At 44.5% G+C, this 121,896-nt stretch overlaps 1 protein-coding gene across 1 annotated transcript; it reads left to right on the forward strand.

Annotated features, from left to right (window-relative positions):
* Positions 1–61,563: 61,563 nt before the first annotated feature.
* Positions 61,564–98,132, forward strand: si:ch211-196i2.1 (collagen alpha-1(I) chain). The gene is made up of 62 exons (XM_041851675.2): positions 61,564–61,584; positions 66,403–66,447; positions 66,807–66,926; positions 67,849–67,887; positions 68,331–68,384; positions 68,627–68,680; positions 70,342–70,449; positions 72,940–72,993; positions 73,140–73,193; positions 73,512–73,556; positions 73,669–73,722; positions 73,839–73,883; positions 74,039–74,092; positions 74,503–74,547; positions 74,699–74,752; positions 74,909–74,953; positions 75,065–75,118; positions 75,844–75,888; positions 76,065–76,118; positions 76,289–76,396; positions 76,485–76,538; positions 76,788–76,841; positions 77,061–77,105; positions 79,094–79,147; positions 79,850–79,894; positions 81,368–81,421; positions 81,660–81,713; positions 81,806–81,859; positions 81,987–82,040; positions 82,183–82,236; positions 82,368–82,412; positions 82,571–82,615; positions 82,959–83,066; positions 83,369–83,422; positions 83,660–83,713; positions 83,799–83,852; positions 83,943–84,050; positions 84,219–84,272; positions 84,591–84,698; positions 84,871–84,924; positions 86,931–86,984; positions 87,139–87,192; positions 87,300–87,353; positions 87,454–87,561; positions 89,683–89,736; positions 89,940–89,993; positions 90,253–90,306; positions 90,481–90,534; positions 90,761–90,814; positions 90,942–90,995; positions 91,203–91,256; positions 91,349–91,402; positions 91,766–91,819; positions 92,010–92,063; positions 92,650–92,667; positions 92,969–93,022; positions 93,336–93,398; positions 93,552–93,717; positions 94,024–94,133; positions 94,531–94,611; positions 96,386–96,568; positions 96,776–98,132. The coding sequence occupies exons 1-62, from the start codon at positions 61,564–61,566 to the stop codon at positions 96,926–96,928; spliced, it is 3,996 nt and encodes a 1,331-aa protein (XP_041707609.1). The 3' UTR covers positions 96,929–98,132.
* Positions 98,133–121,896: the final 23,764 nt, after the last annotated feature.

Below are 121,896 nucleotides of genomic sequence, written 5' to 3' on the forward strand. Positions count from 1 at the left end.
TTTTTGTTTTAGATTCCGTGTCTCACAGTCGAAGTGTACCTATGATAAAAATGACAGACCTCTACATGCTTTGTAAGTAGGAAAACCTGCAAAATCGGCAGTGTATCAAATACTTGTTCTCCCCACTGTATATGCTTCTCTCTCTCATTCTCTCGGGCAGTGCAATTTTATTTAGTTTCTAACAGAATTATTGAGTCCATATTTCACGCGATGAAGTTCTTTGTTTGGTTTGGCACTGTAATTATAAGCCGGATTTTGTCATCATTAAAAGTTTGATGCGTAAACTTAAGGAATGCGTGGTCTGAGTCTGTAGCTAAAACACAGAAACATTTGCATTTTACACTGAATGCAAAATGTTTACATTCTTTTTTTTAAAGAATGACGTCTGGTGCTCTTTGTCTGTGGCGAACGGAGCGATTTCTATCTTACTTTTTAGGTAGAATGCTTAACATTTAAGCACACTCGCTGACAAACACTTATTCTAAACATACAGTAGCTTGGGGGCAGTAGAAAACTATCTGGCGTAGATCGATGTCTGTAGATGTCTCTCCAGTCTGTCTGTCATATTTGTCTCAGTGTCTCAGAGACCCTGACTGAGGAAGGGTCCTCTGGGGATTCTGTCTGCACACAGTGACCTTTCGTGACCTCTGGGTTCAGGTTAGTGTGTTTGATGGCTCTGTCTCCACAGGGCCAACTCCGACAGCTGACGTTCCTGATGGGCGAACCAGACGCCGCCCACCACCACTGCACTCTCCACCCTGTACAGTGTGGGGGGGCTGCCTCCAAGCCCCACCGCTCACCACGGACCGACCACACTCTGGAGGTACGCTGCAGCTCTCAACTCACAGTACCTTCCTCACAACATTCACAAATCAAATTATATTGGTCACACGCACCAAATACAACAGTGCAGAGTCAGAAAAAAAGGCAAATATTTGCTAAATAAAAACATTTAAAAAAGGAAAGAGTAAGACAATAAAAACAATAAAGAGGAGTACCAGTCCATGTGCCAGGGTACAAGGTAGTTGAGGTAATTGAGGTAATACAGTATGGGTAGGGGTAAAAGTGACTAGGCAATCAGGATATATAATAAACAGAGTAGCAGCAGCGTCTGTAAACAATTAAGATAAATACATAAATAATAAAGGGGGTCAATGTAAATTGTTTGGGCAGCCATTTGATTAACTGTTCAGCAGTCTTATGTCTTGGGGGTAGGAGCTGTTCAGGTGCAGTTTGGTCATAGACTTGGCGCTCCGGTACTGATTGCCGTGCGGTAGTAGAGAGAACAGTCTATGACTTGGGTGGCAGGAGTCTTTGACAATGTTTAGGGCCTTCCTCTGACACCGCCTGGTATAGAGGTCCTGCTGGGGGTTCGGCCATCTGAGGACCCATGCCAAATCTTTTCAGTCTCCTGAGGGGGAATAGGCTTTGTCGTGCCCTCTTCACGACTGTCTTGGTGTGTTTGGACCATGATAGTTTGTTGGTGATGTGGACACCAAGGAACTTTAAGCTCTCAACCTGTTCCACTACAACCCCGTCGATGAGAATGGGGGCGTGCTCAGTCCTCTTTATTTTCCTGTAGTTGTGAGAGGTGATTTGAAGGAGTCAGGCGCAGGAGGGTAAATCACAGAATGTTTATTCCTTAGTACAGAGTTACGCTGGATAGCGTCAAACAATCTAGTACGCAAAACAGGCGCACTGGAACAAAACAGGCACACAGGAAATATACCCCGGCAATACAAAGTACACGTAGCTCAACCGAGCTACTCTCTCCTCACATTGAACAATCATCCACAAGGACAAGGGGGTCAGAGGAAACACTTATACATGTACTAATGAGGGGATATGAACCAGGTGTGTGTAATAGACAAGACGAAACAAATGGAATTATGAGATATGGAGTGGCAGTGGCTAGAAGGCCGGTGACAAGGAGAGGAGGCAGCTTCGGAGGAAGTCGTGACAGGACCCCCAGATGTTCCATGAAGGTCTTCCAGACCTTGGATGTGAGCTGGGGACCCCGGTCAGACATTATATCCTCTGGTACCCCGTAGTGCCGGAAGACGTGTGTAAACAGGGCCTCTGCAGTTTGCAGTGCAGTGGGGAGACCGGGCAGAGGAAGGAGGCGGCAGGCCTTAGAAAAGCGGTCCACAACGACCAGGATGGTGGTGTTACCTTGAGAGAGGAAAAGATCAGTAAGGAAATCAATACTAAGGTGAGACCATGCATGGTCGTTGTGGAACTGGTAAAGGCTGTAACTTACCCACTGGGAGGTGCCTAGGTGCCTTTACTCTGGGCACACATCGAGCAGGGAGGAGACATACACCCTCACGTCCTTAGCCACGTTAGGCCACCAGTACTTTCCGGTCAGGCAGCGCACTGAATGACCGATACCTGGGTGACCAGAGGAGGGTGACGTGTGTGCCCAGTAGATCAGACGGTCACGTATAAGAGCAGGCACGTAATGCAGCCCAGCTGGACACTGAGGTGGAGATGGCTCTGTGCGTAACGCCTGCTCTATATCCGCGTCCATCGCCCATACTACCGGCGCCACAATGCAGGAGGCCGGGAGTATGGGGGTGTTGGCTCTGGGCCTCTCCTCTGTGTCATACAGCCATGACAGCGCGTCTGTCTTCACGTTCTTTGTACCCGGGATGTATGATAGTGTGAAATCAAACCGGGTGAAGAATAGGGCCCACCTGGCCTGGCGAGGATTCAGCCTCCTTGCTGCCCGGATGTACTCCAGGTTACGGTGGTTCGTCCAGACGAGGAAAGGGTGTTTCACCCTTCGAGCCAGTGCCTCCACACGGTCAGGGCTCGCACAACAGCCAACAGCTCCCAATCACCAACGTCGTAGTTCTTCTCCGCCGGGCTGAGCTTCTTGGAGCAGAAGGCACAGGGGCGGAGCTTGGGTGGCGTGCCCGAGCGTTGAGATAGGACAGCGCCTATCCCTACCTCGGACGCATCAACCTCCACTACGAACGGTAGTGATGGAACGGGGTTGGCCAGTACCGGGGCTGAGGTGAACAGACCCCTCAGGTTACTGAAGGCCCTGTCAGCCTCAGCAGACCAGCGGAGCCGGGATGGCCCACTCTTCAACAGAGATGTAATGGGAGCTGCGACCTTGCCAAAGCGCCGGATAAACCTCCGATAGTAGTTGGCAAAAACCAATAAAGCGCTGCACCTCCTTAACCGTGGTTGTAGTCGGCCAATTACGCATGGCTGAAATGCGATCTCCCTCTATCTCCACACCTGAGGTGGTAAAGCGGTATCCGAGGAAGGAGACGGACTGCTGGAAAAACAGACACTTTTCTGCCTTGGCATAAATGTCATTCTCCAACAGTCGGGCCAGCACTTTGCGAACCAGGGACACATGCTCGGCGCGCGTAGTGGAATACACCAGAATTTCATCGATGTAGACCACTACACCGCGACCAAGCATGTCCCGAAACACCTCATTCACAAAGGACTGGAAGATGAATGGAGAATTCATAAAACCGTAGGGCATCGCCAGGTATTCATAATGCCCCGTGGTTGTGCTGAATGTTGTCTTCCACTCATTCCCCTCTCGGACACGCACCAGGTTGTATGCACTCCGGAGATCTAATTTGGTGAAGAAGCGCGCCCCATGCATTGACTCGATCACTGAAGGAATGAGGGGGAGGGGATAACTAAATCGTATCGTCTCCTTGTTCAGTGATCGATAATCAATGCAAGGGCGCAGACCGCAGTCTTTCTTCTTCACAAAAAAGAAACTTGAGGAGGCGGGCGAAGTGGAGGGACGTATAAACCCCTGGTGCAGGGACTCGGTGACGTATGTTTCCATAGCCTCCGTTTCAGCCTGTGACAGGGGATACACATGACCCCCGTCCGTTGAGGTGGTAACTTGGTCGCTTGCGTTTTGGAAAACGCGTGAGCCAAATCGAGGTATTCTGGGGGAATGTGCACGGTAGTGGTACTGTCTGGAAACACAGAGACACCTACCCTGACACTCTCGCGACCACCCTGTGAGACCCTTCTGCGGCCATGAGAAGGTGGGGTTGTGGAGTGCTAACCAAGGAATACCTAATACCACAGGGAATGCCGGAGACTCAATAATAAAATAAGTGATTTGCTCACAATGAGTCTTGTGGGTAACCATGGTGACTGGTGCTGTAACTTCCCTAATAAACCCGGACCCTAATGGTCGACTGTCAAGTGCTCTGATGGGGAGTGGAATGGATAGGGGAAACAATTAAATGCCTAGACTGTGTGAGAATGCCCTGTCCATAAAGTTCCCAGCTGCGCCTGAATCCACTAGCGCCTTACACTGGGGAACTACAATGTGATCAGGAAAGTGGATGGGTAGGGTACAGTGCGCAGCAGAGGGCTCTGAACGAGTTTGGGTGTTCGATACCTGGGGTGATGCGAGAGTGCCCTGCCTGCCACCTCCAGACCCAAAAGAACGCTGACGACATTGTGCGGTGTAATGTCCCTTCATGACACTGGCGCTGTCGTCCTCTGCTCTCTCGGATCACCGCTCCACCCAGCTCCATCAGCTCGTGATCCAAGTCGGGCAGGATTGGAACGGGCAGACCCCCTCCAGGACATCCTCTGGCCACCAGCAGGTTGTCGAAGCGGATGGCCATGTCCACCAGTTGTGTGAAGGACAACATGGTGTTCCGGCAGGCTTGCTCCCTTCGGACGTCCTCCCGCAGATGGCACCGGAAGTGGTCGATGAGGGCCCGCTCGTTCCACCCAGACCCAGCTGCTAGAGTCCGGAACTCCAGGGCGAAGTCCTGCGCAGTCCTCATCCCCTGCTTCAGTTGGACCAGCCGCTCGCCCACCTCTCGACCCTCGGGCGGGTGATCGAAGACAGCCCGAAAGAGGCGAGCGGACTCCCCGTAGTTGTCCAACGCGGCTCCTCCTTCGTTCCAGACCGCGTTGGACAACTCTAGGGCTTTCCCCGAGAGGCAGGAGATGAGGACGGACACCTTCTCCCGCTCCAATGGGGCTGGGCTGATGCTGGAATAATGCTCTAGTTGGAGAAGCAATCCCTGGCAGAGACCAGCTGTCCCGTCGAACTCCCGTGGTTGGGATATATGGATCCCTCTGGGTGCTGGGGTGTGGGTGGCTGGATCCGGTCGCCCAGCTGGTCTCAACAGATCGATTCATCGCTTCCACCAAGCTGGCTAGCATCGTCGAATGCTCCTGGACCTGTGCCACGACTCCAGGCATGCGCTCCTCTCCCGCTGACTCCGTAGCAGGTGGGTGATTCTGTGAGAGGTGATTTGAAGGAGTCAGGGGCAGGAGGGTAAATCACAGAATACAGAGTTTATTCCGTAGTACAGAGTTACGCTGGATAGTGTCAAACAGTCCAGTGCACAAAACAGGCGCACTGGAACAAAACAGGCACACAGGGAAAATATACCCCGGCAATACAAAGTACACGTACAGTGAGGGGAAAAAAGTATTTGATCCCCTGCTGATTTTGTACGTTTTCCCACTGACAAAGAAATGATCGGTCTATAATTTTAATGGTAGGTTTATTTGAACAGTGAGAGACAGAATAACAACAAACAAATCCAGAAAAATGCATGTCAAAAATGTTATAAATTTGCATTTTAATGAGGGAAATAAGTATTTGACCCCCTCTCAATCAGAAAGATTTCTGGCTCCCAGGTGTCTTTTATACAGGTAACGAGCTGAGATTAGGAGCACACTCTTAAAGTGCTCCTAATCTCAGCTTGTTACCTGTATAAAAGACACCTGTCCACAGAAGCAATCAATCAATCAGATTCCAAACTCTCCACCATGGCCAAGACCAAAGAGCTCTCCAAGGATGTCAGGGACAAGATTGTAGACCTACACAAGGCTGGAATGGGCTACAAGACCATCGCCAAGCAGCTTGGTGAGAAGGTGACAACAGTTTGTGCGATTATTCGCAAATGGAAGAAACACAAAAGAACTGTCAATCTCCCTCGGCCTGGGGCTCCATGCAAGATCTCACCTCGTGGAGTTGCAATGATAATGAGAACGGTGAGGAATCAGCCCAGAACTACACGGGAGGATCTTGTCAATGATCTCAAGGCAGCTGGGACCATAGTCACCAAGAAAACAATTGGTAACACACTACGCCGTGAAGGACTGAAATCCTGCAGTGCCCGCAAGGTCCCCCTGCTCAAGAAAGCACATATACAGGCCCGTCTGAAGTTTGCCAATGAACATCTGAATGATTCAGAGGAGAACTGGGTGAAAGTGTTGTGGTCAGATGAGACCAAAATCGAGCTCTTTGGCATCAACTCAACTCGCCGTGTTTGGAGGAGGAGGTATGCTGCCTATGACCCCAAGAACACCATCCCCACCGTCAAACATGGAGGTGGAAACATTATGCTTTGGGGGTGTTTTCTGCTAAGGGGACAGGACAACTTCACTGCATCAAAGGGACGAAGGACGTGGCCATGTACCGTCAAATCTTGGGTGAGAAACTTCCTTCCCTCAGCCAGGGCATTGAAAATGGGTTGTGGATGGGTATTCCAGATTGACAATGACCTAAAACACACGGCCAGGGCAACAAAGGATTGGCTCAAGAAGAAGCACATTAAGGTCCTGGAGTGGCCTAGCCAGTCTCCAGACCTTAATCCCACAGAAAATCTGTGGAGGGAGCTGAAGGTTCGAGTTGCCAAACGTCATCCTCGAAACCTTAATGACTTGGAGAAGATCTGCAAAGAGGAGTGGGACAAAATCCCTCCTGAGATGTGTGCAAACCTGGTGGCCAACTACAAGAAATGTCTGACCTCTATGATTGCCAACAAGGGTTTTGCCACCAAGTACTAAGTCATGTTTTGCAGAGGGGTCAAATACTTATTTCCCTCATTAAAATACAAATACATTTATAACATATATGCATTTTTCTGGATTTTTTTTTTGTTATTCTGTCTCTTGCTGTTCAAATTAACCTACCATTAAAATTATAGACTGATCATGTCTTTGTCAGTGGGCAAACGTACAAAATCAGCAGGGGATCAAATACTTTTTTCCCTCACTGTAGCTCAACCGAGCTACTCTCTCCTCACATTGAACAATCACCCACAAGGACAAGGGGGGCAGAGGGAACACTTATACATGTACTAATGAGGGGATATGAACCAGGTGTGTGTAATTGACAAGACAGCACAAATGGAATGATGAGATATGGAGTGGCAGTGGCTAGAAGGCCGGTGACGACGAATGCCGAAGCCTGCCCGAACAAGGGGAGGAGGCAGCTTCGGAGGAAGTAATCTCCTTTGTCTTAAATAGACAGCTACGAAAAATACATGATCTACAATGTATGGTCGACAGCTTATCATGAGTTATTCTAACTCAAGCGAGCAGAACCTCGAGACTTCCTTAATATTAGAGATTGCGCACCAGCTGTTGTTAATAAAGAGACTCACACCGCCACCCCTGATCTTACCGGGCTCTGCCGTTCTGTCCTGCCAATGCATAGAAAAACCAGCTAGATTTATATTATCCATGTCCTTGTTCTGCCATGACTCCGAGAAGCATAGTATTTTACAGTTCTTAATGTTCCGTTGACAGAATAGTCTCGAATGGAGCTCGTCCATTTTATTTTTCAGCATTTGCACATTTACCAATAGAACAAAGGGTAAAGGCGATTTATTCATTAGTTGCCGTAGTCTCACCAGGGTGCCCACACGCCGGCCTCTATAGCGCTGTCTTCGCCTTTTATGAATGTCGGGGATTAGGGCCTGGTCTGGAATAGTCAGTATGTCTTTTGCCTCCGACTCATTGAAGTAGAAGTCCTCATCCAAATCGAGGTTAGTGATAGCTGTTCTGATGTCCAGAAGCTCTTTTCGGTCCTAGGAAACGATGGCGGAAACATTGCGTTAAGATCAGCGCCAACAAATACACAAACTAGCACAATTGGTCAGGAGATTCAGACAACATTTTACTGACACAAGAAAACGTTCAAACAAAGTTATGCTGACCCAAGATAATGGTTATAGGCCTAATGCAGCTGTTTTTATAGCAATATCAAACATTTCTGGGTAACAATTAAATACCTTACTGTAACAGATTTCCATAAAAATGGGCAAAAATTGCTTTTTAGCAAAAAACAATTTCTCAAGCAACATTTTTGCTAGGACTTTCTGGGAGTGGTCTGAGTGGGGAGGGGAAAACTGAAAACTAGCTGTTATTGGCAGAGAGGTTTGGAACTCTATTTGTTATTGGTCTATTAACCAATTTACCGCATGGTGATGTCACCATGGAAAGCTGAGACTCCCGCCCATGCAAACCTGCTGATTAGAAGTGTAGATGTATTTTCAACCAGCAACTATCAGGAAATTACACTGAACACGCTTAGGAAAGATTGAGTTAATGCTCTATTGCAGGGGTCTTCAACCTTTTCTTGCCCAGGAACATTTTCATTTTTCACGTCTTGTCTCATCATGAGGTGAATGATAAAGGCAAGGAGAAGTAATACTTTTTTTTAATGAATAGATTTGTTAGATTGTTTTTCATTATTTTGACCTACCTAGATTATAATTGGAAGAGGAAGTGTAAACTCTAACATAGCCTATTAGCAAAAAAAGGTAACTCCAAACACATTTTCACTAATAGCAGCTGTTTAGCTGGTTAAACAAAGGTTTGATTTGACTTGATTTAGATTTTTAGCCAAGTGTTGGCAAAAATGTATGTACAAGTCAAGAAAGCTAACCAGCAACCAGAGGCACTTGCCACGACTGGTACTCAGGGGGTGCTTTTTCAAGCCAATGTCAGATACTCTAATGAGAGTACAGTAATTAGCTCCAATGAGTGTAATTTGCTTAATAATAGGAGTTAAGAAATAAAGATGACATCATTAGAAAGAAGATAATCTCCTCTTTTTCTAAATGTGTTTATTTTGTTGTTGCTAGCGAATAGCGATATTCATAAAAACATTGAAATAACCCTGTTCTAGTGGTTTGTGCCACTACCTTGACACCAAATGATACAAATGATAGTCTTAGTAGTCTTGCATAGAATGTTGATGGTAGAAGTACTGTAGTGTGCTGTAGGTAAAGGGACCAGGTGTCTGTCAGAGGGCTGTGTGCAGACACACAGACTCCAGGAGTTAAGGCCCTGTCGAAAGTCTCCCTGTACAGCACCCACCCTGTGATAACGACAATGAATGGAGGATCAACAAGTGGCACTCCTTCTGTGGTTTGATCCAGTTGATGAATTTCATTACTCTTGAGTGGTTGCATCCCAAATGGCGCCCTATTCCCTGTATCATGCATGATCTTTGACTTGTGCAATTTAAGACGTAGCCAGGGTGTTTCCTTGTTCATTAGTTTTGCACTGTACTGTTTAAACGTTCTCTCTTTCCACCCAGGAGCTCATACTGTCCTCAAATGACCTGGAAGACCTGTTAGAGAGATCCAAGGACTCCTCGTTCTTGGATGTGGAAGTGGGGAAGACTGTGAGTATAATGCTCTATCTGATTCAAGGGGAATCCTAAGTCCAGCCAAATGTATTTATGTATTTAAACCTTTATTTAACCAGGAAAATACCCTTGAGGTTAGAAACCTTTCTTGTAAACGGGGACCTGGCAGATCTATTTTACCTGCCATGATTTAGAGTGAAACAGCCCTGTGTCTGGATTCACAGATGTGGGGCTTCTCTTGGGCTTGGCTTGGCACGGGATGCACTTTGTTGCATTACCGTGATACATGCTGCTGGTTTAATCAAGGCAACTGACCAGCAGTTTAGGCCTCACTGTATATACTCTAGAATAGGCCCCAGCTGTAGCTGCAGCCACAGCCAGACCTGCCCTGGTTTTTCATCAGTCCCAATATAAAACACCACTGTTCTGTTTTGTTCCATCATAGACAGGGTGGACTGTGGTTAATTAGCATTGTGGGTCTGAGGCCCCAACCAGCCCTGCTGTCTGTGTGTGTGTGTGTGCGCGTGTGCGTGCGTCCGTGCCTGCTTGCGTGCATGTGTTTTGAGAATGTAGGCAAACTTATAGCGTTATACACTGAGTGTACAAAACATTAAGAACACCTTCCTAATATTGAGTTGCATCCCCCCTTTTACCCTTAGAACAGACTCAATTCGTCGGGGCATGGACTCTACAAGGTGTCGAGAGCGTTCCACAGGGATGCTGGCCCATGTTGACTCCAATGCTTCCCACAGTTGTGTCAAGTTGGCTGGATGTCCTTTGGGTGGTGGACCATTCTTGATACACCCTTGAAACTGTTGAGCTTGAAAAATCCTGCAGTGTTGTAGTTCTTGACACAAACCGCTGCGCCTGGCACCTAGTACCATACCCCGTTCAAAGGCACTTACATTTTTTTTTTCTTGCCCATTCACCCTCTGAATTACACACATACAGTGGGGAAAAAAAGTATTTAGTCAGCCACCAATTGTGCAAGTTCTCCCACTTAAAAACATGAGAGAGGCCTGTAATTTTCATCATAGGTACACGTCAACTATGACAGACAAATTGAGAATTTTTTTTCCAAAAAAATCACATTGTAGGATTTTTAATGAATTTATTTGCAAATTATGGTGGAAAATAAGTATTTGGTCACCTACAAACAAGCAAGATTTCTGGCTCTCACAGACCTGTAACTTCTTCTTTAAGAGGCTCCTCTGTCCTCCACTCGTTACCTGTATTAATGGCACCTGTTTGAACTTGTTATCAGTATAAGAGACACCTGTCCACAACCTCAAACAGTCACACTCCAAACTCCACTATGGCCAAGACCAAAGAGCTGTCAAAGGACACCAGAAACAAAATTGTAGACCTGCACCAGGCTGGGAAGACTGAATCTGCAATAGGTAAGCAGCTTGGTTTGAAGAAATCAACTGTGGGAGCAATTATTAGGAAATGGAAGACATACAAGACCACTAATAATCTCCCTCGTTCTGGGGCTCCACGCAAGATCTCACCCCGTGGGGTCAAAATGATCACAAGAACGGTGAGCAAAAATCCCAGAACCACACGGGGGGACCTAGTGAATGACCTGCAGAGAGCTGGGACAAAAGTAACAAAGCCTACCATCAGTAACACACTACGCCGCCAGGGACTCAAATCCTGCAGTGCCAGACGTGTCCCCCTGCTTAAGCCAGTACATGTCCAGGCCCGTCTGCATTTGGATGATCCAGAAGAGGATTGGGAGAATGTCATATGGTCAGATGAAACCAAAATATAACTTTTTGGTAAAAACTCAACTCGTCGTGTTTGGAGGACAAAGAATGCTGAGTTGCATCCAAAGAGCACCATACCTACTGTGAAGCATGGGGGTGGAAACATCATGCTTTGGGGCTGTTTTTCTGCAAAGGGACCAGGACGACTGATCCGTGTAAAGGAAAGAATGAATGGGGCCATGTATCGTGAGATTTTGAGTGAAAACCTCCTTCCATCAGCAAGGGCATTGAAGATGAAACGTGGCTGGTTCTTTCAGCATGACAATGATCCCAAACACACCGCCCGGGCAACGAAGGAGTGGCTTCGTAAGAAGCATTTCAAGGTCCTGGAGTGGCCTAGCCAGTCTCCAGATCTCAACCCCATAGAAAATCTTTGGAGGGAGTTGAAAGTCCGTGTTGCCCAGCGACAGCCCCAAAACATCACTGCTCTAGAGGAGATCTGCATGGAGGAATGGGCCAAAATACCAGCAACAGTGTGTGAAAACCTTGTGAAGACTTACAGAAAACATTTGACCTGTGTCATTGCCAACAAAGGGTATATAACAAAGTATTGAGAAACTTTTGTTATTGACCAAATACTTATTTTCCACCATAATTTGCAAATAAATTCATAAAAAATCCTACAATGTGATTTTCTGGAAAGAAAATTCTTATTTTGTCTGTCATAGTTGATGTGTACCTATGATGAAAATTACAGGTCTCTCTCATCTTTTTAAGTGGGAGAACTTGCACAATTGGTGGCTGACTAAATACTTTTTTTCCCCACTGTACATAATCCATGTCTCAATTGTCTCAAGGCTTAAAAAGTATTATTTAACCTGTCTCTGTCATGGTTCCTCCTGTCACCAGAGGGTGACAGAGACCGTCCTAGAGACAATTATGACACTCAGGTGTTTTCTATTTTCTAATTTTGAGTTCCCCTTTAAGAGAGGTGTGTTTTCTGTTTCCCTTTGCAGTAGCTTGGTTCGTTTGTCAGGTGTGTTTGCCTCCTGAGTATGTTCTCTAGTCCTAGTGTTTGTTGTTTTCTCAGCGTTACTGTAATCCTGCTGTTACCTATTCTCAGTAAAGTATTTACGTTTACTTTTACCACTGATTCCTCATTTGGTCTATTCTCTGCTCCTGGGTCCAACCTCATCATGTCACAGCAAGCTACTGCCTCCAACATCGACCCAGCATAGATCACCCTCATCAAGAATGTTATAACCCACCAAGGAGCACTGTTGGGACGGCGGCAAGAACAACTCTCCCAAATATCTGAGACCCTTCGGGCACTTACCGATTCCCTCCTACCATGGTCCAACCCCAACCCAGGAGGAGCCAATGCCCAAGTCTCATTGCCTAGTACTACAAGCATCACCATAGTTCCTCCAGGGAACCCAATATCCCTGCCCCTGAGTGGTACGATGGTCACCCGGGAGGATGCAAGGGGTTCCTTACTCAGTGCTCTCTGGTGTTCGAGTTACAGTCCTCTTCGTTCCACACTGATCGAGCCATGACCACCTACATCATCTCTCTACTCTCGGGCAGGGTCCTGGCATGGGCTACGGCGGTGTGGGAACAGCAGCCACCATCCTGCAGCTCCATATTGGCCTTCACCACTGAGTTGCAACGAGTCTTCGACCACCCAGTCGGCGGACGAGAAGCAGCAAGCCGACTGTTCAGACTCCTCCAAGGGGCCAGACCAGTGGCTGACTTTGCCATTGAGTTCCTCTCCCTCACCTCCGAGAGAGGGTGGAATATGGAGGCACTGGTTACCGCTTTCCACCAGGGTCTGTCTAACCCCATCAAGGACGAACTGGCCACTTGAGAACTGGGAGAGGACCTCGAGTCACTGATAACACTGGCAACCAGGATTGACACCACCCCGGTATCCCGGTTTCCTGAGCACCCCAAGCCCCCCGAGCCCAGCATTGAGGAACCAATGCAGCTGGGGGACACACGTCTGAGCCCACAGGGACGTGACAGGTTCATGCACAAAGGCTGCTGCCTCTGTTGCGGAGGTCTCGGCCATCTCCGTGCTACATGTCCAGAGTTGATGGGAAATGCCAGGGCTTACCAGGTCAAGGGGAGACCCTGATGAGCTGTGCAGTTACTCCCCAGCTACCCAGTCACCGTTTGTCACTACCCACAGCCCTCCATTGGGACAACTGTCAGCACCACCTTCAAGCCTTCGTGGACCTGGGGCTGCGGATAATTTCATGGACCAAGACTTCTCCACTAAACTACAAATCCCCTGCATGAAATGTCCCATCCCTCTGCAGATTCAAGCGCTCAATGGGCGTCCCATCGGCTCCGGCCAGGTGGAGTATCAGACCAAGCCCATTCTACTGCAGGTTGGGGTGAACCATTCTGAGACTCTTGGCTTTCTTTTGATCACTGCTCCCGAGGATCCTAGGGTACCCCTGGCTAGTGCTCCATGATCCACTATTCTCCTGCGTCCCTGCATTGATTACAGAGGGCTGAACAGGATCACCATTAAGAATCGTTACCCTCTACCCCTGATGTCCGCGCCTTGGAGTTGGCTCAAGGGGCCCAATTCTTCACCAAGCTGGACCTCCACAACATTTACAATCTGGTGAGAATCAGGGAGGGTGATGAATGGAAAACTGCCTTTAACACCCCCTAGTGGCCACTATGAGTATTTAGTCATGCCCTTCGGATTATCTAACTCACCGGCAGTCTTCCAAGCATTGGTCAATAACACGCTTAGGGATATGTTGAATCGGTTCATCTTTGTTAACCTCGACGACATCCTGATCTTTTCCAAGACCCTTCCGGAACACATCCTGCATGTCCGCCAAGAATCAGAAGGCAGACGCCCTGTCCCGTCAGCACGATGTCTCTAACAAGAAGAGGGACTCCGAGCCCATCATCCCCAGTTCCCGTATTGTGGCCCCCGTGAAGTGGAGTATTGAGACCACGGTCCGACAAGCCCAGAATCAAGAACCTGACCCTGGTGGGGTCCGGCTAACAGGCTCTATGTTCCGTGATCAGTCTGGTCCCAAGTACTACAATGGGGACACACCTCTAAATTGTCTGGGCACCCAGGGGTTAATCGGACACTGGAGTTCCTGAGGCGGAGAATCTGGTGGCCCAACATGACTGAGGATGTGAGGTCCTTTGTGACGGCCTGCTCCACCTGTGCCCAAAGTAAATCTTCACGACAGCGACAGGCTGGATTGCTCCAACCGCTGCCCATCCCCAGCAGGCCCTGGTCCCACCTGTCTGTAAACTTTATCACAGGGTTACCTCCTTCCCAAGGGCTGACCACTATCCTGGTGGTCGTTGATCGGTTTTCCAAAGCAGCCCATTTCGTCACTTTGCCCAAGTTGCCCTTAGCAAGGGAGACCGCTAATCTCTTGATTATCTTATCCATGTCTTTCAACTACAAGGACTTCCCCAGGACATTGTCTCGGATCGTGGGCCCCAGTTCGTGGCGCGGTATTGGAAAGCCCTCTGCTCCCTGTTGGGGGCGTCAGTGAGTCTCTCCTCTGGGTTCCACCCAGAGTCGAATGGGCAGACTGAGCAGGTCAACCAGGAGCTGGAGAAGTTCCTCCGCGTTTTTGTCTCTCTCAGGTCGTCAACTGGAGCAAGTTCCTTGTCTGGGCGGAGTATGCTCACAACACAATGCCGAACTCATCCACTGGACTGTCACCGTTCGAGTGTCATTTCGGGTTTGCCCCCCCGTTTCCGTAACAGGAGGCTGAAGTGGGGGTGCCATCAGCCGAGGCGTTCATTCGGCGATGTCGCCACATCTGGATCAGAGCGCTATCCACCTTGCTCCGCTCCTCTGTCCGACATCAACACCAGGCAAACCGACACCGAAGGCCTCTTCGGCTCCTCCGACCGGGTCAACGGGTATGGCTGTCCACCCATGATCTTCCCTTAAAGGTGGAGCTGCTTCTAGAAGGGGGGATACTGTCATGGTTCCACCTGTCACCAGAGGGCGACAGAGACCATCCTAGAGGCTATTATGAGGTTCTCTGCTCCTGGGTCCAACCTCATCATGTCACAGTCTCCTCCCCTTCATCTACACTGATTTAACAAGTGACATCAATAAGGGATCATAGCTTTAACCAGTCAGTCTATGTCATGGAAAGAGCAGGTGTTCATAATGTTTTGTACACTCAGTGTAAGCGTTATGATGAATAGCAAATTCATCAGGGGGGCTAATTAAATGCGGATATATGGGAACACAAGGAGCTCTTATCTCAACAATTCATCCTACATACATAAGGTGATTTAATCATTTTCACTTGGATCCTAAGAATTATATCACATCTACAGATGTCAGATCTGAATTTGACACATTTCGTTGCAGGAGGAAAATAATCCTGCAGCAGGAGGATTTTAATGAATATTGAATATTTAGATTCACCACCAAGGGGCTGATGGAAGCAGTGATTATATGATATACAATGCAGTACCGTATCTACATTCTACCTTAAGCTGGGTATAAATAAAACAGATTTGGATCCAACAGCTCCGGACCCAACTCATTGGAATGCCCCACCCCATGGCCCAACTAGCAATTCATACAATTTATACCACTCAAATGGTGGTCCCGACAGTGCGCAAAAAAAGGGGCAGGACCGGGGGGCATGACTCTTAAATATAGGATAGTATCCGTGATTCGGCTATGCATACAGTAGGCCTATTATATGGACTGGAATTATTCGCCTCTTTCAAACCATGACGCTGGGAGAGATGACGTGATGGTTCATTGATTTGTGCAGGACAGTGATTTAATAGGCTAATAAGTGTACTACCCACATGAAAAAATACTATAGTGTACACTATGGTAGGAATAATATAGTATTCACTAGTGTTTTTGCGGACTTTACTGTAGTATTCACTGTAGTGTTTTTGCGGATTAAAGTAGGTGGGTCTGGGCAGGGGGGGATGTTGTGAATGTTTGTGTGTGGCTGTATGTTGTTGTTTGTATGTGTATGCTTTGTATTGTTTAATTTGTTTTAAAATAAAATCGTACCAAAAAAAGGAATACTGTAGTATTTACTATAGTATACTGTAGTATACAGTTTACTATAGTATAAATACTGTAGTAAAAGAAAGAGTAGTATATATTATAGTATTTACTCTAGTGTTTTTGCAGACTGTAGTACAGTATAGTTTTCTGTAACCTGTAGGTAGGTAGGTAGTACTGGGTTCAGAACGGAGAGTTCAGAGCTTCTGCTCTTTTCTATAACCTGTAGGGAACAATATAGTCTATACTTGGCATGTAGATTTATCAGTTACGGATGGTAGAATTGGGATATGAGGGAGGGCTAGGAATGGGCAGGGTATATGCAAATTAAATACTATAGTATTTACTATAGTTAAAGAAAATGTGTTTTTGCATACTGTAGTGTTTTTGAAGACATTTCTGTAGTATTTACTACAGTAGGTTTATTTGTGGATAATACTGTAGTATTTACTATAGTATTCTACAGTATAAGACACATTTCTAAACTAAGTATCGAGGGATGCTACAGTGTGTATGATAGTATTCTAGAGTATACTACAGTTTACTACAACATTCTATAGGAAGTACTGTCGTATTCTATAGTAAACTTTAGTATTTTTTATGTGGGTAGGCCTACTGAAATATACTGAACTAAAATATAAACTCAACGTTTCATGAGCAGAAATAAAAGATCCCAGAAATTTTGCATACGCACAAAAAGCTTATTTCTCTCAAATTTGGTGCACAAATTTGTTTACATTCCTGATCGTGAGCATTTCTCCTTTGCCAAGATATCCACCTGACAGGTGTGGCATATCAAGAAGCTGATTAAACAGCATGATCATTACACAGGTGCACCTTGTGCTGGGGACAATAAAAGACCACTCTAAAATGTGCAGTTTTGTCACACAACACAATGCTACAGATGTCTCAAGTTTTGAGGGAGCATGTAATTGGCATGCTGACTACAGGAATGTCCACCAGAGCTGTTGCCAAAGAATGTAATGTTACATTCTCTACCATAAGCCACCTCCAACTTTGTTTTAGAGAATTTGGCAGTATGTCCAACTGGCCTCACAACTGCAGACCACGTGTAACCACGCCAGCCCAGGACCTCCACATCCGACATCTTCACCTGCGGGATCGTCTGAGACCAGCCACCCTGACAGCTGATGAAACTGTGGGTTTGCACAATCAACAGCTTGATCAACTCTATGCGAAGGAGATGTGTCGCACTGGATGAGGGAAATGGTGGTCACACCAGATACTGACTGGTTTTCTGATCCATGCCCCTACCTATCTGTGACCAACAGATGCATATCCACCTTGGCATAAACACAGTGAATAGTAGCTCAACCGAGCTACACGCTCTCACAACAAACAATCACTCACAAAGACAAGGGGAACAGAGGGAACACTTATACACATACTAATTAGGGGAATGAGCACCAGGTGAGTGTGATTGACAAGACAGGACAAGTGGAGTGATGAGAATGGGATCGGCAGTAGCTAGTACTCCGGTGACGACGAACGCCGAAGCCTGCCCGAACCAGGAGGGGGGGCAGCCTCGGCGGAAGTCGTGACATAAGCTAAACATTCTGATCTGTTCCATCAGTCTCGTTGTGTTTATAGGCTATGCAGGCTATGCTGTCACAGGAAAAAAGTTACTAGCTGATGAGATGATACAGTCATGGCCAAAAATATTGGCACAACTTTTTTCAGATAATGCCCAGACAATATTATTGGCACCTTCTAGAAGTAGTTAATAATAATTAGATTTCAAAGCAGGTGATTCTCCTTTACTTTGGAATAGAACTCACCTGTGGTGAGTTGCAGGTGCCTACAATATAGAAATCACTAATTCAACCAGTTTGAATAGAGTAAAGGACTCATTCTCATGTTTTGTGTCACTGTGTGTACCGCAATGAGCATGGAGAAAAGAAAGAAAACCAGAGAACTATCTGAGGAGGTCAGACACAAGATTGTAGCCAAGCATGGACAATCTCAAGGATACATCTCCATCTGTCGCCAACTCAATGAAAGGGGGTTATATGATAGGAGACCCAGGAGGACCCCACTGCTGAGAGAGAGACATAAGAAAGCCCGACTGCAATTTGCCAAAACACACCTGAACATGTCAAAATACTTCTGGGAGAATGCCCTGTGGACAGATGAGACCAAATTAGAGCTTTTTGGTAAAGCACACCATGTCTATGTTTACAGAAAATTAAATGAAGCCTTCAACCAAAAGAACACCTTCCCTACAGTCAAACACGTTCAGTGACGTTTTGGGGTTGCTTTGCTGCCTCTGACACTGGGTGTTTTGAACGTGTGCATGGCATCATGAAATCAGGATAATACCAAGGCATTTTGGAGCGCAATGTCGAATCCAGTGTAAGAAACATGGGTCTCTGTCAATGGTCATGGGTGTTCCAGCAGGACAAACACACTTTAAAAAAAAAAACAGGAATGGTTCAAGACAAAACGCTGGACTGTTCTGGAGTGGCCAGCAATGAGTCCTGATCTAAATCCCATTGAAAACTTGTGGAGAGATCTGAAAACAGCAGTTGCGAGAAGGCACCCTTCAAATATTGGAGAACTGGAACAGTTTGCACAATAGGAGTGGGCCAAACTGCCAGTACAGAGGTGCAGGAAGCTCATCGATGTCTATAGGAAGCGCTTGATTGCAGTTATTTTGACCAAAGGCTGTGCTACGAAATATTAAGTCTAGGGTGTCAATAATATTGTCAATGCCATTTCTGTTTTCTTTCTGAATTAAATGGATATATTAAGTTCTGAATCAAAAACAAAGGTTCTGTAATATTAATAGTGGAATAAAGAATTGTGGAGACCAAATACTTCGGTTAATTTCAAGTTATTTTTAGGGAAAATTGTGAGTTACTTGAAAAAAGTGCAAGGGTGCCAATATTTTTGGCCACGATCGTATATGCATTGTGCACTGTGCTCCATCCATACTGTGATGCGCTATTTTTCCCCACGTGGGACCAACGATAAACTTTAGGAACACCCCTGCACTCTGTGGAGATTGGCTCGTGATTTGCTAGTGTCATAGGATTTCGAACCGATGAGACTGGCCATCAGATTCTCCGGGTCGCCACTAGTTACCACAGCAAACAAATGGCTAAACCCTGCCTATTTCTAAAATGTATCTTCTTAAAATCTGATTTTAAACCTAACCTTAACCACACTGCTAATCTTATGCCTAACCCTAACCTTAAAGTAATGCATCTTTACGATATTTAAATGTTTTACTTTGTGGCTGTGGTAACTAGTGACAACCGATTCTCCGGGAGAATTTCAACCAACACACTCCTGAAATGCTCCCAACATGCTCCGACTTTAATTCATATATAACCGATGGTACTTAACTCCTCCGAGTCGCCCAGGTATAAATCAGTGGCGGTCGGTGCCATTTAAGATGAGGGAGGACGATAATTGTTTTAATGAGCATGGCCTTATTTCTATTAAAGCATTTTAGATTACTGTCATTCATATTCCATTCACCCAGCTCAATGTAACATTGATAGGTTTAGGCTACTACATGATACATAATATTGCCTATACCCATCATGAGGTTGCTACAACCTAGCTTATGGATGAAAGTTTACAATGTAGGTGCACAAAGATCTAGAGAAAGATTTGGTGACAGACAGTGACACATTCAATACCGCCTTGCACAGCCTTGCCTGCATCTAGCTGATCTAGGGTGTAATCATTAGTCCAACAGTTGCAAACAATTTCTATTGGACATATTCAGGTATGTTTATCCCCGTTCAGTTCCGTTTGCTTCGGTTAAGAAACGTTTTTCAACAGAACCGGAGGATTGAATACACCCCTGATCACACTCAAACACAGTTCACTTTCATAGCAGCCACATACTCGTTATATACTCGCAGCATGATCACATCCTCGTTATATAATTTATTCTCGCATTTACGCGCTCTCCTCCTCTCACCTTTTCCCTTCGCTTGTGGACTTCAGAGCACAACACATCAGCTGTCTGTGGAAAACCTTCATATCATAACCGCTAACCGCTACACACAGCCTACATCGTTGTCACTATATTAGCTAACGACATAGTCAACATAGCTACTAGAACTAACACGTTAGTAAACCCACTACAATAATGCAGTACAGTGTACAGTCAGCAAGCAGTTTAGCAGTTACACTGGCGGGCCCCGTGTCAAGAAATGAATAAAACCAAAAGCTAACCTTGACTTGGAAGAGTTCCAGTGTTTGATAGCCATAGCCAGCTAGCTAACATAGCATCCCTCTCTGTTTGAGCCAGGTGTTTGAGTAGGCTAAACTAGCTAGCTGCCTTCGCTAGCTAAGTGAAAGTGAAAAAAAATACAACGAAATATAGCTAGCTCTCTCTCTCTCTCTCGCTTCTCCTTCATTTTTGAAGAAATGTCTTTCTCTCTCTTTGAGTCAACCACTCACCACATTTTATGCACTGCAGTGCTAGCTAGCTGTAGCTTATGCTTTCAACATGCCAGTTCATGCTGCAAAAGCTCTAATAGGTTGGAGGACGTCCTCCGGACATTGTCATAATTACTGTGTAAGTCTATGGAAGGGAGTGAGAGCCATGAGCCTCCTAGGTTTTGTATTGAAGTCAATGTACTGAGAGGAGGACGGAAACTAGCTGTCCTCCGGCTAAACCATGCTGCTACCATACAGAGTGCTGTTGAGGCTACTGTAGATCTTCATTGCCAAACAGTGTGCTTTAATCAATTATTTGGTGACGTGAATATATTTAGTATAGTTTTATCTAAAAAGCATAACTTTTTTAATGTTTTACTATTCTGAAATTCACTGAGGAGGATGGTCCTCCCCTTCCTCCTCTGAGGAGCCTCCACTGGTATAAATTGACCTTTAGATTGCAAGTCCACTGGGCGTCAGTTCGTGGCGCCTATGTAGGCTGCAGGTAGCCTAGCGGGCAGGTAGCCTAGCAGTTGGGCCAGTAATCAAATCAAATGTATTTGTCACATGCGCCGAATACAACAGGTGCAGACCATACCGTGAAATGGTTACTTACAAGCCCTTAACCAACAATGCAGTTTTAAGAAAAATAAGAGTTAAGAAAATATTTACTAAATAAACTAAAGTGTTTAAAAAAGGAACAAAATAAAATAACATTAATGAGGCTATATATAGGGGGTACCGGTACTGAGACAATATGAATTGAAAGGTTGCTGGTTTGAACTAGGTGAAAAATCTGTCAATGTGCCCTTGAGCAAGATACTTAACCCTAATTGCTCATGTAGGTCGCTCTGGATAAGCTACGGCATGTCATATGTGGATTATAATAAACTGGGCAGCAGGTAGCTTAGTGGTTAAGAGCGTTGTGCCAGTAACCGAAAGGTCGCAGGTTCTAATCCCTGAGCCGACTAGGTGAAAAATCTGTTGATGTGCCCTTGAGCAAGGCACTTAACCCTAATTGCTCTGGATAAGAGCGTCTGCTAAAATGTAAATTTATTTGTAATGGGTAGATGTATTTTTCTTTAGGGAAAATCTTTTTTTTTTTTTGTAAATTGTTTTATTATACAGTTTGTTCAAGGCAAGCAATAGGCAGAATACATTATTGGTGGCATCAGTGCCTGTGTGGTCCAGCAGTAACGGCCGCTGACCCTGGCACACACGATGATTCGGCATGGGTTTGAATCCCACTGCCCTTTGACTCACCCTACCGCTGTCTTTCCAACATGGTTCTATCTCTTTAATAAAAGCAAAACAATTATGAAAGGGACTGCCACACTCCTTTAAAAATATCTGGAATAATAATAGTCTTGTATAATATAATGATCATACAGTATAATGACGATAGAGGCTAGGCCTAATAATATGCCATTTTGTGGGAGATTTTTAACATTAACACATGGGTGTGGCAAAGTGCCAGATTCTTGAATGATAATGACCAAATCATTGTTGCATGATTAAAGAGACAGAGTGGGTGCGAATTGCAAGAGTGGGGGTGGTGAAATCAGCTGTTCAACAAGATGTTCAATCAGCTGTCAATCAACTGATGGCCCAAATCAGCTCATCAACTCCAGGGAAAAAGAAACAGTAGCCTATTATCGGTTTTCACACCTTTCATTATTTGACAATGAATGGGCTAACGGGTAGCATAAAGAATGTATTGGAATATAATCAAATAACAAGGGGCCTATTTCAACCATCGACGGCACTAGATTATCGCCAACTGATAAACCATCAATACATATTACATTCACCCAAGTGGAGGCTGCTAAGGGGAGGACGGCTCATAATAATGGCTGGAATGGAGCGAATGGAATGGCATCGAACAAATAGTAACCACATCTTTGATGTATTTGATACCATTCCACCAATTCCGCTCCAGCCATTACCACGAGCCCGTCCTCCCCAATTAAGGTGCCACCAACTTCCTGTGATTCACCCGCACAGCTGATCTCAATTGTAACCATTATTGGTCACCTCATTACCAGTTCCTAAAAGACGAGGTCGGTGTTACTTTAACGTTAGTCCTGCTTGCAACCAAAGTCTTCCAAGATAATGTATGTTTGCCCTCTGGTTGGTATTATCATCGGAACAACTTTGGCTGCATTTAGACAGGCAGCCCAATTCTGATCTTTTGACCAATCAGATCAGCTCTGAAAAAGATCTGATGTGATTGGTCAAAAGACCAATTAGTGGAACAAAATATCAGAATTGGGTTGCCTGTGTAAACACAGCCTTAGTCCTTTTCAAATCAAATCAAATCACATTTTATTTGTCACATACACGTGTTTAGCAGATGTTATAGCGGGTGTAGCGAAATGCTTGTGCTCCGACAGTGCAGTAATATCTAACAATTTCACAACATATACCCAATACACACAAAACTAGTAAGGAATGGAATTTAAGAATATATACATATATGGACAAACAATGACAGAGCGGCATGGACTAAGATACAGTAGAATATTATAGAATAGAATGCAGTATATACATATGAGATGAGTAGTGCAAGATATGTAAACATTATTAAAGTGACTAGTGTTCCATTTCTTAAAGTGGCCAGTGATTTCAATAGGCAGCAGCAGCCTCTAATGTGCTAGTGATGGCTATTTAACAAGCTGTTTTTCAGTCTCTCGGTCCCAGCTTTGATGCACCTGTACTGACCTCGCCTTCTGGATGATAGCGGGGTGAACAGCTAGTGGCTCAGGTGGTTGATGTCCTTGATGATCTTTTTGGCCTTCCTGTGACATCGGGTGTTGTATGTGTCTTGGAGGACGGGTAGTTTGCCCCCGGTAATGCGTTCGGCAGACCGCACCACCCTCTGGAAAGCCCTGCGGTTGTGGGCAGTGCAGTTGCCGTACCAGGTGGTGATACAGCCCGACAGGATGCTCTCAATTATGCATCTGTAAAGGTTTGTGAGGGTTTTAGGTGCTAAGCTGAATTTCTTCAGCTTCCTGAGGTTGAAGAGGCTCTGTTGCGCCTTCTTCACCACACTGTCTGCGTGGGTGGACCATTTCAGTTTGTCAGTGACGTGTACGACAAGGAACTTGAAGCTTTCCACCTTCTCCACTGCGGTCCCGTCGATGTGGATAGGGTGGTGCACCCTCTGCTGTTTCCTGAAGTCCACGATCATCTCCTTTGTTTTGTTTTCCTGGCACCACACTCCCAGAGCCCTCACCTCCTCCCTGTAGGCGCTCGTCATTGTTGGTAATCAAGCCTACTACTGTTGTGTCGTCTGCAAACTTGATGATTGAGTTGGAGGCGTGCTTGGCCATGCAGTCATGGGTGAACAGGGAGTACAGGAGGGGGCTGAGCACGCACCCTTGTGGGGCCCCAGTGTTGAGGATCAGCGAAGTGGAGATGTTGTTTCCTACCTTCACCACCTGGCGGCGTCCCGTCAGGAAGTCCAGGACCCAGTTGCACAGGGCGGGGTTCAGACCCAGGGCCTCAAGCTTAATGATGAGCTTGGAGGGTACTATGGTGTTGAATGCTGAGCTATAGTCAATGAACAGCATTCTTACATAGGTATTCCTCTTGTCCAGATGGGATAGGGCAGTGTGCAGTGTGATGGCGATTGCATCGTCTGTGGATCTGTTGGGGCGGTAAGCAAATTGAAGTGGGTCTAGGGTGACAGGTAAGGTAGAGGTGATATGATCCTTGACTAGTCTCTCAAAGCACTTCATGATGACAGAGGTGAGTGCTACGGGGCGATAGTCATTTAGTTCAGTTACCTTTGCTTTCTTGGGTACAGGAACAATGGTGGCCATCTTGAAGCATGTGGGAACAGCAGACTGGGAAAGGGAGAGATTGAATATGTCCATAAACACACCAGCCAGCTGGTCTGCGCATGCTCTGAGGACGTGGCTAGGGATGCTGTCTGGGCCGGCAGCCTTGCGGGGGTTAACATGCTTAAATGTCTTAATCACGTCGGCCATGGAGAAGGAGAGGCCACAGTCCTTGGTAGTGGGCCTCGTCAGTGGCACTGTGTTATCCTCAAAGTGGGCAAAGAAGGTGTTTAGCTTGTCTGGAAGCGAGACGTCGGTCTCGGCGACGTGGCTGGTTTTATTTTTGTAGTCCGTGATTGTCTGTAGACCCTGTCACATACGTCCCGTGTCTGAGCCGTTGAATTGCGACTTGCGGAGTGAGTAGCTACACTGTTTGTATTCTGCCATATTCCCAGTCACCTTGCCATGGTTGAATGCGGTGGTTCGCGCTTTTAGATTTGCGCGAATGCTGCCGTCTATCCACGGTTGCTGGTTAGGGTAGGTTTTAATAGTCACAGTGGGCATAACATCACCTACACACTTCCTGATAAACTCAGTCACTGTTTCAGTTTATTCGTCTAAATTATTTTCGGAAGCTACCCGGAACATATCCCAGTCCACGTGATCAAAATAATCTTGAAGCGTGGATTCCGATTGGTCAGACCAGCGTTGAATAGTCCTTAGTACGGGTACTTCCTGTTTGAGTTTCTGCCTATAGGAAGGGAGAAGCAAAATGGAGTCGTGTTTAGATTTGCCGAAAGGAGGGCGGGGGAGGGCCTTATAAACATCCCGGAAGTTTGAATAGCAATGGTCGAGGATTTTAGCAGCGCGAGTACAACAGTCGATATGTTGATAGAACTTCGGCAGCCTAGTCCTCAAATTTGCTACAATAAATGCAGCCTCAGGATATGTGGTTTCCAGTCTGCATAAAGTCCAGTGATGTTCTTTGAGGGCCGTCGTGGTATCAGCTTGAGGGGAGATATACACGGCCGTGACTATAACCGAAGATAATTATATTGGGAGACAATACGGTCGGCATTTGATTGTGAGATATTCTAGGTCAGGTGAACAGAAGGACTCGAGTTCCTGTATGTTACTACAATTACACCATGAGTCGTTAATCATGAAACACACACCTCCGCCCTTCTGCTTCCCGGAGAGATATTTATTCCTGTCTGCGCGATGAACTGAGAACCCATCTGGCTTGACCGATTTCGACAGAATATCCCAAGAGAGCCATGTTTCCATGAAACAGAGTATGTTACAGGCCTTGATGTCTCCCTGGAAATAAATACTTGCCCGTAGTTCGTCGACTTTGTTAACCAAAGACTGAACATTAGCGAGTAGGATACTTGGAAGCGCTGGGTGGTGTGCCTCTCCTCCGCCGGCGATGTTTTGTGTCAGCCGCTGGAATCAGTTCAATTGCCCTGGAGAGAACAAACAAAGGATCTGCTTCGGGAAAGTCGTATTCCTGGTCGTAATGCTGGTGAGTTACCACCGCTCTGATATCCAATAGTTTTTCCCGGCTGTATGTAATGATGCAAAACACTTTCTGAGCGAATTATGTAAAAAATAATACATACAAAAACAAAATACTGCAAAGTTTCCTAAGAGCTAGTCGCGAGGGAAACCTTTTGAACAGACTAAGGGCGATTTATTTATTAGCATTTTGGTGTAGTCTAATGTTATTATTTAATTTGTTTCCCATTTATGATATCCATTAAATACAACTGTCTTTAAAATAAATGTGTCTGGTAAAGTAGTTTCTTATCAAGATTGGGGTAAAATATCCCTGAACTGTCCATATTTGAAATGTATAACTAAATCAAGTCAATCAGGGGATTGATGTGGGCCGGAATCGAAACCAAGATGACACGTTAGGCCTATATGTGCGCGCTGAAGGCAGCTGCCCTAAACGCTAGACCACCCCAGGCCATGATTGAACTCAATTTTGAAAGTTGATTCGTAACCTTGGGTTAACTAGAAACCTTAAGGTGTCCTCTTTTTGATAATATACACTCTAGATCAAAAAAATCATGGGCTTTTATGCGCCATTGCGCTCCATTTGGTAGGCTCCCTCACTATTCTCAATTTCATTACATTTACATTTTAGTCATTTAGCAGACGCTCTTATCATTTACATTTTACATTTTAGTCATTTAGCAGACACTCTTATCATTTACATTTTACATTTTAGTCATTTAGCAGACACTCTTATCCAGAGCGACTTACAGTTAGTGAGTGCATACATTTTTCATATTTTCTTTACATCTAATATTATAGGCCAATGTGTGGAATTTGTTTTGAAAGGCTATAGTAGGCTATAATTTAGATTTAGCCTACTGTACAGCTGCATTTCGGATACGATTGACACTTGTATGTCGTAACCTAGTGGAGACCAATATACACTACTTGAACAAAAGTATGTGGACAACTGCTCGTCGAACATCTCATTCCAAAATCATGGCCATTAATATGGAGTTGGTCCCCCTTTTGCTGCTATAACAGGTTCCACTCTTCTGGGAAGGCTTTCCACTAGATGTTGGAACATTGCTGAGGGGACTTGCTTCTATTCAGCCACAAGAGCATTAGTGAGGTCGGGCACTGATGTTGGGCGATTAGGCCTGGCTCTCAGTCGGCGTTCTAATTCATTCCAAAGGAGTTCAATGGGGTTGAGGTCAGGGCTCTGTGCAGGCCAGCCAAGTTCTTCCACACCGATCTCGACATACCATTTCTGTATGAACCTCGCTTTTGTGCACGGGGTCATTTTCATGCTGAAACAGGAAAGGGCCTTCCCCAAACAGAATCGTCTAGAATGTCACTGAATGCTGTAGTATTAAGATTTCCCTTCACTGGAACTAACCGGCCTAGCCCGAACCATGAAAAACAGCCCCAGACCATTATTCCTCCTCCACCAAACTTTACAGTTGGCACTATGGTAGCGTTCTCCTGGTATCCGTCAAACCCAGATTCATCCGTCGGACTGTCAGATGGTGAAGCGTGATTCATCACTCCAGAGAATGCGTTTCCACTGCTCCAGAGTCCAATGGCGGCCAGCTTTACACCACTCCAGCCGACGCTTAGCATTGCGCATAGTGAGCTTAGGCTTGTGTGCGGCTGTTCGGCCATGGAAAACCATTTAATGAAGATCCCAACAAACAGTTATTGTGCTGACGTTGATTCCAGAGGCAGTTTGGAACTCGGTAGTGAGTGTTGCAACCGAGGACAGATGATTTTTACGCACTACGCGCTTCAGCACTCGGCGGTCCTGTTCTGTGAGCTTGTGTGGCCTACCACTTTGCGGCTGAGCCGTTGTTGCGCCTAGACGTTTCCACTTCACAATAGTAGCACTTACAGTTGACCAGGGCAGCTCTAGCAGGGCAGAAATTTTACAAACTGACTTGTTGGAAAGGTGGCATCCTATGACAGTGCCATGTTGAAAGTCACTGAGCTCTTCAGTAAGGCCATTCTACTGCCACTGTTTGTCTATGGAGATTGCATGGCTGTGTGCTCGATTTTATACTCCTGTCAGCAACAGGTGTGGCTGAAATAGCTGAATCCACTAATTTGAAGGGGTGTCCACATACTTTTGTACAGTATAGTGTATAGTGTATTTGGCAGCATTATAGGCTGATATGGAAACACAGTCAAGGTTTGTATAAACAAGAGTAAAAGCACAGCCAGGTTCATCTTAGAATTTTGCACTCATTGTAAACAGAAAAATGACATCTGGAAGTATTTAGGTCTAGCTAAGGGAGAGATTATTATCTTTCTCTTTAAAGTGGGAATCTGCGATTGCTAAATCCATTATTGGACTTTGAAATTCATGATATATAGTCATTGATTCTTGAAGAATATAACTTTGAAATGCCTCATGAGCTTGGTTCAACTGTCTAACCCCAGAGCTTAGTTTAACTGTTTAACCCCATCAGAACCCAAAATATAAACTTGTTTTACTCTTTTTTTTGTAAACAATGTAATTGTAAACAAGTACTGTATAGCCTCAAAACATGATTCAAACTACTGTATAATTTTGATATCAGGGATGGTCAGTCTGGCTATAAATTTGAGAGTGGCTAAATCTCTTTAGCCCCATCCCTCAGCTGTTTACTGAAACAGTGGCGGGGTGGCTTTGTTATTCTTTGAACTGCAGATTACCCGTTTAAGAATACAACTTTCAAAAACTTTTCAAATCATGCTATGCCATGCTGTCTCCACCCGCTGAACCTGGCACTAATTGAAGTCAGCAGAACAGCGTTACGATGCCAACTATATCTACTACACTTCCTCCCCTCTTTTGGCTTTTTTACTAGAAAGAACGTTACTTCTTAGCACAGGAGGTTGGTGGCACCTTAATTGGGGAGGACGGGCTCGTGATAATGGCTGGAGCGCAATTGTGGAATGGTATCAAATACATCAAACACATGGTTTCCATGTGATTGATGCCATTCCATTGACTCTGTTCCAGCCATTATTATGAGCCGTCCTCCCATCAGCAGCCTCCACTGCTTCTAAGGCAGTGCATGTTGAAGGCTCCAGCCCTAAAACCTGAAACTAGTCTCCTCTCCTGGGTTGTGTCCCAAATGGCACTCTATTCCCTACATTGTGCACTACTTTTGACCAGACCTTTTTCTTATTAAACCAGACCTGAGTAGGTACAGTCCTCTCAGGCTCTGCAGGTATAACGCCACAGCAGAGTCCCATATGGCAACCTATTCCCTGTGTAGGGAATAGGGTGCCATTTGGGACACAGCCCACATTAGCAGCATCTGTTTTTCTGTGACCAAGGTCTGCCCTCTCTCTACTCTTTGAAGCCGAGGCCTCTGTGGTCTGTGATTGTCGGGGCCTGTTCTGTTGTTGCTGTTCCTGGCTTTGATGCATGTTCCGTCTGGGACCTCTGCTCCCTTGACAGGTGCTCCCTGAAGGGCCACGGCACTCCACAAGTTAATCATCAACTCCCACAATGCACCCTAAAAATATGAAACACTCCCGGAGGTCAGGGACCTTAGGTAAAGACATCATTACTAAAAGCCAAAGCAAGGCGTTTTAACATTAGCTGATGGTTTTGAACCTTCATAACCCCGCCCAGCCATCAGCAAACATCCGTCTGAGACTCTTGAATTTGAGTTTCCCATTGTGCCACAGTGAGTTGTTCACAACTTCACTACTGTTCTAGTCCCAAGCGGGTATGCAGTCCTAATGTTTAAGGATAGCCTGTTGTGTTTAGGATTGCACGCCTCACAATTTCTGCCTGATGGTGCATGACAATGTTTATGTGTGTGTGTGTGTGTGTGTGCTTGTGTAGCATGCGTGGGTGTTGTGTGTGTGTGGTTAATGTCTAACACCAGCAACTTTTTTGTGGCAGACAAGTTCCAGTCCAACAGGCTGGAAGCCATGTGGTTTTATAAATGGTTTAGATCCAACTACCACTTTGTCCCTAAGGCTACATCTGTCAGAGAGAAACATGGACACATTTCTGCAGTTAAGAAATATTCCACAATATACAGGGTCTTACAACCCAACTGTGTTTTCCCCTCAAATCTCTTGGGAAGAATCTTTTATAAAAGGTCCTACATGATTTCCTTCAACTGTCAAGTTAAGGACCAAAACACAAGTGGAAAAAAACATTGATCATTTTTTTGACACTTTCCATGACTGTGTAAAGCCACCGCTCTCATACTGTATAATATTCTCTTTAAAGATAAGTTTGGCAGCGTTTTTTCCTTTTTAAATGACTTTACCCAGCTAGCATTTTCATGTCTTTGCATAGCCTAGTTTAGTTTGGGCTCGGCATTGAGTCGTTTGTAGTTCAGGTAAGGATTTTAAGCAACAACAGAAAAGTGTTGTGATTTTATCACTGAAGCCTTGTATGTACTGTAGGGTATTTAATAGATCTAAATAAACAGATCTTTAAGTTTGGTTTTTAAAAGAAGAAATCCCTCTAAGGTCGTGGGGATAGTACAACACATGGATATTTTCTTACTCTAATCCATGTTGGCCATGCACAAATAACCAATTTACAGATGCGCTGTGTGAATATCGTGCTACCACCATGGAATGCATGATGTCACTGATCAGAGTCCCTAAAATATAAGGTGAGTTAGCTCTGCTACTGATTAAGCTGAAAACAATGCTGTCTGGCAGACATGAGAGAGAAAGAGTGCCCTGGGGCTTGTAGACACAGCATATAGGCACAGACACAGGTGTGTGAGGGAGGGTCAGTGTGTTGCTCAGCATACCGCAGGGCAGTGAAAACATGGTCATTACTCAGAGCATATGGTGAATCGTGGTCCAGGGACTATGTTAAGGGCAGACTGAGATGCTGGAAGCTTTTGGGAGTTCTTACCCACCTGGTTATGTTGGTTAGTTGGTCAGAGGGAGTACCAGGAAGGAGAGGTTATGTTAGAAGAGACCTACGACACACACACACACATAAACACACACCCCAGCTAGCACATTTGGTTCCTTGGAAGTTGTGGGAACGTACGTTTTTGGTTTCCCATTGTTTCTGGGAACGAAGACATAAGTTTCCTGACCAGTAAAACTGAATGTTTTTTAAACATTCTGAGAATGGTAGTGAACATTTTGCCTGTTCTGGGAATGTACATTTTTAGGTTGCAAGAAGGTGCTGAGAACATTTTACTAGAGTTCCCTGAAGTTTTTCCTGGGAGGTTTTATTAATGTTAAGAGAACGGAAATTATAGGTTATTTGAAGGTAATGTTCTGAGAACATGTTTCAATAAGACTGCTAACTTAATTTAATTCATTAATTAACTGTTTTGAACTCCAAGCACAGTTAGGATAGTCTGAGTACCAGTCTCTTTAGCTAACATTCCACTCCTTGCCACTCCTTGACATTGCCAAAGAGACTGGCCTGTCGGCAATCTCAACGTTCAATATGCGCTGGATTTACAGCGGAGTTGCTCATTGGTTGTTGGAAATAACATTTATTTGTATTTGCCAAGGCAGCAGCTATTCTTCCTGGGGTCCAGCCAAATTAAGGCAGTTCATACAATTGTAAAAACATTACAATACATTCACAGATTTCACAACACACTGTGTGCCCTTAGGCCCCTACTCCACCACTACCACATATCTACAGTACAAAATCCATGTGTATGTGTGTGTATAGTGCGTATGTTATCGTGTGTGTGTATGCATGTGTCTGTGCCTATGTTTGTGTTGCTTCACAGTCCCCGCTCTTCCATAAGGTGTTTTTAATCTGTTTTTAAAATCTAATTTTACTACTTGCGTCAGTTACTTGATGTGGAATAGAGTTCCATGTAGTCATGGCTCTATGTAGTACTGTGCGCCTCCCATAGTCTGTTCCGGACTTGGGGACTGTGTAGAGACCTCTGGTGGCATGTCTTGTCGAGTATGCATGGGTGTCCGAACTGTGTGCCAGTAGTTCAAACAGACAGCTCTGTGCATTCAACATGTCAATACCTCTCATAAATACAAGTAGTGATGAAGTCAATCTCTCCTCCACTTCGAGCCAGAAGAGATTGACATGTATATTAATATTAGCTCTCTGTGTACATCCAAGGGCCAGCCGTGCTGCCCTGTTCTGAGCCAATTGCAATTCATTTTCTGTGGCACCTGACCACACGACTGAACAGTAGTCCAGGTGTGACAAAACTAGGGCCTGTAGGACTTGCCTTGTTGATAGTGCTGTTAAGGTAGAGCAGCACTTTATTATGGACATACTTCTCCCCATTTTAGCTACTGTTGTATCAATATGTTTTGACCATGACAGTTTACAATCCAGGATTACTCGAAGCAGTTAGTCACCTCAACTTGCTCAATTTCCACATTATTCACTACAAGATTTAGTTGAGGTTTAGGGTTTAGTGAATGATTTGTCCCAAATACAATGCTTTTAGTTTTAGGAATATTTAGGACTAACTTATTCCTTGCCACCTACTCTGAAACTAACTGCAACTCGTTGTTAAGTGTTGCAGTCATTTCAGTCGCTGTAGTAGCTGACATGTATAGTGTTGAGTCATCTGCATACATAGACACTTTGGCAGCCAGTGGCATGTCATTAGTAAAGATTGAAAAAAGTAAGGGGCCTAGACAGCTGTCCTGGGGAATTCTTGATTCTAACCGGATGATGTTGGAGAGGCTTCAATTAAAGAACACCCTCTGTGTTCTGTTAGACAGCTAATGGCATAACACATATGTTTTTCCAGCAGCAGACTATGATCGATAATGTCAAAAGCTGCACTGAAGTCTAACAAAACAGCCCCCACAATCTTTTTATCGTCAATTTCTCTCAGCCAATCATCAGTCATTTGTGTAAGTGCTGTGCTTGTTGAATGTCCTCTCTATAAGCATGCTGAAAGTTTGTTGTCAATTTGTTTATTGTAAAATAGCATTGTATCTGGTCAAACACCATTTTTTCCAATAGTTTAGTAAGGGTTGGTAACAGGCTAATTGGTCGGCTATTTGAGCCAGTAAAGGGGGCTTTACTATTCTTACATAGCGGAATGACTTTTGCTTCCTTACAAACCTGCGGGAACACACTTTCTAGTAGGCTTAAATTGAAAATATGGCAAATAGGAGTGGCAATATTGTCCGCTATTATCCTCAGTAATTTTCCATCCAAGTTGTCAGAACCTTGTCGTAGTTTATTATTATTATTATTATTATTTATTTTTTTATCCCTTTTTCATGGTATCCAATTGGTAGTTACAGTCTTGTCCCATCTCTGCAACTCCCGTACGGACTCGGGAGAGGCGAAGGTCGAGAGCCATGCATCCTCCGAAACACAACCCAACCGAGCCGCACTGCTTCTTGACACAATGCCCACTTAACCCGGAAGCCAGCCACACCAATGTGTCGGAGGAAACACCTGGCAACCGTGTCAGCGTGCACTGCGCCCGCCACAGGAGTCGCTAGTGCACGATGGGACAAGAACATCCCTGCCGGCCAAACCCTCCCCTAACCTGGACGACGCTGGGCCAATTGTGCGCCATCCCATGGGTCTCCCGGTCGCGGCCGGCTGCGACAAAGCCTGGACTCAAACCAGGATCTCTAGTGGCACAGCTAGCATTGCGATGCAGTGCCTTAGACCTCTGCCCCACTCGGGAGGCCGGCTTGTCATTGTTGTCAATTTTTTCACCTCTTCCACACTCACTTTACGGAATTCAGAATTACAATGCTCGTCTTTCATAATTTGGTCAGATATACTTGGATTTGTATTGTCAGCAATTGTTGCTGGCATATCATGCCTAAATTTGCTAATCTTGCCAATGACAAAATAATTAAAGTAGTTGGCAATATCTGTTGGTTTTGTAACGAATGAGCCATCTGATTCAATGAATGATGTTCTAGCAGTGTCTGAATCCTGGCTTAGGAAGGCTACCAAAAATTCTGAAATTTCCATCCCCAACTATAACATTTTCCGTCTAGATAGAACTGCCAAAGGGGGTGGAGTTGCAATCTACTGTAGAGATAGCCTGCAGAGCTCTATCATACTATCCAGGTCTGTGCCCAAACAGTTTGAGCTTCTACTTCTAAAAATCCACCTTTCCAGAAATAAATCTCTCACTGTTGCCGCTTGCTACAGACCCCCCTCAGCCCCCAGCTGTGCCCTGGACACCATATGTGAATTGATTGCCCCCATCTATCCTCAGAGTTCGTACTGCTTGGTGACCTAAATTGGGATATGCTTAACACCCCGGCCATCCTACAATCTAAACTAGATGCCCTCAATCTCACACAAATTATCGACGAACCTACCAGGTACAACCCTAAATCCGTAAACATGGGTACCCTCATAGATATCATCCTGACTAACTTACCCTCTAAATACACCTCTGCTGTCTTCAACCAGGATCTCAGCGATCACTGCCTTATTGCCTGCGTCCGTAACGGGTCCGCGGTCAAACGACCACCCCTCATCACTGTCAAACGCTCCCAAAAACACTTCAGCGAGCAGGCTTTCCTAATTGACCTGGCCCAGGTATCCTGGATGGATATAGATCTCATTCCGTCAGTAGAGGATGCCTGGTTGTTCTTTAAAAGTAATTTCCTCTCAATCTTAAATAAACATGCCCCATTCAAAAAATACAGAACTAAGAACAGATATAGCCCCTGGTTCTCCTCACACTTGACTGCCCTTGACCAGCACAAAAACATCCTGTGGCGTACTGCATTAGCATCAAATAGCCCCCGCGATATGCAACTTTTCATGGAAGTTAGGAACTTTCCTGACAAGCAGTCAGGAAAGCAAAGGCTAACTTTTTCAAACAGAAATTTGCATCCTGTAGCACTAACTCCAAAAAGTTTTGGGACACTGTAAAGTCCATGGAGAATAAGAGCACTTCCTCCCAGCTGCCCACTGCACTGAGGCTAGGAAACACTATCACCACCGATAAATCTACAATAATCGAGAATTTCAACAAGCATTTTGCTACGGCTGGCTATGCTTTCCACCTGGCTACCACTACCCCGGCCACCAGCTCTGAACCCTCCGCTGCAACTTGCCCATGCCCCCCCGCTTATCCTTCGCACAAATCCAGACAGCTGATGTTCTGAAAGAGCTGCAAAATCTGGACCCCTACAAATCATCTGGGCTAGACAATCTGGACCCTTTCTTTCTAAAACTAGCCGCCGAAATTGTCACAACCCCTATTACTAGCCTGTTCAACCTCTCTTTCGTAACGTCTGAGATCCCCAGAGATTGGAAAGCTGCCACGGTCATCCCCCTCTTCAAAGGGGGTGACACTCTAGATCCAAACTGTTACAGACCCATATCCATCCTGCCCTGCCTTTCAAAAGTTTTTGAAAGCCAAGTTAACAAACAGATCACCGACCATTTCGAATCCCACCATACCTTCTCCGCTATGCAATCCGGTTTCCGAGCTGGTCATGGGTGCACTTCAGCCACGCTCAAGGTCCTAAACGATATTATAACCGCGATCGATAATAGACAGTACTGTGCAGCCATTTTCATTGACCTGGCCAAGGCTTTCGACTCTGTCAACCACCGCATTCTTATTGGCAGACTAAATAGCCTTGGTTTCTCAAATGACTGCCTCGCCTGGTTTATCAACTACTTCTCAGATAGAGTTCAATGTGTCAAATCGGAGGGCCTGTTTTTCTGGACCTATGGCAGTCTCTATGGGAGTGCCACAGGGTTCAATTCTTGGGCCGACTCGTTTCTCTGTGTATATCAATAATGTCGCTCTTGCTGCTGGTGACTCTCAGATCCACCTCTACGCAGACGACACCATTTTGTATACATCTGGCCCTTCATTGGACACTGTGTCAACAAACCTCCAAACGAGCTTCAATGCCATACAACACTCCTTCAGTAGCCTCCAACTGCTCTTAAACACTAGTAAAACTAAATGCATGCTCTTCAACCGAACGCTGCTTGCACCCGCCCACCCGACTAGAATCACTACTCTCGACGGGTCTGACCTAGAGTATGTGGACAACTACAAATACCTAGGTGTCTGGTTAGACTGTAAACTCTCCTTCCAGACTCACATTAAGAATCTCCAATCCAAAGTTTAATCTAGAATCGGTTTCCTATTTCGCAACAAAGCCTCCTTCACTCATGCTGCCAAACATGCCCTCGTAAAACTGACTATCCTACCGATCCTTGACTTCGGCGATGTCATTTACAAAATAGCCTCCAACACTCTACTCAGCAAATTGGATGTAGTCTATCACAGTGCCATCCGTTTTGTCACCAAAGCCCCATATACTACCCACCACTGTGACCTGTACGCTCTTGTTGGCTGGTCCTCACTACATATTCGTCGCCAAACCCATTGGCTCCAGGCCATCTATAAATCACTGCTAGGCAAATCCCCGCCTTATCTTAGCTCATTGGTCACCATAGCAACACCCACCCGTAGTATGCGCTCCAGCAGGTATATCTCACTGGTCATCCCCAAAGCCAACACCTCCTTTGGCCGCCATTCCTTCCAGTTCTCTGCTGCCAATGACTAAAACAAATTGCAAAAATCTCTGAAGCTGGAGACACTTATCTTCCTCACTAACTTTAAGCATCAGTTGTCAGAGCACCTTACCGATCACTGCACCTGTACACAGCCCATCTGAAATTAGCCCGCCCAACTACCTCATCCCTATATTGTTATTTATTTTGCTCATTTGTACCCCAGTATCTCTATTTGCACATCATCTCTTGCACATCTATCATTCCAGTTTAATACTAATTGTAATTATTTTGCACTATAGCCTTACCTCCATAACTTTCTACATTTGCACACACTGTATATATATTTTTTTTTTTCTGTTGTATTTTTTACTTTGTTTTGTTTTACCCCATATGTAACTGTGTTGTTGTTTTTATCGCACTGCTTTGCTTTATCTTGGCCAGGTCGCAGTTGTAAATGAGAACTTGTTCTCAACTGGCTTACCTGGTTAAATAAAGGTTAAATAAAAATAAAAATAAAATAAAATGATGGAGCTGAGTTTGCCTTTTTTCCCAAAATTTCATTTAAGGTGCTCCAAAGCTTTTTACTATCATTCTTTATGTCATTTATCTTTGTTTCATAGTGTTAGTTTCTTCTTTTTATTCAGTTTAGTCACATGATTTCTCAATTTGCAATATGTTTGCCAATCGGTTGTGCAGCCAGACATATTTGCCATTCCTTTTGCCTCATCCCTCTCAACCATACCATTTTTCAATTCCTCATCAATCCAGGGGGATTTAACATTTTTTACAGTCATTTTCTTAATGGGTGCATGCTTATTAGTAACTGGAATAAGCAATTTCATAAATGTGTAAAGCGCAGTGTCTGCTCCTCATTACACACCATGGACCAACATATATTCTTTACATCAACAACATAGGAATCACTACAAAACGTATTGCATTACCTCTTATACACAATATTAGGCCCAGCCTTTGGAAATTTGGTTTTCCTAGATATGGCTACTAAACTCAGCAAAAAAAGAAATGTCCTTTCACTGTCAACTGCGTTTATTTTCAGCAAACTTAACATGTGTAAATATTTGTATGAATATAACAAGATTCAACAACTGAGACATAAACTGAACAAGTTCCCCAGACATGTGACTAACAGAAATTGAATAATGTGTCCCTGAACAAAGGGGGGGTCAAAATCAAAAGTAACAGTCAGTATCTGGTGTGGCCACCAGCTGCATTAAGTACTGCAGTGCATCTCCTCCTCATGGACTGCATCAGATTTGCCAGTTCTTGCTGTGAGATGTTACTCCACTCTTCCACCAAGGCACCTGCAAGTTCCCGGACATTTCTGGGGGGAATGGCCCTAGCCCTCACCCTTCGATCCAACAGGTCCCAGACGTGCTCAATGGGATTGAAATCCGGGCTCTTCGCTGGCCATGGCAGAACACTGACATTCCTGTCTTGCAGGAAATCATGCACAAAACGAGCAGTATGGCTGGTGGCATTGTCATGCGGAGGGTCATGTCAGGATGAGCCTGCAGGAAGGGTACCACATGAGGGAGGAGGATGTCTTCCCTGTAACGCACAGCGTTGAGATTGCCTGCAATGACAACAAGCTCAGTCCGATAATACTGTGACACACCGCCCCAGACCATGATGGACCCTCCACCTCCAAATCGATCCCGCTCCAGAGTACAGGCCTCGGTGTAACGCTCATTCCTTCGACGATAAACACGAATCCAACCATCACCCCTGGTGAGACAAAACCGCGACTCGTCAGTGAAGAGCACTTTTTGCCAGTCATGTCTGATCCAGCGACGGTGGGTTTGTGCCCATAGGCGACGTTGTTGCCGGTGATGTCTGGTGAGGACCTGCCTTACCACAGGCCTACAAGCCCTCAGTCCAGCCTCTCTCAGCCTATTGCGGACAGTCTAAGCACTGATGGAGGGATTGTGCTTTCCTTGTGTAACTCGGGCAATTGTTGTTGCCATCCTGTACCTGTCCCGCATGTGTGATGTTTGGATGTACCGATCCTGTGCAGGTGTTGTTACACATGGTCTGCCACTACGAGGACGATCAGCTGTCCGTCCTGTCTCCCTGTACTGCTGTCTTAGGCGTCTCACAGTACGGATATTGCAATTTATTGCCCTGGCCACATCTGCAGTCCTCATGCCTCCTTGCAGCATGCCTAAGGCACATTCACGCAGATGAGCAGGGACCCTGGGCATCTTTCTTTTGGTGTTTTTCAGAGTCAGTAGAAACGCCTCTTTAGTGTCCTATGTTTTCATAACTGTGACCTTAATTGCCTACCGTCTGTAAGCTGTTAGTGTCTTAATGACCGTTCCACAGGTGCATGTTCATTAATTGTTATTGGTTCATTGAAGAATGGGAAACAGTGTTTAAACCCTTTAAAATGAAGATCTGTGAAGTTATTTGGATTTTTACGAATTATCTTTGAAAGACTGAGTCCTGAAAAAGGGACGTTTCTTTTTTTGCTGAGTTTATATCGTGATCACTACATCCAATGGATTTGGATACTGCTTTTAAACAAGTCTCTGCAGCATTAGTAAAGATATGATCAATACAGGTTGATGATTTCATTCCTGTACTGTTTGTAACTACCCTGGTAGGTTGACTGATAACCTGAACCAGTTTGAAGGCACTGGTTACAGTTTGACGCTTTCTCTTGAGGGGGCAGCCTGATGAAAGCCAGTCAATATTTAACATATACGGGATCGGTGTCCCCTATACGGGACAGTTGAGCTAACGTGCGCTAATGTGATTAGCATGACTGTTGTAAGTTACAGCAAACTTTCCAAGACATTGACATGTTTTATATGGGCAGAAAGCTTAAATTCTTGTTAATCTAACTGCACTGTCCAATTTACAGTAGCTATTACAGTGAAAAAATGCTATGCTATTGTTTGAGGAGAGTGCAGAACAACAAAAAACGTATCAAAAAACTGGTTTGATACATTCACCTCTGAAGGTAAATAATGTACTTACGTTCAGTAACCCTGCTCTGATTTGTCATCTTAAGGGTCCCAGAGATAAAATGTAGCATAGGGTTGTTTGATTAAATTCATTTTTATGTTCAAATGTAGGAACTGGGTTCTACAGTTTGAACCCCTGCTGTCTCTGCCACCCACCACGCACAGCCATCTACAGTGACGGAAAAAAGTATTTGATCCCCTGCTGATTTTGTACGTTTGCCCACTGACAAAGACATGATCAGTCTATAATTTTAATGGTAGGTTAATTTGAACAGTGAGAGACAGAATAACAACAAAAAAATCCAGAAAAACGCATGTCAATAATGTTATAAATTGGTTTGCATTTTAATGAGGGAAATAAGTATTAGTACTTGGTGGCAAAACCCTTGTTGGCAATCATAGAGGTCAGACATTTCTTGTAGTTGGCCACCAGGTTTGCACACATCTCAGGAGGGATTTTGTCCCACTCCTCTTTGCAGATCTTCTCCAAGTCATTAAGGTTTCGAGCCTGACGTTTGGCAACTCGAACCTTCAGCTCCCTCCACAGATTTTCTATGGGATTAAGGTTTGGAGACTGGCTAGGCCACTCCAGGACTTAATGTGCTTCTTCTTGAGCCACTCCTTTGTTGCCTTGGCTTTGTGTTTTGGGTCATTGTCATGCTGGAATACCCATCACGACCCATTTTCAATGCCCTGGCTGAGGGAAGGAGGTTCTCACCCAAGATTTGACGGTACATAGCCCCGTCCATCATCCCGTTGATGCGGTGAAGTTGTCCTGTCCCCTTAGCAGAAAAACACCCCCAAAGCATAATGTTTCTACCTCCATGTTTGACGGTGGGGATGGTGTTCTTGGGGTCATAGGCAGCATTCCTCCTCCTCCAAACACGGCGAGTTGAGTTGATGCCAAAGAGCTCGATTTTCGTCTCATCTGACCACAACACTTTCACCCAGTTCTCTTCTGAATCATTCAGATGTTCATTGGCAAACTTCAGACGGCCCTGTATATGTGCTTTCTTGAGCAGGGGGACCTTGAGGGCACTGCAGGATTTCAGTCCCAGTTCACCCTCTGAATGGCACACATACAGTCGTGGTCAAAAGTTTTGAGAATGATACAAATACTAATTTTCACAAAGTCTGCTGCCTCAGTTTTGATGATGGCAATTTGCATATACTCCAGAATGTCATGAAGAGTGATCAGATTAATTGCAATTAATTGCAAAGTCCCTCTTTGCCATGAAAATGAACTTAATCCCCCAAAAACATTTCCACTGCATTTCAGCCATGCCACAAAAGGACCAGCTGCCATCATGTCAGTGATTCTCTCGTTAACACATGTGAGAGTGTTGACGAGGAGAAGGCTGGAGATCACTCTGTCATGCTGATTGAGTTAGAATAACAGACTGGAAGCTTTAAAAAAGGAGGGTGGTGCTTGAAATCATTGTTCTTCATTGCTTTGCACAAAAAGGGCTTCACAGGCAAGGATATTGCTGCTAGTAAGATTGCACCTAAATCAACCATTTATCAGATCAACAAGAACTTCAAGGAGAGAGGTTAAATTGTTGTGAAGAAGGCGTCAGGGCGCCTAAGAAAGTCCATCAAGTGCCAGTACCGTCTCCTAAAGTTGATTCAGCTGCGGGATCGGGGCACCACCAGTGCAGAGCTTGCTCAGGAATGGCAGCAGGCAGGTGTGAGTGCATCTGCACGCACAGTGAGGCGAAGACTTTTGGAGGATGGCTTGGTGTCAAGAAGGGCAGCGAGGAAGCCACTTCTCTCCAGGAAAAACATCAGGGACAGACTGATATTCTGCAAAATGTACAGGGATTGGACTGCTGAGGACTGGGGTAAAGTCATTTTCTCTGATGAATCCCATTTCCGATTGTTTGGGGCATCCGGAAAACACCTTGTCCGGAGAAGACAAGGTGAGCACTACCATCAGTCCTGTGTCATGTCAACACTAAAGCATCCTGAGACCATTGATGTGTGGGGTTGCTTCTCAGCTAAGGGAGTGGGCTCACTCACATTTTTGCCTAAGAACACAGCCATGAATAAAGAATGGTACCAACACATTCTCCGAGAGCAACTTCTCCCAACCATCCAAGTACAGTTTGGTGACAACCAATGCCTTTTCCAGCATGATGGAGCACCTTGCCATAAGGCAAAAGTGATAACAAAGTGGCTCGGGGAACAAAACATCGACATTTTGGGTCCATGGCCAGGAAACTCCCCAGACCTTAATCCCATTGAGAACTTGTGGTCGATCCTCAAGAGGCGGGTGGACAAACAAAAACCCACAAATTCTGACAAACTCCAAGCATTGATTATGCAAGAATGGGCAGCCATCAGTCAGGATGTGTCCCAGAAGTTAATTGACTGTATGCCAGGGCGGATTGCAGAGGTCTTGAAAAAGATGGGTCAACACTACAAATATTGACTCTTTGCATAAACTTAATGTAATTGTCAATAAAATCCTTTGACACTTATGGAATGCTTGTAATTATACTTCAGTATACCATAGTAACATCTGACAAAAATATCTAAAAACACTGAAGCAGCGAACTTTGTGAAGACCAATACTTGTGTCATTCTCAAAACTTTTGACTACGACTGTACACAATCCATGTCTCAATTGTCTCAAAGCTTAACCCTCCTTAAGGGATCATAGCTTTCAATAAGGGATCATAGCTTTCACCTGGATTCACCTGGTCAGTCTATGTCATTGAAAGAGCAGGTGTTCTTAATGTTTTGTATACTCAGTGTATAAGCTATGTCTAGTCATATGTTATCTCTAGTTACAGATCTGCCAGGATCAATATCACCATCTACCTGTCAGGATATGATGATTCCTATGTGAATGTGTGTTGATGTGAATGAAAAACTGATGATGGAGACTCATTGTTGCCTGTGCATCCAGAAAATCACATTGTAGGATTTTTAATGAATTTGTTTGCAAATTATGGTGGAAAATAAGTATTTGGTCAATAACAAATGTTTCTCAATACTTTGTTATATACCCTTTGTTGGCAATGACACAGGTCAAACGTTTTCTGTAAGTCTTCACAAGGATTTCACACACTGTTGCTGGTATTTTGGCCCATTCCTCCATGCAGAGCTCCTCTAGAGCAGTGATGTTTTGGGGCTGTCGCTGGGCAACACGGACTTTCAACTCCCTCCAAAGATTTTCTATGGGGTTGAGATCTGGAGACTGGCTAGGCCACTCCAGGACCTTGAAATGCTTCTTACGAAGCCACTCCTTCGTTGCTCGGGCGGTGTGTTTGGGATCATTGTCATGCTGAAAGACCCAGCCACGTTTCATCTTCAATGCCCTTGCTGATGGAAGGAGGTTTTCACTCAAAATCTCACGATACATAGCCCCATTCATTCTTTCCTTTACACGGATCAGTCGTCCTGGTCCCTTTGCAGAAAAACAGCCCCAAAGAATGATGTTTCCACCCCCATGCTTCACAGTAGGTATGGTGTTCTTTGGATGCAACTCAGCATTCTTTGTCCTCCAAACACGACGAGTTGAGTTTTTACCAAAAAGTTATATTTTAGTTTCATCTGTCCATATGACATTCTCCCAATCCTCTTCTGGATCATCCAAATGCACTCTAGCAAACTTCAGACGGGCCTGGACATGTACTGGCTTAAGCAGGGGGACACGTCTGGCACTGCAGGATTTGAGTCCCTGGCGGTGTAGTGTGTTACTGATGGTAGGCTTTGTTACTTTGGTCCCAGCTCTCTGCAGGTCATTCACTAGGTCCCCCCGTGTGGTTCTGGGATTTTTGCTCACCGTTCTTGTGATCCTTTTGACCCCACGGGGTGAGATCTTGCGTGGAGCCCCAGATCGAGGGAGATTATCAGTGGTCTTGTATGTCTTCCATTTCCTAATAATTGCTCCCACAGTTGATATCTTCAAACCAAGCTGCTTACCTATTGCAGATTCAGTCTTCCCAGCCTGGTGCAGGTCTACAATTTTGTTTCTGGTGTCCTTTGACAGCTCTTTGGTCTTGGCCATAGTGGAGTTTGGAGTGTGACTGTTTGAGGTTGGACAGGTGTCTTTTATACTGATAACAAGTTCAAACAGGTGCCATTAATACAGGTAACGAGTGGAGGACAGAGGAGCCTCTTAAAGAAGAAGTTACAGGTCTGTGAGAGCCAGAAATCTTGCTTGTTTGTAGGTGACCAAATACTTATTTTCCACCATAATTTGCAAATAAATTCATTAAAAATCCTACAATGTGATTTTCTGGAGAAAAAAATTCTCATTTTGTCTGTCATAGTTGACGTGTACCTATGATGAAAATTACAGGCCTTTCTCATCTTTTTAAGTGGGAGAACTTGCACAATTGGTGGCTGACTAAATACTTTTTTCCCCACTGTATATACACACTCTACCGGCCAAAACTCTGCAAAGCCAGCCAAGACCTACATTCTCCCTTGTCATACATACCACAGATCGCTTTCCAGGGTTTTTCTTTTTTTTTCCTCAATCGCATTATCCTGATCCTGACGTTCGCCTCTAAATCTTTCTTTCACCCCGTAGTTCAGAAGGCGAGGGGATGAAGTTGCAAAACACAGACAGGTTTGTATGGTTGCCTAGCGTCAGGGACCGAGCGGAGTGGGGTAGGCTCTTATCGTTCAGACACAAGGCACCTAGCAAGGCCCTACTTTAGTAGATGAGTGACCTGTGTATCAGCGCTGCATATCCTATCACTGTACGGTATATGGTGCTCTGCCAACCTGGCATAATAAATCAGACACAACTCAGCGCTCAGCTCAGAGATGATCAGACCTGGGTCATATTCATTATGCACCAAACAGAAGAAAGCTGTTTGAAACAGGGAGGGATCTACCTGGCGTTGTCCAATAAGAAATGCTTGTTTTCCTTTTGCTACGTTTTTTAACGGATATGCTGAATGTGTACAATACAGTACTGTGTATCTTTTGGCTGCTCTTGTTTCTCCTCTGGCTGTTCTTAGCCTCTGATGGGATGATTAAGTGGGTGTCATTTCTATTGCTTTACGATTGCTGAGGCAGAGAAAGCGGTGAATATTTGGAGGTAGTGTCATGATGAAGCCTATTATATAATTAGAGTCATTATCTGTACCTCTCCACCCTGCTGAAAGATCAGCCAGATCTCAGACAGGGGCTGTTTGGGCTATCATGTTCATTCATACACACATAAAATGCACACACACACACACACATACACGCACACCCTGAAAGACATGCATGCACACCCTTATATATACTCACCTGCCTGTAAGTGAGTTTTGGCATTGGATCAGCACTTTGGGATGTTTGTTTGATAGGTGTGGCATACAGTACATAGTTTACATTAAGGCAATCCATCATCAGGCTCATGTGAGCACTGTAATCATAATTCTCATCATACCTGGAATTGTTATTGATGATGATCCCTGGCAATGTACCCCGCCTGATTATTCATACAGATTTGTAATCTGTTGACGCTAAGGATAATGAAATCTCAGTAAGGGATGATTTGTTGATCATTAAATGGAAGGAGGTTAAAGAGGGTAACACAGAATGGAAGTGAATCTTAGTGTATTTTATCTCTGATGCCCCATAGAACCCCTGATAGATGACACAGCAGCCAGAGCAAGTCAGAGCAAACATTCAACATCAAGAGCTCTCATATAAAGGAGGGAAGGAACACATATTTGACTCTCTCAATTCATATACAAACAGCCCCCCATCCAGGTTGAGTTTGCTAGGATAGGAAGGGGGCTGGAGATCATGCCTACGTCCTAAATGATACGCTATTCCCTATATGGTGCACTACTTTTGACCAAGGCCCTGGTCAAAAGTAGTGCGCCATATAGGGAATAGGGTGTTATTTGGGACATACCCATCTCTCCTTTGGGCAACATGAGGTTGAGAGGTTGAAGAGGCAAGCCAAAGGGCAGTCACCCCCACTCTAAAACCACTCTAGTAAATAACAAACACCACATGAGGGGAAACTACTTTATGTTTTCTGTAAAACGGCTTTAGGCTTTGGCTCTCTGAATCATATGCCTTGTTTATTTCCTCAACAGGAAGGTTCTGTGTACCGTTAACTTTTGATTTAATGCTACAGTCAAAGGTTTGGGATTAAAGTATTTACCCTTGTGATAAACAATAGTCTGAATGCTTCTAGATTGGCTCCAATCTGTAGTGGGGTGATTACAGCAGACAGAGGGTGTTCATATCATGGAGGAGTAGGGCAAGGGGAGGAGAGGAGATGAAGGAGAGGAGGAGAAGTTGGTAGGGCAAGCAGAGGAGGAGAGAAAAGGATGCAGAGAATGCAGAGAGAAAAGTAAGGAGGATGAGACAGCCTTGCCTTGTTTCTATCTCTCTGTTGCTCAGCAGTGTTAGCCTGTCGTCAGTGCCCTGAGCCCCCCAGCACTTTAACTTATAATTATGCTCTCAGAGACTGTAATTTAGAGCATGGGAGATAGGCACCGAGGATAAATCACACACATTAAATGCAAAGTGATGCAGATATGTCAACTAGTGCTACGTCAATGCCTTAACCTTTATTTCCCCTGTCCCTGTCTTTTTTTCTCCACTCCCTCCACCTCTCTCACCCAACCATACCTGTGTCATGGAGTCCCGAAGGTAGGTTGATGGGGTTTGTAGGATAGCCATATTCCAACAGTTCCCCTCAGACCAGTGTTCTTTTTTATTCAAGCTTTATTCATACTGAGTAGAAATTTAACAGGGATACAGATGAGGAGATAGAACGGTCGACTCGGGGATTGAACCCGGTCTCCGGCAGGGAGGCACATGTGTTGAGAGCGGGGACTGTTACCACTCAGCCATAGCTCTGCACCAGAGCTGTATTTTATGGGGAATACTATCCTATTGGAGACAGTGGAGTTCTCTGGAAGCTATTAGCTAGTCGGGAGGGCTGGGATGAGAGGGAACCACTGAACCCCTGCTCATACACGCACAGTCTCAGAGATTCCCCAGGAGGGTCTGTCACCCCAACTCAACCCCCCTCTCAATCATGCTATAAAATGGCTTATTGTTGCATTAGTGTGGTTCTTCTTTGTTCCCATAGGCATAAAGTAATTATTTCTGTGTTAGGGAACGTCCCCGCTATGTTACAGCCTATGATTCAGTGTGCTGCAGGTCTCCTCTTCCTCAGACTAATATAAATCAATTGAACCTCTAATATTCTCCAGTATATATTTCCCTCTTGTCCTTTCAACTGTGGTTATTATGGAGCTCTGTGTTGGGAGAGTTTTCCTGCCTCCAGAGGATGTAATCCATGTGGGTTCTGTGGCTTCCCTCGTCCTCGAACTCCCAGCCGTGCTCCTGGGGTCGACCAGAACTGTGCACGTCTGGAAACAGTGGGGAATACCTTACATCTAATGCTGGGCCTCATCATCTTCTTCCATTCAGCTGTGGCTTGGAGTCTGCTAAGGGATTCACTAAATTGGAGACATTTGCTTTTTCTATTGTTGTGCCAATGGATGTCCATAATCACATGTTTACTTTCACCCTCAATCTATCTTGGTTAGGCCTTGTTTGGAGTGAGTCATGTTGTAGACAGAGTCTTCATTCAGAGTTTAGAACACATACATTGCGTGAGTCTCATATATGTTGGGTGTAAATCGTTGGTTGAGTTTTGGGTGTTTGTGTCCCTCATCGAGCAAACATCAACACCCACACACAGAGACACGCAAAGATACACATACACATGCTCACATGCAAGCACACACACGTACACACACACACTTGGAGACATCGGTTTACATAGGTTGTCTGTAAAGCAACTGGATGTAGGATTAAAGATATACATTGTCCTGTAAGATGTGTGTCAGTGTGTTGGTGTGTATCCGGAAAGTGTGTGGGACTGTGGGTGTGTATACTTTGTGTTGGACCAGCCTCTCCTCCTCCTCAGTGAGTGTGTGTGCCTGTGGGTATTGTGAATCCACTGGGAGCAGAGAGCCGCCATGCACTACTATGTTGGATGGTACTTGGTTCTTGGATGCCTACAACTTGAACTACCTGGACCCTGTGTGGGGTGACAAAGCATACCAGAGTCAAAGAGGAAGAAGGTAGGGCCTCATCCAAAAACATCCAGATGTTTCTATTGGGTTGATGTAGAGTGATTATGCTCCATTGATGTATAGTATGCATTCATGTAGTCCTTCAGTGCCCTTTTGTAGGTCCTCAATATGGCAAGACTACAGGGCCATAGATATGTATGTCCTAGATAGGATATGTTCAGTAACATTGAGATGTGAGAGAAACATTTACATACTATAAACATTAGGCTACAGGGCCATAGATGTTTATGTCCTAGATATGATATGTTAAGGAACATCCACATACAGTATTGAACACAATAGCATCACTGTTAAAGAGGGCTTGATCATGTTTTCATTGAGTTCAGTTTCATGTTAATTACTGAGCAACGGATTGGCTGGATAGTAGGTTGTGTTTAAGTGTGTGTTTAATGTTTGTGTGTGTGATTAACACACACTTACTCATTTTCTCTTGAATGTTGCTTGTGGTTTTGAAGTTTTAGATCTAAGAAGTTCACAGTGGTTTTTGTTGTTTAGATCAGAAAAACAGTCATCAGTGAGCTGTATTAACTTAAAGTACCCCCTTTGGTTGAGTTAAAGTTCAACATTACAACACTGAGTACTGGGGAGATTAGTTCAACCTTGGCAGGTTCTGTTTCATTGCACTACTCACTGGAACATGCGTGTTTGGCTTTAGGGAATTTTCTAAGTGTATTGGAAGGTATCTTAGTAGCTAGCTAACTTTTTAGTTTGGATCCCGTGACACAGTTGGCATCAGTTGCCGGGACTGCTACTCTCTGTCCAGTGATCCTGCTGACCAAGGCCGGGTCTGAGGAGCTATTTGGCTTAGAAGCTAGCTGCCTATCAAGCTAGCGTGGTTTTCTTGAGGGCTTGAACGCAGCCCGCAATGCGGTTAGCCATTGTGGCTGGGACTGCGGATTGTCCCAGGTTTGTGGCTGTCTAGATCCCTACTGTTTGTTGTTTTCAATCTTCCCTGTGACCTTCCCTGTCTGGAACTGTGAGGAGTAACAGCGTAACCTACGTTGCTAGCTACCATGACAAAGACCAAATCCGGAGGGAGTACCGTTGAGGGCAGTGGTGTCTCTCTATCACAGGTGAAGGATCTTTTAAACGTACAAAAATAGTTCTACAAGCAGTTGTTACAACAACAAGAAAATAGCTTCAAGTGTTTTGTCCAAATACTGGTGGATTCAACTAATAAAAGAATGGACGACCTGGCCAGAGAGCTCCAGGACCTGAAGAACAGTTTGCAGTTTTTCCAGGGTCAGCTCGATGAGTTGAAACAGGAGAACGGCAACATGACAGCAATCTGTAAGTCATTGAGAGAAGACATCAGTTATGTGTGTGAATCCATGATAACAATGACGGATAAATCTTGAGGGACAATCAAGGTGGAACAACATGGTTGTGGACGGAATTGCAGAATCTCCACATGAGACCTGGTCGGAGTCTGAGGACAAAGTGAGGGAAATTATCTCTGAGAAATTGAAGATGGACCATAGGAAGATTGAGGTGGAATGCCCACCACCAGCCCAGGTGACAGGCCCAGGCCGATAGTGGTCAAGTTCCTGAGGTTCAAGGACAAGGTAGCTGTTCTGGAAAGAGCCAAGAACTTGAGAGGAATGTATATCTTCCTCAACGAGGACTATCCTGAACCTGTGCACCAGAAGAGGAAAGAACTTATCCCAGCCATGAAAGCTGCCAGAGAACGTGGGGACATTGCTTACCTCCGCTATGACAGGCTCATTGTCCACTCTCCTTCCCAGAAGCCTGGAAGGGATGAGAGAGCCTATGGGTTCCTAGCTTCAACACCGCAGCACACACACACACACACACACCAATTGATTAATGGTGAATGTATATTTTTTTCTCTTCCTTTATTTGCTCTTTTCCATATTATGTATATCTCTGATAAGATACCCAGGAAAGGGCATAAAATAGCCCATATTAATATATGTAGCCTTAGGTTCATGAAATCAATAACTTGCTAACATCAGATGACATTAATATATTAGCCATTTCTGAGACTCAGTTAGATAACTCATTTGATGATACAGAAGTAGCAATATAAGGACATAACATCTATAGAAGAGACAGAAATGCTTATGGGGGAGGTGTTGCTGTATATATTCAGAGCCATATCGCTGTAATGCTTAGAGAAGATCTTATGTCAAGTGTTATTGAAGTGTTGTGGTTGCAGGTTCACTTGGCACATCTAAAGCCTTTTCTTTTGGGGTGTTGCTATAGGCCACCAAGTGCTAACAGTCAGTATCTAAATAATATGTGTGAAATGCTTGATAGTGTATGTGATGTAAACAGAGAGGTCTACTTTCTTGGGACCTGAATATTGACTGGTTTTCATCAAGCTGTCTGCTCAAGAGGAAGCTTCTCACTGTAACTATTGCCTGTAATCTGGTTTGGGTTATTAATCAACCTACCAGGGTGTTTACAAACACTACAGGAACAAGATCATCCACATGTATCGATCTCATTTTTACTAATACTGTCGAACTTTGTTCTAAAGCTGTATCCGTACCCATTGGATGCAGTGATCACAATATAGTGGCTTTATCCAGGAAAGCCAAAGTTCCAAAAGCTGGGCCTAAAATAGTGTATAAGAGATCATACAAAATATTTTGCTGTGACTCTTATGTGGATGATGTTAAAAATATCTGTTGGTCTGATGTGATTAATAAGGAGCATCCAGACGCTGCTCTTGATGAATTTATGAAATTGCTTCCTCCAATTATTCATAAACATGCATCTGTTAAGAAACTGACTGTTAGAACTATTAACGCTCCATGGATTGATGAGGAATTGAACAACTGTATGGTTGAAAGAGATGGGGCAAAAGGAGTGGCTACAAGTCTGGCTGCGCATCTGACTGGCTGACTTACTGCAAATTGAGAAATGATGTGAAAAAAAGAAGAAGAAACTGTATTATGAAGCCAAAATCAATGATATAAAGAATGATGGGAAAAAAATTAAATGAAATTATGGGCAGAAAGACACATTTAACTAAATTTTTCATCGAATCAGATGGCATATTCATCACAAAACCATTTGATGTTGACAATTATTTTAATGATAACTTAATTGGCAAAGTGGGCAAACTTAGGCAGGAAATGCCAACAACGAACAGTGAGCCATTGTATTCATGCATAAAAAAACAAATAATGAAAGAAAAGCATTGCAAGTTTGAATTTTTGTAACGTTGGTGTAGGAGAGGTGGAAAAATTATTGTTATCGATCAATAATGACAAACCTCCTGGCATTGACAACTTAGATGGAAAGCTACTGAGGATGGTAGCTGACTCTATAGCCACTCCTATCTGTCATATCTTTAATCTGAGCCTAGAGGAAAGTCTTTGTCCTCAGGCCTGGAGGGAAGCCAAAGTAATTCCGCTACCCAAGAGTGGTAAAGCGGCCTTTACTGGTTCTAACAGCAGACATATCAGCTTGCTGCCAGCTCTTAGCAAACTTTTGGAAAAAATGTGTTTGACCAAATACAATGATATTTCTCTGTAAACAAATTAACCACAGACTTTCAGCATGCTTACAGAGAAGGGCACTCAACATGTACGTCAAAAAAAAATTATGCACACATGACTGTAAGTCGCTTTGGATAAAAGCGTCTGCCAAATGGCATATTATTATTATTATTATTATTATTATTATTATTATTATTATTATTATTATTATTATTATTATTATTATTATTATTATGTACTGCACTGACACAAATGACTGATGATTGGTTGAAAAAATTTGATAATATGAAGATTGGGGGAGCTGTACTGTTAGGTTTCATTGCAGCCTTTTGACCATAACCTGTTGTTGAAAAAACGTATGTGTTATGGCTTTTCAGAACTCAAAGGGTTTTCTTTAATGGAAGCTTCTCTATTGTCAAACATGTCAAGTGTGGTGTACCGCAGGGCAGCTATCTAGGCCCTCTACTCTTTTATATTTTTACCAATGACCTGCCACTGGCATTAAACAAAGCATGTGTGTCCATGTATGCTGATGATACAACCATATATGCATCAGCAACCACAGCTAATGAAGTCACTGAAACCCTTAACAAAGAGTCTGTTTTGGAATGGGTGGCCAGTAATAAACTGGTCCTGAACATCTCTAAAACTAAGAGCATTGTATTTGGTACAAATAATTCCCTAAGTTCTAGACCTCAACTTGTTGAACAAGTTAAGGAGACTAAATTACTTGGTGTTACCTTAGATTGTAAACTTTCATGGTCAAAACATATAGATTCAATGGTTGTAAAGATGGGGAGAGGTCTGTCTGTAATAAAGAGAAGCTCTGATTTTTTGTCACCACACTCCAAAAAGCAAGTCCTGCAAGCTCTTGTTTTGTCTTATCTTGATTATTGTCCAGTCGTGGGGTCGAGTGCTGCAAGGAAAGACCTAGTTAAGCTGCAGCTGGCCCAGAACAGAGCGACACGTCTAGCTCTTCATTGTAATCAGAGGGCTGATATAAATACCGCATGCCATTCTCTCTTGGCTAAGAGTTGAGGAGAGACTGACTGCATCACTTCTTCTTTTTATAAGAAACATTGTGTTGAAAATCCTAAATTGTTTGCATGGTCAACTTACACACAGCTCTGACACACACACTTCCCCACCAGACATGCCACCAGAGGTCTTTTCACAGTCCCCAAATCCAGAACAAATTCAAGAAAGCATACAGTATTATATAGAGGTATTATTGCATGGAACTCCGTTCCATCTCATATTGCTCAAATGAACAGCAAACCTAGTTTCAAAAAACAGATAAAGCAACACCTCACGGCACAATGCCTCTCCCCTATTTGACCTAGATAGTTTGTGTGTATGTATTGATATTTAGGCTACGTGTGCCTTTTTGTATATTTTTTTTATTGATGTAGTTCTGTCCTTGAGCTGTTCTTGGCTATTAAAGTTCTGTATTATGTCATGTTTCATGTTTTGTGTGGACCCCAGGAAGATTAGCTGTTGCTTTTGCAACAGCTAATGGGGATCCTAATAAATAACCAAAAAGATACCAAATACCAAATGTTGTGCAGCTATATTACCAATGAAAATATCAATATTCACCCTCACATGCATACACACACACACGCACACAAACACACACACGCACACACACACACGCATATATCCACACACACACACACACACACACACACACACACACACACACACACACACACACTTGGAGACACCTGTTTACATAGGTTGCCTGAGGGGGAAGTTGGGCAGGATCAGAATCTATCTGTAAAGCCAGTAGGCAGGGCTAAGGTATGTGCTATAATATGAGTGTTTGGGTGGGTGATAAACTGGATGTAGGATTAAAGCTAAACATTGTCCTGTAAGATGTGTGTCAGTGTGTTGGTGTGTATCTGGAAAGTGTGTGGGACTGTGGGCGTGTCTGCATTGTGTTGGACCAGCCTCTCCTCCTCAGTGAGTGTGTGTGACTGGGGGTATTGTGAATCCACTGGGAGCAGAGAGCGCCATGTTTCCTGCAGTCATGCACTACTATGTTGGATGGTACTTGGTTCTTGGATGCCTGCTACTTGAACTACTTGAACCCTGTGTGGAGGGACAAAGGATACCAAAGACAAAGAGGAAGAAGGTAGGGCCTCATCCAAAAACATCCAGATGTTTCTATTGGGTTGATTATAGAGTGATTATGCTCTACTGATGTATAGCATGTATTCATGTAGTTCAGTGCCCTTTTGTAGGTCCTCAATATGGCAAGACTACAGGGCCATAGATGTGTATGTCCTAGATAGGATATGTTCAGAAACATTGGGATGTGAGGGAAAAATTGACATACTGAACACAATAGCATCACCGTTAAAAAAGGCTTGTTCATGTTTTAATTGAGTTCAGTTTCATGTTAATTACTGTGTGTCACGACTTCCTCCGAAGCTGCCTCCTCTCCTTGTTCGGGCAGGCTTCGGCGTTCGTCATCACCGGCCTTCTAGCCACTGCCGCTCCATGTCTCATCATTCCATTTGTTTTGTCTTGTCTATTACAAACACCTGGTTCATATCCCCTCATTAATACATGTATAAGTGTTTCCTCTGCCCCCCTTGTCCTTGTGGGTGATTGTTTAATGTGAGGAGAGAGTAGCTCGGTTGAGCTACGTGTACTTTGTATTGCCGGGGTATATTTCCCTGTGTGCCTGTTTTGTTCCAGTGCGCCTGTTTTGCGCACTGGACTGTTTGACGCTATCCAGCGTAACTCTGAACTATGGAATAAACTCTGTATTCTGTGATTTACCCTCCTGCGCCTGACTCCTTCAAATCACCTATCACACTGTGCAACGGATTGGCTGGATAGTGGGTTGTGTTTAAGTGTGTGTTTAATGTTTGTGTGTGTGATTAACACACACTTACTCATTTTCTCTTGAATGCTGCTTGTGGTTTTGAAGTTTTAGATCTAAGAAGTTCACAGTGGTTTTGTTGTTTAGATCAGAAAAACAGTCATCAGTGAGCTGTATTAACATAAAGTACCCCTTTGGTTGAGTTAAAGTTCAACATTACAACACTGAGTACTGGGGAGATTAGTTCAACCTTGGAAGGTACTGTTTCATTGCACTACTCACTGGAACATGCATGTTTGGCTTTAGGGAATGTTGTGTATTACCAATGAAAATATCAATGTTCACCCTCACATGCATACAAACACACACACGCGCACGCATGCACACACACACACACACACACACACACACACTTGGAGACACCTGTTTACATAGGTTGCCTGAGGGGGAAGTTGGGCAGGATCAGAATCTAGCTGTGAAGCAAGTAGGCAGGGCTAAGGTGTGTGCTGTAATATGAGTGTCTGGATGGGTGATAAACTTGATGTAGGATTAAAGCTATACACAGAGTATACCAAATATTAGGAACACCTTCCTAATAGTGAGTTGCTGTCACGATCGTCGGTAAGAGATGAGGACCAAGGCGCAGCGTTGCAGACGAACATACTCTTTATTATTGATACACGATCAAAACGATAACGTGACAGTTCACGGTCTAACACAAACCAACTAGAAACAAGAACCCACAAACACAAAGGGAAAAACAGACAGTTTAAATATGGCTCCCAATCAGAGACAACCAGCCACAGCTGACACTCGATGCCTCTGATTGGGAGTCACTCAGGCCAACATAGAAATAAACAAACTAGAACTCCCAACATAGAAATAGAATACATAGATCTACACACCCTGGCTCAACATAGCAGTGTCCCCAGAGCCAGGGCGTGACAGTACCCCCCCCTAAAGGCGCGGACTCCGACCGCGCCAACTAAATACCACAGGGGAGGGACCGGGTGGGCACTCCGCCTTGGCGGCGGATCCGGCTCCGGGCCTGATCCCCACTCCCTCTCCAACCCCCCAAAGTACCCCTGGTCCGGTCTGGCCCCGCTGGCCGGAGCTGGACTGCACACTGATGGAGCGGATTGCTCTAGCTCCGGCGTAACGCATCTGACCGGTGCCGGACCAGGCACCAGTGGAACAGGCACGGGCCGTGCCGGACTGACGATGCCCACCACTGGCTTGGTGTGGAGAACAGGCACGGGCCGTGCTGGACTGACGACGCACACCACTGGCTTGGTGTGAGGAGCAGGAGCGGGCCGAACCGGGCTGGCGACGCGCACCCCTGGCTTGGTGCGTGGAGCAGGAACGGACCGGACCGGGCTGACGATGCGCACCCCTGGCTTAGTGCGTGGAGCAGGAACAGGCCGGACCGAGCTGGCGATGCGCACCGTAGGCTTGGTGCGAGGGGCAGGAGCAGGCCGGGCCGGGCTGGCGACGCGCACCGTAGGCTTGGTGCGAGGGGCAGGAGCAGGCCGGGCCGGGCTGGCGACGCGCACCGTAGGCTTGGTGCGAGGGGCAGGAACAGGCCGGGCTGGGCTGGCGATGCGCACCGTACACTTGGTGCGGGGAGCAGGAACAGACCGGACCGTACTGGGGACACACACCACTGGCCCTACACCGGGATCTGGAATGGGCCGGACCGGACTGGTAACACACCCCAGTACCTCTCGCCGTGCCTCTACACCTTCCATCCCCTCTTCGACCAGTGGCCCCCGTAACCTGGCGGCCTCCTCTGCCAACCCGCTGGGCCGCTCTATCGCGGCCTCCTGCTGCCCCGACGTCGTGAGCCCCCCCCTAAAAATTTTCTGGGGGTCTCTCTTCCCCGTGGGCCAGGCCTCTATAGTTCTCGCCCAACTCTCGCTCTTCTGCTTCCAACTCCCGCCATTCAGCTCCTCATTTGGCTTGACCCAGTCGAAGCTCTTCCTCCACTGTTCCCAAGTCCACCCTCTCTGCTCCTCACTAGGCTTGACCCAGTCGAGGTTGCCACGGAGATCTGCTAGCGATTCCCCTGGCGATGGCTCCTGGACACGCTGCTTGGTCCAGTTTTGGTGGGTTCTTCTGTCACGATCGTCGGTAAGAGATGAGGACCAAGGCGCAGCGTTGCAGACGAACATACTCTTTATTATTGATACACGATCAAAACAACAAAACGATAACGTGACAGTTCACGGTCTAACACAAACCAACTAGAAACAAGAACCCACAAACACAAAGGGAAAAACAGACAGTTTAAATATGGCTCCCAATCAGAGACAACCAGCCACAGCTGACACTCGATGCCTCTGATTGGGAGTCACTCAGGCCAACATAGAAATAAACAAACTAGAACTCCCAACATAGAAATAGAATACATAGATCTACACACCCTGGCTCAACATAACAGTGTCCCCAGAGCCAGGGCATGACAGTTGCATCTAGGGCTGTGGCGGTCATTACATTTTGTCAGCCAGTGATTGTAAAGCATATAACTGCCTGTCTCACGGTATTTGACCGTTAATTAACATAAACACATTTGGCATCTCCTGGCTTCCACACATAGCCTACAAGCCACTGATGCAGACCTTTGGAACATCTACATTTTAAAAAGTCTAAGAAATCCATGTAACATAGCCCAAACCATTATAATAAATCCATTATTTATTTTAGACAGGTCTAAAGAAACATGATATGAAGAAATTGTAGTCTATTTCAGAAGAACAGAATAGCATACTCTGAGTTATGTTAGGCCTTGATCTGGCTGTGCCATATTGCTGTGGGCTACACTAGTTCATTTAGCAGACACGATTTGCTTAGAATACCGTGGCATTATTTTAGATAATTTTATAGTGTGAAGAATACAATTGAACAAAGGTGAATAAAGTAGAAAGGATATTTTCTCCAAAGGTTAACAAGGAAACAGGTCCTCCTATATGCTTAATTTAGAGTTATTAATGCTACTTTTGTCGTTCTACAAACGTTGGGCTATATGTTTTGATTTTTAATACATTCTAAGGCTGCATGATGCAACTTTAATGATGATTTGAAAAAAGTTGCATGAAAGGCATGAGCTCTGCTTTGTTTTTTGCGCAGGCTGCACACTTCATCAGTCTCTCATTCACAATTTGACAAGCACTTGATAATGCCCCGGCAGCATTCCCTTTGTGTGGCCGTAATGCCCCCTACAAAAATCCATGCCTTTTGCGGCCAGTGGCCATTGTGCCCTTGGGCTGAATATAATAATTATAATTCTCTTTTCCCGGCTGCGTTCCCCAAAGCACCTCTCACTCACATGGCTCTCTCAGATGTCACAATTCTTATTAGCCAATGCCCGTCATGTGATCGGGTCCTTCTCATAGGCTACAAGTGAAGACAGACACATTGGGGACGCAACTGCGCACGTCCTTATCAAATTCAGAGGCACATATTGAAGATGTTGGATGAACTGTCCACATTGACTTTTCGTCAGCCAACAAGATGAGTACGCCTAACGAACAGCAAAAGCACTAGCCTATGTCAATCTACTATCCCCCATAGTACAAAAGTTTACCTATTCCATTCTGTGCAATAAATAAATATTCCAAACATAGTCTGCGACAGTTGTGGGATGCGATAGATCCCAAATTAATACAATCACTAGCATCAAAAAACCTTTTAAAAGTAATGAGGCTGACACAGCCGATCAGAACGTTTAGCTTAAAATGTTGATAAACTATTAGGCTATTTCTTCACATTACAAGCTGCGTATGTATGCCAGTTAGGCTCTACACACATTGTAAAGCGGATTAATGTGCTTAATTTTAAGAAGTTATTTGGCAACTTTAGCTGTGATTCAAATCTTAACAAAACATACAGTGCATTTGGAAAGTATTCAGACCCCTTGACTTTTTCCACATTTTGTTACCTTACAGCCTTATTCTGAAATTGATTAAATGACTTTTTTTCCTCATCAATCTACACACAATTCCTCATAATGACAAAGCGAAAATAGGTTTTTACAAATTTTAGCAACTGTATTACAAATAAAAAACAGAATTACCTTATTTACATAAGTATTCAGACCCTTTGCTATGAGACTCGAAATTGAGCTTAGGTGCATCCTGTTTCCATTGATCATCCTTGAGATGTTTCTACAACTTGATTGGAGTCCACCTGTAGTAAATTCAATTGATTGGACATGATTTGGAAAGGCACACAACTGTCTATTTAAGGTCCCACAGTTGACAGTGCATGTCAGAGCAAAAACTAAGCCATGAGGTCGAAGGAATTGTCCATAGAGCTCCGAGACAGGATTGTGTCGGAGCACAGATCTGGGGAAGGTACCAAAAAATGTCTGCAGCATTGAAGGTCTCCAAGAACGGTGGCTTCCATCATTCTTAAATGGAAGAAGTTTGGAACCACCAAGACTCTTCCTAGAGCTGGCCGCCCGGCCAAACTGAGCAATCAGGGGAGAAGGGCCTTGGTCAGGGAGGTGACCAAGAACCCAATGGTCACTCTGACAGAGCTCCAGAGTTCCTCTGTGGAGATGGGAGAACCATCTCTGCAGCACTCCACCAATCAGGCTTTTATGGTAGAGTGGCCAGATGGAAGCCACTCCTCAGTAAAAGGCACATGACAGCCCACTTGGAGTTTGCCAATAGCACCTAAAGGACTCAGACCATGAGAAATAAGATTCTCTGGTCTGATGAAACCAACATTGAACTCTTTGGCCTGAATGCCAAGCGTCACGTCTGGTGGCAACCTGGCACCATCCCTACGGTGAAGCATGCTGGTGGCAGCATCATACTGTGGGGATGTTTTTCTGCGGCAGGGACTGGGAGAATAGTCAGGATCGAGGGAAAGATGAACGGAGCAAAGTACAGAGAGATCCTTGATGAAAACCTGCTCCAGAGCGCTCAGGACCTCAGACTGGGGCGAAGGTTCACCTTCCAACAGGACAACGACCTTAAGCACACAGCCAAGAAAACGCAGGAGTGGCTTCGGGACAAGTCTCTGAATGTCCTTGAGTGGCCCAGCGAGAGTCCGGACTAGAACCCGATTGAACATCCCTGGAGAGACCTGAAAATACAGTAGCTTAGCAGCGACACTCCCCATCCAACCTGACAGAGCTTGAGAGGATCTGCAGAGACAAATGGGAGAAACTCCCCAAATACAGGTGTGCCAAGCTTGTAGCGTCATACGCAAGAAGACACAAGGCAGTAATCTCTGCCAAAGGTGCTTCAACAAAGTACGGAGTAAAGGGTCTGAATACTTATGTAAATGTAATTTTTCCGTTTATTTTATTTTATACATTAGCAAAAATGTCTAAAAACCTGTTTTTTCTTTCTAATTATGGGGTATTGTGTGTAGATTTATGAGGGGGGAAATGTTATAATAATGCTGTGATGTAATAAAATGTGGAAAAAGTGAAGGGGTCTGAATACTTTCCGAATGCACAGTATGTATTTATCCTGCTACTGGTCACTATTACTCCTGTTTATATGTATATATTACCATTAGTATATTACCATAAGTATTTATATATTCCTGCTACCAGTCACTTTTTAGCCCTGTTTACATGTATATCATACTACCAGTTACTTTTTATGTATAAACCTACCTCAACCACTCCAGTACTCCTGCACATTGAATAAGATACTGGCTCTTTCGTTCTCTTGTTTCTTCAACTTTTATTGTACTTTTTGTGTGTTTTTTTAAATGATATTTTCTATTATTATCTGTATTATTATTATCATCACTGCATTGTTGGGAAAGAGCTCTCAACGAAGAATTTCACTGTACTGTTTTACACCTGTAACTCCCGAGTGGCGCAGTGGTCTAAGCTGTGCTCCTGGTTCGAGTCCAGGCTCTGTCGCAGCCGGCCACAACCGGGAGACCCATGGGTGGCGCACAATTGGTCCAGCGTCGTCCAAGGTAGGGGAGGGTTTGGCCGGCAGGGATGTGGGTTCATTTCCCACGGGGGGCCAGTATAAAAAAGAAAAGAAAAAAAGATATCAAACAGAATTTACAACCACTCACCCCAAGTAGGTCCCTCTTTACTGCACTTTCCCCCAGGCCCAACACCCTCTCCTGGGCTAGATGTGTGCTCAGGGAGGGAGAGAGGGAGGAGAATGTAACTTTAGGTTGTTGTGGACGTGTTTTGTTGGAGGAGTTTTCACTTTTACCTCGGAGGGCAGTTAGTTGTTAATGGTGTTGTATGTGTTAAAATGGGAAGGGAAGTACACAGTTCTTAAGAGGTGATGTTTTTACTGAGGTGGTTGAATGAGGAAGGTGTAGACAGATAGGAGAGTCAATGGGGCATGATAGTAGTCTACAGGCAGTACTGCAGTTCAGTGTGTTGTCAACTCTAACTTTGGGAATGTTTTACAGTTTGCTTGGTTCCCTGTTGGTGAGCAACAAGACCAATTCAACCAGCGTGATTGATAGATGGGTCAATGATGTTTATTGTCTTTTGAGAAATATTTTGGGTTTGTGTCCTATTTCTTTCTACAGCTCACCACAAGTTATGTATACACAACAATAAATACATATATTTTACCCCACAGACATACAAAACAATAAACAGACGAACAGCTTTTGTTTCTGAGAAATATGTTTGTCATCCAACCTATGATCTCATACACTGAGTGTACAAAACATAGACTGACCAGGTGAATCCAGGTGAACGCTATGAGCCCTAATTGATGTCACCTGCTAAATCACTCCAATCAGTGTAGATGAAGGGGAGTGGACAGGTTACAGAAGGATTTTTAAGCCTTGAGACAATTGAGACATGTATTGTGTATGTGTTTCATTCAGAGGGTGAATGGGCAAGACAAAATAATTAAGTGCCTTTGAATGGGGTATGGTAGTAGGTGCCAGTTGCACCGGTTTGAGTGTGTCAAGAACTGCATCGCTGCTGGGCTTTTCACACTCAACAGTTTCCCATGTGTATCAAGAATGGTCCACAACCCAAAGGACACCCAGCCAACTTGACACAACTGTGGGAAGCATTGGAGTCAACATGGGCCAGCATCCCTGTGGAATGCTTTCGACACCATGTAGTCCCCGAGTGCAAAAGGGAATGCAACTCAATATTACGAAGGTGTTCCTAATGTTTTGTACACTCAGTGTATATTCATATTCAGCACCACAATACATAAATCGTATTTGTGTTCTATCTCCATAGGATGTGTTTGGGCAGACTGGGAGTCAACGTGGGGACGGGACATGGGGTCCCCGCAAGAAAGGTACGGTGGGACGAGGGGACGTCTTCGTGGTGGACGAAGACATAGACCTGGATGATCCAAATCTCCAGGGGGGACACCTTAATCCTCAGTCGAAACCCAGCAGGCAGGGCCCCAAGGGCAGCCATGAGGGCAAGCCTGAGCCCTCCTCCAAACACCTGGAGGACAACATCACCACGGACAAGAAGACAACAGACTCTGGAGGGAGGAGTGTCAGCCTGTTTCCCGGGAAACCCTCGGATGACATCATTATTGATTTGGACCCTGGGTCTTCCTCAAAGAAGCCCTCCGTCGTTAAGACTCAGATAAAGACCTCCCTGGACCCAGAGCACACAGACTTTAACCTGCTGAGGGAGGAGGCGGATGGGCCCCAGACCCCCTCATGGACCGCCCTCGCCCCCACCTCAGTGCCCCCTGCCCCTCCTGTGGAGGCTGTGACTGAGGAGAGGAGACCCACCACACACATCCCCACCCAGCCTGACCCAAACCCTGACTGTGCTATCACTGTGGAACGAGGACCAGAACGCCCAGGCACTGTGACCATCGTATCCAGGGAAGGGGACCTGGTTCTGGGCTCTGATGGCCAGAAGTATAGGGTCCAGAGAGGGCCCCCAGGCAGAATGGGGCCCCCAGGAAAGGAGGTAAGTGTCTTAAAATCAAATCAAATGTATTGGTCACATACACATGGTTAGCAGATGTTATTGCGAGTGTAGCGAAATGCTTGTGCTTCTAGATCCAACAATGCAGCAATATCTAACAGTTCTACAACAAAAACATAATACACACAAATGTCACTATCATTATCAGAGTGGCATCGTCTAAGATGCAATATATAGTATAGAATACAGTATATATAGTTGAAGTCGGAAGTTTATATATACCTTAGCCAAATACATTTAAACTCAGTTTTCACAATTTTATTTGCCACATGCACCGAATACAACAGGTGTAGACATTACTGTGAAATGCTTACTTACAAGCCCTTAACCAACAATGCATTTTACATACACTCAATTAGTATTTGGAGCATTGCCTTTAAATTGTATAACTTGGGTCAAATGTTTCGGGTAGCCTTCCACAAGCTTCCCACAATAAGTTGGGTGAATTTTGGCCCATTCCTCCTGACAGAGCTGGTGTAACTGAGTCGGGTTTGTAGGCCTCCTTGCTCGCACACGCTTTTTCAGTTCCGCCCACAACTTTTCTATAGGATTGAGGTCAGGGTTTTGTGATGGCCACTCCAATACCTTGACTTCTTTGTCCTTAAGCCATTTTGCCACAACTTTGGAAGTATGCTTGGGGTCATTGTCCATTTGGAAGACCCATTTGCGACCAAGCTTTAACTTCCTGACTGATGTCGAGATCAATATATCCACATAATTTTCCTTCCTCATGATGCCATCTATTTTGTGAAGTGGACCAGTCCCTCCTGCAGCAAAGCACCCCCACAGCATGATGCTGCCACCCCCGTGCTTCAAAGTTGGGATGGTGTTCTTCGGCTTGCAAGTGTCCCCTTTTTCCACCAAACATAACGACGGTCATGATGGCCAAACAATTCTATTTTTGTTTCATCAGACCAAAGGACATTTCTCCAAAAAGTACGATCTTTGTCCCCATGTGCAGTTGTAAACCGTAGTCTGGCTTTTTTATGGCGATTTTGGAGCAGTGGCTTCTTCCTTGCTGAGCGGCCTTTCAGGTTATGTCGATATAGGACTCGTTTTACTGTGGATATAGATACTTTTGTACCTGTTTCCTCCAGCATCTTCACAAGGTCCTTTGCTGTTGTTCTGGGATTGATTTGCACTTTTCGCACCAAAGTACGTTCATCTCTAGGAGACAGAACGAGTCTCCTTTCCTGAGCGGCATGACGGCTGCGTGGTCCCATGGTGTTTATACTTGCGTACTATTGTTTGTACAGATGAACGTGGTACCTTCAGGCGTTTGGAAATTGCTCCCAAGGATGAACTAGACTTGTGGAGGTCTACAAATATTTATTCGGAGGTCTTGGCTGATTTCTTTGGATTTTCCCATGATGTCAAGCAAAGAGGCACTGCGTTTGAAGGTAGGCCTTGAAATGCATCCACAGGTACACCTCCAATTGACTCAAATGATGTCAATTAGCCTATCAGAAGCTTCTAAAGCCATGACATCATTTTCTGGAATTTTCCAAGCTGTTTAAAGGCACAGTCAACTTAGTGTATGTAAACTTCTGACCCACTGGAATTGTGATACAGTGAATTATAAGTGAAATAATCTGTCTGTAAACAATTGTTGGAAAAATGACTTGTGTCATGCACAAAGTAGATGTCCTAAACGACTTGCCAAAACTATAGTTTGTTAACAAGACATTTGTGGAGTGGTTGCAAAACAAGTTTTTTTAATGACTCCAACATAAGTGTATGTAAACTTCCGACTTCAACTGTGCATATGAGACGGGTCATGCAAGATATGTAAACATGATTAAAGTGGCATTATTAAAGTGACTAGTGTTCCATTTATTAAAGTGGCCAGTGATTTTCAAGTCTGTATGTAGGCAGCAGCGCCTCTGTGCTAGTGATGGCTGTTTAACAGTCTGATGGCCTTGAGATAGAAGCTGTTTTTCAGTCTTGGTCCCAGCTTTGATGCACCTGTACTGTCTTCTGATATCTTTCATGTTCCTCTCTTCACATTAGCAACTCCACAGTCCAAATGGCACAAGTGTCAACGCCTTCATTACCGCATTAGCCACAACAATCATATCGACAAGCCTCTTTAATTGGTGGAGGGGGTATGAAGCTCCTCTATCCGGCCCAATCAGAGGTTTACCTGGTTTACGAGGCCAGACCGGGCCGGGCCCCTTAGATTCTTCAGAACCAGACCCAGATGGAGCAACATCTGGCCCAGTCTGGCCTTTGTCCTGGAGCCACAGCCTGGCTATCTGGCTGCTATAAAGGTCTGGGATCACTCAGCACCATTAATGTGATTAATCCCGGCTGTAGAAAACATGAAGGAAGAGTAAAAGGCTCTGCAGTGGGGAAGGCTGCAGTAATGAAGCACCCTCTCCTGTAAAGCAAGGCTACAGTAGGGTCTTATGGGCTCCTGGCCATGGTGATATAAAGTTTAGAGTTAGAACAATAATACAATAATACAAAATACAGCTTGTTTTTTTGGTACACATTGTGGACCACTCAAATTGAGTTTTGAAACCCTAAAAACAATCACGGTCAAACATGGTACCAGTGTCATCTATAATAGTACAGACATAATCTATACACATGTATGCATAAACAAAAAAAAGGACAGTGGATAAAAGGACAATAGCAAAAAAATTATCCGTTGGAGAATTGTATATTTACCTGATAAAATGTCACCTAGTTTATTATTATTATTATTATTATTATTAAGACCGTTAAAATGTTCATTTTGTCTGGACAGCTGACAAAAAAGATAATCCCTAATTTCATTGTATAACCCACAGTAAGGCATCAGCTTCAGTATCAATGGGACCATCATTACAAAAAGTACATATACGTTTATCTATGAGAGTGTTTGTGTATCGCCCAGTCTCGATAGCGAGGGGCCACTTGACATCTACATTTTGCAAACAAGCTTCTATATTGCTTGGATAAAACAGTAAGTACATAAGGTTCTATCCCAAAAGTGCATTTAAAAAGGCAGTAGTTGCACAGTTTGTTACTTTCAGGTTTGTTTATCAGTTGGTTCATTGCTCTCTAAAAGTGCTGATTCAAAAGCATTACGTTCATTTCTAAAATACACTCTGTCTGTATCAGTGAATTGAGTCATATGGATGGAGTTAAAAAGGATTTGACATGGTATATAAAAACAATCTTTGCAGTAGCAGCATCGCAAGCCGTAGAAATACCCTTTTACATAGATGTTCATTTGGCATGCTGTAAAATCTCTGCCAATTAAAAAATATATAAATAGCCACTGGTGATGCAGTATAGTTTCCCAGCCCATATCGCCTTAAATAGCAGCATTTGTCATGTATTTACCTACACCAAGGTCAAATCTGCAGGTATGGTTAAAAACAGCATTAACACAAGTATAATTTCTGTGCCCCCATACTGCTACAGCACAAGTAATAATAGGTAGCACCAATTAATCAAACAGTTAAATTAAACATTTAAATGGTAGGCCACCCATGGCTTATTCATATGGTTAGCTATTTACTTAACAGACACATTGTAATAAAAAAAATCATTAATAATCAACCCCAGATACTCGTACTCACTGACAACATGCTGTATGTCAGGCCTGTGGAGGGTATGTGTGTGTGCGTGCATGCTTGTGTGTGACAATGATAGGTGAAGTTGGTCTGGCTATATCCCCTGACACCACTCTCTAGAAGGGACGTGGACGGCATTCCATGGAATTTTTATGTCCTTGTTGCATGTAAATCTTCTGTGTTATCTAAGCTTTACGGACTCGTGTTGACATGACGTGACATAAATGATAGCTGACTAAAAAGACCAGAAACATTCATCTACGTTTTCTTTTGTGTTGAATGTACTGGACCATATTCCTTGTGGTTGATTGGTGATGGTGTCATGCCTGCTCCCAGGCTGCCCATCATTACGCACACCTGTCACCATCGTTACGCGCATCAGCTCTTCATTGGACTTCATCACTGCTTAATGACCTGTATCTGTCTGTTCCTCAGTTTGATCCCCATGTCTGCATTGATGTTGTTTTGTTTCTTTCGTCCAGACGCTGTTCTTGCTTTGTTTCATGTCTATTTATTATTAAATCCTCACGCTGTTCTTGTTTCTTGTCTCCCAGCGTCTGTCGTTACAGATGGTTGATGTTGCTGGATTGTTATTTCTCCCCACTAAGAGGAAGCCATTTTGTTGGTTGCGCTGGTATGCTTTGCAGCTTCCACCGTTTCCACAGGGCAGTGGGGCCAAGGTTAAATGTATGGCTGTATCGCCGTGCTCTTTATGCTTCTGAAAGCTTGTCTTTTTAACTGGCTTAATGGGCATCTAAACTGTGGGGAGGAAGACTTCTAAAAGGTAATGGCTTTTGGCTTTCATAGGAGACGGGCCGCAGTGGAAACCCTGGTAAAGGGAAGTTTTACTGGGGTCAGCTGCTCTCCTCTGACTGTCTGCCTGTCTCAGTCTGTTAATAGTGGACAGGGTGGATGTTGTAACCCATTTGGTAGTTAATGTTTATAACAGTACGTTATTAAGCTGTAGATGGATATGATGCATCAGGGGCTCTTTGTCAACACTCTTTTGGATTTTAGGATTAATCTGTTAATCAATGTGTTGTTTGTTGTTGTGCTTGAGCTTGCTAGGGCATCGGTTACATCACATTTGATTGTATGATACAGGAACTATATGAGAAGTTGAGAGGGATGTCCCTCTGCACCCCACTACATCTCTGAATGAACTTGAATTAATGTCTCATGTTCTGTGATCTCTCTCTCTCACTCTCTTTCTGTTGTTGTTTACTTTCTCCAGGGTTTTCCTGGTCACGCTGGCCTGCGTGGGTTTAAAGGTGACAAGGTAGGAGGAGTTGACGTTTAGGAATTGCTTGAGGTGGTTTCAATGTATTACATAATGGTGTATGATTATATGTTGGGTTAGTCTGCTTGACCTCCTCACATTTCAATGCACCTTTACTGTGTCCTAGTAAATTATGGAATTGCAATAGGACCAGAGCGTGAGCAGATTAATTTTTTACAACTGAAGTACAGATAATAATGAATGTTTATAGTTGTAAACCCCTAGCCTCTTCAGCCTCTCTTTGACTCCAAGTCCTCCTGTACATTTGTTTTCTCTCACAGTCCGATATGACTGACTGTATAATTTCAGTTTATTCTAGGTGTAGATATTGTAACCAATACCTATTATATTTCTCACAGGGCCAGCTGGGGCCTGAGGGACGTGCAGGGCGACAGGGGGATCCAGGCCCCCCCGGCCCACCTGGCCTGCCCTCTTTCTACCTGTGGAAGAACACCGTTGAGGAGTGGGCTACTTTTCAGGTGAGTTGACAAGCCTCATTCCACCCCGAATCGTACCCCAACGTCACCCCATCTCGCTTAACCTGAACCTCACTCCAACCCCCAACTGAAACCTGATACACCTCAACTCCACCCCTAAATCCCAACCCCCAGCTGTCACACAACCTCTCCCCAGCTCGCACCTTAGCCTTACCCCATCTCTGCGGGGACATACAGTCTGATGCTATGAACCTATAGACTGCTTGTGTAGGGTTGCAAAATTCTGTTAACTTTCCCAAAATGGCCAGTTATTTCTAGAAAATGTATTTGATTTCTGGAAATCCTGGGAATTTTTTGAATGTTACCTGAATTTTGCAACCCTAGTATTCCCAGAGGTTTTCCCAGATTCGCTGTACGGTCTTTGACCCCACACTGTTGGTGCGTGTGAGCCGGGCTCCATCCATCCTTCATCAGTTTAATCTTCCTGCCTGCTCTGAGTCTGAACACAGCTGCAATCTGTATAATACGGCATGACGATCAGCGTGATGGAAAACTGCTTGGACATTATTGAATAAAGATGCGGTGTAAGAATAAAAGAGTAGTGATGGGAGATTTGTTACACTGAGCTTTGAACTGATACTGTGCTGCATTATCTATTGAGTGAGGATGATGAAAATAGGTTTTATTTTAGCCCCAGTGCTTTGTTTTGAGAGGATTTGGCACTGAATAAAAGCAGGAAAACCAAGAAATGTGGGATTGAGGCGTATAGCTGGATCTACACAACCAATGTCGTGAAAGCATCTGAAAACATTGGCACTTTAATTTATGAGTGAAATGTCCCATTAAGATGGCAATGATATGAATGATGGAACATAGGCAATACATTTCTTTTTTGTTATGTAATAAAAACAAATCTGACTCGTGAAACTTGAAATAATCTGCCATGTCACCATGTTTCTTCCAGCAAACCTCTTTCTACCAGTTGCTCTACGCTGGCTGGCCTGTAAGTAAGGGACATCGCTCCCATGACTGGGACTTGACTGGGTGGGAATGCATCCCAAATGGCCCCCTATTCCCTATATAGTGCACTACTTTCGACCAGAGCCCTATGGGTCGTCAGGTAGCTTAGTGGTTAAGAGCGTTGTGCCAGTAACCGAAAGGTCGCTGGTTCTAATCCCCGACCCAACTAGATGAAAAATCTGTTGATGTGCCCTTGAGCAAGGCACTTAACCCTAATTGCTCCTGTAAGGCGCTCTGGATAAGAACGTCTGCTAAATGACTAAAATGAAGAAAAAAAATGAAAAAATGTCCTGATCAAAAATACTGCACTGTAACAGGAATAGGGTGCCATTTGGAACACAATTAGGGTCTTATTGAGTATATGGGTCATAAAATACAGTAGGTATGGTTCTTCCTGACACTGTTCTGTTCTCTGTTTGCTTGCAGAGGGAGCAGGGACCCCCAGGACCAGCTGGGGAGATGGGGAAGCCAGGCCCACAGGTGAGTGAGACCACTATTTGGTCCTACTTTAGGTTTGTTGGAGGGTATCATCATCTGGGTAGTATACCATGAATACTGGTTTATATGGCATGATATAGTTGAGATGAACACCTGATCATTCTCTCTCTCTAGTCTACACACTCAGCAAAAGTGTTGATTTATACTGTTTGACCTCTGTATTGTGAGTTACACATTTGTCTGTCTCTCCCCCTCTCACACTCACACTCACACACCTCACCCAGGGGCCAACAGGTGATCCTGGCCAACGAGGGCCTCCAGGAATAATGGGAGAAATGGTAAGTACTAATGACAGAATAAATGTTTGTGGTCACACGCACATCCTTAGAAGCATAGGTGCTGAGCTAATAAAGGATACATAAAAAATATAAATAAAAGTCTGCACACTGTATTTCGATCTAAGGTGACCTGACGAAAAACTTCTGGATCGAAACGTTGTCATTAAAGTGGTAATTAGGATCAAATAGAGTATGCAGGCCTTTCTGTTATCAAATCAAGGCTGCATCCTAAATGGTACCCTATTCCTTTTGGGCCCTGGTCAAATGTAGTTCACTAAATAGGGAATAGGGTGTCATTTTGGCTGCAACGACAGAGAGGCTTTGCCGTGTTGTGTCTTAGCCTGTTAGAGAACTCAGCTGAACTGAGCAATAAAGAAAAGCACAGACGCTATGGCCTAACAAGACGGCCCACATCAAAGACTGCTGAGGTTTTGGGTACAGTTGTAAATACTTCCTCTCCCTCCCCAATACAAAATCTATGGTGTCTGGGCTGTGTGGCACACACGTGGCGTGGAGAATGGCTGTATTGTGTGCGTTTGTGCGTGTGTATAGTGTGTACTGTATGTATATGTGCAAGAGATTGTGTGCACATTTATTCATCTGTGCATGCATTCACAGAATGACCATTGTGGCAAGTCTCTCTCACTGCTTAGCACGTGTCCGAAGAGGAGAGCGTATGAGTAATTTCGCCATGGCCAAACACGGGCATGCTTGGATGCCGGGGTGAAATACATCATTCTCCCTTTCACTCTTCTATATCCAACAGCACCAGATAACTCATTTATCAGTTTGGTCTGCTTCTGCATGTACAAACTCACACACACACACACGTAAGCCAGCAGCGTACTCTGAAGCTAAGCAGGGTTGGTCCTGGATGGGAGACCAGATGCTGCTGGAAGTGGTGTTGGAGGGCCAGTAGGAGTCACTCTTTCCTCTGGTCTAAAAAAAATATCCCAATACCTCAGGGTAGTGATTGGGAACATTGCTCTGTGTAAGGTGCTGTCTTTCGGCTTGGATGTTAAACGGGTGTCCTGACTCTCTGTGATCACTAAAGATCCAATGACACTTATTGGAAGAGTAGTGGTGTTAACCCTGGTGTCCTGGCTAAATTCCCAATCTGGCCCTCATACCATCATGGCCACCTAATTATCCCCATCCCAATTGGCTCTTTCCTCTCCCCTGTAGCTATTCCCCAGATCATTGCTGTAAATGAGAATGTGTTCTCAGTCAACTTACCTGGTAAAATAAATGAATGTACAATATCAATCACTGTTCAGGCCCAGAAATATAACAGTTCACAGACTCCACACTGCTATCAGGTGTTTAAGCTTTCAGATTTGTACATGGTCTCCACCTGTTTGCAGAGCAGTGTTATTGATGAGGAGGTCTGAAGTCTAGCTTCTCACCCCCTTGATAAGCTCTCAGTGCCACCCTGTTGGGCAGGAATAGTGCCGGGGGTTCGTCAAATGGCACCCTATTCCTATATAGTGCACCACTTTTGACCAGTGCCCTATAGGAATAGGGTGCCATTTGGGACATGACCAAGGTGTGTTAGGAGGTTTCCTCACTGTCACAGTTCCACAAAGCCTCTGATTGGGTGGTGGTGTCTCTGTCACTGATCCACAGCCTCTGATTGGGTGGTGGTGTCTATTGTTTTGCAGGGTGAGCCGGGACCAAATGGTGTGGTGGGCAGAGCAGGGCTCCATGGGAAAGATGGAGAGAATGGGCAGGACAGCCAGCCTGGGACGCTGGGCGATCCTGGGCGACAGGTGAGGTCAAAGGGCACCACTCAGTGACTTATTACGTGATAACCTTCTCATTATGAACCCATCTCTTCTCAGAATCAACCATTCTAGCCTCAAATAGCACCCTATTCCCTATTTAGTGCACTTCTTTTAACCAGGGCTTAGGGCTGTTATATGACCATATTACCGCCACACCGGCAGTCACGAGTCATGAAGTCAGTCAAATTCCATGTGACTGTTTAGTTACTGTAATTAGGCTTCTCCAAGCTCTGATGCTGCTGATGGCCATTAGTAGCCTACCAAACATGCTAACTGCCTGGTACTCAGCACTCTATTGTCCCTCTAATCACTCTGACATCAATTCAAATGTAATCGAAAATCTAATCAAACACTTCATGAGAGCCCATGAGCTCATGTTGTGCAACATTTCTATAGGCTATGCAATTGCGTGAGAACACACAGTGATGGCCTCTATTAAAAAGAGGAGGATCCCATCAGCTTTCCATAGGCTAGGCCTACTATATTTATTTTTCAACTTTCCTAATATTAAGCACATTGCTTCTCTTTACAACAGGACTATAGCCTACCTGGCTGGCATGAAAATGAACCACTAGACAAGCATCCTCCATTTGCTATTTAAGTGCATAGACGATATGTATTTTTCCTCTTGCTTCGAGACGGGTGCATGATAATGGTCCATTCTAAATCAAAACAAATTCCTCACATGTGTTATTTAGTATATGTAAAGACAAGATTAAATATTAAATCAATAATAGTCTGATGGGTGACAATATTAGCATATTACTTGTGGATGATATATTATCACTTGTGAATAATGCCCAGGTTAAGGCAAGAAACAATGTATTTTATTTGGTTGACTTTTTCGAATCATAGACGCACACCTCATGTAGCCTAGCCCATAGGCCTATATGTTTTGATAAGGGTTGTAAAGTGGCCAAATAACTTCTTAAAATTAAGCACACTAATCCACTTTTCAGGGGGTGTAGAGCCTAACTGGCATTCATAAGCAGCGCATGAGTTTCAAGTTTGGGGAATAATCGCATTTGCGGTTAATTTTGATAATGGTGTTTTCCCGCAAATGGAACATTCACGCTTATAGCCTACTGCCGTGTGCATATTACTGCGCTTATAATGTGAAGAAATAGCCTAATAGTTTATCAACATTTTAAGCTAAACGTTCTGATCTGTTGCATCAGCCTCATTGTGTAAAAAAGTTTTTTTGATGCCAGTAATTGTATTAATTTGGGATCTATCGCATCCCACAACTGTCCCAGACTGTTTGGAATATTGATTTATTGCATAGAATAGAATATGTCAACTTTTGTACTATATGGGATAATAGATTGACATAGGCTAGTGCTTTTGCTGTTCGTTAGGCCTACTCATCTTGTTGGCTGACGAAAAGTAAATGTGGACAGTTCTTCCAATATATTCAAAATGAACCAAGGAATTGGATAAGAATGTGCGCAGTTGTGTCCCCGATGTCTGTCTTCTCTTGTAGCCTGTGAGAAAGACCCGATCACGTGATGGAGAGCCATGTGAGTGAGAGGTGCTTCGGAGCACGCAGCAGTCGGGGAGAAGGGAATTATAATTATTATATTCAGTCCAAGGGCACAACGGCCACTGGCCGCAAAAGGCATGGATTTTTCTAGGGGGTATTACGGCCACACAAAGGGGATTTTGCCGGGAAATTCAAGGCATTATCAAGTACTTGTCAAATTGTGAATGAGAGACTGATGAAGTGTGTGCAGCCTGCTAAAAAAAAACTAAGCAGAGCTCATTCCTTTCATGCAACTTTTTTCAAATCATCATTAGTTTCATTATGCAGCCTTAGAATGTATTAAAAATCTAAAAATATAGCCCAACATTTGTAGAACAACTAAAGTTGCATAAATAATTCTAAATTAAGCACATAGGAGGACCTGTTTCTTTGTTAACCGCTCAACACAGAATAGCGGTTTTATTCAGCTTTATTCAATTGTATTCTTCATACTATAAAATTATATAAAAGAATGCCACAGAATTCTAAGCAAATCTTGTTTTCTAAATGAACTACTGTAGCCCACAGCAATATGGCATAGCCAGATGAGGACGTAACATAAGGACAACTCAGAGCATGCTATTCTGTTCTTCTGAAATAGACTACATTTTCTTCAGACCTGTCTAAAATAAATAATGGATTTATTGTGAAGGTGTAGGCTAAACTATAAGGATTTATTATACTTTTTTATATGTAGCTGTTCCAAAGGTCTGCATCAGTGGCTTGTAGGCTATGTGTTGAAACCAGGAGATGCTAAATGTGTTTATGTTAATAAACGGTCAATTCCCGTGAGACCGGTAGTTATTTGCTTGACAATCCCCAGGTGACTAAATTTTGTGACCACCAAAGCCCTACCAGGGCCCATAGTAGTGCCCTAAGTAGTGCACTATATAGGGTCATTTTGGATGCTATATCTCTGATTATATCAATGATTGCTGTCTCATTTTGCTTAGGGACCTTTGGGGTACAGGGGAGAAGAAGGTTCTAAAGGAGAAAAGGGGGATAAGGTAAGGGTTGGACAGTGAAACAGTGGCATTATGAATTCTGAAACATGGGTCTAATGAAGAGTACTAATCAAGAGCATAAGTCAGTAACACTTTCTATGAAGTACACATGTATAATGCTTTATAACATCCTTTATAATGCCTTATAGGGCCTTATTGGAGCAAAGGGTCCAAGAGGCCGTATGGGAGAACCGGGCGAGAAGGTAATTTTGACTGAAGTATGATTGTTGACTTAAGTATGATTGTTCCGTAATTACTAGAGTACCAGACTGATTTATATAGATCTCCAGTCTTCACCGGTCAAGATGATTCGTTTGAATATGCTGCCCCTTAGTGGAAAGAGTAAGTACTATGAGATCTGAATGCTCTGGCTTGTACCATTCACATCAGTTTACATCAAATGTATCTTGATTTTATTTTCTCATATCCCTGTAATGCTCAGTATGCATGTTGCTGATAACTTTTGTGTGAATAGTCCTCTCAATTGAAAGCTTAGGATCTGATCTTTGTTTGTCCTGTAGGGCTCCATTGGTTTACCAGGCCGTCACGGTTTTGTTGGTCCACCAGTAAGTGTTTCTCTCACCGTATGCATTCCAAATAGCACCCTATTTCCTTTATAGTGCACTATTTTTTTACCAGAACCCTAAAGGTTTACCCTTATGTCTGTGTTCTCTTCAGGGGCCTCAGGGAGTCAGAGGGGCCACGGGACCCGAGGGCCCCCCCGGCCCTGATGTGAGTGACCCACAGTAACAATACTACACACAAATAAACTGATACTTACTGGCCATTGTTTATCACAAAAGTTGAGCGTGTCATTAACTTGTGTCCATGTGTTTGTGACTTTCCAGGGGGAGGCTGGGTTTGATGGGCCTCCAGGGCCTCCTGGGTCAATGGTGAGTAGGCAGGCAACAGGAGTCTGGACTTTCCCTACTATGTATTCCAACATACAGTAAAACACAGTATTCTAATGGGCCCCAATTCCTAATGCTACTGTATGTCAGTCATCCCACATCATATCACTCAGTGTGTGTATTTTTGTTTTGCGTAGGGAGCCGCTGGTTTCACAGGCTCTGTCGGCGCTCAGGGAGTTAACGGCTCAAAGGTGAGATTACATTTTGATCCAAGGAGACGAGGGTCCTCCCATTATTTTAGATAATGTATAAACTTAACACTTACAGTACTTTATTGGCAGCTCTTTCTGAGTACACTCTGAGAAAAAAAGGAACTATCTAGAACCTAAAAGGGTTCTTCATCTGTCCCCATAAGAGAACACTTTTTGGTTACAGGAAGAACCTTTTTGGTTCCAGGTAGAACCCTTTTGGGTTCCATATAGGACCCTTTCCACAGAGAGTTCGACATGGAACCCAAAAGGGTTCTACGTGGAACCAAAAAGGGTTCTCCCTGGAACCAAAAAGGGTTCTCCTATGGGGACAGCCGAATAACCCTTTTGGATAAAAAAAAATCTAAGTGCATGTCCGTCTTTGCCAAAGGTAACCTCCATTTATCTTCTAGGGAGAGTTGGGCCTTGTTGGAGTCATTGGCCCCAGAGGCCCCCAGGTAAGAGGAGACATTTGTCTTCTGTTTTCTTGCCTGAAGTTGGGTAACATTCAACAGAACTCCATGCTCTATGCTTGTTAGACTATAAAGGAAATATTACACGCATACTATACACGTTTTAAAATGACCTTGTTTCTGTTTATATCACCAGGGGCCCCAGGGTTTAGATGGTGAGAGTGGGCCTCCAGGTCTCAGGGGAATTCAGGTCAGTCTCAATCAGCTGCACAGTAACTTTCCCTAACAGAGACTTGGGACCAGATGATTGTCTTTGGAAACATATATTTTTCGGAGGGATTTCTCACCATAGTAATGTCTAATATCTGGGGTTAAAGGTCATCTGTACTGTTTTATATTTTCACAGGGACAGCCTGGGATGAGTGGTGCCCCTGGTCCAAAAGGTGACCCTGTAAGTCTCTCCTCTCTTCTCTGGTAAAGTTCATTCTGTTCTAGTAAAACAAACTACTATACCTGTCTCTCTCCAACCTCCTTGTTTCCTTCCTTTCTCTGTCTTCCTCAGGGGCCAATGGGGATGATGGGTATCCGGGGTGAGCTAGGGTTCGAGGGGCCCATGGTGAGTAGCATAGTATCCAGTGGACTGACCACCTAAACCCCACTCTTCCTTCCATAGAGAGACACACACACACACACACACACACAGCAACCTCACAGTGCCCCCATGTGGCAGAGCTGTGTCACAGTATTAGGCTACAGATTATACTACTCTCTGTGTATCCCATGTCCTCCATCTTCTAGCTTTTGTGGGTTGTGGTAGAGCTGGTCTAAGCTAATGGATGAAAGGCTCTAACTTAAGAAAGTAACTCCACTTTAAAATGGGCAAGTCAAGGTCACGTTGATGTCTGAATGATGACCACACTGTATCTTCGTATGATATTAAATGACCCATTTGGAGAGGTTATAAACTGCTAGATTGCCATAGAAACCCATCCCCAGGCAATTTACATGTGAGTTTAACTCTGGCTGTTATCCAGACATCCTCTAGGCAATGTTTAGGTTGACAGCTCCTCCAGCTGTCACTAAACTCTACACATACTATATATATTATATTATGCTGTTATCAGATGGTGTGTCATAAAACATTTGGTTAGACAGTAGTCAGTCAGTCAGTTTACATTGTCAGTCAGTGTGGCCGAAGTGTGGCTATAGATCAGACAAATGATCATCGTGAAAGGGAAGATTTGGTGGAGCCATGATTTCTATCCATTCTATCTACTTGAAGTGAGACTAACTAAAAGGAACTAACACTTCAATCCATTCTCTGTCATTCTTTGATTGAAGGGCCCACTGGGAACACAAGGTCCAATGGGTTTCCCTGGTATTACTGTAAGTATTAGTACTGCATTTACTGAAATTAATTTTGAATTAGATGGAATCCATTTTTGTGTTGTCCTTGGATTGATTCAAAACACAATGAAGAATCAGGTTGCATGCTTTTCAGCTACTTACTTTACTTGCCCTCCTCTGACCCCTCTCTGACAACTGACCTCTGATCTCCACAGGGTAAAAGAGGACCAGACGGGGATAAAGGAAACCCTGGAACGAAGGGGGAGAGAGTAAGAACCCGGCCTCTGGAGACCTGTACACATTCCGCAAAACTAAAACTGTTGATTCATACTTTTTACGTCTGTATTGTGAGTTACCTATTTATCTGTTTCTGTCTCCCACTCTCTCCCACTCTCTCTCTCTCTCTCTCTCTCTCTCGCTCTCTCATTATATCTCTCAGGGTGTTCAGGGTGCTTCAGGCATCCAAGGGCCTCAGGGAGAGAGGGGTCCCAGTGGCCCCCTTGGCTTTACAGGACTCCAAGGTCAACCTGGCACTAAAGGAATTGAGGTAGGCAGCCTCTCTGCCTTATCACTTACAGTTATAGACTGACACTTTCCACTGGAAGACTGTTTGGATTTTGGGTCTTGTCTTTCAGGGGGAGAATGGAGAGACTGGCCCTCAGGGAAAACTGGGCAGAGAGGGGTTGAAGGTCAGAGAAGATTTTAAAAATGAATGCATCATAATGAATGTAACATTTAGAATGTCATTCTTTTATCAGTATTCCTGTTAGGATTGGTCAAAATGATGATAAAACTGTGGATTTCATGTCCTGAAATAGTGTCCCCCTAATGGCACTCTATTCCCGGCCTATATAGTGCACTACTTTTGACCAAAGTCCTATGGGGTGCTATTTGGGACATAGCTGTAGTCTATTAAATATCTCTGCGTTTCTTTGAAGGGGAATCGGGGAACAGATGGGCGCAACGGCAAGCCTGGACACAGAGGAACCAAGGTAGGACACTCTCCTATTGAATGTGTTTATGAAGGTTGCTAAATTCCAGTAACATTTTCAAAATGTCCAGGTTATCCAGCATTTCTGGGATTTTGAATTTCTGGGAATTTTGGGAAAGTTTCTGTAATTTTGCAACTCCAGTATTAAGTAAAGCGTGATTTAAGTTCTGCTCTTGATATTTGAATGGTATCCTGATTGGCACTGCCCTCTTCTACCCAGGGTCGCATGGGACAGAGAGGGAATGTTGGCCAGCCTGGTCAACCGGTAAGTACAGACCATGCACAGACAAACACTAGTGGAGCCATCTACTTGATCAATTTGCATTGCAGAATACATCAATATTCTTGACAAATCAGATATAAAGTATACGCCTCAATGGGCAATATCTATGTTGGCAGAACAGCAGATCTTTAGTTTGTGTGTGTGTGTGTGGGTGTGTCAGTGGAGGCTGCTGAAGGGATGATGGCTCATAGTAATGGCTGGAATGGAGTCAATGGAATGGTATCAACCACATGGAAACCATATAAACTCAGCAAAAAAAGAAACGTCCCTTTTTCAGGACCCTGTCTTTCAAAGATAATTCGTAAAAATCCAAATAACTTCACAGATCTTCATTGTAAAGGGTTTAAACACTGTTTCCCATGCTTGTTCAATGAACCATAAGCAATTAATGAACATGCACCTGTGGAACGGTCGTTAAGACACTAACAGCTTAAAGACAGTAGGCAATTAAGGTCACAGTTATGAAAACTTAGGACACTAAAGAGGCCTTTCTACTGACTCTGAAAAACACCAAAAGAAAGATGGCCAGGGTCCCTGCTCATCTGCGTGAACGTGCCTTAGGCATGCTGCAAGGAGGCATGAAGACTGCAGATGTGGCCAGGGCAATCAATTGCAATGTCCGTACTGTGAGACGCCTAAGACAGCGCTACAGGGAGACAGGACGGACAGCTGATCGTCCTCGCAGTGGCAGACCACGTGTAACAAAACCTACACAGGATCAGTACATCCAAACATCACACCTGTGGGACAGGTACAGGATGGCAACAACAACTGCCCGATTTACACCAAGAATGCACAATCCCTCCATCAGTGCTCAGACTGTTTGCCATAGGCTGAGAGAGGATGGACTGAGGGCTTGTAGGCCTGTTGTAAGGCAGGTCCTTACCAGACATCACCAGCAACAACGTCGCCTATGGGCACAAACCCACCGTCGCTGGACCAGACATGACTGGCAAAAAGTGCTCTTCACTGACGAGTCGCGTGATGGTTAGATTCGCGTTTATCGTCGAAGGATTGAGCGTTACACTGAGGCCTGTACTCTGGAGCGGGATCGATTTGGAGGTGGAGGGTCCGTCATGGTCTGTGTGTCACAGCATCATCGGACTGAGCTTGTTGTCATTGCAGGCAATCTCAATGCTGTGCGTTGCAGGGAAGACATCCTCCTCCCTCATGTGGTACCCTTCCTGCAGGCTCATCCTGACATGACCCTCCAGCATGACAATGCCACCAGCCATACAGCTCGTTCTGTGCGTGATTTCCTGCAAGACAGGAATGTCAGTGTTCTGCCATGGCCAGTGAAGAGCCCGGATCTCAATCCCAGAAGAGTGAGGGCTAGGGCCATTCCTCCCAGAAATGTCCAGGAACTTGCAGATGCCTTAGTGGAAGAGTGGGGTAACATCTCAAAGCAAGAACTGTCAAATCTGGTGCAGTCCATGAGGAGGAGATGCACTGCAGTACTTAATGCAGCTGGTGGCCACACCAGATACTGACTGTTACTTTTGTTCAGGGACACATTATTCCATTTCTGTAAGTCACATGTCTGTGGAACTTGTTCAGTTTATGTCTCAGTTGTTGAATCTTGTTATGTTCATACAAATATTAACACAAGTTAAGTTTGCTGAAAATAAATGCAGTTGACAGTGAGAGGACGTTTCTTTTTTTGCTGAGTTTATTTGATACCATTCCATTGACTCCATTCCAGCTTTTATTATGAGCCGTCCTCTGATCAGCAGCCTCTACTGGTGTGTGTGGAGGGAAATATCTGTTTGTTTTCTCAGTAATTTAGCTAAGTGGTAAAACTCCAGATGTGAACACTTGCTTGGTGATAAAGGGTATCCAAGGTTGTATGGGCTTATCTAATGGAGCTGACTAAAAACTAATACGGAAGACCTTCCATCAGGCTGCTGAATATTACGTAATCACAGTACACTTATTGTGTGTGTGTGTGTGTTTCCACTTGTCTCCAACAGGGCTTGCCAGGCCCTCCTGGGACAGAGGGACCAGAAGGAAAGCCTGGTACACAGGTTCCCATTCTACATCATATTTCAATACAGTGATCACACCCCGGAAAACACTGAGCTTGTATATACTGTATTCACTATGCCATGTACACAAAATAGACTGCCAAAGAACAATGTTTCTTTTGTCAGATTTTTTCCTGTCTGCACTGCATATATTGGCAGATCATTGAGAAAATATTTGAAAGTATTGCTCAAGAAAATTATAGGTGTAATCAGAAAGGATTATAGTAAAATGTCTCCTGAGTAGGGTTGAGAAATTCTGGTAACTTTCCCAAAATGTCCAGTGTTTCCAGAATTCCCAGTTTGAAAATTCCTGGAAGTTACCGAATTTTGCAACCCTACTCCTGAGCGTTTCTGTAATCAGATAATGAACTGTAGTCATTCTGGTTCTGAACAGCTGATGGCAATCTTCACAACCCTGCTTCATGTGACAGATTCACAAGTGATTGTCATTGTACGTGGGGCAGACATACTGGAATATGCATTTTCAACTTTAATTCATCACTCATCAACTTCAACCTTATATCATTGCATTCTAACATTAATATGGCAAGATGAATGGCATTTGTGTCCTTATTTAAATGTGTAGTTATGTAGTTACTGTAGTTGTTAATGGTCAGCCCTATGTGTCTTATTCACATTAATGCTTGTGTATGACCTCTGTTGGTGTCTATTGAGTTGACATTCGTTTCTCATGTGTTGCAGGGTCTCTCTGGTTCAGTGGCAATAACTGGCAGTAAAGGCCTAAAGGTAAGACCAAGAAGATACATTAACAGTATGCATAGGCTTATCATAGAGACTCATACGCAATACATGTGGTTCACTTAAAGGTCACTAGGAAACTGAGTAACTATAAAAACTTCTTATACTCAGTCTCATAATGACCTTTATGTTCAAATTCATTGGTTGGTCAATGATATACTGTAATACTCCCAGCTCAGCTATTTTCTCCCAGCTCAGCTCAGCTACTTGCTACCGAGCTAGTTAACGATATCAGGTCTCTCTATGCTTGTAAACGGGAGCAGTAAAAGGTTTAGGAGTGTGAGGCGGTAGGTCAGTGATATTTCATTATCGCCACACACACTGGTGGTTTCACACTCGCGCACACACACACAGCTGTGCATTCACACACGCACACACACTCTCACATAAACGTATGAGTGTATGGGGTGTGGATAATATAATATGAGGAGGTGTAAAAGTGGTTTCTACCCCAGTCAGTCACCTCCAGAGGGTCTGTGACCTGGCCAGTGTATTGTATTACAACCTCAGCTATATACTGTATTATAAACTGGGTGGTTCGAGCCCTGAATGCTGATTGGCTGAAAGCTGTGGTATATCAGACTGTATACCACGGGTATGACAAACATTACATTTGTACTTTTCTATTTACGTTGGTAACCAGTTTATAATAGCAATAAGGCACCTCGAGGGTTTGTGTATTGCCATTATACCACGGCTAAGGGCTGTATCCAGGCACTCCGTGTTGCGTCGTGCGTAACAGCCCTTAGCCGTGGTATGTTGGTCATATACCACACCCCCTCAGGCTTTATTGCTTAAATATAGACTCCTCACCAAGCAGGGAGAACAGTGAGGGGAGACAGAAGTAGGAAGCAGAGGAAGAGGGATGGTTAAGAGAAATGATTTGCATGTGGGCAATACACCAATGATTATCAATTTGAAAAATGTATGTGCCACTGCCATCAGCATATCCATAAAAACCTCAAAATAAAGATTAAAGATTTTCAATTTAGATAGCTGAAAGTTCTTCTTTGATTTAATGAACATGGGCTTTACTCCATTGTTGATGTTTACATTATTAGGTGGTATTATTGGTAACGACAAACGAGGTAGCCCATTAAATTGGGTACAGTTAACCTCTGTACATAACCAGAGGCACAATTACTGAATAGCCTGCATATAATTGGTCAAATTAACTCATGATTACAAAGTCATTAAGCGGTAAATTAAACAACTGAATAGCAAAAAAGTAATCAACTCAATTAAACACAGAATCAACTCACAGTATTGTGCATACATTTTAATTGGATTATATGTAATCAATTCCAATTCGTTTTTTATTTGCATTTTAATGTTCTCATCGACTACACCCATGCGATAAGCTTCCGAGCTCTTCTTTCTTCCTCTCCCCATCATTCTCTCATTCTCTTCTCTACTCTTACTCTTTCCATCACTCTTTCACCTTCCTTGTCCTTCATCAAGGGATACCAGGGCATTGCTGGAGAGCCAGGTCCAGACGGCCCCACAGGACCTTCGGTGAGTCTAGAAAGCCTCAAAAGTTTATTCCAACTGGACACTTTAAGTTATTGTGTTCCACCAACAATAATAGGACATTGATTGTGGATATTGCTATCATAAACATGCACAATGATCTGGCAGGCATTCCTATATAATCTATGACTAGTTGCAATGATGAGCCGTGAACAGAGTTAGTGTTGGACTAAGGCCATCATCACACAGCGTGTAGCCTGAGTGACTTCTGTCTCATTGACAGGGCCCACCTGGATGGACAGGACCAACAGGTATTCCAGGTCTGCTGGGAGAGAGGGTGAGTGACACATTTAACATAGAAGTGATTGATGTGATTCTCAATAGGACAGCTTTGAACCGTGTGTGTGTGACGCTGTCTCTCCCCATCAGGGCTTCACAGGGAAGGAAGGTGTGGAGGGACCCCAGGGCCCAGTAGGCATATATGTAAGTGATGCTTCTGTAGGGCGTACGGGGCAATGGGTTTGATCAGCACACTGAGAATGTCTCTGTTTTGTCATCGTGTGTGTGCAACGTGCTTATATTACCACTCCTGTGTCTCTCTTGCCCCCAGGGTTTCCCGGGTAACATAGGAATGCGTGGTACAACAGGACACATGGGAGAGAGGGTAAGGACACTCATATGAGTTTTGCAGTCAGTGATTATTCCAAACAACCATCCCAGACCTGCACCAGCATCACATGTTTCTATGTGTATTTCCTTTCAAATGTTTAGTGGTTATTGTGATGGACTGTGTATTTGTGTCTCAGGGAGAGACAGGTGTGAGAGGCCTGCCTGGTCCTACTGGGAAGCCTGGACCTCTAGTAAGTAACTGTGCTATCATTGACAAGTCCACATACTGTATGTGACAAGTCCTTGTAGACAACTTCATTGTCTGGCATTAGTTTGAGTGATGGGTGTATTGAGGTTGTGCTTACTTGGCTGTATTTTATAGGGTTTATCAGGACCTCCTGGGGAGAGAGGCCCTCCTGGACCTCAGGTGAGATCAACTGGAATCACTTCCAGGGTCAATCGATACCAGAACTACATTTCCCAAATATCTCCTTTGAAAAATCAATCCGCAATGTGATGGTCATTGGCTGTATTTTGTAGTCCATGCTTTTCCTCATCAATGATCTCCCTTGGTTTTCTCCTCAGGGTCGGCTGGGGGATCTGGGACCCACAGGGCCAGAGGGCCTACAGGTGAGTTAAAGCAGAAAAGGCCTTATCACTACTCCATCAACAGTCAAAATGTTCTTACATATTTATGCTCTATAATACACTGTCAATGTACAGTTAGTCATGCTTGGCCAGACCAAATGTGTAGACACAATACACAATGGTAACTAATAATAATAATAATATGCCATTTAGCAGACGCTTTTATCCAAAGCGACTTACAGTCATGCGTGCATACATTTTTTTTGTGTATGGGTGGTCCCGGGGATCGAACCCACTACCTTGGCGTTACAAGCGCCGTGCTCTACCAGCTGAGCTACAGAGGACCACAGATTAATAGATGAAGCTACTCACCTGTGTGTTCCAGGGACCCCCGGGTCTGCAGGGCTCAGATGGAGGGACAGGGAAGCCGGGGCCCAGGGGAAGCAGAGGGCTTCCAGGGACACAAGGCCCTGACGGACCAGCAGGAATCCCAGTGAGTGTGTACTTTCCAGCCGCTGCTCTCTTCTCCTCTAAACAACCTCTGAGGACTGTAACCTCTGTAGAACCTCTGTATAATCTCGTGTGGGACATCGATGCCTGTTGGATGCATTTCTTGTCAGGTTTCAGTGGGTGAAATCAATCAATGAATTAGTAATTTATTAGATGGCTTACGATTCGTTACCCATTGGATGCTTATTTGGCATGGTTTACGATGCCAAGCACAGCCCTTTAGCCATGTTTCAGTGTGATGCTGTGTTGTCCACCATTTTAAACCCTATGTGGTCCAATTCCCAGGGAATTTCAGGTGCTGGTGGACTCATAGGACCAGTAGGGGAAAGAGGAGAAATGGTAAGTACAGCAAATATAATGAGATGATGATAATAATATGTCTAGGGATGCAAAATTCCGGTAACTTTCCCCCAAATTCTCCGGTATTCAAGATATCCTGGTTGGAGGATTCCGGATGTCCTGCTTATTCCCTACTGATTTGGGAAAGTTGCCGGAATTCTGCAACACAAAATATGTATGATCTAGCAATGTTTGATGTGCTGTGTGTTAAACCACACTGTTTTTGGAACATCACAGGGTATGCTGGGACCTCCTGGTGTTCTTGGTCCTCCTGGACTGGATGGGGAACAGGTTGGTAGAACACACTTCGAATAGGAAGTCTAATGTTTCAGGCAGGTGAGTTTTCTGACAGTTCTCTTCCATTTCCTGTTTCCAGGGTACTCCTGGCCAATCAGGGTTGGAGGGGCCACCAGGAACAAAAGGGGAACAGGTGACACAATGATGCCTCTACAAACACATTGTTTAAAGATATATTTCACTTCTCAATACTTCTTCTTCTTCTACTTCACATGTATTCCAGGGGGACATAGGGCCTTGTGGGAAGCTTGGTCCTCCAGGGCAGCCTGGAGATCGAGGCCTACAGGGGCTCAAAGGGTTGCAAGGCTCTCATGGACCAATGGGAAAAGAGGTGAGCATGCCTATGTCAGTTGACATCTACTGTACCTACCTGAACCATCACCTGTAAATTCTCACATGTGCACCTAGTACATATCCCTTTACCCATGCATCATACACACAACCAGACCATACACTATACTCTCAGTGTAACTCTTGAGATGTCTCCTTTGGATCTTAGGGTGATGTTGGACCTACTGGCGATGCCGGTGGTCCAGGTTCCAAAGGGGAGAAGGTAAACAAACATTGACTTTCGTCACACAGTGATTCACATATTTATGGCATCAATGTGAATGTGCTGTATGTATACTGCATATCTATTCTATTCATATCTATTGCTTTGGACACAAATTATTGACATGACCATAGAGGTGTTGGGTAGTGGTTACAAATAGGTTGAAAACTGGTTGAAATTACATCATTACAAACAGGTTGAAAATTTGTTGCAATTACATCATTACAAACAGGTTGAAATGTAGTTGAACTAACGTAATTACAAACAGGTTGAAATTACATCATCCTGATGTCTGACTGACATGGCTGTTATTTGCAGGGTGATGTGGGGCCTCTGGGGCCAACAGGGCGGGAGGGTCCATGGGGGCCGCTGGGGGAGAATGGGGAGAAGGGACCAAAAGGAGAAAAGGCCTACATCGGACTTATGGTGAGTGCTCAGATGACAATACCTAATGAGCTGCACATTCTAGCTTATGTTCAACACACTTTAAAACCATCAAACGGAATCAACTGAAGTGATTTGCAATATGATTTTTGAGATGTGGCTTTGGGTGATCAATTTGTTGACTGGTACTCCACCTCTGTGCTGTGTCCACCAGGGTCAGTCAGGATTTATGGGAGGAATAGGACCTGCAGGCTTGTCAGGGCTACAGGTGAGTCAGGAAGCGATATTTATATCAATTATGTTTTTCTCTGACAAGTATTGACCACTACCAGATACTACTATATGTCACTCATAGTTCTACGTTTCTTGTTGACATTAACTCGCATTGATCAATGTCCAATGGGCATACAGTGGGGGAAAAAAGTATTTAGTCAGCCACCAATTGTGCAAGTTCTCCCACTTAAAAAGATGAGAGAGGCCTGTAATTTTCATCATAGGTACACGTCAACTATGACAGACAAATTGAGAAAAAAAAATCCAGAAAATCACATTGTAGGATTTTTAATGAATTTATTTGCAAATTATGGTGGAAAATAAGTATTTGGTCACCTACAAACAAGCAAGATTACTGGCTCTCACAGACCTGTAACTTCTTCTTTAAGAGGCTCCTCTGTCCTCCACTCGTTACCTGTATTAATGGCACCTGTTTGAACTTTTATCAGTATAAAAGACACCTGTCCACAACCTCAAACAGTCACACTCCAAACTCCACTATGGCCAAGACCAAAGAGCTGTCAAAGGACACCAGAAACAAAATTGTAGACCTGCACCAGGCTGGGAAGACTGAATCTGCAATAGGTAAGCAGCTTGGTTTGAAGAAATCAACTGTGGGAGCAATTATTAGGAAACGGAAGACATACAAGACCACTGATAATCTCCCTCGATCTGGGGCTCCACGCAAGATCTCACCCCGTGGGGTCAAAATGATCACAAGAACGGTGAGCAAAAATCCCAGAACCACACGGGGGACCTAGTGAATGACCTGCAGAGAGCTGGGACCAAAGTAACAAAGCCTACCATCAGTAAGACACTACGCCGCCAGGGACTCAAATCCTGCAGTGCCAGACGTGTCCCCCTGCTTAAGCCAGTACATGTCCAGGCCCGTCTGAAGTTTGATAGAGTGCATTTGGATGATCCAGAAGAGGATTGGGAGAATGTCATATGGTCAGATGAAACCAAATAGAACTTTTTGGTAAAAACTCAACTCGTCGTGTTTGGAGGACAAAGAATGCTGAGTTGCATCCAAAGAACACCATACCTACTGTGAAGCATGGGGGTGGAAACATCATGCTTTGGGGCTGTTTTTCTGCAAAGGGACCAGGACGACTGATCCGTGTAAAGGAAAGAATGAATGGGGCCATGTATCGTGAGATTTTGAGTGAAAACCTCCTTCCATCAGCAAGGGCATTGAAGATGAAACGTGGCTGGGTCTTTCAGCATGACAATGATCCCAAACACACCGCCCGGGCAACGAAGGGTGGCTTCGTAAGAAGCATTTCAAGGTCCTGGAGTGGCCTAGCCAGTCTCCAGATCTCAACCCCATAGAAAATCTTTGGAGGGAGTTGAAAGTCCGTGTTGCCCAGCGACAGCCCCAAAACATCACTGCTCTAGAGGAGATCTGCATGGAGGAATGGGCCAAAATACCAGCAACAGTGTGTGAAAACCTTGTGAAGACTTACAGAAAACGTTTGACCTGTGTCATTGCCAACAAAGGGTATATAACAAAGTATTGAGAAACTTTTGTTATTGACCAAATACTTATTTTCCACCATAATTTGCAAATAAATTCATAAAAAATCCTACAATGTGATTTTCTGGAATTTTATTTCTCATTTTGTCTGTCATAGTTGACGTGTACCTATGATGAAAATTACAGGCCTCTCTCATCTTTTTAAGTGGGAGAACTTGCACAATTGGTGGCTGACTAAATACTTTTTTTCCCCACTGTATATATATTCCCAATACATTAGACTTCTCTGCTCTGTTAGGCTCTTTCTCAATTTATCTTTCCTCGATTCCTCACATCCTCTTTTTTTGCTTCTTTCTCAAAACCGATTGGAGAAGAAGACCTGAAGGGAGGGACCTTGAATCTAGTCCTCCAATATGGTTGAGAAGGAGGCCAGGAGTTAGGATGCGAGTAATCGCAGGAAAGACGGTTGGACATAGTGTTGTCAGGGTGACAGTGATTCATTGGTCTCTTCTGCTTCTTCTCAGGGTATCATGGGCCCCAGGGGGCCTCCAGGGCCAGATGGACCTGAAGGAGAGAAGGTAATGACTTGATTCCCTGGCCTGTACATCAAATAGAGGAGCAATTCAGGATAGGGAAATGCGAAATGCTTCCACTACCCCAAAAAATCAAAGCAATTACTTCAGAGCAGATCTGTAATTCCAATCTGCTTTCTCTGTCTCTCTCTTTCTCCAGGGGGAGTCTGGGACTAGCGGAGACATCGGACCTCCTGGCAAAACAGGGCCTCTGGTAACAGTTGCTTCATAACCTAATTCTACAGTACTGATACTGTATGCAGGGTGAATGGCATTTGTCCTTTTGGTAAATTTAATGTTGTCTTGTTGTTGTATTCTCAGGGGGTGGCTGGAGTCTCAGGGGTCAGAGGTGACCCAGGGAAGCCAGGAGCACAGGTCTGTATCTTTTAGACAACCGTCTAGTCAAGTCAGCCATATTCCCAGTGATTCCCCTACGAATAGCATTATCCATGTGCTGGTGTGGTGTCTATTGCAGGGTCCAGTAGGGAAGGTTGGGCCTGAGGGAGACTTGGGCCATAAAGGTGAGCTAGGACCAGACGGAGAGAAAGGGGAGCCAGGGGGACTAGGCGAGCCAGGAGAACAGGTGAGCCCATTCAATGTTGCTGTCAGTTTGGCCCTAAGGCCCCTAAAGCAACACATCAGTTCTTGTGAAATAGACAGTACCCCATTTAACCCCAATTCAATGTCTGGCTTTATTATAAATGTCATTTTCATAATATACAGTGGCTTGCGAAAGTATTCACCCCCCCTTGGCATTTTTCCTATTTTGTTGCCTTACAACCTGGAATTAAAATGGATTTTTTGGGGGGGTTGTATCATTTGATTTACACAACATGCCTACCACTTTGATGATGCAAAATATTTTTTCTTGTGAAACAAGCAAGAAATAAGACAAAAAATAGAACGTGAGCGTGCATAACTATTCACCCCCCTCAAAGTCAATACTTTGTAGACCCACCTTTTGCAGCAATTACAGCTGCAAGTCTCTTGGGGTATGTCTCTATAAGCTTGACACATCTAGCCACTGGGATTTTTGCCCATTCTTCAAGGCAAAACTGCTCCAGCTCCTTCAAGTTGGATGGGTTCCGCTAGTGTACAGCAATCTTTAAGTCATACCACAGATTCTCAATTGGATTTCTACATTTTATATTTTAGTAGACGCTCTTATCCAGAGCGACTTACAGTTAGTGAATAGATATTTTTTATTTTTTATACTGGCCCCCCGTGGGAATCGAACCCACAACCCTGGCGTTGCAAACACCATGCTCTATCAACTGAGCTACATCCCTGCCGGCCATTCCCTCCCCTACCCTGGACAACGCTGGGCCAATTGTGCGCCGCCCATGAGTCTCCCGGTCGCGGCCGGCTGCGACAGAGCCTGGATTCGAACCAGGATCTCTAGTGGCACAGTTAGCACTGCAATGCAGTGCCTTAGACCACTGCGCCACTCAGGAGTATGATTGAGGTCTGGGCTTTGACTAGGCCATTCCAAGACATTTAAATGTTTCCCCTTAAACCACTCATGTCTTGTTTTAGCAGTATGCTTAGGGTTATTGACTTGCTGGAAGGTGAACCTCCGTCCCAGTCTCAAATCTCTGGAAGACTGAAACAGGTTTCCCTGTATTTAGCGCCATCCATCATTCCTTCAATTCTGACCAATTTCCCAGTCCCTGCCGATGAAAAACATCCCCACAGCATGATGCTGCCACCACCATGCTTCACTGTGGGGATGGTGTTCTCTGGGTGATGAGAGGTGTTGGGTTTGCGCCAGACATAGCGTTTTCCTTGATGGCCAAAAAGCTCAATTTTAGTCTCATCTGACCAGAGTACCTTATTCTATATGTTTGGGGAGTCTCCCACATGGCTTTTGGCGAACACCAAACGTGTTTGCTTATTTTTTTCTTTAAGAAATTGCTTTTTTCTGGCCACTCTTCCGTAAAGCCCAGTTCTGTGGAGTGTACGGCTTAAAGTGGTCTGATGGACAGGCACTCCAATCTCCGCTGTGGAGCTTTGCAGCTCCTTCAGTGTTATCTTTGGTGTCTTTGTTGCCTCTGATTAATGCCCTCCTTGCCTGGGCCGTGAGTTTTGGTGGACGGCCCACTCTTGGCAGGTTTGTTGTGGTGCCATATTCTTTAAATTTTTTAAGAATGGATTTAATGGTGCTCCGTGGGATGTTAAAAGTTTCTGATATTTTTTAATAGAGCTCCTTGGTCTTCATGGTGCCGCTTGCTTGGTGGTGCCCCTTGCTTAGTGGTGTTGCAGACTCTGGGGCCTTTCAGAACTGGTGTATATATATATATATATATATATACTGAGATCATGTGACACTTAGATTGCACACAGTTGGACTTTATTTAACTAATTATGTGACTTCTGAAGGTAATTGGTTGCACCAGATCTTTTTAGGGTCTTCAAAGCAAAGGGGGTGAATACACATGCACGCACCACTTTTCCATTATTAATTTTTTAGAATTTTTTGGAATAAGTTATTTTTTTAATTTCACTTCACCAATTTGGACTATTTTGTGTATGTCCATTACATGAAATCCAAATAAAAATCCATTTAAATTACAGGTAGTAATGCAACAAAATAGGAAAAACGCCAAAGGGGATGAATACTTTTGCAAGGCACTGTACTGTACCATGCAATAAATCAGAAATAGATATGTCTACAAGGTATTTGATTTTGTATTGGTCTCTCTAGGGGCTTGACGGTCTGCCAGGAATCAGAGGGCCACCAGCACTTCCTGGTTTAGAGGTAAAGAGCAGTAACATCTTAGCCTGGTCCCAGATCTGTTTGTGCACCTGCCAACTCCATTGCTCATTGTTAAGTCAAACATGTCTGGCACTCAGGCTAAAATCTTTCCTCAAGACATATCTACCATTAAATCCATATTCTCTTTTCCTCTTTGCTTCGGCTTCATTCTTCCTTGTTTGTTGTTGTCTCCTCTCCCACCACAGGGGCCACAGGGTGAGGTGGGAGCCCAGGGGCCAGAAGGTCCCCCAGGGGTGCTGGTGAGTACACAGACACAGGGGTGGGGCACAGGGTTGCGATGGATGATGTAACTGAATTAGGCTCCTATAGGAGCGGGTTTCCCTCTGGGTTTGTTGTTTAGCCTATAATGATGACCTCAAGCAGTGTCAAATGGGCATCTTAAGTATTGATGTAAAACTAACACCACTACCAGAAGGTCACCTATATTTTCTACCTGATAAGCTTTCTCTGACATCTTGGATGTTTCTTAAAGTCATTCTATTATGTTGCATGTTGCAGGGTGTCAGGGGAAGCCATGGAGCTGAGGGACAACAGGGAGTGAAAGGAGAGAAGGTGAGATCAAGATGCTCCGTCTCTCTATTATCCTTTTCTCATTCCTTCTCCTCTTTGTTCTGGGAAACCCAACCTCAGGTCTGGCACTGCATTCAACTCACATCTCTGGGGCACTTGTGCACACAGAGGCTAGATGATATCCTCCTGTTTGTTGATGCTGTGTTTTCTCAACAGGGAGATGATGGCAGAGATGGATCACCTGGAAAGACAGGTCACATCGGAAGGAGGGTGAGGGCTACCTCCTTCAATCCATTCAATTTCAGTGTGAATAAAAGGGGGTGTATTCTAGGAAAATAGATTATTCAGGTTCATGAATGAAAGATGAGGAATGCACTCAAAAGTAGTGCACCATAAAGGGAATAGGGTGTCATTTGGGACACGACCGAGATGTGTCAGTGTGTTTTACCATGTGTTTTACCCTTGCCTCATTCACCAACATTGTAAACATCCACAGGGGAAAAGAGGCAAGGCTGGAATCAGGGGCACAAGAGGAGAGAGAGGACCAAAGGTCAGAGGTTGGGTGATGTGAAGGGTTACACATGCACACACACACACCCACACTCCAATCTCTTAACCATGCTATATACTATACATATCATGGTGTGCACGAACGTTGTGTCCTGTCATTCCTACAGGGAAAGAGGGGAAATGTGGGATTGACTGGTCCTCCAGGATGGGCCGGGTCTATAGTAAGTTCAACAGATTTATACTGTCTCATCAATTAGGACTGTCGTCATCCACTCTGTTTCACCATTTCATAATTCAATCCCAGGCAGGGATAGTCTTTGATGTACTTCCCTGTAAACGGTATTATTTTATTAGAGATAAAAGGACGTTGAAAGCAATGCATTTTTACATGATTTATACATAACTGATGGATGTCTTTTCTCTCTCAGGGAATCCCAGGCTTGCGAGGAGACAGAGGGGATCAGGGTGAAAAAGGGAGCGAGGTATGAATAGATCAAGTTGAATTATTGATACTAGTGAATCAGAGAGAGTTGCATTGTGAAGACTTATTTACCCTATATGTTCCTCCCCACAGGGAGAGAAGGGGGACATGGGGCCGCTCGGTCCGCCAGGGGGTGATGGCCTAAAGGTACGTTTTGAGTGAAAAACGTCTGGTATTCATAAAACATCTCAGAGTAGGAGTGCTGATCTAGGATCAGGTCCCCCTGTCCATTAACTACAATCTAGAATGCAAAACTGATCCTAGATCAGCACTCCTACTCTGAGCCACAACAAACAAGCCTTGGTGTCAGTTTTAACGCCACAGTAGCATCCTAATCCCATATTATTATTATTATTATTATTATTATTATTATTATTATTATTATTATTATTATAGAAAAACAACATACGGACAGGTTTGGCAGCATTCCAGAAATATGACGTTGCCTAAAATACTGTGCTGTAAGTAGGAGATGGGCTGTGACAGACTGACTAACTGTATGTTTTACAGGGTAGTCAGGGTCCTGTTGGGGTGCCAGGACAGACAGGCCCAAAGGGAGACCAGGTAAAACAACACTATCTCAACACACCCTTCCTTTCCAACCATCTATAGCAAGGACTCTCTATGATAGCACCATAGCCACTAGTGACAATTGCCAAAAGCCATGAAGCTCATTGAATCAATAGTGATCTATCTGAGTTTTTCTGCTTTCTAACTTTTCATTAACGTTTCATTATCTATTATTTCCCACCAGGGGAATATTGGACCATCCGGGCCAAGAGGAACTCCTGGGATGCCAGGACTACCTGTAAGTAACCCTTCCTGGTTCATCTCAGAAATATCTTCCCAAGCCCTTTCAATCCTCCCAAATGGCTCCCCATTACTTAAGTAGTGCACTACTTTTGACCAGGGCCCATAGGGTACTGCACTATATATGGAATCTGTGTGCCATTTGGGGCACAGCCAAAGTAAAATCCTAGTTCTTGCAAGAACAAACGAGCACTAGACCACTAAGTCCATTGTTCAGCCACATAGCTTAACAACCTCTCTGTCTATTAACCATCAAGACAAATACTATGTGAATGCTTAAAAATAAGTTATCATGATTATGATCATGTCTATAATTCCTTTTAAATTGCAGACTGTCTTATATAAGTCAATTTCTTTATCATCACCAGACTGTCCTGCCATTCTGCCATTCTATCTGGGTTAAGCTGTAGATTATTACTCTGTTCAATTCGCCATTGCCTCGGCTCTTAAAAGCAGTGAAGCTGCAGCTAATGTGATCATAATGCAGTGAGTCAAGGCATTGCAAGGTTGCAACAGCTGTGCAGAGCGGTGTGCTTCAGAACTGAGAGTCAAACTCATCTCCTTTTTAATCTCGCCATCTGTAGGGTTTGTTTGGAGAAAAGGTATGATATAACAAATTATTTTCTTGTTTTTTTTCTCCACATTTCTAAACCAAACCCCATGTAAATGTAAATTTTTTTAAATGTAATGTAGAGTTGCATGTTAGCTTTTTCTCACAGTCTCTAGATTGAAAGCAAATATTCACAACCACATATGTCATCACAATGGAAAATACAGAGGGGAAAGTAATGGGACAGTACTACAGTGTGCATTTCCTTATCTAACTACATTTGAATATGGCATAGCAAGTATGGAATGGTAGAAATCCACTCTCATCTCACTATATGGTCTGTATTTCCATAGGGTTTGAAAGGCTTTGAGGGATTTCCTGGGCAACCTGGGAAGAAGGGCCTGCCGGTAAGTGGCACTGATTTCATATGCATTGGTCCATAGTAAATGTCGTCAAATGCTGAAGATTGACCTCAGAGACCAAAAAACATTGCATCCATCACACAGTAATCTCCCACTTAGGGTTACACAATTCTGATTATGTTCCCGAAATTCCCAGATTCTCTAGAAATACTTGTTGGAGGATTCCCGGATTTCCTGCTTATTCCCACCTGATTCGAGGAATATTCCAACAGGGATTTCTGGAAAACCTGGGTATTTTGAGAAAGTTAGTGGAGTTTTACAACCCTAGTCCCACTCTTTTCTGTTGCGTTCATTTCAGGGCGCACCTGGACTCCCAGGACTTCCAGGTCCTTCAGTGAATATGAACCTTACTCAACTCAAGGCAAGTCATTCATCTTCGGCAAGTAGGTCTGTGTCCCAAATGGCACCCTATTCCTTACATAGTACCCTACTTTTGGGACGCAGATTAGATAAGCCATTAGATGAAGTGGTGAAAGGAATAACTCCATAATTATCATTCTCATCACCATTGTAGGACCTGATGTACCTGTCAGACAAGCCCAACTACCCCCTGATCCAGACCCTGCTGGACTCTCTGCACCAGGACCTGAGGCTGCTGGTGGACCCCCCTGACGGCAGCAAGGAGCACCCTGCCACCACCTGCATGGAGCTGTGGCTCTGCCATCCCGATTACACCAGTGGTCAGAAACCCTCTGTCTATACCTGCATTGTATATCTATGACCCAAAGCCCATTGTGCTGCTTTAAAGGCTCATTAGAATGGCCACAGCATCCTAATCCCATGGCTCCCAAGTTGTCAAAGCAAATTAGAAGCACAGTAGATAAAGACAATGTTATCTATTGTATGGCTAGTTCTCAAAGGAAGATCTCTTAGCTCTTTAGGAGTGTCCTTGCACATCATAGCGTATAACAACTAGTGAATATACATGAATGTTACAGGACAGGATGAGGATACACTGAGGTTCTGGTTGCTGTCTGTCTGTACAGGGATGTATTACATTGATCCTAACCAGGGCAGCCCTGCTGATGCTCTCCTGGCCTACTGCAACTTCTCTGGCACAGCTGCACACACTTGCCTTCACCCCAGAGATGCCCAGGTAGACAATAACATCATCAGTACTCCCCATATCACACCTCTCACCCTCACACCTCTCTATCAAACCCACAGTGGAAATAATCCTGCAATACCAAATGGCTACAGAATAATGAGATGCTGTCTGGACAAGCAGAGAATAAATCCATTTTTAACAGGAATCCAATTTATTTGTTTGTTTTTTATGCCTTTGAGCTAAATGCCAATATCAAGAACAGAGACTGTCAACAGACACATTTTTAAATATGCCTCCAGATTTCAGTGTTAACTTTTTAGAATTCATGCCATCAAGCAGTGTGTGTCTGACAATTTGAGCAGGTCCTGCAAGCTAATGTCCACAATCATATTCATACTTAATACCCATACTCATAATACATAATCATATTGGTTTCTACCTGAAGATGCCCATGAAGGCCTGGCTTAAGGATTCAGAGACAAACAGCTCGTTCCAATGGCTCAGCAAGCAGGAACAAGGATTTCAGGTTGACTGTTTTCTCTATTTCTCCTCTGAAATACAGTGGGGAAAAAAAGTATTTAGTCAGCCACCAATTGTGCATGTTCTCCCACTTAAAAATATGAGAGAGGCCTGTAATTTTCATCATAGGTACACGTCAACTATGACAGATAAAATGAGAAAAATAAATCCAGAAAATCACATTGTAGGATTTTTAATGAATTTATTTGCAAATTATGGTGGAAAATAAGTATTTGGTCACCTACAAACAAGCAAGATTTCTGGCTCTCACAGACCTGTAACTTCTTCTTTAAGAGGCTCCTCTGTCCTCCACTCGTTAGCTGTATTAATGGCACCTGTTTGAACTTGTTATCAGTATTAAAGACACCTGTCCACAACCTCAAACAGTCACACTCCAAACTCCACTATGGCCAAGACCAAAGAGCTGTCAAAGGACACCAGAAACAAAATTGTAGACCTGCACCAGGCTGGGAAGACTGAATCTGCAATAGGTAAGCAGCTTGGTTTGAAGAAATCAACTGTGGGAGCAATTATTAGGAAATGGAAGACATACAAGACCACTGATAATCTCCCTCGATCTGGGGCTCCACGCAAGATCTCACCCCGTGGGGTCAAAATGATCACAAGAACGGTGAGCAAAAATCCCAGAACCACACGGGGGGACCTAGCGAATGACCTGCAGAGAGCTGGGACCAAAGTAACAAAGCCTACCATCAGTAACACACTACGCCGCCAGGGACTCAAATCCTGCAGTGCCAGACGTGTCCCCCTGCTTAAGCCAGTACATGTCCAGGCCCGTCTGAAGTTTGCTAGAGTGCATTTGGATGATCCAGAAGAGGATTGGGAAAATGTCATATGGTCAGATGAAACCAAAATAGAACTTTTTGGTAAAAACTCAACTCGTCGTGTTTGGAGGACAAAGAATGCTGAGTTGCATCCAAAGAACACCATACCTACTGTGAAGCATGGGGGTGGAAACATCATGCTTTGGGGCTGATTTTCTGCAAAGGGACCAGGACAACTGATCCGTGTAAAGGAAAGAATGAATGGGGCCATGTATCGTGAGATTTTGAGTGAAAACCTCCTTCCATCAGCAAGGGCATTGAAAATGAAACGTGGCTGGGTCTTTCAGCATGAAAATGATCCCAAACACACCGCCCGGGCAACGAAGGAGTGGCTTCGTAAGAAGCATTTCAAGGTCCTGGAGTGGCCTAGCCAGTCTCCAGATCTCAACCCCATAGAAAATCTTTGGAGGGAGTTGAAAGTCCGTGTTGCCCAGCGACAGCCCCAAAACATCACTGCTCTAGAGGAGATCTGCATGGAGGAATGGGCCAAAATACCAGCAACAGTGTGTGAAAACCTTGTGAAGACCAGAAAACGTTTGACCTGTGTCATTGCCAACAAAGGGTATATAACAAATTATTAAGAAACTTTTGTTATTGACCAAATACTTATTTTCCACCATAATTTGCAAATAAATTCATTAAAAATCCTACAATGTGATTTTCTGGATATTTTTTTCATAGTTGACGTGTACCTATGATGAAAATTACAGGCCTCTCTCATCTTTTTAAGTGGGAGAACTTGCGCAATTGGTGGCTGAATAAATACTTTTCCCCCCCACTGTATACCCTCTTTCTCTAGTGTCAACTATTCTATTTATAGTAACGGAAAGCTAATCGAATTGTAACTGCATCAATTGAGTGTATTACATTTGTACTGATGTCTCTCATAGCAGAGTTAAAAAGCATAATATCCCCCTTTCTGCTGTCCACTGACAGTTCTATTATCCAGGGGCCAATGTGGTCCAGATGCGCTTCCTGAGGTTGCAGAGTTGGAGAGCTGTGCAGAAGATCACCTACACCTGCCACCCGGGACACAGACTGGGCCACACAGACAGAGAGGTCAAGTTCCTGACAGACACAAGGAGACAGAGTTACTTAGGAGCACTTAAAGACTGCATGGTACGTTTTTTTGAAATATAATTTGACTGTAAGTATTTCACTTACAAGGGTTTTAGAGTTGTGCACTTCTTGCTAAGAGTGACAATGGGATATCATCAGAGAGATAAAGTATGAGAAATAGGATAAAAAAATTAAAAATGTCATGATTGCTGATGTTTATTATTGGCCAACTGCATAATTGTTGTTTCTGTGTTTTTGCTGTGGCAGCCGGGAGAAGAGGTGGACCCGCTGGAGCCGCGGGAGTCTGTGTTTGAGTTTGAAGACCTCAATCTGCTTCCTGTGAGAGATGTGGCTGTGTTCGGGGGCGGAATTGTCGCACGCAAGTTTGGCTTCACCATCGGGCCCGTGTGTTTCAGCTAGAGAGGGAGACATGGGGCCCAAAGGCTCATTTTCCACCTCCTTGGACTCACAGAGATGGGATAAGAGCCTGTGTTCAGGACCCCAAGACAACTAGAGAACAAGAAGACAAAGGGAATCGCTCCACCATTTTGTGAGGGCATCACTCCTCTTTCCATTTGATATTTTTGGTGGAGATCAATCAATTCTCTAGTCGACGTTCTCCACATAAATGACTCTTTGAGCGGGCATCAATTTCCAAAGTTCTTTCGCACAATTGTGTTTTAGTTTACATAGATGTTTATCATGTAATGAATAATTTATATAATGTTGTTTTGATTTCTATATATAATGGTTATTTTGAACCTATTTCCATTTGTTTTCACAGCAGCAGTTTATTATGCTGTAAAGCTTTCCATTATAGCCAACAACCTATTTTGTATATGAACAGTCCTATGCCCTAAAGGTCTGTTTTGTATCCGATGCAGCGGATTCAACCTCTCTACAATGTGTTCCATTTGGGCACAGCTAATGTTGTCCTATAGGTCATCACTGACCTTCCCAAAGTTGCTCACTGAAAAACCACTGCTTGTACTTGAGGAGCCAAGGAACTCGCTTTTGAGTTGTTGAGCTTGTTTCTTCAGATTAGATAATGACCAATCTGTTCTAAAACCCTGATCTCTTGTAATTAACCGATTCCCTCCCTGTTGGCAGTGATGGACACAAGAAAACCCTCTTTCAGCCATGCTTGACATTTGTACATTTACTGGCCTATTTCTTATTTGTAAAAAAAAACATGCACCGCATACTATCAGTACTCGTTTCAGCTCATTCTTATGGTACAGTCTCAGGTGCAGTCTTGATATTCAACACGGCACTGAAGCTGCTGTGCACACTACATGATGTATATTATGTGCATTCAAACCTAACTAAATTGAAGTGCTATAGATCTATTTCAAGTATTCTAATAAAGAGGCATTATGTTGGACGGCTGGCTCTCCTGCCCAAGCACTTTAGCACTGAGCAATTGCTTTCCGAGTCATCTTTTTGTTCAATCAATTAGCCTAAGTGCTGAAGCCCAAAGAAAAGCAGCATACCCTGTCCCTGCAGTTGCTCAGCAATGCCAGGATTGCTCAAGAGGTGGGGGTTCATTATTGGCCTGTGTTCACAAAGTGTTTCAGAGTAGGAGTGCTGATCTCAGATCAGTTTAGCCTTTTAGATCATAATTATATGGACCGAGGAGGGGGGGTATTCCTTAAAGAGGGACCTGATCCTAGATCAGAACTCCTACTCTGAGACTCTTTGTGAATACGGGCCATTGAGACCAATGCATTACATTTTTTCCATCATAAAGCAATTCAGTATTGTAGTGGTCTGTCTCTACAGATGTATGTATGCACTCACTAACTGTAAGTTGCTCTGGATAAGAGCGTCTGCTAAATGACTAAAATGTAAATGTAAATGTAGGATCTTAATTTGATCACTCTTTTGTTGCTGAGAATTTGCAAACTTGTAGTGTATTAATGTCCATTAATTATAATCCACAGAACAATTGACATTTAATGCTGTAGTAAACTGGCTCAAATTAAGATCCTACATATGTACACTATATACACAAAAGTATGTGGACACCCTTTCAAATGAGTGGATTCAGCTATTTCAGCCACACTTGTTGCTGACAGGTGTATAAAATCGAGCACACCGCCATGCAATCTCCATAGACAAACATTGGCAGTAGAATGGCTTTACTGAAGCGCTCAGGGACTTCCAACGTGGCACCATCATAGGATGCACAGAGCCCTGACCTCAACTCCATCGAACACCTTTGGGATAAATTGGAACACTGACTGCGAGCCAGGCCTAATTGCCCAACATCAGTGCCTGACTTCACTAATGCTCTTGTGGCTGAATGGAAGCAAGTCCCCGCAGCAATGTTCCAACATCTAGTGGAAAGCCTTCCCAGAAGAGTGGAGGCTGTTATAGCAGCAAAGGGGGGACCAACTCCATATGAGATGTCCACATACTTTTGGTCATGTAGTGTATATGTAATGGCCAACCAACGAACAGGGAATTCAGGAAGGTCTCAGGGAGCATACAGTATCTTTGCATGCAGTAGCTTGCATAAAGGAATATGTATAATGTTCCGTCTTATACAGTGGGGAAAAAAAGTATTTAGTCAGCCACCAATTGTGCATGTTCTCCCACTTAAAAAGATGAGAGAGGCCTGTAATTTTCATCATAGGTACACGTCAACTATGACAGACAAATTGAGAGAAAAAAATCCAGAAAATCACATTGTAGGATTTTTTATGAATTTATTTGCAAATTATGGTGGAAAATAAGTATTTGGTCGCCTACAAACAAGCAAGATTTCTGGCTCTCACAGACCTGTAACTTCTTCTTTAAGAGGCTCCTCTGTCCTCCACTCGTTACCTGTATTAATGGCACCTGTTTGAACTTGTTATCAGTATAAAAGGCACCTGTCCACAACCTCAAACAGTCACACTCCAAACTCCACTATGGCCAAGACCAAAGAGCTGTCAAAGGACACCAGAAACAAAATTGTAGACCTGCACCAGGCTGGGAAGACTGAATCTGCAATAGGTAAGCAGCTTGGTTTGAAGAAATCAACTGTGGGAGCAATTATTAGGAAATGGAAGACATACAAGAAAGACCACTGATAATCTCCCTCGATCTGGGGCTCCACGCAAGATCTCACCCCGTGGGGTCAAAATGATCACAAGAACGGTGAGCAAAAATCCCAGAACCACACGGGGGGACCTAGTGAATGACCTGCAGAGAGCTGGGACCAAAGTAACAAAGCCTACCATCAGTAACACACTACGCCGCCAGGGACTCAAATCCTGCAGTGCAAGATGTGTCCCCCTGCTTAAGCCAGTACATGTCCAGGCCCGTCTGAAGTTTGCTAGAGTGCATTTGGATGATCCAGAAGAGGATTGGGAGAATGTCATATGGTCAGATGAAACCAAAATATAAATGTTTGGTTAAAACTCAACTCGTCGTGTTTGGAGCACAAAGAATGCTGAGTTGCATTCAAAGAACACCATACCTACTGTGAAGCATGGGAGTGGAAACATCATGCTTTGGGGCTGTTTTTCTGCAAAGGGACCAGCACGACTGATCCGTGTAAAGGAAAGAATGAATGGGGCCATGTATCGTGAGATTTTGAGTGAAAACCTCCTTCCATCAGCAAGGGCATTGAAGATGAAACGTGGCTGGGTTTTCAGCATGAAAATGATCCCAAACACACCGCCCGGGCAACGAAGGAACGTAAGAAGCATTTCAAGGTCCTGGAGTGGCCTAGCCAGTCTCCAGATCTCAACCCCATAGAAAATCTTTGGAGGGAGTCCGTGTTGCCCAGCGACAGCCCCAAAACATCACTGCTCTAGAGGAGATCTGCATGGAGGAATGGGCCAAAATACCAGCAACAGTGTGTGAAAACCTTGTGAAGACTTACAGAAAACATTTGACCTGTGTCATTGCCAACAAAGGGTATATAACAAAGTATTGAGAAACATTTGTTATTGACCAAATACTTATTTTCCACCATAATTTGCAAATAAATTCATAAAAAATCCTACAATGTGATTTTCTGGATTTTATTTTCTCATTTTGTCTGTCATAGTTGACGTGTACCTATGATGAAAATTACAGGCCTCTCTCATCTTTTTAAGTGGGAGAACTTGCACAATTGGTGGCTGACTAAATACTTTTTTCCCCCACTGTAAGTACTCAACTCCCAATCAGTAGCCACCTCCCATACCAAACTCCAGGAAGAACATTCCAAGCATTGCAGATAGAAATGTTTCGTAAAGGGTAGACACAAGGCTCTCATCATTTTGTGGAGTACAAGAAGACAACAGTGTCCTTTCTAGTATACGGCTTATTCTTTATCAGCAAAACATTTTTTTTTCACTGAACACACTTGAATCATTGATAGGTAACAGGGATTTCTTAGGCTCCTGCAGCTGTTGGTGTTTTTGTAAGAAATGTACAGGGGTTCATTAAAAAAAATCCCTAAACACATGCAATTAGTAGCCTAACATCTACATTGAACATGATTGCCTTAGCTGGCTGAGACTGATCATTGGTGCTTTTTAGTTCTTGTTTTGTACAAATCCTCATAACAATAATAATATAATATGCCATTTAGCAGACACTTTTAGCCAAAGCAATTTACAGTCATGCGTGCATACATTTTTGTGTATGGGTGGTCCCGGGGATCGAACCCACTACCTTGGCGTTACAAGCGCCGTGCTCTACCAGCTGAGCTACAGAGGACCTCATCATTTGAGATTTTATTATTGAAATGATCTTGAAATGATATGCTGGAATTTTTATACCTGTATATAATGCAGCTGCTCAATCAAAGAAATGTATCAGCTGAATAAAAAAAATCACATATCAGTATTCTGTACTTTACTTTACTTTGTTTCAAATTTGATCAACTATAGCCCAAAATACTATATGTTTATTGAAAAGAAATGGTTTCTTGTAGTAAAGCGGTTTATTATGGAACCAAATGCTTAGTCTCCATAGGCAGACAGGTTGCCTCCCACAATGTAAACAATGTTTCAGTTGCCCTACAGATGTAGGATCTTAATTTGAGCCAGGTTGCTACAGAAGGAAAATAATCCTGTAGCAACAGGAAATGTGAATTATTATGTGGATTATAATTAATGGAGATTTTTGTTGGGACCTAGAATTAGCATCTCTATTTTGTCCGAGTTTAAAAGTAAAAAAAATTCTGCCATCCACTTCGTTCTGTCTGAAACACAGGCAATTTTGGGGCTTCACCATGTTTCATCGAAATGTACAGAAGTGTGTCGTCTGCATAGCAGTGAAAGTTGACATTGTGTTTTCCGAATGACATCACCAAGAGGTAGAATATACACTACCAGTCAAAAGTTTGGCCACACCTACTCATTCAAGGGTTTTTCTTAATTTTTTACTATTTTTTACATTGTAGAATAATAGTGAAGACATCAAAACTATGAAATAACACATATGGAATCATGTAGTAAACAAAACAGTGTTAAACAAATCAAAATATATTTTATATTTGAGATTCTTCAAAGTAGCCACCCTTTGCCTTGATGACAGCTTTGCACACTCTTGGCATTCTTTCAACCAGCTTTACCTGGAATACTTTTCCAACAGTATTGAAGGAGTTCCCACATATGCTGACCACTTGTTGGCTTCACTCTGCGGTCCGACTAATCCCAAACCATCTCAATTGGGTTGAGGTCGGGGGATTGTGGAGGCCAGGTCATCTGATGCAGCACTCCATCACTCTCCTTCTTGGTAAAATAGCCCTTACACACACTGGAGGTGTGTTGGGTCATTGACCTGTTGAAAAACAAATGATAGTCCCACTAAGCCCAAACCAGATGGGATGGCGTATCGCTGCAGAATGCTGTGGTAGACATGCTGGTTAAGTGTGCCTTGAATTCTAAATAAATCACAGACAGTGTCATCAGCAAAGCACCCCCACACCATAACATCTACTCTTCAATGCTTTACAGTGGGAAATACACATGTGGAGATCATCCGTTCACCCACACCGCATCTCACAAAGACACTGCAGTTGAAACAAAAATCTCCAGGCTAAAGGACAAATTTCCACGGGTCTACTATCCATTGCTCGTGTTTCTTGGCCCAAGCAGGTCTCTTCTTCTTATTGGTGTCCTTTAGTAGTGGTTTCTTTGCAGCAATTCTACCACGAAGGTCTGATTCACACAGTGCCCTCTGAACAGTTGATGTTGAGATGTGTCTGTTACTTGAACTCTGTGAAACGTTTATTTGGGCTGCAATTTCTGAGGCTGGTAAGTCTAATTAACTGATCCTCTGCAGCAGAGGTAACTCTGGGTCTTCCATTCTTGTGGCGGTCCTCATGACAGCCAGTTTCATCATAGCGCTTGATGGTTTTTGCGACTGAACTTGAAGAAACGTTCAATGTTCTTGACATTTTCCGGATTGACTGACCTTCATGTCTTAAAGTAATGATGGACTATGGTTTCTCTTTGCTTATTTGAGCTGTTCTTGCCATAATATTACCAAATAGGGCTATCTTCTGTATACCCCCCCTACCTTGTCACAACACAACTGATAGGCTCAAACGCATTAAGAAGGAAAGAAATTCCACAAATTAACTTTTAAGAAGGCACGCCTGTTAATTGAAATGCATTCCAGGTGACTACCTACTTGTTTGGTTACTACATGATTCCATATGTGTTATTTCATAGTTTTGATGTCTTCCCTTTTATTCCACAATGTAGAAAATAGTACAAATAAAGAAAAACCCGGGAATGAGTAGGTGTGTCCAAACTTTTGACTGGCCTTTGTAATGAAAAGAATAGTGGTCCTAAAATGGAACCTTGAGGAACACGAAACGTGCAATTGATTTGTCAGAGGACAAACCATCCACAGAGACGAACTGCTATCTTTTCGACAGATATGATCTACACCAGGCAAGAACTTGTCTGTGTAAACCAATTCTGGTTTCCAATCTCTCCAAAAGAATGTGGTGATCGATGGTTTCAAAAGCGGCACTAAGGTCTAGGAGCACGAGGACAGACGCTATTAAACAGCCTTGGTCTGACGCTATTAAAGGGTAATTTACCACCTTCACGTGTGCAGTCTCAGTACTATGATGGGGTCTAAAACCAGACTGGAGAGTTTCGTATACATTATTTGTCTTCAGGAAGGTAGCTTTTTCTAACATTTTTGAGAGAAATGGGAGATTCAATATAGGCCGATAGTTTTGTACATTTTCCAGGTCAAGGTTTGGCTTTTTCAGGAGAAGCTTTATTACTGCCACTTTTAGTGAGTTTGGCACACATCCGGAGGATAGGGAGCCATTTATTATGTGTAACACAGGCGGGCCAAGCACAGGAAAGATACAGGATTAAAAAAGCAAGTGTCTCCATTGATCTTAGGTCCTGACAGTTCTGTGCAGACTCAGGACAACTGAGTTTTGGAGAAATACGCAGATTCAAAGAGTAGTCCGTAATTTGCTTTCTAATGATCATGATATTTTCGTTGAAGACATTCATGAATTCATCACTGCTGAAGTGAAGCCCATTCTCTCTTGGGGAGTGCTGCCTTTTAGTTAGCTTTGCGACATTAACAAAAATAAATGTAGGATTGTTTTTATTCTCCTCAATTAGGTTGGAAAAGTAAGCTGATCGTGCAGCAGTGAGGGCTCTTCGATATTGCACGGTACTGTCTTCCCAAGCTAGTCGGAAGACTTCAAGTTCGGTGGAGCCCCATTTCCATTCCAATTTTCTGGAAGCTTGCTTCAGGGCTTGGGTATTTTCTGTATACAAGGGAGCTAATTTCTTGTGCAAATGTTTTATTGTTTTTAGAGGTGCGACTGCATCTAGGGTATTACGCAAGGTTCAATTTAGATCCTCGGTTAGGTGGTTAACAGATTTTTGTACTCCGACATCCTTGGGTAGGTGGAGGGAGTCTGGAAGGGCATCTAAGAATCTTTGGGTTGTCTGAGAATTTATAGCGTGGCTTTTAATAATCCTTGGTTGGGGTCTGAGCAGATTATTTGTTGCGATTGCAAACGTAATAAGATGGTGGTCCGATAGTCCAGGGTTATGAGGAAAAACATTTAGATCCACAATATTTATTCCTTGAGACAAAACTAGATCCAGGGTATGACTGTGGTAATGCGTAGGTCCGGAGACATGTTGGACAAAACCCACTGAGTTGATGATGGCTTCGAAAGCCTTTTGGATAGGGTCTGTGGACTTTTCCATGTGAATAATGAAGTCACCAAAATTTGAATATTATCTGCCATGACTACAAGGTCCAATAGGAATTCAGGGAACTCAGTGAGTTTGTCTATGGATATTGCATGACTGTCTGCTCAATTTTATACACCTGTCAGCAACAGGTGTGGCTGAAATAGACGAATACACAAATTTGAAAGGGTTTCCACATACTTTTGTATGTACAGTATAGTGTATAGTGTATGTTCGTCAAAAGAGAGATCAGGGTCCAGAGTATTAGATCAGGGTTCAGAGTATTAGATCAGGGTCCAGAGTATTAGATGGAAGAATGGCGCCAGAGGGGATGGCTGCCATTTTACGGACTCCTAACCAATTGTTCTATTTTGTGTGTTTTTTCGCATTGTTTGTAACTTATTTTGTACAAGTGGATGCTCTTCAGAGGGGAGGACCATCCTCCTCAGTAAATTTCATGAAAATAAATATGGTAAAATATTGAAAAAGTTATCATTTTTAGATAAAACTATACTAAATACAGTGAGGGAAAAAAGTATTTGATCCCCTGCTGATTTTGTACGTTTGCCCACTGACAAAAAAATGATCAGTCTATAATTTTATGTGAACAGTGAGAGACAGAATAACAACAAAAAAATCCTGAAAAACGCATGTCAAAAATTTTATAAATTGATTTGCAATCTAATAAGGGAAATAAGTATTTGACCCCCTCTCAATCAGAAAGATTTCTGGCTCGCAGGTGTCTTTTATACAGGTAACGAGCTGAGATTAGGAGCACACTCTTAAAGGGAGTGCTCCTAATCTCAGTTTGTTACCTGTATAAAAGACACCTGTCCACAGAAGCAATCAATCAGATTCCAAACTCTCCACCATGGCCAAGACCAAAGAGCTCTCCAAGGATGTCAGGGACAAGATTGTAGACCTACACAAGGCTGGAATGGGCTACAAGACCATTGCCAAGCAGCTTGGTGAGAAGGTGACAACAGTTCGTGCGATTATTCGCAAATGGAAGAAACACAAAAGAACTGTCAATCTCCCTCGGCCTGGGGCTCCATGCAAGATCTCACCTCGTGGAGTTGCAATGATAATGAGAACGGTGAGGAATCAGCCCAGAACTACACGGGAGGATCTTGTCAATGATCTCAAGGCAGCTGGGACCATAGTCACCAAGAAAACAATTGGTAACACACTACGCTGTGAAGGACTGAAATCCTGCAGTGCCCGCAAGGTCCCCCTGCTCAAGAAAGCACATATACAGGCCCATCTGAAGTTTGCCAATGAACATCTGAATGATTCAGAGGAGAACTGGGTGAAAGTGTTGTGGTCAGATGAGACCAAAATCGAGCTCTTTGGCATCAACTCAACTCGCCGTGTTTGGAGGAGGAGGAATGCTGCCTATGACCCCAAGAACATCATCCCCACCATCAAACATGGAGGTGGAAACATTATGCTTTGGGGGTGTTTTTCTGCTAAGGGGACAGGACAACTTCACTGCATCAAAGGGACAACGGACAGGGCCATGTATTGTCAAATCTTGGGTGAGAACCTATTCCAGCATGACAATGACCCAAAACACACAGCCAAGGCAACAAAGGAGTGTCTCAAGAAGAAGCACATTATGGTCCTGGAGTGGCCTAGCCAGTCTCCAGACCTTAATCCCATAGAAAATCTGTGGAGAAAGCTGAAGGTTCGAGTTGCCAAACGCCAGCCTCGAAACCTTAATGACTTGGAAAAGATCTGCAAAGAAGAGTGGGACAAAATCCCTCCTGAGATGTGTGCAAACCTGGTGAACAACTACAAGAAACGTCTGACCTCTGTGATTGCCAACAAGGGTTTTGCCACCAAGTACTAAGTCATGTTTTGCAGAGGGGTCAAATTCCCTCATTAAAATGCAAATACATTTATAACATTTTTGACATGCGTTTTTTCTGGATTTTTTTGTTGTTATTCTGTCTCTCACTGTTCAAATAACCCTACCATTAAAAATATAGACTGATCATGTGTCACGAGTGTCAGTGTAATGCGGTGGATCGAAGTCAGACGCAGGAGACAGAACTCTAAGAAACGTACTTTACTGAAATAAGTAAAGATAACAATACAGAATACCTCCACACAGGGAGGAACTAACCTGCTCACCAACGACACACGAAATGAAAAACAAACATGCACAAAACACATTGGGAGCCACTGGGTTAAATAGGGGAAGGAGTAATCACATAATGGGTAACAGGTGTGTAACAATAGACAACAGGTGTAACATAGAACATAGATCGGCAGCAGCTAGTATTCCGGTAACGACGAACGCCAAAGCCTGCCCGAGCAAGGAGGAGGGGCAGCCGTGACGGCAGAATCCGTGACGAGTCAGATGACTGCGGTGGAAATCCCTCAACATCGAGGGATCTAGGATGTCCTTCCTAGGGACCCAGCACCGCTCCTCCGGACCGTACCCCTCCAACTCCACAAGATACTGCAGGCCTCCCACCCGACGCCTCGAATCTAAGATGGAACGGACCGAGTACGCCGGTGCCCCCTCGATGTCCAGTGGGAGCGGAGGAACCTCCCATATCTCAGACTCCTGGAGTGGACCAGCTACCACCGGCCTGAGGAGAGACACATGGAACGAGGGGTTAATACGATACTCAGGAGGAAGCTGTAACCTATAACATACCTCGTTCAATCTCCTCAGGACTTTGAATTGCCCCATAAACCGCCGACCCAGCTTCCGGCAGGGCAGGCGAAGGAGCAGGTTTCGGGTCGAGAGCCAGACCCGGTCCCCCGGTGCATACACCGGAGCCTCACTGCGGTGGTGGTTGGCGCTCGCCTTCTGCCACCCGATGGCCCGCTGCAGGCGCACATGGGCAGCGTTCCAGGTCTCCTGCGAGCGCCTAAACCATTCATCCACCGCAGGTGCCTCGATCTGGCTCTGATGCCACGGTGCCAGTACCAGCTGATAACCTAATACACACTGGAAAGGAGTAAGGTTAGTGGAGGAGTGGCGGAGTGAGTTTTGGGCCATCTCTGCCCTGGGGAGGAAAACTGACCACTCCCCCCGCCGGTCCTGGCAATACGACCTCAGAAACCTACCCACCTCCTGGTTGACTCTCTCCACCTGGTCAGGCTGACCGAGACTCCCAGACGTTCCATGAACGCCCTCCAAACCCTCGAGGTGAACTGGGAACCCCGATCAGACACTATATCCTCAGGTATCCCATAGTGCCGGAAGACGTGTGTAAATAGGGCCTCAGCAGTCTGTAGGGTCGTAGGGAGACCGGGCAGAGGAATGAGGCAGCAGGACTTAGAAAACCAGGATCGTGGTGTTTCCTTGTGAGGGGGGAAGATCCGTCACGAAATCCACGATAGGTGGGACCACGGTCGTTTTGGAACGGGTAGGGGTTGCAATTTCCCTCTGGGCAGGTGTCTAGGAGCCTTACACTGGGCGCACACCGAGCAGGAGGAAACATAAACCCTCACGTCCTTAGCTAAGGTGGGCCACCAGTACTTCCCACTAAGACAATGCACTGTCCGACCGATGCCAGGATGACCAGAGGAGGGTGACGTGTGAGCCCAATAGATCAAACGATCGCGGACCTCCAGCGGAACGTACACACGACCCTCTGGACACTGGGGAGGAGTGGGTTCGTTACACAACGCCCGCTCGGTGTCCGCGTCCACCTCCCACACCACCGGTGCCACCAGACACGACGCCGGAAGTATGGGAGTGGGTTCCACGGAACTCTGCGCCGTGTTATACAGTCGGGACAGAGCATCTGCCTTAGCGTTCTGGGAACCTGGCCTGTACGAAAGGGTGAAACAAAAACGGGTGAGAAACATTGACCACCTTGCCTGGCGAGGGTTTAATCTCTTCGCCGCCCGGATGTAATCCAGATTGCTGTGGTCAGTCAAAATGAGAAAAGGGTGGATAGCCCCCTCAAGCCAATGTCTCCACGCTTTCAGGGCTTGGACCACAGCCAACAGCTCCCGGTCCCCCACATCATAGTTGCGCTCCGCCGGACTGAGCTTCTTCGAAAAGAACGCACAGGGGCGGAGCTTGGGTGGTGTGCCCGAGCGCTGGGAAAGTACAGCACCTATCCCAGCCTCCGACGTGTCCACCTCAACCGTGAAAGCCAAGGAGGGATACAGATGAGCCAGCACTGGAGCCGAGTTAAACAGGTTCTTCAGATGATTGAACACCCTGTCCGCCTCAGCTGACCACCGCAGACGCACCGGTCCCCCCTTCAGCAATGAGGTAATGGGAGCCGCTACCTGACCAAAGCCCCGGATAAACCTCCGGTAGTAATTGGCAAACCCCAAATATTGCTGCACCTCCTTCATCGTGGTTGGAGTCGGCCAATTACACATGGCCGAAATGCGGTCACTCTCCATCCTCACCCCAGACGCGGACATGTGGTACCCTAGGAAGGAGATGGACTCCTGAAAGAACAGGCATTTCTCCGCCTTGGCATACAGGTCATGCTTCAACAGTCGTCCAAGTACTTTACGCACCAGGGACACATGCTCGGCCCGTGTAGCGGAGTATATGAGAATGTCATCAATATACACCACTACACCCTGTCCGTGCAGATCCCTGAAAATCTCATCGACAAAGGCTTGGAAGACTGATGGAGCATTCATCAACCCGTATGGCATGACGAGGTACTCATAGTGTCCTGAGGTGGTGCTGAATGCCGTCTTCCACTCATGTCCCTCCCGAATACGCACCAGATTGTACGCGCTCCTGAGATCCAATTTCGTGAAGAAGCGCGCCCCGTGCAGTGATTCCGTCATACAAGCTATCAGAGGTAAGGGATAGCTGTACTTGACAGTGATCTGATAAAGCCCACGGTAATTAATGCACGGGCATAACCCACCATCCTTCTTCTTCACGAAAAAGAAACTTGAGGAAACAGGTGAAGTGGAAGGCCAAATGTATCCCTGTCTCAGAGATTCGGAGACATATGTTTCCATAGCCGCCTTCTCCGCCTGTGACAGAGGATACACGTGACTCCGGGGAAGTGCAGCGCCTACCTGGAGATTTATCGCACAATCCCCCGGACGATGGGGTGGTAATTTAGTCGCGCTCTTTTTACTGAAGGCGAGAGCCACATCGGCATACTTGGAAGGAATGTGCACTGTGGAGACCTGGTTTGGACTCTCCACCGTAGTAGCCCCCAAGGAAACCACTACACACCTCCCTGAGCACTGACTGGCCATCCCTTGAGAGCCCTCTGTTGCCAGGAAATAGTGGGGTCATGAGTGGTTAACCAGGGAAGTCCCAACACCACAGGATACGCAGGAGAATCAATCAGATAGAGACTAATCCTCTCCTCATGACCCCCCTGCATCCTCATTAAGAGTGGTGCGGTAACCTCCCTGATTAGGCCTGACCCTAGCGGGTGACTATCTAATGCGTGGACAGGGAAGGGCACATCAACACGAACAGTAGGAATCCCTAAACTATGTGAATCAATAAAATTCCCAGCTGCGCCTGAATCTACTAGCGCCTTATGCTGGGAATGAGGAGAAAACTCAGGAAAAACAACCTCTATACACAACTGACCAACAGGGAGCTCTGGGTGAGTCGGGTGCTTACTCACCTGAGATGGTCGACCAGTGCTCTGCTTACTGCCTCGACTCCCTGGGGACCCTCCCCAGCACCGACCCGCAGTGTGTCCTCTGTTGGTGCAGGGGACGGCCCCTCTCCTGGTCTCCCTAAGTGCAGCATCTCCGAGCTCCATGGGGGTAGAGTCGGAGGCGCTGGGGGATGGAATGAATAGGCCCTGATCAGAACGTCCGCGGGTCTCCAACAGGTTATCCAGCCTGATGGACATCTCCACCAGTTGGTCCAGGTTGAGATTGGTATCCCTGCAGGCCAGTTCCCGCCGAACGTCCTCCCTTTGGCTGCAATGATAGTGGTCGATCAGGGCCCTCTCATTCCATCCTGCGCTGGCTGCCAAAGTCCTGATCTCCAGCGCAAAATCCTGGGCGCTCCTCCTCTCCTGTCTTAGGTGGAACAGACGCTCGCCCGCCGCTCTCCCCTCCGGTGGATGGTCGAATACCGCCCGGAAGCGGCGGGTGAAATCCTCGTAGCGGACCGATGTAGCGTCAATTCCTCCCCACTCGGCGTTGGCCCACTCGAGCGCCTTCCCCGACAGACAGGAGATGAGGGCGGACACACTCTCATATCCCAAGGGCGCCGGGTGAATGGTTGCCAGGTAGAGCTCTACCTGGAGAAGGAAACCCTGACACCCAGCTGGTGTACCGTCATATGCCCTCGGGAGCGAGAGCCGAATCCCACTGGGCCCAGGTGGCGAAGGGGTGGACTGTGGTATGGGTGGTAGAGTGGTTGGAGGAGGTGTAGGAATGCCACCTCTCTCCCATCGGTCCATAGTATTCATCACCCTTTCCATGGCGGTACAGAGAGCCTGGATTATATTCTCCTGTCGTTGAAATCGTTCCTCCATCGATTCGGACTGACTGGCTGTACCTGCTGACTCTATAAATGGTGCGTGTTTCTGTCACGAGTGTCAGTGTAATGCGGTGGATCGAAGTCAGGCGCAGGACACAGAACTCTAAGAAACGTACTTTACTGAAATAAGTAAAGATAACAATACAGAATACCTCCACACAGGGAGGAACTAACCCGCTCACCAACGACACACGAAACGAAAAACAAACACGCACAAAACACATTGGGAGCCACTGGGTTAAATAGGGAAGGAGTAATCACATAATGGGCAACGGGTGTGTAACAATAGACAACAGGTGCAACATAGAAACATAGAACATAGATCGGCAGCAGCTAGTATTCCGGTGACGACGAACGCCGAAGCCTGCCCGAGCAAGGAGGAGGGGCAGCCTCGGCAGAATCCGTGACATCATGTCTTTGTCAGTGGGCAAACGTACAAAATCAGCAGGGGATCAAATACTTTTTTCCCTCACTGTATATTCATGTCACCATATAATTGATTAAAACACACTGTTTTGCAATTAAGGTGTACAGTAGCCTCAACAGCACTAAGTAGGGTAGCACTATTGTGTAGCTGTAGGTCAGCTAGCTTCCGTCCTCCTCTTGGTACATTGACTTCAATACAAAACCTAGGAGGCTCTTGGTTCTCACCCACTTCCATAGACTTACACAGTAATTATGACAACTTCCGGAGGACATCTTCCAACCTATCAGAGCTCTTGCAGTATGAACTGACATATTGTCCACCCAATCAAATGATCAGAGAATGAATCTAGTACTGAAAGCATACACTACAGCTAGCTAGCACTGCAGTGCATACAATGTGGTGAGTAGTTGACTCAAAGAGAGAGAAAGACAATAGTTTAACAGTTTTCCAAAATGAAGGAGAAACAAGAGCGAGAGAGATTGTCTTTTTTTCACTTTCAGTTTCACTTACTTGGCTAGCAAATGCAGCTGGCTAGTTTAGTTACTCAACAGAGGGATGCGATGTTAGCTAGCTGGCTATGAATATCCAACACAACACTGGAACTCTTCCAAGTCAAGGTAAGCTTTTTGTTTTATTAATTTATTGCCACCGGGGCCCGCCAGTGTAACTGCTTACTGACTATACACTGTAACGTTACTGCATGATTGTAGCGGGTTTACTAACGCATTAGTTCTATTAGCTATGTTGACTAGGACGTTACTTTAGCTAATATGGGTACAACGATGTAGGCTGTGTGTAGCGGTTATGACATGGTTTGGCTTGGAAAGGTTTTTTCGCCTGGTCATGTACAGTGGGGAGAACAAGTATTTGATACACTGCCGATTTTGCAGGTTTTCCTACTTACAAAGCATGTAGAGGTCTGTAATTTTGATCATAGGTACACTTCAACTGTGAGAGACGGAATCTAAAACAAAATTCCAGAAAATCAAATTGTATGATTTTTAAGTAATTAATTTGCATTTTATTGCATGACATAAGTATTTGATCACCTACCAACCAGTAAGAATACAAGAACTGAGTGCATAGAGGCTAGAATGAATACAATGTGGCTGCTATGAAAGTGAACTGTGTTTATGAACGGGGATAAAAATACCTGAATTTGTACAATAGAAACTCTCGTTTGCAACTGTTGGACTAATGATTACACCCTAGATAAGCTAGATGCAGGCACGAGTGTTCAAGGCGGCATTGAATGTGTCACTGTCTGTCCATGTGTCACTGTCTGTCACCTCAAATTTTTATCTCGACCTGTGTGCACCTACGTTGTAAACTTTCATTCATAGGCTAGGTTGTAGCAACCTCATGATGGGTATAGGGGAAAAAAATCCTCCTTCATCATAAACGGCACTGACCGCCACTGTTTTGTATATAATGTTGACCGAAAAGAGCTTCTGAATATCAGAACAGCAATTACTCACCTCGAACTGGACAAAGATTTTTTCTTTAATGAGTTGGCCGGGAAGGATATAATGTTGCTCCCAAACAAGGCTCAAATCCCCATTCGCATGAAAAAAATAAGGAAATACAGGGGGGCGGAGATCAGGGTGCCTTGTGAGAATTCGTCGACGAGTGGGTAACCCGCCTCTACCATCCGTTCTATTAGCCAACGTGCAATCACTGGAGAATAAACTGGATGAGCTCCGTTCGAGACATTCCTACCAAATGGATATTAAAAACTGTAATATCTTATGTTTCACCGAGTCATGGCTGAATGACGACGCGGATAATATACATTTGGCTGGGTATTCCGTGCATCGGCAGGACAGAACAGCTATGTCTGGTAAGACGAGGGGAGGGGGTGTGTGTCTAATATTAAGGTAGTCTCGAGGTATTGCTCGCCTGAGGTAGAGTACCTCACGATAAGCTGTTGACCACACTATCTACCAAGAGAGTTTTCATCTATATTTTTCGTAGCCATCTACAGTGAGGGAAAAAAGTATTTGATCCCCTGCTGATTTTGTACGTTTGCCCACTGACAAAGACATGATCAGTCTATAATTTTAATGGTAGGTTTATTTGAACAGTGGGAGACAGAATAACAACAAAATAATCCTGAAAAACACATGTCAAAAATGTTATAAATGTATTTGCATTTTAATGAGGGAAATAAGTATTTGACGCCTCTGCAAAACATGACTTAGTACTTGGTGGCAAAACCCTTGTTAGCAATCACAGAGGTCAGACGTTTCTTGTAGTTGGCCACCAGGTTTGCACACATCTCAGGAGGGATTTTGTCCCACTCTTTGCAGATCTTCTCCAAGTCATTAAGGTTTCGAGCCTGACGTTTGGCAACTCGAACCTTCAGCTCCCTCCACAGATTTTCTATGGGATTAAGGTCTGGAGACCACTCCAGGACCTTAATGTGCTTCTTCTTGAGCCACTCCTTTGTTGCCTTGGCCGTGTGTTGTGGGTCATTGTCATGCTGGAATACCCATCCACGACCCATTTTCAATGCCCTGGCTGAGGGAAGGAGGATCTCACCCAAGATCCATCGTCCCTTTGATGCAGTGAAGTTGTCCTGTCCCCTTAGCAGAAAACACCCCCAAAGCATAATGTTTCCACCTCCACGTTTGACGGTGGGGATGGTGTTCTTGGGGTCATAGGCAGCATTCCTCCTCCTCCAAACACGGCGAGTTGAGTTGATGCCAAAGAGCTCAATTTTGGTCTCATCGGACCACAACACTTTCATGCAGTTCTCCTCTGAATCATTCAGATGTTCATTGGCAAACTTCAGACGGCCTGTATATGTGCTTTCTTGAGCAGGGGGACCTTGCGGGCGCTGCAGGATTTCAGTCCTTCATGGCGTAGTGTGTTACCAATTGTTTTCTTGGTGACTATGGTCCCAGCTGCCTTGAGATCATTGACAAGATCCTCCCGTGTAGTTATGGGCTGATTCCGCACCGTTCTCATGATCATTGCAACTCCACGAGGTGAGATCTTGCATGGAGCCCCAGGCCGAGGGAGATTGACAGTTATTTTGTGTTTCTTCCATTTGCGAATAATCGCACCAACTGTTGTTACCTTCTCACCAAGCTGCTTGGCGATGGTCTTGTAGCCCATTCCAGCCTTGTGTAGGTCTACAATCTTGTCCCTGACATCCTTGGAGAGCTCTTTGGTCTTGGCCATGGTGGAAAGTTTGGAATCTGATTGATTGATTGCTTCTGTGGACAGGTGTCTTTTATACAGGTAACAAGCTGAGATTAGGAGCACTCCCTTTAAGAGTGTGCTCCTAGTCTCAGTTCGTTACCTGTATAAAAGACACCTGGGAGCCAGAAATCTTTCTGATTGAGAGGGGGTCAAATACTTATTTCCATCAATAAAATGCAAATCAATTTATAACACTGACCATAATTCTATCCTCCTGATTCCTGCTTACAAGCAAAAACTAAAGCAGGAAGTACCATTGACTCGCTCAATACGGAAGCGGTCAGAGGACGCGGATGCTACGCTACAGGACTGTTTTGCTAGCACAGACTGGAATATGTTCCGGGATTCATCCAATGGCATTGAGGAGTATATCACCTCAGTCACCGGCTTCATCAATAAGTGCATTGACGACGACATCCCCACAGTGACCGTACGTCCATATCCCAACCAGAAGCCATGGATTACAGGCAACATCCGCACCGAGCTAAAGGCTAGAGCTGCCTCTTTCAAGGAGAGGGACACTAAATTCCGCTATGCCCTCAGACGAACCATCAAACAGGCAAAGCATCAATACATACAATACAATAGATTGAATCCTACTACACCTTGCTCTGATGCTCATCGGATGTGGCAGGGCTTGCAAACTATTACGGACTACAAAGGGAAACCAGACGGGCTAAATGCCTTTAATGCTCTTATCGAGGCAAGCAACACTGAAGCATGCATGAGAGCACCAGCTGTTCTGGACGACTGTGGGATCATGCTCTCCGTAGCTGATGTGAGCAAGATCTTTAAACAGGTCAACATTCACAAGGCCGCGGGGCCAGATGGATTACCAGGACGTGTACTCAGAGCATGCGCGGACCAAATGGCAAGTGTCTTCACTGACATTTTCAACCTCTCCCTGAAAGAGTCTGTAATATCTACAGTACATGTTTCAAGCAGACCACCATAGTCCCTGTGCCCAAGAAAGCAAAGGTAACCTGCCTAAATGACTAGCGCCCCGTAGCACTCATGTCGGTAGCCATGAAGTGCTTTGAAAGGCTGGTCATTGCTCACATCAACACCATCATCCCTAGACCAGGGGTACTCAACTACTATTTGAGAAGGTCCAGTGACACAAATTTCAAAGGTCCGGAGGGATATCATCCTTAATCGGCGCTGTGGTACAGCGTAGTAATAAATATAGTCTTCTACGACTTAGGAAACATGTTGTTATATCAAATTTACATTAAATACATTAAATGAGACTAAGAACTTGAATTAATTGCAACTTCTTTAGAATGTAAACGTGCAACATTGCATCACCATTGCTGAGGAACAAAAGTGGTTGCATAATTGTCTATGCACTCTGAACCATTGTACATGGTCCTTGAATTAACTTTTTGTATTATTTTTATAACATAAAGTGCATGTTTTCTGGAGAACAAAGGAGAGTTGAACAAAAATAATAATTTGAATGCACAGAACGTCACTATGGGCCATGCAATATTCATGTATAAGTCACTCTTGGCCTTGCCATTGCATCAATGAGAGAAATTACACTCCTGCCAATGCTTTGAACTTTGGAACAAATGGTGTGAGAGCCACTCTGAGACACTGGTGCAGGTGTTCATTGGTGAGCCTGGTGCGGTTGTTTTTAATAAAGTTCATTGTGGAGAAGGCTGATTCACAGCTGTATGTGGAGCCAAACATGGTCAGGATGGATAGTGCCAGTCTCTTGAGCACAGGGAATCAGCTGCAGGCACCATCTTTCCCCAGAAAGTGACAGGGGCACAATCATCAGCCTGCTCCTTCAAAGCCACATTTTTCTTGCAGTTCAATCAACTCAATCAACCCATCTGAAGATCTGTTTTGCTTCTTAATAATAATAATAATAATAATAATAATAATAATTCTGACAACTCTGTCACATTTGTGATCAAGAAGGGGTTCTGGATGAGCAGCAGCAGTTCTCTTCCAACAGTGAAGTCATCAAAGCGAGCCTTGAAGTTATCCATCAGCTTCTGGATGAAATCTACATGGTTGGGAACATCTTTGTCTCCCTGCGTTTGCACCAGAAGATTGGGGAAGTGGACAAGGTCTCCCTGGAGATCATTCTTGAAAAGCTCAAATTTCTTCTGGAAAGTCCGGACTGCTTTTTATCATATCACACACTGTGTTGTCCCATCCCTGCAGCATAACATTCAGTTGATTAAGGTGTGATGTAATCTCTGTCAAAAATGCAACTGTTTGCATCTTCTCCTCATCTTCCAAAAACTCAGAAAATTGAGTTGCCTTGTCACTATTTTGCTCTGATAAGAAAGCTTTGATTTCCTCCTGAATGGCCCAAAAGCATTCCAAAACCCTGCCTTTGCTGAGCCATCTGACAGTGTTTTGCAGTAGTAAGTCATCAAAACTGGCATTGGCCTCTGTCAGAATGCCTCGTAGCAGGCGGTGTTTTAGGGATGATGTTGCTCTCAAAAAGTTGATCAGTTTCATCATCGTTGTCATGACCTCAGAATACTATTTTCCCAGACTGTCACACAGGACAGATTGATGGATGATGCAGTGATATGTTGTCAGGTCAGGGTGGTCCTCTTTCAAACGTGCAACCAGTCCCCTCCCTCTTCCTATCATGGCTGGAGCTCCATCTGTAGTGATGGAGCCCACTGACTTCAGATCTTTCCCCCTTTTTGTCAGCATTCCTTTGATGGCCTCATGGATATCCTCTCCCTGTGTGTGTGCTTCTAGATGTGTTAAGCCCAACAGCTCCTCACATAATTCCTTCTTTGTTTCGTTATTAAATCTGACAAACACCAGAAGCTGAGCATCATCAGTGTTATCTGTTGATTCATCCACAGCTAATGAAATGCATGGTGCTTTCTGAATGGCCTCATCAAGTTGTGAAGTTAAATCTTTACAGCTAATATTTCAGTTCTCCTCATTGCTGTGGAATCTGACAGTGGGATCTGTTTGATATTTTCTCTGACCTCATCTTTTTGTTTACCTTCAAGGAAGGTGTCAGCAACTTCACACATGCATCCTTTTACCATCTCAACGTCTGAAAACGTGTTTTTTTTGTGTTTTCCCAAAACCCAAGCTATCCTCAGTGAACACTCCATTGCACGTTGTTGGGCTGTCAGTGAATTGACAAGGACTTTGGTTGACATCTCATATTGGGATTTGAGTTACTTAATCTTGTTTGTTCTCACCTTTGTGTTCAGAGGATACATCTGATCGAATTTACTATGCGTGGTGTCATAATGGCGTTTAACATTGGCATGTTTCACGAGAGCTACGGACTCGCTGCATATCAGGCACATTGGTTTTGTGCTAGTTGCGGGGAGAATGAATATATACTGTTCCGTCCACTCGTCTTTGAATATACGGTTTTCAGAGTCAACTTTTCTTTTTTTTTAACAAGCCATATTAACAAAGATACTGGTAACTAAGCTCCTTCTATGTGTAATATTAACAGTTGAACCGCGGTCAAATCATTCTGTTTCTTTCTGCCTGCTTGTCCCAAGGTTCCGCTGTGGATATTTGGATTGATGTGAATGGATAAGACGCGGCCTCTTGTATTTGCATATAACCACGCGATTGGATTAGACGGGGCACTAGTAGAGGTGGCCGTTGCTTCGAAAGAGCGAGAAAGAGAGGTTGCTGAGTTAAAGAGGCCGCTGTGCCCGGTTTATGTTTTTAAAGCTGTCTAAAAATAATACACTTTTATTTAACAAAATGTGATGTTGTCTGGTCCGGATTTACCCTTCTTTGGGTCCGGACCTGGACCGCGGTCCACCAGTTGAGTTTGGCTGCCCTAGCCCCACTCCAATTCGCATACCGCCCCAACAGATACACAGATGATGCAATCTCAATCGCACTCCACACTGCCCTTTCTCACCTGGACAAAAGGAACACCTATGTGAGAATGCTGTTCATTGACTACAGATCAGCGTTCAACAGCATAGTGCCCACAAAGCTCATCACTAAGCTAAGCTAACCCTGCGACTAAACACCTCTGCAACTGGATCCTGGACTTCCTGATGGGCCGCCCCCAGGTGGTAAGGGTAGGCTACAACACATCTGCCACGCTGATCCTCAACACGGGGGCCCCTCAGGGGTGCGTGCTTAGTCCCCTCCTGTACTCCCTGTTCACCCACGACTACGTGGGCAAGCACGACTCCAACACCATCATTAAGTTTGCTGATGACACAACGGTGGTAGGCCTGATCACCGACAACGATGAGAGAGCCTATAGGGAGGAGGTCAGAGACCTTGCATTATGGTGCCAGGACAACAACCTCTCCCTCAACATGAGCATGACAAAGGAGATGTTCGTGGACTACAGGAAAAGGAAGGCAGAACACGGCCCCATTCACATCGACAGGGCTGTAGTTCCTTGGTGTCCACATCCCCAACAAACTATCATGGTCCAAACATACCAAGAAAGTCGTGAAGAGGGCACGACAACACCTTTTCCCCCTCAGGAGACTGAAAAGATTTGGCATGGGTCCCCAGATCCTCAAAATGTTATACAGCTGCACAATCAAGAGCATCTTGACCGGTTGCATCACAGCCTGGTATGGCAACTGCTCGGCATCCGACCGCAAGGCGCTACAGAGGGCAGTACGGCCAAGTAAATCACTGGGGCCAAGCTTCCTGCCATCCAGGACCTCTATACTAGGCGGCGTCATAGACTTTTCTCTTTGCTACCGCATGGCAAGCGGTACTGGAGCTCCAAGTCTAGGTCCAAAAGGCTCCTTAACAGCTTCTACCTCCAAGCCTTAAGAATGCTGAACAATTAATCAAATGGCCACCCGGACTTTTGGCATTGACACCCCCCCTAAGTCCCTCTTTGTGGCACCTGATCACACGACTGAACAGTAGTCCAGGTGTGACAAAACTAGGGCCTGTAGGACCTGCCTTGTTGATAGTGTTGTTAAGAAGGCAGAGCAGCGCTTTATTATGGACAGACTTCTCCCCATCTTAGCTACTGTTGTATCAACATGTTTTGACCATGACAGTTTACAATCCAGGGTTACTCTAAGCAGTTCAGTCACCTCAACTTGCTCAATTTCCACATTATTCATTACAAGATTTAGTTGAGGTTTAGGGTTTAGTGAATGATTTGTCCCAAATTCAACGCTTTTAGTTTTTGAAATATTTAGGTTGGGATGGTGTTCTTTGGCTTGCAAGCCCCCCCCTTTTTCCTCCAAACATAACGATGGTCTTTATAGCCAAATAGTTATATTTTTGTTTCGTCAGACCAGAGGACATTTCTCCAAAAAGTACGATCTTTGTCCCCATGTGCAATTGCAAACCGTAGTCTGGCTTTTTATGGCGGTTTTGGAGCAGTGGCTTATTCCTTGCTGAGCTGCCTTTCAGGTATGGTGCGGTTGTGTCTCTCTCTGGCGGGAGGTAAGCTTGGCTTATATGGTGTCGAGTAAAGCTTAAACCATGTATTTAGATTGTAGTTAGGTATTGTAGGTAGTTTATCTAGGTAGTTATCGTAGGTTATCGTAGGTTATTGTAGGTCATTATTGTAGGTAATGTGATGTCACGAGAGGCTGTGTCCTGGAGGGACGTTACATCCCCCTGAGGTGGCTGCAAACCCAGACAGCTATGGCTCCATCTGCTGGTATGGTCGGGAACTCCACCCCTCTATGGCCAATCTTCCCACGCAGCTGAAACAAATGAGGAGCTGATGAGCTGAAGGTTTGGGAAGTGAAGAGACACAGTCTCCAACCTGGGCTCTCTGGAGGACAAGAGTGCTGCACGTCCACTTCCATGAGGAATATAAGGATTTGGAGATACTTACCTTTGGGAAATACTCACCTTTGGATATATGCACCTGTGGAAATACGTGTGGGACATTTGGAAGGACGTTTTGCTGGGTTGGCCACTAGCTGCAACGTGGAATACAGTAAGACTGGGGAAAAGTTATTTGAGCGAGGAAGAGTTATGATTTTGGATGTGGAAGAGACATCCCTGAACTGTTAACCCTTAAAGAGCCACCAGAGAACAGAATTGTGTTATACTTTCGTTAGTTTCCCAAGACCTTTAATAAAATCCTTGTTTTGGTTGAACCTGGTCTCCTTGCACTACTTGAGCAATCCCGCTGAAAGCTGTGTAGCCTCTCGTGACATCACAGATGGTGGAGAATACGGGCACGCTCAAGCGTTAATAGTGCATGTCAGAGGAGGATACCGAAGGTTTGATCACCCAGTTTTCCAAGTTGGCCGTAGGCTCCCCGCCGACTGAAATGGAGGACATATTGAAAGCCCTTGTTGCTGGCCAGCAAGCCCAGATGCAAGCAAACGTGGCTCTCTTGGAGGAGCAAAAGAAAGCCAACCTTCTGAAGGCAGAGGAATTGCAGTTGCAGAGACAGAGGGTGGTCCAAAATACCCGCCCAATAAAGGCAAGTGACTTTATATCTAAGATGGGAGCTACCGATGACATTGAGGCATACCTGCATGCATTTGAGGCCACGGCCACTAGGGAAGCCTGGCCCAAGCAACAGTGGGTTGGTCTGTTAGCCCCCTTTCTAACCGGGGAATCGCTGAATGCTGTCCGGGACCTGGGCCCTGACCAGGTTACTGACTATGATGCCCTGAAGTCTGAGATCCTCAGCAGATATGGACTCACAAAGTTTGGTATGGCCCAGCGCTTTCACAGTTGGACCTTCCAACCAGACCAACCTCCTCGGGCGCAGATGCATGAACTTGTCCGAATCGCAAGGAAATGGCTGGATCCGCAGAGGAATACAGCAGCGGCGGTGGTGGAGGCCGTTGTGGTGGATCGTTACCTACGCGCCCTGCCTTATGAGGCAAAACGGTTCATCAGTCAACAGGCCTTGACCACGGCTGATCTGACCGTGGAAGCTGTGGAAAAGTACCAGGCCACAGCGGAGATGCTGAATGCTTCCCGAAAAGACCCCAGGAGTGCGGCCCCACCACAAATGAAAAGAACCCGTCCAAAGGACCCCAAGGTCTCGAACCCAGCCACGTCAGGACTTATCCCGGCTCCAGGGGGAGCCAGAAACCAGGCGGGTCCAAGAAGAGTACACCAGGAGGGGGAAACTCGACAGTGTTACCGGTGTGGGGAGATGGGACATATCTCCTGGCAGTGTGGGAAA

This window comes from Coregonus clupeaformis, chromosome 27 (genome assembly GCF_020615455.1).
Source record: "Coregonus clupeaformis isolate EN_2021a chromosome 27, ASM2061545v1, whole genome shotgun sequence".
Taxonomy (NCBI): Eukaryota; Metazoa; Chordata; class Actinopteri; order Salmoniformes; family Salmonidae; genus Coregonus; species Coregonus clupeaformis.

Excerpts from the sequence above, each read along its gene's own strand:
- si:ch211-196i2.1 (XM_041851675.2), top strand. The coding sequence starts at position 61,564 with ATGGGGCCCCCAGGAAAGGAG. Across the intron at positions 76,397-76,484 it reads CTGGCACTAAAGGAATTGAG|GGGGAGAATGGAGAGACTGG; the intron begins GTAGGCAGCCTC and ends CTTGTCTTTCAG. Across the intron at positions 81,714-81,805 it reads CAGGTCTGCTGGGAGAGAGG|GGCTTCACAGGGAAGGAAGG; the intron begins GTGAGTGACACA and ends TCTCCCCATCAG.